Consider the following 102,500-nt stretch of genomic DNA (forward strand, 5'->3'; position numbering starts at 1 on the left):
AGAGTTACATAAGTTTGACTCCAGAGGATTTCTCCAAATCATTCTCCTCAGAGAGGAGAGATCAGAGGGGTTGTGGTCAGGAATGATGTCACCACTAATGCACCATGGGTACAGCAGGGCTGTCTCACTGTCCTGAATATTCACACACAAGAGTATGACTGTGCGCTGAGAGACAGACAGACAGACAGACAGACAGACAGACAGACAGACAAAAAGAGCATAATACACAACACGTGTGTATAATCATGCCATTTTGATAGTAATTTTGTTTTTTTGACTGATGCTAGGTTCGTGGCTTACTCGTGATCCTAGTTTACTGAGGCACCTTCTGATGTATGTGTTTACCTTGCTTATTGTAAGTCGCTCTGGTTAAGACAAGCGTCTGCTAAATGCCTATTGTGCACCCCCCATCACACACACACACACACACACACACACAGACACACACACACACACACACACACACACACACACACACACACACACACACACACACACACACACACACACACACAGAGCTCAGGTGTGTGACTATAGACACTTGTGTCAAGTACATACAATACAATTTACACATTGGAGGAAAACTCAGTGGCATCATATGATAGGCTAAATTTACAGAGAAAGGAGGGGTGGTGGCGGGGGCAGAAGATGCTGCTGCTGCTACCAAGGCTGCTAGTGTAGCTGATTACATGAATGTTAGAGAGGTAGCTGTCGTACAAATTATGATACCATTATTTGGTCTGACCTGATTTTATTGTCACCACCAACTCACAGACACAAGTGTTAATGTGGTAACCCTCTACGAGTAAGGTAAGAAAAATAATCAAGGTAAATATACACAGCACTCCCAAGGACATGCTCATTAAAGGGGGTGAAGTGGTTCTCAAAGATTTTCATTTCAAGGACCCCCATAACTACATTACGGGTCCATTTGGTTCCATTTGTACATTCTCAGAGTTACAGACTTGTAAGGGTGCATTTGTACACTCTCAGAGTTACAGACCTGTAGGGTCACTGGACCCCACTTTGAGAATCACAAGGCTGTGTAGTTCAGTTCAGGTTTAAAAACATGACCTTAAAGTACACCATGATGTAAAATAACATAACACACAGCTAATGAAATTAGTAATGGGTGTGTTAGATTTGTGTGCCAATGTAGACTGACACACCTTGTTGACTACTGGCTCTTCTTCCACCACTCTGCAGCAAACCTAAATCTAACACACCCATTAGTAGCTGCTTGATTAGCTGCAGCAGTGTTTCTTAGGCCTACTAGTCTGCTATTTTTAATCTGCTGTAGTTTTTTAACCTCAACTGGAAAAAATATTTTAATGAAAGATCAACCTGGCAACATACAATCTACAAATTGCTAGCCCTCAACTTGACTTCATAAGTAGCCCTCAACTTGACTTCATAAGTAGCCCTCAACTTGACTTCATAAGTAGCCTACAACAACATGCAACCTACCTACCAAAATCTAACAACGCAATGCTACGCGTTGTGAGCTTATAGATCGGCTATTTGCAAATAGCCGATGCATATAGGTTTAAAGTGCTCATGTGGCCTATAGTTAGGCTTGTTTTCCTAGACCTGTTTCTTGTTTCTCGCACGAAATCTGGCAACACTGCTAATCAGCCAATCAACACCAGGGCTGTGATTGGTCAGGCAACATGTCGGGAGAGAGAGAGAGAGAGAGCATGGAGTTAGTGTGTACACTTCAGTAGGTGTATTTAGTTATTTTATATAGTCTAGTTATGTTTACTGTTTCAGTGCACTGTTGTTTTGTACAATGAAGCGTATTATTAAACTGTGCAATCGTCCTGTCCTGCCTGAGTTTGATTGACTTTTAAAAGGATTTCTTTAAGGTAATGAAAGTTGTCTGTTAATTTATGCCAGGTGCGTCCAGTGCAACGCGCCACAAAAACAATAATGGTAAGTGTTAATTTTTATTTCTCACTTAAAATGTTTAAAAAAACATTCTTGAGAGCAATGTTAAGCTGTCAATGGCATTGTGTGCTAACTGCTAACCACACGATCTCCTTAAATATTACTGTCTGATGAGGTTGGCAGGTATGGTGTTTGTGTACATGGCCGCCATGTTGGATATATGGTAGCCCCTACGTACGGAACATCTCCCTCCGCTGTATCGGAGGGAGAGGTTTCGTCGGAGCTAGATATATGACAAACATCAGACAGTCCAGATTGATATGAGCAGGTGCTCTGAGCCTTTGATTAGACAGTGATCTGTTATAGAGCTCATTGGTCATTATCAGTGGTGTAAACGAATTAAGTACATTTACTCAAGTACAGTAAAATGTTTAGGTATTTTTTACTTTACTGGAGTATTTACAATTCTCAGTACTTTTACCTCTACTCCACTACATCTCGGAGGCAAATACTATACTTTTACTCCTGTACAATTATTTGACAACTTTAGTTACTTTGTAGTTTTTGATTATTATTACAAAACATGCATTAACCACTTCAGCCCTTTATTTATATGGCATATATATATATATATATATATATATATATATATATATATATATATGCCATTTGAAAATAGCAGATCTGCTATTTTCAAAGGAGCTTTGTACATTTTATACATTTGAAAACTGCATAATGAGTAGTTTCTACTGTTGGTACTTTAAGTACATTTTGATACCAATACTTTTTTACTTTTACTCAAGTGAATTTTGAATTCCGGACTTTTACTTGTAACAGAGTATTTCTACATTGCAGTATTGATACTTTTACTTACTTTTTCCACCACTGGTCATTATTCAGAAATAACAGACCGATTAATTCAGTGATTGACCAATCAGAATCAGGCATTCAACCAAGATGTGTAATTATGTAGGATACAGTAGGATAACATCACTACAATCATCATACCAGTGTTAAACTAGAGAAAGATATTATACCATGTTTAACCACTTTCCACCTGGTATCCCCATTTTGGGATTAAATGTAGGGTAAGTGATAGCCTTGGATCAAGACTATCATAGTTGTATTTGATTGAGTCTGACTTTTACTTTCATATCTTCAAAATCGATAAAACACATCTATGATAGTCTTGATCCATGGCTAGGTAGGCTAAGTGATATTTTTTGGTGACAACTAAGTTTTTTGTTAAAGTACTATCAAAATGTTGAGCTATTTAACACTTATTTGAACAAAAAAAAATCACTTACCCTTTCTTAAATATTTCAAATCTTTCTGATGCTTTGTGAGCTTGTAGATCTGCTGTTTCAAAATATCCAATCAGGCTTAAGTGGTTGAAACATAAATTGACTTCCAGATCATTCAAATCGGCCAGCTACACACATTTTGGGGAACTACTAACTTCGGGAGACCAATTTGGCGGCCACCTTGGATTTTCAAATGGCCAATCCAGCAGATTTGATCAATGCGCCTTGGCCCTTGGACAACATCCAAGCCAAAGTATCATCATCATTGAGAGTGGTAAAGGTCTGCCGACCACCGCTGAGATGGGTTCGAATCCACCATGGTGCATCCGGCTTTGTCGAGCATCAATATGAACACAATTGGCTCGTGTTTGGGGGAGGGAAGCTGAGGCGGAAGGGTGATAATTGTCACTACGCGTGCTCCTATACGGGCTGGGGCGGCACCTGTCAGCAGAGTGTTTGTCGGCAGGAGTGGCATAGAGGTGCTGCGTCCTCCCGGTGGGGGCTCCTCACTGGCAGGTGAAGCTGGGGGAAAAAGTATCATAATTTTCTAAATGTTTCGGTTATCCCCTCAACTATGAGCAGAGATTCACATCATCATACGTACTGTAATGAGATAAGATGATCCATTCCTTAATCACACCACCCCAACAATAATGTACAACAATGTTCATCAACATCAAAGCATGCAAGAGGTGAAACCTCCACGATTGTTCACATGAGTGTGCTTACTGGCCTTTTAACACTAAACCCCTGTTTTTATGGGTAATGTGAAAGTACAGGGGGGCCTCTTTGAAACTAGACCCTTTGACTTTCCTTTCCATTTGAGTCTCTCAGACAATTTGGTGTCAGAGAGGGACTTCACAAGACTCCTGTGGAGGCAATGGACTATAAGTGAAACTAGCTGGAGCAGCACCGACATGGTTCCAATTAGGATCACGATGTGAATCAGCACTTTCCGGCTCTGGTGCAATAAACGGCCTGTTGTAATTGAAAAAACACTGCTGAAGAATTTACGGTAAATGTGGACCATTTGACAAACTGCACGCCGCAGGGACAACAGCTGGGCTCAATAATCCGGCTGCGGGTATAATAGGAAGTGTTGTTTAGGCCATTGGTTCTTAAAGTGGGGTCTGGGGATCCCCAGGGATCCTTGGGTGTGTTCCAGGGGGTCCCCAGCAAAATGTGTTACCTTGGCTGTTAAAAATGTTAAGCATGTCACTTATGCTATTTTTGGACATTTTAGAAAAATCTTTAAAGAAATTGAATAGTTTTGAATTTTCAACACAAATCTTAACTTCTGGGGGTTCCTGGCAGACCCTTTTCAGATGTATATCAAATTGGGGACCTTGACACGAAAAGGTTTGAGAACTAGTGGTTTAGGCCACATGTTTTCAAAGTGGGGGGCGCAAGGAAAGAAGAGGAAAATGAAAAAAAAATCTAATAATTAATAATATAGAACGTGCACACCTTTCAGCGTAGTAATAGGGCGACAGAACAGGGCGGCCCGCGACCATTGAGTTCAATGGCTAAGTCTTCAACGTTTCTCAGGCCACGGACCCCTTAGCTGAGAGAGACATGAAGCAGGGACCCCCACTCTTGTTGCTGATTCAACTTTTTATAGATTTCATAGATACTAGCTTCATAGACTTGTATAACCGCACTGTCATCAGTGTTGTGTAAATGTATGTTCTTTGTTTGTTTGTTTACACATTATCTTTTCTATTAATATGTTGGATACATTTTAATGTGTATTTTCAGACATTTAACCACTTAAACCCTCAATGTGCAAATTTTACCTTTGGCTCTGTACTACATTTTTGGCAAATGTATGTACTGTCCCAGAATAGGGATGCTAGGGTTCAAGTGGTTAATGTGAAGAAAAAAAGTTCCCATCACACAAAGATTTGGCGACCCCCCCCCTCTGTAGTAACTCCCCGACCCCCTGTTGGGCCCAACACACAAAGCATGTACTGTAGGCTGTTAAAGTAGCCTACATGCTGTCCATATTCTGTTCTGCTACAAGAATGACTGTGAGGAAGATGACGTGCATTTTGTATTCTCTCAGGACGCTTTGAGAGAGACCGAGGAGAAACTGAAGAGTCGTGTGGAGGAGCTGAGATCTTCCCAGGAGGCGCTGGGTGACATGAAGGTACAGATGAAACACACCAGTGAGGTTTAAGGTTTAACCCATACTATGAGAAGACACAAAAATTAAGCGGAGCCCAATTGTTGTGCTCCGTGCAAGAAAAGCATGAACTGTACTGTAGGCCAGTGGTTCTCAAGTCAAGGACCCACAAATTGATTTGGCCGTGGACCCGAAACTGAAAACGGTTTGTGCCAGGGTCCAGGGACCCCCAAAAGATTTATGTTTCCAAATTATTAAAAAATGCCCAAATATTTTCAAAAATAGCAGATGTACAAACTCGCAGCTGTGAGCTTGTAGATCTGCTATTTTTGAATAGCCAACGTACAGTATAAATGGATGAAGTGGTTAAAATGATTGTGATACTATGTTAACTACTTTTGCTGGGGACCCCCTGGAAACCCCCCACCCCCAGGTCCCCGGACCCCACTTTGAGAACCAATTCTGTAGGCTGTTAAAGTAGTTCTGTTAACTATGAGGAATATAACATACATTTTGTATTCTCTCAGGACGCATTGAGGGAGACCGAGGAGGAGCTGAGATCTTCCCAGGAGGCGTTGGCCGACATGAAGGTGCAGATGAGGGAGACCAGCGAGGCCCTGGAGGAGGCCCTGACCACGGTGAGCCACCAGGAGACGGAGCTGACCAGATTGAGAGCCGTGCTGAGGACAACCTGGCAGGAAGGGGACGAGATAACGGCCCGACTCGCAGAGAGACGCCTGCGCTCTGAAGACGCCACGAGCAGGACGCAGCAGGAGGCCCTAGGGCGAGCGAAGGAGCTGAAGACCGAGCTCAGCTCTTTGAAGGTGATGTAGAATTCTGGATCAATCGGTCATTGATGAGGCAATTAGGAGTCTGAGACAATATTCTAGGTGGTGATGGTTAGGCTTTAATGTACATGATATCATGGGGAGAAGTACAATAACACTCAGGTCGGTGGTACGGTAGTCCTGCCAACAAACACGGGGATCAGGCCATAGTTATATTAGCTGCTACAAGGATGAGCTGAACTAGCCTGGCATGGCTAAAGCTGAACCATAACAGACAGGCTGTTACATAAACAATAGCTATCAGGCCTAGCTGAGACATCTTGGCTGCTACAGGCTACCAAATATCATGTCATATCATTATGCATTAGATAAGTACTATAAGTGATGGTAAAATATAAAGGTTAGATATAAACGACCATAATAGCAATATAGTATAATTGTATAATTCTTCTACAATTTCCTCCCCAAAGGAGTTCACCAGAGAACTTCAGCAGGATCACACCGCCCTAGCGGGGGAGCTGAAGGAGGAACGGGCCCTTGTGTCTGAGTCCGCCGAGCGTATGAGGGACCTGGAGGACGAGATGGAGGAGGTGCTAGGACAGCTGGCGGCCATGGAGGAGCAGGAGCAGAGGTGGCGAGACGCGCTGGCTGAGCGCCAAGGGGCGCTGCTGAGCCTCCGGCGCGACCACGCCGAGACGGAGTTGAATGAAGCCAGGGCCCTGCTTGAGCGTAAGAGAAGAAGTGAGATGTTGAATCGCTCGATGGTCATGGAGAGCCTTCAGGAGCAGAACACCTATTCACAGCACGTGATGGGAGAGGATGGGAGAGGACAAGCAGAGGACAGAACCACAGCTCTGTAGTAGGAGGACGACATGCCAAAGATCCTTACACACCATCAGGGAGCGTTTATTTCATATCAGTACAATTATGTTGTTAATGTACATGGAATGGATTGCCCTCTCCACCTTTGTCACACATCTTGGTGTAAACTAAAGTTTGACCATCAATTAACCTTCTAGATTCTAGAAGGTTAATCTAAAATAATTTAGAACCAAAGGAAAAACATATAGGTCCTCTTTGACCTCAAGATGACAAGACCACCAGATTCTGCCCCACCATGACCCACTCAAGTCGGGCCCATGACCTTTATCCCCTTAAAGATTTATTTATTTGATGGGGTCCATTGGTTCCGTCTGTATACTCCTCTGAGTTAAATAAACACTGAAGATTTACTGTGTAGAAATGATCACAGTTGGCTTGACTTTTCTTAATGCCCTACTTTGTCATTCTACAGTGTCACACAAAAGTAGCAAAACTAGCAGATCTAGATCTGCTATTTCTGTAATTTGGACATATGAGGTGTCCACCTGACGGCAACGATAAGTGCTATGTATGTGTAGATGTTCCTTATTACAAGTGTCTTAGAGTACTTCCTTTAGAGTACTTCCTCTGAACGCACATTTTGTCCAAATATGGTGAACTTACAATATATGAGACCTCACTGATGCTGTAGGGTGTGATGGGTATGAAGTGATGGCATTTCGTGTCCGGCGGTGCTCCATTTAGCATGTGTGCAGTTTCTATACTGATCTAACATTTTGTAGCTCACACAAGCTTCTCTTTCTTGACAAACGATAGGCTCAACGATATATCTGCAATACACATCCCCAGATTTGTGAAGAGGTGGGCACTGCTCAAAATAGTTAAATGTTAATGTTGTCCCAGTTTAGGCCTGACATAAACATTTAAAGGAGCGTACAATACAGTCAAGTGGTATTATGTTATATGAGGGGCCCCATTCAGACAGATCAGAGGTGTGTAAGAACACAATGGGGTCTTTTAAGGCTGTTGTTTTGATCTTGTTTTTTGTAATTCTCCCCGCAGAGCTGAAGGGCCCATTGCAGTACTCATCCCCTCTACTAGTCCTATAGATCAGCGGTTCCCAACCGGGGTGCTGAGGCATAGGCCTACTGGTGTGCCCTGAGACAAGGCCAGGTGTGCCTACACATTATTACTGCAGTATATACAGCTATACATAAAGTTATGAATCGCTATATCAGTGTTGTGTGTACACTCATTTCCCAATACAGAGATTTAACCACTTTATACCTGGTGTTCTTATTTTGGGCACGTCATTATAGGCCAGAATTGTAACACATCCCTTTATACAACGCTTCCTGAACTTGTAGATCTACTATTTTCAGGTGTTCCTTGAGATTTTGACTTGCTTATTGGTGTGCCTTGACCACACAGTTTGAAAACCACTAATATAGATACATTGAGGGGATAAACATTTAGGCTACTTCAGAGGGATCATTGTATGCGTTGCAATGCATTTTGAGCTTGTAGATTGGCTATTTTTGCTATTTCAAATAAAGTATAGGGTTTAATTAAGTTGATAACAGTGACTGCACACATAGGCTGTATCATTTGGGCCCCCTGAGCTCTTGGTTCAGTGTAAACCCGTTCAGAATCAGCCCCAGGCCTTAATTTAATAGGCAAGTTTAATATGTTTTTTTTCTTATTTTGTCCAGCAGATGTCACTCGTGTTACTTTACTGATAGGGACATAAAATGCAACAGCCAAAATGTAGGAAAAGACAGAGTATGTATGTAAACCACTTAAGGCCTATACTGTATGTGTGACGTGTGTAGATCTGCTATTTTCCCTATTTTGTTTATTTAAATGTTCACCTGCCCAACATAGGGATGCCATGTCAGGTTGAAGGTGGTTCAATTTAAAGGGTGAATTTAGAGTTTTATGTCAAATGTAATCTGCATTTCTAATGATTGTATTTTACGGTACTTTTGTGTCCAAAGCCCAGAGGCATGTGCATCACAAGTCTATTATGTAGGTTGTGTGCATCACAAGTCGATATAGGCAGTTTTATTTGTATAGCTCATTTCAACAACAAGGCAATTCAATGTGCTTTACACAGAACATCAAGCAAAGGAAACACAATTATACAATGACATTTGGATGCATAAAACAAAAGAAGGAAAAAAACAGATACAATTACAGTGCAGAAGAGAAATAAAAATAAAAGTAACTCAATCAAAGGCAGTGGCAAACAGAAAGGTCTTTAGTTGTGTTTTAAAAGAAGTAAGAGTGGCAGCAGACCTGTAGTTTTCTGGGAGTTTGTTCCAGATTTGTGTAAGGATTTAAGAACTGGAGAGTAGATTGATGCTGTTGTTTATGACATGTGTAACCTAATACCTCATCACTCTTTTGACTATAGAACGTGAACGGGGACAGTGGAGACAATGGACAAACTGATTTTAACTTTCTGAAAATGTTGAAGCAATAAAGAGACCGGTACCATTCTTTCAGGTGAATGATCTCACACATCAGTGTGTCTTAGTCTAGCTTACATTTCCAAGTAGCTTGTGGCTAGATACTTTCAGAATTATGTAGCTTTAAAGTAGTTCAGCTACTTTTTTCACCATGTAGCTGCGTAGCTTGACAAAAACAAGATTTTTGAGTGCAGTATGTCCATTAAGTGGCGGCTGGTGGGAATTTTGGGTGGGAGGGCTAAGCGTATAATTAATAATCTGTATAATCTGTATAGTTTACATATCCAGATTTAGGAAAATATACTTTTATTTGACAAAAGTATAGACAAAAGTATACAAATCAGTCAGTCACACATCAACAACTAGTGATGGCACATATGGCATCCTGCCTGAGAGCATTTGAGCATCATCAATGCATTTGCATTGATATCAAAAAAAATAAGTCTGTCTGTCTGTCTGTCTGTCTAAGAGTTCTCCACGGGCCTGAAAATTAAGGCCTGGCCCTAACTGGGCCCTACTGGGCCGGTCCAAACAATTACCATACTTTTAGGCCCAAAAACCCCAAAACCCCGTAAATAAATTTCTGATCATGAACAATCCAGCTTTCTCCGCTCATAAGCTTGCCATGGCTTCAAGCTCTGCAATTTGTCTCTGCATATAGTTTCCACCACAAAAGGCTTTTGAACCTATGTCATTTTCTTTTAGTACTTTGAATAGTTTACCTGGCAGGTGTCTCGCCTCCACTGCTCGCAAAGTGCTTCCACAAATTGTATGGCCTTAATTGAGCAATTTGACCTGCTGTGGTACACGTCACAGGCAAAAGACTGACAAAAGACACTGACAGAGTAGAATAAGCCATTCAATAATGACATATATAATGGGCAGGAAATCATAAGGTCTTGACGAAAAACACAATAATTATGATTCAAGGAAAGTTATAAACTTGCTTCTCTCTCTCTCTCTCTCTCTCTCTCTCTCTCTCTCTCTCTCTCTCTCTCTCTCTCTCTCTCTCTCTCAGAGAATCAAGCATGCGTGTCATGTCAGCTGTCAATCACTCAACTCAATGGAAGCTGATTTGGGCTAAAAGAAATCAGCCCATTTTGACATATTTAGTGTTTTTCTTGGAACTATTTGATGCTGTTGCTGCTCTAGTTTCCACCAGCATGTACAATAATCTATTCGAAAACATTTAATAACATTTTAATAATTAAAAATAAATAAAAATATATATATTTAAAAATATATATACAGTATATATATTTAATAATAATTTCTCATTTTTATTCAATAATATAGGGGGGGCTTAGCCCCACTAGCCCATTGATACCAGCCGCCTCCCTCAATTTGTCGCTACCTATTTTTGAGTTTTGAGTGCTCTCCAATCACCCAATAGCGAATGAGCCCTCTCTCTCGCTCTCTCGCTCTCTCTCTCTCTCGCTCTCTCGCTCTCTCTCTCTCTGTCCACAGCCCTCCTTCTTTGACGAAAGTAGACAGAAAATGAATGGTCCAATCTTATAATAAGCATAGTGAGGACCAATTATATGAAGAAACATAAAGAAAATAAAAGAAATAAAAATGCCTACTTCCTGTTTTCTCAAATCCAAAATCAAAGCCTGTGCAGATAAGTCTGGCACAGATATTATCCTCTCAAACACCAAAATGCGTAAATGCAGTATGTCACCAAAATGGACATATGTCCATTATCGTCCTATAAGACCTATTGCACATAACAATGGACACCATGCTGTACTATAGCACACCGTTTCCCCCTAGAAATACTCTGTTACAAGTAAAAGTCCGGAATTCGAAATGTACTTGAGTAAAGGTCCTTGCACACTGGTGCGTCTTTTCGTTGCGTTTTTTTTTTTTTCATTGTTTTTTCAATTTTTTTCATTGTTGTAAAAAAAACGCAACGAAAAGACGCACCAGTGTGCAAGGACCTTCAAAGTACAAAAGTATTGGCATCAACATATACTTAAAGTACCAAAAGTAAAAGTAAAGCCGATCTACAAGCTCACACTGTGTCGCATGGCGACGCATTGTGAGATTGTAAATCTGGCAGATCTACAAGCAGATCTGATCTGCTATTTTCAAATTGCTGAAATGTATATAGGGCTGAAGTGGTTAATGTGTGTTTTGTAATAATAATACAAATCTTCAATGTAACTAGTAACTTAAGTTTTCAAATAATTGTAGTGGAGTAAAAGTACAATATTTGCCTCTGAGATGTAGTGGAGTAGAAGTAAAAGTATTGGAAATACTCAAGTAAAGTACAAATTCCTCAAAATTGTACTGTAATTGTACTTGTACTTAGTTACTTTCCACCACTGACCCTCACCCATCTTTAACTCTGAGATTAATTTGGTTTGCTAAAGGCACAGTGGTACAGTTTGTTTCCATTGTGGTCCTGTGCATTCAATTCATCAATACAGAGAGTAAAGATGGACCCTCACAGGTCCATTTGGGTCCATGTTTACTGTGTCAGAGTTAAATGAACAGCTGATGGTTTCATAGTGTGCAGCATATGTAGGCAGACGCCCTGGAAACAATGGCCCCGCCCCCCGCCATGCGTCAGGATGCTGCGTCTTTTATTCACTGCACTGGCCCCCTGCTCCCTGAGGGCTGACCTATGACCTCTGTGCAGCGCCTACAGCCCTACACACACACACACACACACGCACACATGCACACATGCACATACACTGCTCTCTGAATATGCAGGGTACACTAGACACAACATAAGAGGGGGAGAGTGGGTGGGAGTCAGACAGAGATAGACAGACAGACAGAGAGAGAGAGAGGGAGGGACGGACGGACGGACGGACGGACGGACGGACGGACGGACAGATAGAGAGAGATTGAGAGAGAGAGGGAGAGAGAGGGGGGGGCAGAGAGAGAAAGAGAGATTTAGAGAGAGAGAGAGAAAGGGGGACAGACAGGGACAGAGAGAGGGAGGGACAGAGAGAGATTGAGAGAGAGAGAGAAAGAGAGAAAGAGAGAGAGGACTACAGGTGCAGGCAGGCATGCAACTGAGAAAGATGAATTGTCAGTGAGATTAGTTTACTTTTAACAACAATGCTTAAGGTAATTCTAGCCTGCAATTATGGTATCCTGTATAATGGAGCCTTGTCGTGCACAGCTAGGTGTCAGTCAGTTAGTTACCAGGCAGTGGAACAAACAGCCCAACGGCCCAACCCTCTGGGGAGTTTTTTTTATTGAAGCCAGCCTCCCTCACTGCATGGGGACAGAGAGTGAGTGAGTCAGTCACCTGCAGGTGACAATAAAGGACCAACCTACTTTCACTCACATGCTGTAGAGACCTGACAGCTTCATTCTAACTCCACTCAGCTGTGTGTACACTACGCACCTACAGGAGCAGGTGAACAGGTGACATAGTTTATTATTACAGCTCCACTTTTATTATTATCACTCAATTCTAAGTTTTAAGATCTTTTGGTTTGACTATTTTTTAAGCAAGTATTCAGTATTCAAAAAGGGTTGTTTTTGTTTGAAGCTATTACTATGGATCGACTGGACGAGTGGGGTTTTAAATCGAAGAAGATGGAGCTGGAGGAGGACTTCTATTTGGATTACGGAGCGGAGGAAATAGCGGATTATCACCGCCGGGACGGGCGGGACCCCGATGATGAACTTCTGGCTGCCTTCAAACAAAAGGAGGAAGAGGTGCTTCTGGCGGCGCAGCTGGGGAACGCGTTGCTCCTGGAGAACCGTCAGCTGAAAGAACAATGTGACAAACTCCATGAACAGTACCAAGACAAGCTGGAGGTAGGGGAGAAAAGTTGATTATTTGCGCGTAGAATTAGGCACGAAAAACTCTCAGTATCGTATCTATAACTCTGAGAATGTAGAAATGTAACCAAACGGATCCCGTGAGGGTCCGTTTGGTTACATTTTTGCCCCCCTGGTCCAGAGCGTTAGTGAGTTATCGCTAAACGCTATGCCAGGCGCGCTGCTCTGCTCATAGACCTAAAATTACACTACCGTGCGAGGTCTCCGTCTTTGGTCAAACTAAAGACAACTATTTAGCTAATCATTAAAATAAAGCCAGTTTTGTTTTGTTGAAAGTCTATTCTGCAGGATGGAAAGCCTGTCAGGACCCCACCTTCTCTGTATAATATACTTTTTGGGCAGAAAATAAAATATGTCCGCCAGATGGAAATTATTGTATTTACTCCACTGCGCCCTCTACAGATCTGGTCAATGGTAATTTATATTGACTAGATCTGTAGAGGGTGCAGTGGAATAAATAAAATAATGTATTTTCTGCCCAAAAAGTGTATTATACAGAGAAGGTGGGGTCCTGAGAGGCTTCCCACCCTGGAGAATACACATTCAACAACACAAAACTGCCTTTGTTTTGGTGAATAGCTAAATAGTTTTGTTTATTTTTACTTAATTCTGAGACCTCGCACGGTAGTGTATAATGTTCGGTGTATGAGCAGAGCAGCGCGCCTGGCAGAGCGTTAGAGAGAACTCACTAAAGCTCTGCACCAGAGCTAGTTACATTTGTACTTTCTCAGAGTTACAAATGTATAAATTGACAAGATTTGTTACTCTGCCTTACAGTATAATCGCTCAAAAACAGACGCGTAATTGTTCCCAACTTACCTGGCCTGTTTTTGCTCACCATGTAAACTTGTTTTCTTTTATGATAAAACGTAGGTTTCTTTTATGATAAAAGCGTAGTAGGTTATTGTAGTGCATAATGTTACCACTGTTGCTTAGCCCAGGCTATTATAAAGTGAAGTGATATTCTCTTTTTGTCTTTATAAGAATGTAGGTATTATACACTAAAGGTGCAGACAGATAGCCTAGACCTTTGTAATGTACTCTCTGCTATCTGATGTGCTCATGTTATCAGTAAGTTCTGCAGCTGGTTAATTTCCACAGAGTTTAACCTGTATACACAAGTTATCAACTCAATATTGATATCGTTTGGGTATTTTATGATACCAACTTGAATACAAGTACCTTTGGAGTGATACTGATACCAAACGACCTAATTATACATTTAAAATCTGTGTTTTGGTAGCTTATACAAACACCATACTGACCCAACCCAAATATCCTCTGCACTACTTGAGTAGCCTAACACAGAGTGGCGTAGTGGAGGTGAATAGAAGATAATATATATATATGCCTTAAGTTCTATTATACAATAGGCTACCTTCTTTTTCAGTGTGCATTGCATTGGCCACACTCCCTTCTAGTGTGCACAGAAATATGTTTAGTGTTGTCACAATAATGACCAGTGGGTTGAGTTGGATTGTGTTGGCACTGGGTTTTGAACGAAAGAGTGTTCCAATAAAAGCCATTGTCATGGCTCTTTATTGCAAAGTGTATCTAAGGGAGGGTGGTGTCCCCTCTCTGTTATTACCCATAGCCATATCTGTCATGGTTCCCCAAAATGGACACACAGCAAATGGCTAATGAACAATCACACATAAATCCCCAATGAAACATATTACATACAATAATGAAATAACAAAGCACAATAAATCAGTAGCTGTAACAGAATATACTGGGGAATCTCCCCCTAAAAGCCTGGGACACAACACAGCTCTCATATCACCTAAGTGATTCAGCTGTCCCCAGGAATACAAGAAGACTCACTCCAAAACCAACTCACCCCAACTCAAAAAGGAAAACTCACCCCGGAGCTAGGAACACTCACCCCGGGGGGTGGGTAAACTCACCCCAGGACCTGAGAAAACTCACTCCGGAACACTCACCCCGGGGGTAGGAAAACTCACCCCAGGGGAGACGCACTGTGATTGGCCAGTAGTCACTTTGAGTGGCAGTTGGGGCAAACGCAGTCAGTGGGGCAAACGCAGTGAGTGGGGCAAACGCAGTCAGTGGGGCAAACGCAGTCCCCACCAAAAATATTTACTATTCTGTCCCTATCGGTACATAACTCGGACGGCGCTGATTCGACTAGCAGACCATCGGCTGGTCGTTGCGGGCACGCAACTCCTCAGCCTCAAGGTCTGCTGAGTCGGCGCGCCTCCGTCATGGTCCAAAACTATACTTTATCGGCGAAAAAAAGAAGTCCGCGGATGACTGAAAAAGTTTTACCCCAAGCATTCTGTGAAAATGGAAAGCTCACAAGTTAAAAACCATTGGGGTGAGTTTTCCGGAGTGAGTTTTCTCAGGTCCTGGGGTGAGTTTTCCTACCCCCGAAAATCTTGGGGGTGAGTTTTCCTACCCTGTGGGGTGAGTTTTCCTACCCTGTGGGGTGAGTTTTCCGGAGTGAGTTTTCCTAGCAATGGGGTGAGTTGGTTTTGGAGTGAGTCTTCTTGATACCGTCCCCAGTCAACACATTCTCACAAATACAACACAGTCCCGGGATGTTGCGGTGGATGCCTCCCTCGTATCCTCTCTTCTCCACCTACGATACAGCAGGCAGTCGATAACAGCAAGGCTGGCCACTACTGTAGACCATTTAGGGCATTGGACCGGCTTCAATACAACCCCCGACACGGTTAAGAACCATGTCGAGTTCTGTTGCTGTAGGGACATGGCAGTCCCTGTCTTCTGTTACCGTCTCCTCATCTTGGAGAACTGCTGTCATTGGTGCTGGTTCTGACCGCTAGCAAGTCTGACCGCTGTGGAGTTGAACCCAGCTGGCTGGACCCCCGGTTGACCCAGTAGCATTCCGGACAGCTGGCTGTATCGGTATCACCTCCTTTACTGGTTGTGGAGTGCTGACATTGTTAGCTCCTTTACGATAGTCAATGTCACCAAACCCATATGGAGGCCCATTTAATGTCCATCACGGCTCCCCATCGTTCTACTAGATCCATTCTGATCATGCATTCTTCCTGGATGTCCGCCAGCCTGAAGTCGTGGTGCAGCTTTTTATTGGCGTTTAGTGGTATTTGGTGCAGTCATTGCCTTGTACCTGCTGCATGCGCTCACTCTCCTGCCGTGGTCCGAATTTGCGACCTTGTGGGTGACCACGATGTGTTGTGGCTGTCGTCGGGCAGGATTCCTTTGTTGACCAGGGAGAGGACAGCTCCTGTGTTGACACCTTGTTGAAGCCTGGCGATGGGGGAGGCTGACCACTTGAAGCTCCTGCAGGAGTCGTGGCTGTCTGTAGTCCCTGGGGCTATTAGCACAGACCAGCAGCTTGCTAGAAAACCCCAAGTCTAGCAACATGTTTTTAGATGCTATGTCATTGCCCTCTTCCGGCAAACTCAACCCACTGCCGCCCTCTGGCCAGTAGTTGAGATCAGCGTTTCCCTTTTCAGTGATATAACCTGCTGTTATATCACTAGTAACAAGTGTCCTCCTGGAGACTTTCTTCCAGTGCTGTGTCCGCCTCTTCTTCATAAGAGCTTCCAGTTAGGCAGGCCTGTACAGCCTGTTCCAGTGGCGTACCCACTGTAGAGGTAGGGCAGGCGGTCGCCTCCCCCTAAAAAGTGCTTAATGTCCTCAAAGTCGCGCATCCAACAAGCTTTGAACTGAGCAGATTGGACCGTCCATTCCAGAGATAATGGCCAAAATATCTTAAACGGCCACTTTCGCCTGTTTTCGATCGACGATTTTCGATTGAGTTGAAATAAATGTTTTGGGGGTTATAGAGGGGGGGGGGGGGGTGAAATCTCACCTGCCCTGAATGTAAATCCTGGGGACGCCACTGGCCTGTACTGTACATTTACTCTGCCTATAGTGGAAAAAGTCAAGAAAACAACCTACATCTTTCTCTTTCCTCAGTGACACGCACGCACGCACGCACGCACGCATGCACACACTTGCCACTGTAATAGTTTGCGGGTGTTAACTTGATGTGCTGTGCTGTGCAGAGCCTCTGTGAGTGGTTTTTAGTGGTAAACAGACGTCAGTGGAATTGCGTTGCTAGGGAAAAGCTTGGGTTCAAGTTTATGTCCTGTCAGCCACTGATGTTCACAAGCACTGTAACAGGAAATCAACTTGGACACATTTAGAATGTTTACGACGTCAAGTCAAGTGTGAAAAGGTCTGAGGCGCTCTGGACAAACGTCAAATAACTGCGCTTCCTCTTTTAATCTGCATCTCCTTAGCATAATTTGGCTTGACTTCTGTTCAGAGTAGCAAGAAATTCAAGTGCTGTTTGGAAGTGCGTCACATTTGAGGCGAAGACCTATTATATTGAGTATACTTGTCTCTGTCTCACTAATTCTTTCCTGTTGTTCTTTTAACATATTTTTGTCAACAGTGATAATACATTGTAAAAATGTATTAATTAGAAAATCCCATAATCATAAACTAGCTGAATTGACCCTGATTATTACAAGCCACACTTGGGTTTTGTGTGGGAAAAAATGGACCATTGTGATCTCCATTGTCACGGTCTCTCCAATTCTTTCCTGTTGTTCTTTTAACATATTGTTGTCAACACAACAGTGACCATTGTGATCCTCATTGTAACGTTTTAACCCATTAAAACCGGGAAAGCATCTGTTTCAATTTTCGACCTACATTATTTCTCAAAGTGGTGTCCAGGGACCCCCAGGGGAGGTCCAGGAGGTTCCCCAGCAAAAGTAATTAATATAGCATTACAATCATTTTAACCAGTTTAACCATTATTTCATATTTTGGTTGTTCAAAAACAGCAGATATACAAGCTCATAGCTGAGCAGATCTACAATCTCTACTTTTGAAAAATCCTGAAAAGTTGTGCAAATCTTTGAATATATATATATTTTTAACAATTTTAACTAAAATATTTGCTTCTGGAGGTCTCTGGAACAAAATATTTTGAGATGGAGGATACATATAATGTCAGGGGGGTCTTTGACATGAAAAGGTTTTGAGCACCACTGAGCAATAGTTTTTCAGAAAACTGATTTAGAAGACATTTTTAGAATCTGCCTCAGGTCTTAATGGGTTAAGTAAGATCCCTCTTCCCTATAATCAACAAATCAAAACCTTCTTGCCCCCCCCCCCCATCCCACACAGGAGCTGGAGCAGGGCCGGCATGAACTGCGTCTGAAGCTGGAGGGCCGGCAGTCGCAGTGGGAGAGCCAGGTGGGAGACCTGGAGCGGGACGCGAGGGAGCTGAGCTCCCAGGTGGAGCACCTGACCCAGGCCCTGAGTGACGCCCAGAGGGACAAGAAACTCGCCCAGCAGGAGCACAGCGAACACAGCCAGCAGCTCCGAGAGCAGATCAGCACCGTGAGTCCCCTCCTCATATCGTCTCTGTCGGGTGGAAACCTCATATGTCCAAAACTGTTACTTTTACAGGATTCAAAATTCCAAAACATCAAAAGGTAGCGGATCTACAAGCTCAAAACGCGTCGCGAGCTTGCAGATCTACTACTTTTGATGCTTTTGTGTGATGCTGTAGTATGATTGAGTTGGGCGTTAATTTACAAAAAAACACATAAAGATAAACTATGGAGATGAGCGGTTTCTGCCCGACAACAAACGATATCTGGAAAACAATAAATATGAATGCAAAGAATGCCAGGCAGGGGGAATGGGAAGCAGTTGGTATTTTTGACCTAATAAGGCTGTTGAATGTTAAAGGATTACTTCATCCCCCAAAATGTCTATTAATGTCTTGGCAATTACTCACCTTGTGAAGCCTTGCATTCATGGAGAATTTCGGATCGTGTTGCATATTCCTTCACGGTGAATGAAGAACACGAGATGAATTGAAAAAAATAGTGGTCCAAAATTAACAATATTAACAACAGGTCGTGAGCTTGCAGATCTGCTATTTTGTGCCATTTATTAAATGTTTTGCTATTTTGACATTTTGGAAGTGGCAAACATATTATTATATATATTATTGAAATATTTGATATTTAACTACCAGAAGTAATACCTACAAAATAAGTTGATTATGTTGAGAATTTGGGCAAGGGGAAAGTTTATAGACTCCTTTATTTTTTATTTTGGGGGGACTTTCAGCTTCGTTTGGTATTTGGCTTTCCACTCCTCTTCCACTGAAGAATGCAGTGTAATAATGTTTTGTTACTGTGGTCAAATGGACAACATCAGGATGCAAAGCCAGGTAACTCAGTCTTGGTGCAAACAAACACCAGTTCAGGCTCCAGCAGTTCCCGTCTTCCCGAGCCAAGCCTGATAAGACGGGAGCTGTTATCCAATCCACATGCTGAGACTCTGTGTACTTTCCCAGGTATCAGTCTGTCACAGTCTCTAATCTACTCCAGAGCGAGGCCAACACATACGCTGTAGCCAGGCTGTGTGGGCAAAACCCAGAGCAAGGCCATGGTGTGATGCATCGTTTACAAATGGAAGCAATAGAATGTATTGTAGATAAGAATAGCATTCGACGCCACCACCTGTGCAAGAGAGAATGGGGTGGAGCCGGTCACTGCAGTGTTAGGTAAATAAATCGTTGGAGTTGACGACGGCCTCGGGGGGAAATGACTCTGACCCAGTCCTAAACTGGGAGAAGATGAAACCACACATAAATAAGTACGAGGGATTCGGGGACTGAAAATCTGAGCTCTGACGTCATTCCGGTTTAGATCAACTATACATTACACATTTAGTCAATTTTGTTCTTTTAGTACACTTTGTCCGATCCAGCAGGCTTTTGAATTCGTTTTTCATTTCATTTTCAAACCTTTTTTTATTCTCTAAAAGACAGCTGAGATTTTCATTTCCAATGTTCCAAGGCATTTTAATACAAGCAAAAGAACATACTCAGTTCAGTTAAAAAGGTTACAACTTGACACAGTGGCTTGAAATCAGGCCTAAACTCTGCCAGAGAGGGAGATACCATAACCATATATATTGACCGGAGTCCCTCATGGGCTCGCAAACGTAGTGTGAGCTTGTAGATCTGCTATTTTCGCGGAATGTTCACCCCCAGAATAGGGACACTAGGGTTCAGGTGGTTACTCTCCAGAGAGTGCTGGAGAAAATTCCATGAGCTAGAGGCATCATAGAAGAAATGAAGAATGCAGTTTTACCAAGTTCAGTGCAAGCTCTGGGAATGTAAGAACTTAGCCTGGGACCAGACTAATCTGCCAGTGCAAAAACAAAAATTGCCCTCTGCGATTTGGGTCTGGCACCGCTCCGTTGTGAATCCATTTCCTGCTCTCGAAGTCTGGGGTGACCAATCAGGGCCCAGTATTAAAATATGTGAGTAATTGGTAGTTGTAGGTCTAACCAATTGCGTCCATAGCCATTATTTTGATCCCGCCCTTTGGGGAAAAAAACTTCCTCATAGAAGCATCAGACTCATATCCACGCAGTGATGTAGTCTGGCTACGCGAGGCTAGTAAGAACTATGGTAGTCATTAGATTAGATTGAGTCCTGTAGGTTCCAGAATTCCATCCCAACAAGGTTGTGTTGTAAGGAGGCAGCTTTCCATGACAAAATAAGTGCATTCATTGCAAAGTGATTGTGAATTGAGATGTTTGAGACGTGAAGAGAAGCAGAGACTCATATTGTTATCAAGTTGAAGGTGACTCATAATCTGTTGCATTCAAGTTGTTCCGCCATTCAGCTGATGTTCCTGACCTATTGATCTCTGATGATCGTCATCTCTTATCAGTTAAAGCTACAGTCCGTAACTTTCATGTATGTTGATTCCCTCTTCCGGTGGAGAGAGGTAATTGCAACAATGTCTGAACTTTGATTGGTTGGTTGACTGACACTTTTATTGACAACAATGCCTGCATACACATGAACTGTCATGTCTGTCGAAAGAATAAAACACAAAAAAGCGTGAGAGTTTACAGTATTTCCATTGTGGTCCTTTATAGCTACAATAAAGATGGCGGTGCATCTAATGTCCTATCCACGCCATCCGATTCAAACAACTTTATTGACATAGGTGCCCTACTTACCCGACACCAGGGTCTAAATTTCTCAATTGAAGAGTAGAAGAGCCACCTTCAACTACTACACTAGTACACTAGTTTTATTGTATCAACATACTCTACCATACAGATATACTAGTTATATTGTATTAACATATTCTACCATACAGATGTACTAGTTATATTGTATTAACATATTCTACCATACAGATGTACTAGTTATATTGTATTAACATATTCTACCATACAGATATACTAGTTATATTGTAATAACATATTCTACCATACAGATGTACTAGTTATATTGTATTAACATATTTTACCATACAGATATACTAGTTATATTGTATTAACATACTCTATTAAAACAAGTCCCGGAATGTAGCTTTTAGCTTTAACCTGGTGGAGCTGATTGTAAAGTATGTTTCTAGCTGGCTAGAGGAGTGCATTGTTCTGCCAATGATTATACTTTAGTCACGATGTTACATAACAACATGACTGAGCAGAACGACCTCCAGTAGCTTCAGTGCTCTGTGTTATAAGTGGAATGAAATGAATAGATAACCCACGCCTTACAGACATGAAAATGAAGCCAAAAATATACTCCTCCTTTTGACGCTCAGTCTCAAGGTCCTCCTCAGAATTGAGGAAATGTGAATGTTATTCCAGCCCTGAGGCCAGGCTAAAATAGTGCTGAGCAGTGTACAGCTACTGTAGTGCACATACAGTCTTGTCAGAGGTGCAGGAAAATGTCAATTTAGATAAAAGGGGGGCTAATTGGCGGCGGGGCCTCTTTGACGAAGGAAGCAGCGGAAACATTGGTTTGTTTGTTAGTCTTCGGCTTCTCTCTGGACGCCCGTGGCCTCTGGCCTGTACATGGAATGGCTGAACAGCAGCAGAGGAACAACGGTGTGAACTGAACAGGGAGCCTCTCTGGCTTCCTCGTGAATGGTAGCGCTACTCCTGGTAGCGTGGTGTGGTGTGCTCCGCTGCCTGGCACGGTGAGTGAGTGAGTGTGTGTGTGTGTGTGTGTGTGTGTGTGTGTGTGTGTGTGTGTGTGTGTGTGTGTGTGTGTGTGTGTGTGTGTGTGTGTGTGTGTGTGTGTGTGTGTGTGTGTGTGTGTGTGTGTGTGTGTGTGTGTGTGTGTGTGTGTGGTGTGGGGATTTGTATACATTAGATTGTCTTCACAAGCTCGAGCTGTGAGTGAGATACAGGGCCCCATGTCACAAGTATATATTGTCGTTGCTGTTGGGCAGAAACCTCTTATCTCCGTATTCTAACCTTTTGTGTTTTTTTCGTAAACTAATGCCCTACTTGATCATACTACAGCGTCACACAAATGCATCAAAAGTAGCAGATAGGTTCGAGCTTGTAGATCTGCTACTTTTGCTGTTTTTGAATTTAAATTTTGGACATACTGTAGGAGGTTTCCACCCAACAGAGACGATATAAAAGTTTATTTTATTTGTGGAGACGTATAAAAATGAAAGTAGACAGGCCTCACGCAATAAGGTAAATTACAAACTAAAGATGACTGTGAGGTGGTTTTAACCCATTCAATCCGAGAACGCATCTGTGTCATTTTTTATTTTTTAGCTACAACCATTATTTTATACTTTGGCTATTAAAAAATTGCAGATATACAAGCTCATGTGCTTGTATATCGTGAAAATGTGTGCACATCTTTGAATATATATATATTTTAAAGCGAACATTTGTAACTCAAATCTTTGCTTCTGGGGGTCCCTGGAACTAAATATTTTGAGATGGGGTCGGCGGCCAAATACATATAATGTTGGGGGTCCTTGACATGAAAAAGTTTGAGCACCACTGATATATAGCAACATACGTTTTTCAGAAAACTGTTAGGATTTAGAAGACATTTGTAGAATCCCCAGAAGCAAAGATTTGAGTGAAAAATGTTTGCTTTAAAAAACATATAGGCCTATATTCAAAGATTTGCACATATTGCAAATATTTATTAAAAAAAATATTGCAGATCTACAAGCTCATAGCACAGATAAGATGACTACTGGAGGAGAAATGCTTGCCTGGAAAGGGAGTACGGTACAGTTTTAATGTGATAAACTAAGAAATTCACTTCTGGGGCAATCACATTTACAGGAACACTAAACTCCTTACAACGCCTTTAGTCTGAAAATAAGGAACTCAAGAAGTTCATTTATGGGAGAATAGTGTGAACCTTTACAGGCTGATTGGCTGAACTAAAAAGGCACTGAAAAGTGAGGTGAGTCATTTACAATATTGGTCATGATCACTCAGTAGCAATAACACACTTCAAACCTCACACACTAAATGGTATGGTTGGGATCCTTTAGGATTTCTTTTTTTTAAGATTTGTTTTTGCCTTTATTGATTGATTTTTAAGTGAAGATTGACAGGAAAGAGGGAGAGAGACACGCAGCAAAGGTCGTCGGGAATGGGAGTCGAACCCTCAAAACGCAGTCAGGCTACTTTAGAGCCTAGGTGCCCGGACCTCTACGCCAGCGGTCTGGGCCCTTTAGGATTTTGATGATGAACTATTACCTCTAACGGTCCCCCATTAACGATTCCTGTATTTTGAAAAAGCAATATCATTTTGGTCTTCATTATAAGTTTTTGATAAACACAAGTTGAGACATACATACTAGTATTGCATACATATTAATGTAGTGGTTCTCAAAGTGAGGTCCAGGGACCCTCTGGATCACTTCAGGGGGTTCCAAATATAACTCTGTAACTCTGAGAGTGTACAAATGGAGCCATGCAGGTCTGTAACTCTGAGAGTGTACGAATGGAACCAAATGGACCCTTACAGGTCTATAACTCTGAGAGTGTACGAATGGAACCAAATGGACCCTTACAGGTCTATAACTCTGAGAGTGTACGAATGGAACCAAACTGACCCTTACCGGTTCATTTGGTTCCATTTGTACACTCAGAGTTATGGTTGATCCTTGAAATTAAAAAGTTTGAGAACCACCATACAGCAGACATGAAATCCACATACTGTACCAGCTCTGACGGTGTGATAAAAACCCGTTCCGGAAACGGTTTCAAATGTGATGGAACCGAATCCTCTGGTTCATATGGTTCCGGATCTAAATAAGCAGTTTAATTTGTGGTTCATCTGTCCCAAGATGTTCATTGACAGTGACACCTGTCTCACGCTGCAGCTTCCTGTGTAAACGGAGACGCTCGGTGAGTCGAGCCCTCTGTGACCTTTGCCCCTTTAGAAGAGCGTCATGTAGCTCACAGGCACAAGAGAAAAGACAGATATATGAACCATGCACATTATAAATCTTTCATTTGAATCCTTTGAAGTTTCCTTCACGCCCCCAAACACCCCAAACATCCCCGGGGGAAACAACCTCGCTTTGTCCCATTCTCTGATCGCTCCCCAGAGGACTGTCCTGTTAGCTTGGGGAGTCAGCTGTCGGATGCCACAGCGTTCCCGCTTGAGGAAAGCTCATGCAGGGGTGTGGGTGTGGGGGTGTGGGTGTGTGGGCGGGGGGGGGGGGGGGGGCTGCCTACACAGTAAAATCCTGAGTGTTAATTAATCCATTAGGACCGGGAAAGCATAGACTGTGTCATTTTTATAGATTTCTTTGACTATTCAAAAATAGCTGATCTACAAGCTCATTGCACGGCACTGAGTGCTGCGCTATGAACTTGTAGATATGCTAGTTTTTTTAAAAGCTTGAAATGTTTTGCAAATTTATATATATATATGTATATATATATATATATATATATATATTTGTATTTGTATTTTTGTATTTGTATTTTGCAAACATTTGTAAGTCAAATCTTTGCTTCTGGGGGTCCCTGGAACAAAATATTTTCAGATGGGGGTCCGCGGCCAAATATCTATGAGAGAGAGAGAGCACAAGCTCTCATCCACTGAACCACTGATATTATAGCAACATAAGTTAAGAAAATATATATATATATTTTTAAATAGCAGATCTACAAGCTCTTAGCGCGGCACTCGTATCCAGTCTCTTTATAGCTTTAACATTTTCAAAAAGTTAAAATCAGTTAATTATAAAGCGAGGAGAAACAAAAAACACATTTGGCTGTTTTGTTTCTTTGTACTATGAAAAACCTGATATTTGTACTTTAGATTATTGTACTCTTCTTTTGATACCCGGGGCCCAATGGAGGGAGAAGGCTGCCCACTGTTCTTAGTTGTTATAGGATGGGTAAAAAGCAGAGGACGAATTTCACCTATGTGCATATACTGTATATACATATATACATATAATGGGACAAAAATAACACCCCAAAGGAGTGGGGACTATTCTACTCTATTCTATTCTATCCTATTCTATTCTAACTACATTTTAACACCAGATGCTTTTCTTAAGTACATTTTGTGTGAGCTAATTTAACACTTTGACCCAAGTGATTTTCTTAGGGGTGAATTTAACTTTTACTGAAGTAAAAATATATTTAAAGTAAGATATCTGTTCTCTTACTCAAGTATGGCTTCAAGTACTTTATAAACCACAGTTTATTTATCTATGTATAACTTGAAAGGCAGAATTGGGCAGCAGTCATGGAGCAGTTGCAGCTTTGTTACATGGCGGCTGGACAGCTACCTCTAGGCGTCAATTTAGAGGGGAAGTACCTTTGCTTTAAGGGGTCAATGTCTACACTTTCAGAGCCAAAGGAACAGAACATCCTCCCTCTGTTCGTCTGTTGTGGATGAGAGGGTTTATTTATGTTGACGAGCCGGAGGCGAGGGGAGATGTGGGGCTGGATGGGACTCCAGCGTCTCTAAACAAACACCTACACACACACACACACACGCACGCACGCACGCACGCACGCACGCACGCACGCACGCACGCGCGTGCGTGCACGTACACACACGTTGTCGTACCCCCTGCTGTTACTGTGTTGTTGTCAAACGTAGCGGGATGATGTTGTCACTGCCAAGTCCAAGAGGTCCTCTCTGCTCCGTCTGTTGCAAAGGGGGGTGGAGGGGGTGGGGGGGGGGGGTTTGGGGGTCTTTCATCTTGTATTGTGTGGTTCTGATGTGAGCTGACAGGGGCCCGCCAAACTGCTGAGTAAGTGGAACCAAGGGTCCTCCTGCCTGGGGGGGGGGGGACCGGGATGGGATGGTCCACTTTGGGTACAGAACTCGCACAGAGGCACCCTGACCCAGTGGTTCTCAAACTTTTTCATGTGATGGACCCCTACATTAATGTGTATTTGGCCGTGGACCCCCATCAGAAAAGGTTTTGTGCCAGGAACCCCCAGAAGTAAAGATTTGAGTTAAAATGTTAGCTTAAATAAAAAATATATATATTCAAAGATTAGCAAAAACGTTCACGATTTTTCAAAAAGCCTTGTGAAAAAGGGTGAAATACAAGTAAACAGTGCTTTCATTAACAGCACTAATGAGTGCTGTTGATTAAATCATGGTACACTGAGTGGGCATGAGTAGAGTAGAGAGGCTACTCTGGTAACCAATAGGTCACCAGTTGGCCGCCCCACCAGCGTGCCCAGTACATGTGTCAAAGTGTCCCCAAAGATGGTTGATTTAGAAAGATAAACCATCCCAGTTGGAGCCACTAGAGGCGAAATGGTAAAGGTCTCCTAAGTGGGCGCCGTCTGACTGCAGATCTCGCAAACTTTTTATTTATTTTTGTCTTGGGTGTCCCTGAGCAAGACATTTAACCTCTAACTACTCTCCTCATCATGACCATCTGACCAGCCATCAGCTGGGTGAATCTGAATAGTGAATTATTCCCCCACGGGATTGATAAGCCTCCACCTTCCATTGTTATTGTTTGTTTTATTATTGTGTCATGTACAGGATACATTCAATCTCCTTTAGGAGGCTGACTCACCTAAGCCCTATACACCTTGTCATACAAATAGTGAAAATAGCTATTATTATTAGCAATTTTCACTATTTATAAAAGATGATTACATTATTTTTTTAATCGTCCCAAAATTAGACCTGGTTCATGTGGATAAGACCGGATGTGACGGGTTTGTTAGCTTGAAAATCACTTGCAAGCGGAACCTCCGTCGTGCGATGGAGTCTAAATTAAGCTTCCGTTTTCCCATGTCGCTGCACGGCTGCACAGCAAACCTCCAGGCTCCCACACATTCAATTCTAGACACCTGATCCCCCAGCTATATCAGTTGGGTAACATATTTACTTGTCTTCTCATCTCCGTCTGGTATCATTCATGTCCATCTCCAGTTGGTATAACTCTCTGCTATTTTTAGGTTTCGGGGTTTTACTATTAAACCTCATGCCTTCGGCTGTAAGCAGTGGGACAGTGAACTCACTGAATTGAAACCAGCTGCGTATGAATCCTATGGTCCGGATCACAGTTTAATTCCTGGCTGATGTGTCTTTTTTCTGTGCCCACAGATCCCTATGAAACCCTCGCCTCTAAATTAAGAAATAACATCTCCCGCAAAGAACAAAACCCCTTAGCCTTCATCCAATGCCCCGATTTAGACTGTTGCACGCCAGTTTTGCGGCACCCCCAAAATAGCAGATCTAAAAGCTCAGAATGCATTGCTCTGCGGCGCATTCTGAGCTTGTAGATCGGCTGTTTTAGGGGCCTGCGACACCCGCGCCTAACGAAGTATAAGTCAGACTTCAGATGTTTCCTCAGGTGGTTGTTGTGTGTTGTGTGTGTGTGTGCATGGCTCAACCCGTGGTGCTACCCATGAACTCACGTTTTGTGGTGTGTGTGTGTGTGTGTGTGTGTGTGTGTGTGTGTGTGTGTGTGTGTGTGTGTGTGTGTTGTGTGTGTTGTGTGTGCACTGCTACCTCGGCAGGCCATGGAGGTTCAGAGGGCCATGTCCGCTGAGCTGCAGACCCTTAAAGAGGAGCTGCGACAGAGAGGCAACCACAGCAGACCCCAGGACGAGGAGCTCATCAGTGCCATGAGGGAGCAGGTACAAAAAACACTTTAACCCATTCAATCTGGGAAAGCATCAGTGTCATTTTAGATTTTAGCTCTATATATATGATATATATATATATATATGTATGTTGATATATTATACTTTTGCTATATTATAGCAACATATGTTGCTATATTATAGCAACATAAGTTTTTCAGAAAACTCTTATGATTTAGAACAGTGGTTCTCAAAAATAGCAGATATACAAGCTGTACATCTGCTTCTTTTTTTAAAATCTTTATGTTAGAAAATAAATTGAATGTCCAGAAATTGAACTCAGATGGGGGTGGGGGGTCCACAGCATTTGTAGAATCGGCCTCAGGTCTTAATGGGTTAATGACCACTGGGCAGTGTTGGAGAGAGAACATTTACTTGAGTACTGTACTTAAATAAATGTTTTGAGTATCTGTACTTTACTTTTCTTTTCTTTTTTTTCTCTGTGCTTTTTACCCCCTTTTCTCTCCAATTTATTTCCTGCTGACGGGTGGTACAGTACATGCAGTGACTAATATCACCCTCCTGTGATATAAGTAACGCTCGACAAAGGCTTAGCCGGATGCACCTACGCAGTGTCCACCACTGCTACTGGGGGGTTCCGGATCCCAAGGAGTAGCCATGGCAACGGCATTTCATAGGAACACCGATCTTTTTATTTATAAACACCCCTGTGGGTCAGGAAGTTAAACAAATGATAAACACACTTTGACCTTTGGCTCTGTAATTGGGCTGCTCTTTTTTCCCTCTTCTGCAGCAAACGCGACGTGTTGTGAGCTTGTAGATCTGCTATTTTTGGCTAATGTTTCCCCCAGGATAGGGTTCAAGTGGTTAATGAAAAAAAAAAAGAAGCTCCTATCACACAAAGATTTGGCGGGCCCCCCCTGTTGTAAACCTGAGGACACCAAACACATGCACTCGCCCACACCCACGCCCACACACACACGCACGCACGCACGCACGCACGCACGCACGCACGCACGCACGCACGCACGCACGCACGCACGCACGCACGCACGCACGCACGCACGCACGCACGCACGCACGCACGCACGCACGCACGCACGCACGCACGCACGCACGCACGCACGCACGCACGCACGCGCGCGAGCACACACGCACATACAAATTTGAATTATAATACTTGTGTAGAAATTAGCTTGCATTTTTTCCATAATCTTTGTTTTCACAACATTTTGTCTTAACTCAAAACAATTTAAGATAACCAATAAGGGTCAACTTTTTTACTGTTAAATTAAAGCAGCACTATGTAACTTTCCTCTTCTACTCCGGATTTGAACCCGGTTTCCCGCACAAGGGCACGCACGCGCGCACGCGCGCGAGCACACACGCACATACAAATTTGAATTATAATACTTGTGTAGAAATTAGCTTGCATTTTTTCCATAATCTTTGTTTTCACAACATTTTGTCTTAACTCAAAACAATTTAAGATAACCAATAAGGGTCAACTTTTTTACTGTTAAATTAAAGCAGCACTATGTAACTTTCCTCTTCTACTCCGGATTTGAACCCGGTTTCCCGCACAAGGGCTGAAATGCTTACCATTGAGCTAATAGAGCCCGCCTGCTTGCTCAGGGGATACATTGAATCTTGACCATCAGGTCACTATTCGTGTCAGATCCTGTGTCTATGAGACATGACCCTCGTAATGTATTTTATAGATGTGGACTCAAATAAAGTAATGAAAATGTGTGTGTGCAGGTGGTGCGTCTCACCCAGAAGGAGCAGGTGTTAGAGGAGAGGCTGCAGACTGTGAGTCAGGAGAACATGGAGCTGAGGGAGAGCCTGGCCACTGTGCACAGCACCCTGGATCTGACCAACCACAGCACCCAGCAGCACAGCCAACAGGTACTACACACTAACACACACAACCACAGCACCCAGCAGCACAGCCAACAGGTACTACACACTAACACACACAACCACAGCACCCAGCACCAGTGGGCTTGTATAGGATATGGGCGTGTCTGATAAAATGAATACCAAATATCTAAATGCTGAAACAAGCAACTAAAAAACTGTCTGGGGTGCTCGCAAAAGCCAGAGAAGACGTTAAAAAAGACCACAAACATGAAACGTGAAATATCCGCTAAGTGGATTCTAAAAGCTCTTTTCCATTATGAACCCAGAACTTTCCAGAAACCATGAAGTTCTGTGATGATTTTCTTTGTTTACCTTTCCATTATAACTAGAACTGACGAGGTACCACGTTCAAAAAACCAAAAAAAAAACAAAAAACTGTTTGAGCTTGTAGATCTGCTATTTTCTGCAATTCTTGAAATTGTTTGAGAGTATAAGGTATGGGTTCCCAGAAGGGTTGGTACCACCTCCTGGAACTACTGGAACATATTATCTCAATCAGAACACCTGGTATTTGTTTACTCCTTCTTCATACAGGGATCTCCTTATGGAGCAACCTGCCCCTGCTTATCAAACAGAGCCATAATAACATTAACCAAAAGGTTTATTTTGTGATTGATTTGTTGCCATCGGATACTGCTTTGAGTTGTTGTGCTGTTAAATTTTTCATAAAATCAAAACACGCGCACGCAGGCGCACACACACACACATGCACGCACATGCACACGCACACACACACACACGCACGCACACGCACTCCCTCTCTCTCTCTATGCTTACCCCCTCTCTCCCTATCCCTCCATCCATCTAATGGCTTCAGTCGCATTTTGTTTGAAAAGCACTGCTCTCAGATGCTTGTACACTGCAGTAGTAACCAAACTGCATGGTGTGTAGTTGTAGGAATGAACTGCAGTAGTAACCAAACTGCATGGTGTGTAGTTGTAAGAATTAACTGCAGTAGTAACCAAACTGCATGGTGTAGTTGTAGGAATGAACTGCAGTAGTAACCAAACTGCATGGTGTAGCTGTAGGAATGAACTGCAGTAGTAACCAAACTGCATGGTGTAGCTGTAGGAATGAACTGCAGTAGTAACCAAACTGCATGGTGTAGTTGTAGGAATGAACTGCAGTAGTAACCAAACTGCATGGTGTAGTTGTAGGAATGAACTGCAGTAGTAACCAAACTGCATGGCGTCGTAGCTGTGCAGGAATGAATGAGTTTTGACAACAACAGAGGGCTTTTCCACTCCCCAGTCTGGCTGACTGGGTTTCGCTGGGATTGTGCACAACATTGCTAAACAATCACCTCATCCACTGTCTTTGTAAATTGTGAATTCCACACGTTCTGCCGGTGGACTTCTTTCATGTTTTGCTGCTAGCTGGAATCCAGCATGTCAGGATTTCGCTCTCACTGAATACCGGCTAATGTTTTAACAGAGGTTTTGAGGCCTATCTAAAAGACATTTGTTCCATGAGTTGATGCACAGTGGTGGAACAAGTACTTAGATGTAGAAATGCCACTGTGTAGAAATACTCTCTCCTGATTGATTGATGATCCACCTGAAAATGTATTTTCTGTTTACGAAAGACCTGGAGAGATGGGGAGACCCTACTGTTACTGAACATAACTCTATCTATAGCAACAATAATTACTATCAGAATATAGAGCTTTAACACATTGAATGCCAATCGCGTAGATCTACGCGAACCTATTTAAAGCCGCAGCGTGCCAGTCGCGTAGATCTACGCGAACCGCCGATTCCCATTGATTTTGCCCCAGGTGCACTTTCCGAATTTTTTTGATCCATTTCCGTTTCCGGTTTCCGGTCGGAAACAGAATTATTCGGGTTCCGTTTTTTTCGATCGTATCCGCTTCCTGTCTGGGATCCTGTTTAAAACTCGATTTTCTCGGTTGTTGTTTTTCTCCTCGCTGATCACTGTTTATGGTTGATCGGCTGTATCTTCAAGATGGCGGCACGGATTTGGAAACTATTTTCGCTGGCCGTTTCTCACGGATCCGCCGTGTGTTTAGAACCAAATGAACGCGCACTTTTAACTTATTTAGCGAGGTCTGTGGCGACATGAAAAAAACAAAAAAACAACAATAAAACGCTGGCACTGGTGAGTACATTATGAGATTAAACTCTGGCATGGAATGTGTTAACCTTCTAACAAAAAACATTTTGATTTCAGCAAAAAATATATTACTTTATTCTATTATAATTATTAATGCATTAATGTGTAGTTCATGTTGCAGTTGGTAAAGGAAGGGCTTATTTTAACTACTTTATAAGTATATAAAGTAGTTAAAATAAGCCCCTCCTTTACCAGGTAGATACAAGATTGTGACTCCCCAGCCCTCATCCTCAAACTATATGGTTTTATTTTATGCTAATCTATGATACATCTTAATGTATTTGTGGATTATATTTTATACTGCTAACCTCAATCTATGTGTCCAGCTAGCGGAGGCGTGGCAGGAGGTGGAGGCGGCACGCGGACGCTCCCAGCAGCTACAGGAGCAGGTGGAGGAGCTGCTGGAGGAGACGTCCCTCCACCAGGCCAGGAGCCACGCAGACACCTCCCTGCTGTCTGAGCTGGAGAGCAGCCTGGACGGAATCCCTCTGACACACAGCTCACAGCAGGTACATTAAGACACTCTTAAAAACAATATAGACACTTAAGACAAATACTTTTATTTTTACCCCTTTTTCTCTCCAATGTAGTCGTTATGCCAACTGATTCCTCCCCCCACACATTTCTGTGTGCTGTCACTGCTGTTGTATCCTACTGACTCACCTGCCAGTGAGGAGCCCCCACCGAGAGGACGTATGCCTTCGTCCTACTCCTCCCGCCCAACACTCCCCGCTGACAGGTGCCACCCGCAGCCTGTAGTAATACGTGCAATTGACCAATATCACCCTCCACGCCCGGCTTCCCTCCCCCCGAACACGGGCCAATTGTGTTCGTATAGACGCTTGGCGAAGCCGGATGCACTGCGGTGGATTCGAACCCACAAACTCCGAAGTATTTTAACACTGCGCCACCCGAGTGCATGAGACAAATATCAAAGGAAAACAGACTCTGCACACTGGATCCAGCCCCAATAGTATTTTTTTTCTTGTTGGTAATATACAAATACATTTGGAGCTGGATCTAGTGTGCAGACTCTGGTTTCCTTATAGATGTGCGTATATTCAAGGCATACAAAATGTAATTCGGCAAAGTGACATTTATAAAGCATCCGTTTGTTGTTCACAAACATCATAAGTGTTATAAAGTGCTGTGACACGTAGAGCCTGAACCTGTGATGTTTGAATCACATTGATAATCAGTGGGACTCCAGCCATGTCTGAAGTCCCATTATGTATTTGAGACAATAGCTTGTTGAGTAACGGGGACTATAAGCATCAACAATGCTTTTTCATCACATTAATTGGTGACAGTATACATAAGATGGTTAAAAGATTCAATTGATGGTCTACAAAATACTTGCCAAAACAAAGTTATGGTCATTATATCAGATGTGAAAATTGGTGTAATCCAAAACATCCAAAACAAACTTTCCTAAGTTGTACCCAAACAATACTCAAACAATACAGCACGCCTCATATCAAGTACACTTGTCTTAGATTACGAGGCCATGTGACGATATGAAGATGTTTGAACCAGATAACCAGGACAAACAAAAACACTTGAAGACCTGCTTCAAACAGCTGATCTTGGTGCTGTGTTTCACACATTGTTATTCTTATCCAGGCTCGGTTTTTCTCGATAACAATGTTAAAACATAATTTCGATATTATTTATTTCATTGTTTACCTGGTATCCTATAGTTTGTACAGATGTACAGATTATTATTTATTATTATTATTATGATGATAGTATATTGTTTAGACTGATGCTAGGTTCCTAGTTTACCTGCAATCCTAGCTTACTGAGGCACTACACTATCTCCCTGCCTTTGATGTATGTGATTAACTTTCTTATTGTCAGTCGCTCTGGATAAGAGTGTCTGTTAAATGCCTATAATTGTAAATTGTATTGTTTATTTTCTGATGTCTTGCCCACGATGATTCACATGCATACATCTAAGACCCTTTGACAAAAGCAAGTGGTAATGAGAGATTAAAACAGAATGCAAAACAACACCCACTGTCCCTTTCCACCCTCAACTGGGCAATAAGAAAAGCCTCCCTATAAAAATAAAAAACCCTAGCGGTCCAGGCGCATACCATATATGCTGGTAATCCAGCTTGACAGCGTGTCGCGGGTTCGACTCCCGATCCCGACAACCTTTGCTGTATGTCACCCCCCCCCATCTCTCTCCCCATTTCCTGTCAGCCTACTATCCTATCAATAAAGGCAGAAAAAGCCCCAAAAATATCTTTTAAAAAAAAAAAACTGACTTCCATGACAGTGTGAGTAGTGGAACACATTGCTACTCATAAGTAGTAAAATGTGTGAATGTTCAGCTTTTGTACTGAAGAACCCACACATTATGAGTCAAAGCCTTCTGTGGGCTGCTGTGGAAGAGAGAAGAGAATCAAAGAACCAACACTTTTTCGGCTGCCTGTTAAAGCGCCAGTTACACTTCGGGAGCGCGCAGGGTGTCGATCGTACCCCGGAAATAGTTAATCTACAAGCCCACAACGTGTCGGGCCCGCGACTCGTTGTGGGCTTGTAGATTTGACATTTCTGGTTGCGCGACACCAGCCTTTATTGTTGTGTTCCAGGCAGGAAGGTGTGATGTATAACTGCACCCATGAGTCATTCAATACATTTCCTGTTTGTCTTTTCCCACATTGTTAGAATATTTCCTTGTCGCGCCTGTTGTTGCTACTGTCGGTATACTTTTTTTTTTTTTTTCACGTGAATTGCTGTCGCTCGTGGATGGATAACGGCACACAGCTGGTGAAATCGTTTGGCACATGAAAATTCACTCAGTCAAAAATCCTTTGTTCTCTTATCATAAGATCAGTAATATATTTGACTACAGGAAGTTAAATAAAGTGCAACATTGTGTGTGTGTTGGCTGTGCACACAGCACAACCTATCTAATGTCATTCTGGAACCGGGTGGAAGAAGTACTGCACTGTGTAACTTTCCTCCTCTACCCTGAATTTGAACCCGGTTTCCTGTGTTGAAATTTTTACCATTGAGCTAATAGAGCCTGCTTGCTCAGGGGATAAATTGAATCTTGACCATCGGGTCAAAATTCGTGTCAGATCCTGTGTCTAGGTGAGACATGACATTTGACACAATCTAAATGTCTCAATAGAAGAGCAGGGAGACAAAATACAACCACCCCAATTGTATAAGTTATATTGTATTAACATACTCTACCATACAGATTGGACAAAATGACATTTTATTCATAAAAAAAAAGTGTACTAATTTAAATCTGTGTAACCACTTAAACCATTATTTTATACTATTCAAAAATAGCAGATATTCAAGCTTGTAGATCTGCTTTTTTTTTTTTTTTTTTTTCTTTTTTTGTACAACATTTGTAACTGAAATCTTTGCTTCATGGGGGTCCCTGGAACAAAACATTTTGAGATGAGGGTCCGCGGCCAAATTCATATCTAAAAATGTTTTCTAAATCCTAACAGTATGTTGCTACTGTATATCAGTGGTGCTCCAATTTTTCCATGTCAAGGACCCCCAAAATGATATGTATTTTGCTGCGGACCCCCAACTCAAAATATGTTGTTCTAGGGACCCCCAGAAGCACAGATCGGAGTAAAGATTTTTCGCTTTAAAACATATTATATATCTCTGCTGTCCGGCAGGAACCAGCTAACTCCAAAATGTTAATTTTTCAGGAATTGAAAAAAGTGGAGTTAGGAGGTTTTGTTCATCATTGATAAGAACAGCTGAATGGACCTCCAAGCTCACAATGAGGTTGGAGGTCAAAAGGGGGTGGAGCCTGGAGTCAGCTAAACCAGCTCTTCGCTGGTTTAGCAGAAGATTTGAGGATCCAATGGAGTTAGCTGGCTTTGTCAGAAGCCCTTTTTAATGATTTTCATTGGTTCAATATTTTCTTTACCAACACACAGACGTAAAGGGTGTTCAATGGCCCTGATTTATGGAAAAAAATGCAAAAGCGTCAAAATGGAGTTAGATGGTTTCTACCGGACAGCAACGAATTCAAAGATTTGCACAAATTGTCCATGATTAAAAAAAGAATAGCAGATCTACAAGCTCAGCCGCGCTACTGTATGAGCTTGTATATCTGCTATTTTTGAAAGGCCAAAGAAATCTTAAAATGACACAGATGCGCGTTCCCAGTCTTAATGGATTAGATTACTTTAACGTTAGTGAAGTGTTGAGTTTCCAGAGAACAATGTTGTAAGTTGAGAGGGGAAGAAGGAGACTGACTGTCCTCCTGACCCATTTCCTCAGGAATGGTTTGAAAACCTTGGCGAGAAGAGGAGTGAAACTCTAGCTGTCCTAGTAGGACAAACGTCATGTGTATTCACTTGATGTGTTTTCAGTACAACATGGTGCAATGATTCATTTATTTATTCCTACAAGTGCAATACCAGAATGTATGTCATCGCTGTTGGGCTGAAACCTTGTACAGTGAAAGTATTATCGTTGCTGTCGGGCAGAAACCTCTTATCTCCATATTTTAACTTTTTGTGTTTTTTCAGATCCAACAAGCTCAAAACGCATCCTCAATTCATCAGTAATACATACAATACAATACAATACAATATATTGGTAGAAAACTCAGTAGCATCAACAGGTATATTTACAGAGAAAGGAGGGGCGGGTGGCAGAGGATGCTACAGTACTACCAGGGTGTTCAAGGAGTTAACCCATTCAATTTGGGAACGCATCTATGTTATTTTAGATTTCTTTGGCTATTCAAAAATAGCAGATCTACAAGCTCATAGCCGCGCTATGAGCTTGTAGATCTGCTATTTTTGAAAAATCTTGGTTTTTTTTTGCAAATCTTTGAATATGTATTTTTTTAAGCGAACATTTGTTACTCAAATCTTTGCTTCTGGGGGTCCCTGGAACAAAACATTTTGAGATGGGGGGCCGCGGTCAAATACACATCGAAAATAAATGTCTAAATCCTAACAGTATGTTGCTATATCAGTGGTGCTCCAACTTTTCCATATCAAGGACCCCCAAAATGATATGTATTTGGCCACGGACCCCCATCTCAAAATATTTTCTTCCAGGGACCCCCCAGAAGCAAAGATTGGAGTTTTAAAAAATCGCTTTAAAAATATATATTGTTTCACACATTTTCAAGATTTTTCACAAGCAGATCTACAAGCTCTTAGAGCCGCACACGGTGCCTGCATATCTGCAATTTTTTGAATAGCCAAAGAAATCAAAACATTTCACAGATGCTTTCCCAGTCTTAATGGATTCAACTTTGTATTTTGAGGTCAGCCAATAATAATAATAAGCAATGGATATGTTCTTCCTCTATTACTTTAGATGACAGAAGACGCGCGCTGCGTCCTCCAGTTGCTCCTTCCGCTGGCCCAGGTGGAAGCCAGCGGCCCGGGCGAGGGTTCCGAGGTGGCGGCTGAACAGGAAGACCTGGCGGCCATGTTGCAGCGTCTAAAGGGAGTGGCTCAACACCTGGCCCAGACACGCTGCTGTGCTCCTCAGGTGAGAGTTTGGCACAGAAACCCAATAGAAGTAGGTGAATAGAAGGTGCTCTCACAACACACTCTGACCTGGTTTATATAGAAAGGAGAAACGTGATGGTCTGTATTGTGTGGCAGCCTTTGCCGCAGGGTTGCAGTTTTGACTCATTGCGTGTGTGTGTGGGCGTGCGGCCGTGCGCACGTATCTGTGTGTGTGTCAAACTCTGACGTGTCCCTGGATTAAGGAGTTGGTAAATGGTTCATTTATATAGCGTGCTGCGTGTGTTATCCAAGGCGTGTTACAATGTGCATTACATTCACCCATTCCCACACACATTCACACACCAATGCCACCGATGTGAGCTTATAGATCAGCTATTGTTTTTTTTTATATTTGGGTTTACTGTATGTTGATTATTTTTTATCTATCAAAATGTTATTTGTTTCTTTCGCTTATAAGTTCAAAAGCTCGGGTGGCGCAGTGGAAGTCCCTGCCCACCACCACGGAAGTTGTGGGTTCGAATCCACCATGGTGCATCCGGCTTTGTCGGGCGTCTATACGAACACACACTGTTCGGGGGAGGAAATCCAGGCGGGGAGGGTGATATTGTTCATTGCACATAATCCTACGGGCTGGGGTGGCACCTATCAGCAGGGAGTGTTGGGCGGGAGGAGTAGGACGAAGGCTCTACGTCCTCCCGGTGGGGGCTCCTCACTGGCAGGTGAGTCAGTAGGATGCAACAGCAGTGACAACACACAATACCTATGTGGGGAGGAATCAATTGGCATAACAACTAAATTGGGGAGAACATTTTTTATTGGCTACCCAAAATTTTGAAAAAAATGAAAAAAACATTCAAAACATTCTCAAATGGCAACTTTGCACTTTTTTGACAATATCAGTCAAAACATTGGTAACTAATCGGTGGTCTATGTATGCCTCTCCAAAATTGGGATGGGACCCAAAACCCTGGCATCGGATTCAGGCTCTATAGAACAAACAACTCTATCTGTCTCTCATACACAGACGATGCTGTTGTGCCAAGCTTTCCCGTGTTGAAACACATGCCACCTTTCCTTTAGACCATACCAGGCCATGAGCGAGCACACACAAATGGGAATTGTCCCAACGGGTGGCTTGTGGCATTTACAGTCCATTTAGATTTAGCAACCTGAGTTTATCAATGTAACTAAACCCGCTCGTGTACACCCCCCCCCCCCCTGTGAAGCCCCATTCAAATAGGCCATAACAACACAGAAGCTCTTCATTTGGTGTAAATCTCTGTGGTACGCAGGCCTGACACCCGATCATCCTGCTAACGTCTGTATCCTAGGAGCTGAATCGGGACCTTTGTTTACAGGGCGGTGTGAGCCGTGTGGGAATCTGTGCCGTGGTACAGGAGAGTAGAGATCAGGTAGCCCAGTAATGACGGGCTCTGCAGTATCGAGGCCCAAACATCTCGCTTCCACACTTACCCCGAAGCATTGTGCATCCTAAATGCTTCACCGGGTTGTTTAACCCATTCAATCCGGGAACGCATCTCTGTCATTTTAGATTTCTTTGGCTATTAAAAAATGGAGTGCGTCCAATATAGACGTACCATACATCAAATGAAAGGTCTTTGAAAACTGTACACACCTGTCAAGGTTGCGTTTAAGCCCGCCCCTTCCCCCGGAAGCCACGCCCCGGAGAAGGCTCCTAAAAACTCCCCATTGAAACCCCATGTTAAATGAAAAGTGCCCGATTCGCTCCGAAACTTTTTCTACCCCCCCTAAGTGGGGGTCTACGAACAAATACTTCGGGCTCGGATTTTGGCTCCGCCCCCCGGAAGTGGGTGAAACAGGCACTTCAAACACTTTGTTGAATTGTTCAAAAACATTCAAAGTTTTTTTTTGGTGAATTTCTATTTTTCTAAGATGCTCCTTTTAACGCAGAATTTTTTTCTATTTTTTATATATTTTTTTATTGGTTACTTTTTTTTAGATTTCTTTTCATTATTATTTTTTTTTTTTGGCGTTCGCTTCCCGCGTTCGCGCGTCTTACTTGTAGTTATACTGTAGCTGCTTCAAGGACAAACTGAACCATAACAAGATAGGCTGTACCAAAACAATAGCTATTAGGCCTAGTGGAGACATTTAGGCTCTTACAAGCTGTCAAATAGCATAACGTATTGTAGAAGTATTATAAGTGATGGTAAAATATGAAGGTTATAGAAGCAGCCATATAACTTCTTCCTCAACCGCTTCACCCCTACTGTACGTATGTCAGAGACACAAGATCAGCGTACACGTAGGTGTAGATGAGTAGAACACGAGATAGGTGAAGCAAGTCGTTGTCTAAGTGTTTTCAAGCAACGCTGATTAAATGAAAAGGTTAGTAGGTTTAACGCATTAATACCTGAGGCCGATTCTACAAATGTCTTCAAAATCATAGTTCTCAAACTTTTTTGTGTCAAGGACGCCCAAAATGATGTGTATTTGGCCACGGACAACCCCCCCCCCCCCCCCCCACCTGAAACTGTTCCAAGGTTTTTCAAAAATGTTCAAAAATAGCAAATGTGCAAGCTTGTATATCTGCTTTTTTTGGGGGGCTTTTATGCCTTTATTGATAGGATAGTAGGCTGACAGGAAATGGGGAGAGAGATGGGGGGGGTGACATTCAGCAAAGGCCGTCTGGATCGGGACTCGAAACTGTGACGCGCTGTCAGGCTACTTTGGAGCCTATAGGTGCCCAGACCGCTACGCCAGCAGTCCGGGCCAGCTTGTATATCTGCTATTTTTTCATTGCCAACGCAAAAATCTAAAATGACACAGATGCTTTCCCACTAACAGCAACAATACGTTTTTCTTCCATTTGTGGAACAGAGCGTGAGGAGAGAGCATCTGAGTGGAAATGGTAAAACAAAAACATATCAGTGATTGACGCTTCACTGCGTCATTGGAGCGCTGAAAAAAAGTCAAAGTTGCTCATTTGAAGTTGCTCAACTTCTTTTTGTAGCGTGTCGCGCCCCCTACCGTGACAAGTGTCAGACAGTTTGTAGCTATATGTCGCTGGCTTCCATTGAAGAATAATAATAATAATGATGATGAACACATTTTATTTGTAAAGCACTTTACAATTGTCACGAATCTGCAGTGATTTAAAAACATTGGCATAAAACAGCAATGGCATAAAAACAGCATAAGACCCAACTAGGGCTATGTGAAAATAAATGGGTAAAATCACACAAAGGCATAAAAACACCTAAAGATAAAACTAATAAAACGCTGATGACGTGCTCCCGACCGGATCAGAAACACGAAAACGGTATTGATTCCAGGCTATTATACAGTAGACTGACAGGAAATGGGGAGAGAGAGATGGGGAGTGACACGCAGCAAAGGTCGTCGGCATTGCAGCCTAGGATCCCGGGCCATATATATATTTTTTAAAGCTAACATTTTTAACTCAAATATGTGCTTCTAGAGGAGGTCCCTGGCACAACATATTTTGAGATGGGGGGCGGCGGCCAAAATACACATAATTTTGGGGGTCCTTGACATGAAAAAGTTTGAGAACCACTGATTATAGCAACACAAGTTTTTCAGAAAACTGTCAAGAAGAAATGTTTTGATACAGCCTCAGGTCTTAATGGGTTTTAGAAGCGACAGTAGACTCGGGGAAGGCATTCACAGTCTGCAAAGCAGAAGGCCCGGCGGTCGCCCATGACGCCCATAGAAAGCCTCTTGTAGTCTGTTGCTTTGTCACGCTATAGTGTGATAAAGCAAGAGATGATGGGCATCAGTTTTGTTCGCACCTTCTGTACTCATTCATTGTGTCGGTTTTGCTGCTTCGTTTGGTTACACAAAGAGTGTTCCTGTGAAAATTTGTCATGACAAAATAAAAGAGTTGTGCCTGTGAAAAGTCGTTGTCATGGCCACTCATTTGGATCTGCAAGCCAACTGGTCATATCGGTTTCACAACTCAGTGTCATCAATTGTAGAACTAACAATGAATTAAGCCAGAGTCATACTTCATCAGACAATGGTGTCACGCACAGATAATAAATAAGGGGCTCACATGTGGATGTCAGCCTTCATGTGGGCAGCATGTGACTGACGTTAGTCATCTGTGACACATCTATCCGAGTCCCATTGACTTCCATTATAAAATTTAAGTTAAAATATTAAAAAATATATTTCAATGGTGTGTCTTCAATGTGTATCTCGGACATCATGTGGCCATGTGGTCTATGAAATCAGTCATCTAAATGATGATGTCAGTACTATGACATCAGCCATCTCCATAATATTAGCCATATTTTGGACAACAATTCCAAATGCCATTTGAGACTACGCTTGCTGCGTAGTGCAGGTAATCGTTGACTAAATAAATGCCAGACTTCCAAGCAACAGCACTGTCGTAGACAGAACAAACAGTTTAACATCTAGATCTGATCTTATTCTCATCGTTAACAGTTAACAGTTATTCAACGGTTACCTATGGCCCGTGTACGTGTGCTGGCAGCACGAACACTACTGCTCACATCCGTACTGCTGCTGCTGCTGCAAACAACACAGCTTACAGTCTCTGCACACACGGTCCACCACGGTCACCACGACCTCAGCCATGGAAAGAGTGGTGGAGATGGACGCTCTGACGGGTCTCAGGTGGAGATGCACCATGGGCCCAGCAAATGGAGCGCTGAGGCCCACCTGCCCCCACTGGAAGAGGAGCACAATGGGCACGCTTATGATCACGGGCACGCTCATCAGGAGGACGTTGTCCACATGCAAATGAAGGAGACTGATCATGGGCACTCCCATGGAGGGGAGAGGGCGAAGAGGGAAGCAGAGGGAAAGAAGAGAAGCCTGCTGGAGCTCTGGGTGCAGGCTATAGGGGCCACCCTGCTGATCAGCGCCGTCCCCTTCCTCGTCCTCTTCCTCATCCCAGTCCAGTCCAACACGGACCGGCACCAGAAGAGCCTCCTCAAGGTGCTGCTGAGCTTCGCGTCCGGGGGCCTCCTGGGAGACGCCTTCCTCCACCTGATCCCCCACGCCCTGGAGCCCCACTCGCACCACGGGAACGAAGCACACGGCGGCGGTTCATCTGACCATGAACACTCCCACGGGGCCCACGGCCACGTGATGTCAGTGGGCTTGTGGGTTCTGGGTGGGATCGTGGCTTTCCTGGCCGTGGAGAAGGTTGTACGCCTGCTGAAGGGTCACAGCCATGGACACTCCCACTCCCATTCGCACGCCGTTCCCAAGGCCAAAGACAGCGACACAGAGGAGGACGAAAAGAAGAAAGAAGAGAAGAGCAGCACAGACATCAAGGTGTCGGGTTACCTGAACCTGGCGGCTGACTTCACACACAACTTCACGGACGGCCTGGCCATCGGGGCGTCGTTCCTGGCGGGGCCAGCGGTGGGCGCCGTCACCACCCTCACCATCCTGCTGCACGAGGTGCCCCACGAGGTGGGCGACTTTGCCATCCTGGTGCAGTCGGGATGCACCAAGAGGAAGGCCATGTGTCTGCAGCTGCTGACCGCTCTGGGGGCTCTGGCCGGCACTGCTTGCTCCCTATTGGCCGGGGAGGGCGTGGGAGCCGCGGCGACCGCCTGGATTCTGCCATTCACGGCCGGCGGGTTTGTTTACATCGCCATGGTAACAGTGCTTCCGGAGCTGCTGGCAGGCCGCTCCAGTTTTGGCCAATCGCTGATGGAGATGCTGGCCCTGCTGTTGGGTGTGGGCATGATGGTGCTGATCACCAGGTTGGAGCACCAGTGAGACGTCAGGAAGAGAGAGGAGTTGATGCGAGGGAGGAAGGTTAGAAGGAGAGAGGGAATAAGGGACTGATGGATAGACACATTCTTACCCTGGTCTTCATGACGATATCAATAAGGTGTTTTACGAGTCATTTGGCGGCAAGTTTTTCAATCATGAGGTGAGCATCCCAAGGGGGGCTGGCATCATCCGGAGACCCTCGGGCCCAGTCACGAACGGCCCTCACAAGGTCAACCGAGAGTCCTCGGTTTACAAGATTCGCCGTCCGCGTGTGCGCACACACACACACACACACACGCACACGCACACGCACACGCACACGCACACGCACGCACACACACACACACACACACACACACACACACACACACACACACACAAATAGACCCTGTCATGAATGGCTTGTCTGTTGCAGAGCCATGGCGGAAAAATGCAGAAAAATCTAAAATAGCGATACTTGTGAGCTTGTACATTTTTGATATGCGTCATGCATATTTTTGTTTATTACACGGCTTGGAATAGCCCAATACTTATGGAATACTTTCATTGCCGTAAGCAAGGAAATGCTTCGTTTTGTTGTTACTTTTGGGTCAATGTATTTATTTATGTTAAGTAGCCGTGTAATAAGCGGGGTAATATATGAGGAGGTGGTCATTATTGAAATTTAAAGCCCTTCAGGGTGATTATGCACCTCCACTATCGCGTCGGTGCATAATCACACTGGAGGTACTTGAAAGGGAAAAGGTTGAGAATCACTGTACTAAACCATGGTGTGTAACCTTCATCTTTTATGTCCCTTCACCCATCCAGAAGGCCCATGTCCTCGAGCAGAACGCCCAGCTCAGGCAGCAGTTGAAGCAGGTGACACAGGACCAGGCTGAAGTGACCCAACAGGCCATCAGAGACAGAGATGAGGCCATCGCAAAGTGAGTGAGACGCAAGATTTGTGATGTGAGATTTGTCTGCCATCCATGCACAGAACATCAGCATGATAGCTGATGATATTATGATGATATAAGAGAAAGGGAAGAAGAAGAGGGGGGCAAATGTGTATAGTTTCCAAATTTAACGAATGTTATAAAACGTGGGATAAATTGTTCATAACCAATATCTTTTAATTTTATTTTTTAGTTCCCCTAGGAGTAGGCTACCCCAAAGTATCATTTAAGTCACAACCAGTCACAACATTCCTACGATAAAATCACCCACTTTAACCTGTAAACCTGTGATGTGATGCTTCTGATACATAGTCAAATCCTCAGTGTAACACACACTCTGTCAAATTAACTGTGTACGTCCCTAAAACTGGCAAATTATAGGTTCTCAACTTTCACACTGGCTTTTCAAAGATATAAAGTATCTCTTCTTTGTGTGCGTGCGTGCATGGTGGTTGTATGGTGTTGTATTGTGCTTGAACAACTTGTCATTGTCGTCCCGTGACAGGAAGAACCTGATGGAAGCCGAGCTGGTGCGCAGTAAAAACGACATGATGTGTCTGAACAACCAGCTGCTGGAGGCCATCCAACGCAAACTGGAGCTGTCCCAGGAGCTGGAAGCCTGGCAGGTGAGCTGTTATTATTCTCTCTTCAGTCCATCCTGCCCTCCTCCGTACGGCAGATAGGAATGAAGATTTCTTGCCATATATTCCACTCTTTGTTTGTCCCCTCATACACTCTCTTTTGCGGCTGTATTCTAGGCAGTTCAAAAAGGCAGCGAGGAGCTAAACATGGAAGTTAGACACTAGTATGACACGCACAAAAACAATTCAAGTCCACTCCAATGTCCTTGCGTTTGACCATTTATTCTTCACAACACGTTAAAAGTACAATGAAAAATACTAAAAGCTCGACTGGTTATCTAAGACTAAGCCAAGACCCAAGCGGTTCACAAGGTGATGTAGTAGCAGAGGGTGGAAGAGAATCAGTGGGAAGGGCTCTGTAGGAACATGTGAGTATCTGGGTGGTAAGGCCAGATACCCGGGTTGGTGCAGATTATAACCAAAAGTAGATGTTACGCCGTTGTTTGTGGTATTTGTGGTCAACAGTAAAACCCTCTCTCTGTCCAAATACCCCACTCTAGTAAACAGGTGAACACCATGACTAATTATTAGCGTTGCAGTGCCCCAGCTTCGGTGATCACGCCCGTCGCCCACCACCTAATGCCAGTGCCAGTGGAGAATGTTAAAACTACACTATTGACACAACTCTCTCTCTCTCTCTCTCTCTCTCTCTCTCTCTCTCTCTCTCTCTCTCTCTCTCTCTCTCTCAAAAAAAAAAAAAGTATAAACACTGATAGCTCATGCCTGATTATTGTATTATCAATCAAACTTTAATTATATAGCACATATTTCAGACAAGACATGAATATGTCCTCAGTGAGAGTTCAGAGACAGACACACCAACCTTTCATAGGCGTCAGTCTGTAGGCCTCAGTCTCAAGGCCATCTGCTTGGACACTACTGACCTCTAGTGGTTGGATATAGACGATATGGTCTATGGTCTAGAAGTTTCATGTCAGATTCTCTGAAGTGCTATTTCACAGATTTTTAAAATGGGTAAACATAATGATAATAACTGTCCCCTTTTGTGGCAGTTGGGGTATTTGTTAAGGCTAATTTGGCTGAATGTTTGTCTATTTTTGCCGAATGTTTGCCTATTATGGCTGAATGTTTGCCTATTTTGGCTAAATGTTTTAGCCTGGTAAACACCCCCTCCCTCCGGAAATCTCATGCATTGCATTGCATTTGGTTTCAGGAAGGAGGGTCTGGGATTGCTCACAGAGTAAAGCTGCCCGAACCGCTGCGCATACGAACCAATCAGCGGCTGCTAGGGGCGGGATCATCCAATCACCTGCCTAGTAGTTTGAAAAAATGAAACTCCGTCTGTCATCGATTCTGCGCCCGAAGTCTCAGATGCAAGTACGCTGTGAAACAAAATGTGTGTCGCAAGCTTCTTCCATTTGACGGAGTGAGGTTATAAATGTTTGCCTATTATGGCTAAATGGGAAAACGAAGGATAAATACAAAAACAGAGGTACAAAACAGGGAACAAAAGGTGCAAAGTATATCTATTTAAGTGGTTTACGATTCACGTTAAAAATAAAATGTCTCCCTTTTCACCCAGGACGACATCCAGATCATCCTCAACCAGCAGCTGAAGTCCCAGCAGCAGTCAGAGCAGCTCCAGAGGAAGCCCACCCCCTCCTCCAGTGCCATCTCCTTCTTCCGCAGGCCCAGCGTCGCCCCGTCTGCCTGGACCCGCCAGCACGCCACCCTGACCCCCTGCGCCTCGGACGCAGACAAGGACAAAGCCCAGTCCCCCTGGAGGGAATGGCTCCGGCGGGGCAAGGGCGCACAGCAGGGCAAATAATAATATAGACATGTGGGCAGTGGAGCCGGAGCACTTGGTCGTAGTGGTGCTGCTGCTCTCTCACCAGCTGGCTGTGGATGGATGAGGCAGGCAGGCAGACAGACAGACAGACAGACAGACAGACAGGAAGTGGCACATGGCGCTTTAAACCCAGCATTCCTAGATGCCAGGAGAAGAAGAGCCTCAAGAGGAAGTGTCCTGTAGTCATTAAGTAGACGGCAACACACCACACACTAGCTTTGGGTGCGTTCAGAAATACACTCTGAGAATCTGCTCCAATTTCAGAGCACTCTTTAGTTTAGTTTTTCTCCACTATTTAGTCATTATGTCAATTGATTCCTCCCCACACACATTTCTGTGTGTTATCACTGTGTTATCACTGTTTGTATCCTACTGGCTCATCTGCCAGTGAGAAGCCCCCACCGGGAGGACGTAGAGCCTTCGTCCTAGTCCTCCTGCCGCCGAACACTCCCCGCTGACAGGTGCCGCCCCAGCCTGCAGGAGTATGTGCGGTGACAAATATCACTGCACATACTATCTATCATTCTCCCCGAACACGGGCCAATAATGTCCGTGTAGGCACTCTAGAAATAAACATGATTATTACCTATTTTGTTACACGTAGATGTGTGTTAAATACTGTCTAGAGCATGGGTCTTCAACAGGGAGGCCGGGACCCCTTGGGGGTCCTGAGAGTTACCACCGGGGGGCCGCCAAATCTTTGTGTGTTGGGACTTAAAAACAACCCAAAAAAAGATTAACCACTTGAACCCTAGCATCCCTATTCAGGGGGGACAATTTGCTGAAAATATAGATATAAATAAATAATAATAAAATATAAATATAAAAATAGAGCAGACCAAGTACAGAGCCAAAGGTCAAGTTATGTCTGAAAATACACATTAACATGAATCCAACACTGATGCTGTCAAACAAGTCTATGAAGCTATCTATGAAATCTTTGAAAAAGTTTATTCTGCAACACAATGTTATACAATATGTAGTGGGGGTCCCTGCTTCATCTCTCTCTTAGCTAAGGTGTCCTTACCCTGAAAAACATTGAAGACCCCTGGTCTAGAGTGCCAAACAATAACTTCCTCCTCCTTTGTTCAGACGTTGGGGACAACCCGGCTCTTCTCTCTTGAGCTGTCGGTGTGCCCACTGAGTGCCTCCAGAGTGCAGCAGCACTCTGAATTTGGTGACACTCCAACCGCTCTGAATTTCTGAAGGACCACAGTCACACACACAGCAACCGGGGCGCGCTCCAGCGTGATCGGAGCGTATTTCCGAACGCATTCCAATCTGTAGTACAGGGGGAATCAAATCCCACAAAGATCCGATTTCCAAAGAAAAAAGTAACATTTTCTTTGGAATGGATTACAGCAGCCATAACGGTCAAACATTATCAGTCAACTCATTCGCTCACATTTCACCAAGAGGTTGAACCCTCTAAAATCACTAATGTAACAAGCACCATAGCACTTCCTCTGAATTAGAAGGACAGGTAGGCCTACGCCTCAGACTGTAGTGTAAATACAGTGCCCACTTTTTGTATTAATTGTATTCTTGTGAAGCTCTTTTAAATCTGAGGCTCTGAATGTACAGTATAATAGTAGAATCACTGTGCTGAAGGTCAGTGTTTGTAAACAAAGTATGTGTTCAAATTGTTTAACCACTTAATCCTTATTCACACTTTGGCTATTCAAAAATAGCAGATCTACAAGCTCACAATGTGTTTTGAAACATTGTGAAAAATTGTCACACGTCACTGTGAAAGTGGTTATCCAAGGACCCGTTTTTTATGGATGGAGAGGAACTAATCGAATGTCTCATCATTGGTAATGGTGCTGCGTTTTTTAGGAAACATCTGCATAGTCTAATCTACATTATGTACAAATGTGAAAATGAGTTTTGTGAACACCAAAATATAAAACTGTGCCATTGTGTAAATAAAATAAAATAAAAGATGGTTATGGTATCTAGTGGGCATATAACATGTATTATATTACATTTTAATGTTTACAGTATATGTTTGTGCTAAGCAACTTCAGCAAACAAACAAACAAACAAAACAGTTTGTTTGTTTGTTTGTTTGTTTGTTTGTGGGACAAAGTACTGTGGAAAATGTTTTACTTTTCAAAAAGTGGTTGCACCACTAAAACACGAAGAAATGTCTTTTATTTTCAACTCACTACGTGTACAGAACTTTGTTTTGAAAGTATGCATTGTTGTCATGTACATAATGTGAAGTAAATCATTTGTTCACTTGTTTTTTCCCCCCACTTGTTCATTTCAATGGACACTTTATCAGATGATTATAAGCTGGAATGTTGACAGAAAATGTTACACTTACACCGGTCTGACAGTGGCAAAATGTTCACTCTTTTGATGTTTTGTTTTTTCCACATAATGCATGGATAATATGCAACATTAGCCATGCATTTGTTGTTCTTCTCATATTGTCAAATAAATAAAATGTCATCAGAACCTTAACATAAACTTTATTCTTCTCTTGGAGGCGACTGCAATGGCCTATGAATGAGGTTCGAACTATAGTAATATTTATATATATATATGTGTTTGTGTTTAATGTATTGGTTTTACTACATGAATACAGTATGGTTACTTTCATTAATAGTCTCGGTAGAATAATTGTCAAACCATTCATAGATTACCCTAGTATAATACATCATCACATATATTTTAATAATTTGGCCTGAATCAACCACAATACAACAGAGTAACTCCATATTTTAACCCCTTAAATCGTCTAGACAAGTTAAAAAAAAAGAAGAAAACACACGCACACACACACACACACACAGCACAGCACGCACCTGATGCACGCACACACACACACACACACACACACACACACACACACACACACACACACACACACACACACACTCACACGGCATGTAAGTATATCTATATATATACAAGTATATCTATATATATACAAGTATATCTATATATATACAAATGTGAATTCATGTACATATACATTATCACATCTACTGTACATATACATAGATCTACAGACTACAGATCTACTACAGCTGGTAGATCTGTTCTCTTGAATGCAAGAACACTCGCCCCAAAACACGTTCGCCCCGGTGGAGTGGAGTACCTAATTTTTTTCCCCATCGTGTCCAGGGAGAGGGGGGGAGAACTCAATCTAACGCTATGGACCAGAGCTAGCCTAACCCTAACCTAAAACGAATACAAGAATAAAAGAACCGCTGGGTGCGTGCGAGGCAGGCGAGCGTTCCGCGAAACAAAATGCGGGCGATGGTGTTTCGGGGCGAGGGTTAGGTTACCGTTATTTTTGGTAAAGCGACAGGAGGACAATCCCCGTCGCACGACGATGACGTCCGCAGTGTAATATTTACTCAGTGGAGCTGCCATAAGCTTCCGCAGGAGAGAGAGAGGAGCAGCAGTGAGTGAATCTGTCAAAACATCAGATTTCCACTGTCCACACAGGTATGACAGCACCACACCACTGTACTGTACATGTTGGACCTTCATAGCACGCAGTCATAAGACGGTTATGTCCTCTAGGCAGCCTGGAGAGCAGGGTTTATAGAACATTTACATGCAGCTTTGACCCCATGATGACAGCTTTAGCTCGGTTAGCTTTAGCCGGTTGGCTAGCTTAAAGTAAACACTCCATGTTCCACCAGCTGGACACTGTGTTGACGTGTTGCTACAGCTGAACCGCTGCTCTGCTCAAACACCTGGAACACAGCTGTATGTATGGGTGCTTGTACTGACAGCTGACAATGTTATCTAGACAACCAGTGAGGCTAGCAACTGCTTTAGTGCTCATACACCGTTAGCTTAAAGCACACAACTTACTGATTGATGGGTGTCAGGAAAACTGGCTACAGTAGACTGTAAATACATACATAACATGTTACATGAGATATGATGACTGTGCCTTTTTAGATAACAGCATGACTGTGTGCTAACTGGAAGAAGGAGGTGGGAGGATCATGAGGGCAATGTTGTTGTTTATGTTTGCAAAATGTTTATTTATGCACACAACCTACCTCAGTGTTAACTTTAAGCTGCAATCTGGAACTTAGCCGCAAGCAAACTTAAATGGTGTTAATGCTAGCTGCATCCAAGTTGCAATACCCTTCCTTGACAGCCCATTCATGAAACAGAAAAGTCCTATCTGAAGACAACCAATATTGCACCTGTACGGACAGCTTGGTTATCCTCTATGTCTCTGTCAAGTGTTTGCTTCATTAAAAATCCACCAGTGTCATGTTATGAGCAAGTTTCTGTCAATGAACTCTGTGCAGCGATTAGTTTTGTTTACATTGTGATCCATTGTACTCAATTCATCATAATAATGACATACAATACTTACATATCAGCACTCAGCAGCAACACTAAAAGCAATAAGAGATATATTTGCAGAAAGAAAGTGGGGTGGGGGCAGGGGGTTGGGGCATAAGATGCCTCTCGCACAGGGCTTCTTCTGTGGAGCTCGTTGAGGGAGTGCGTTGTTTGCATCTCTGGGGGCAACCCTGGTGTCGGGTAGGACTGGTTGACAAGCATTTACTGTCTGAAGGAATACATGAACGCTCGGCCCAAAACACGCTCGCCCTGGGTCAAATCCAGCGACCTCGGAACGGTCGCCACCAGGTATTCCTACACGTAATCTCAGTAAAACTATGCCTAAACCTAACCTTATTCCTAAACGTAACCTCAGTAAAACTATGCCTAAACCTAACCTTATTCCTACACGTAACCTCAGTAAAACTATGCCTAAACCTAACCTTATCCCTAAATGTAACCTCAGTAAAACTATGCCTAAACCTAACCTTATTCCTTAATGCAACCTCAGTAAAACTATGCCTAAACCTAACCTTATTCCTAAACGTAACCTCAGTAAAACTATGCCTAAACCTAACCTTATTCCTTAATGTAACCTCAGTAAAACTATGCCTAAACCTAACCTTATCCCTAAACGTAACCTCAGTAAAACTATGCCTAAACCTAACCTTATTCCTAAACGTAACCTCAGTAAAACTATGCCTAAACCTAACCTTATTCCTACACGTAACCTCAGTAAAACTATGCCTAAACCTAACCTTATCCCTAAATGTAACCTCAGTAAAACTATGCCTAAACCTAACCTTATTCCTTAATGCAACCTCAGTAAAACTATGCCTAAACCTAACCTTATTCCTAAACGTAACCTCAGTAAAACTATGCCTAAACCTAACCTTATTCCTTAATGTAACCTCAGTAAAACTATGCCTAAACCTAACCTTATCCCTAAACGTAACCTCAGTAAAACTATGCCTAAACCTAACCTTATTCCTAAACGTAACCTCAGTAAAACTATGCCTAAACCTAACCTTATTCCTTAACGTAACCTCAGTAAAACTATGCCTAAACCCTAAACCTAACCTTATTCCTAAACTTAAAGGTAGGGTAAGTGATATTTTTTGGTTAAAACAAAAAGTATTTTGTTAAAAGGTTAAAATACTATATTCTGATAGTAATCATTGCTATAGAGTGTTTGTTCAGTAACAGATGTCTCCCTGTCTCTCCAGCTCTTTAATAAACAGAAAATACATTTTTCGGTAGGTGTCAAAATCTCAGCCAATCAGGAGAAAGTACCCATGTTTAAGCTTAATTTGTATAGTGTTCCAGTTAAAATTTGGTCTGCTCATTTCTTAGTGTCATCACTTCCAATTTCACTTGTTTAATCTATATCCTGATTGAGTTCTCTGTCCTGGTTGGATAAAATTGGAAATGAAACTAAAAAGAAAAAAGAAAAAAACTACAAAATACATTTTCTGTTTTATAAAGAGCTGGAGAGACATGGAGACTCTTTATATGGACAGGACACTCTATAGTAACGAGCACTATCAGAACATATTTGAATAATTGCAAATCACTTACCCTACCTTTTAACATCAGTAAAACTATGCCTAAACCTAACCTCAGTAAAACTATGCCTAAACCTAATCTTATTCCTAAACGTAACCTCAGTAAAATGAATACAAGTGAAATTGTTTATTGTGTGCACTCTCAACATTGCAGTTACAGGAAGTGTTAGGGAAGTAGGGAAGAGAGAATAGGGATGAAAGGAACACAGAATAAGTCAAATAACAGGAAGGCACAGATACATACTGTAAGTTGCATGATAAATAAAATAAAAAGGCAACGATGGTTATATGGAAGTCAGAAATGCTTCTCGTGCAGGTGGAAAACATATCCGGCATATATGCGCAATATCTCCCCGGGCCAAGTGGGGATTATGTCTTGAAAGAATGGTAGAAAGACATTTTGGTATCATGTACCAAAATCATGTACCTGATGTGTGTGTGTGTGTGTGTGTGCGGGAGACCTGGGTTTGAATCCCGGGAAGTAAAGGAAACTTACGAATTGTAGCTTTAAGGCTTTTATTGTGTATTCACTTTAGAGTTGGGTCCTAAAGTCCTAAAAGGCCAAATGTAATTTTGATTCACATGTTACAGTGTTAAATTCCAAAAACTCAATTAAATCGTTAATTGCAATTATTTGTATATATTATTTGATTTATCGTCAACAAAAATGTCATGATCGTGACAGTCCTTCCTATGTCTTCTTCTCGATAGCACCTTAACTGTACGTGTCCCTCTCCCCACCAGGGCCACGCTCTTGGCCTGCTTGCAGAAGGTCACCGCCCCAGTGAGATGACTGACCAGGGCAACAACAACCAGAACATCTCATGCAACCCCTTCGCTGCCCTCTTCAGCTCGGTGGCGGACGCCAAGCAGTTCGCGTCAGGCCAGAAACCCCAGCAGCTGTCTGCTGAAGCGCCGTGTGAGTGTGTGAGAGTATTGTCACGTCATCATTCATAAAGCCTGTACTTATGCTGTCACAGTCACAGCCCAGTGCTTATTACAGTGTCTGGGTTCAGAGGTTGCTTTGGACGCATGTGTCATCTCTAAGGATATACAAGTGTCTGTTGTTGCAAACGTAAAAACAAAACGTTTTTCCATGTTTGATATCGTTGCTGTAGGGTGGAAACCTTGTAAGTCCAAAGCCGTTCCGGTTTTAATATTTTTTTTTTAAATTATTTAAAATAGTGAAAATAGCCGATCTACAAGCTTGTAGATCGGCTATTTTCACGACTTTTGTGCGACACTCTTGTATGATGAAGTAGGGCATTCATTTACCACAACACGTAAAAAGTTGAAAGTTGAAGTTCTGCCACAAAACATTAACTTTGTTTAGAACTTTAACTAACAATATTTTTGACCAAATACATATATATATTGTGGGGATGACTATTGGTGCTTTTGCTAAATATTCACACAATGACATTTTTGATAAACAATCCTCAGTAATGCCTATATAACTAAATGTGTAAAGGCAAATAATAGAACAGCTAAAACACTTTGGTTAGAGTGTCTGCCCTGAGATTGAAAGATTGGGAGGTCGGGTTCGTTTCCCCAGCTGGTTCATACCAAAGACTATAAAAATGGTATTCAGCTTTAGCGTCATGTCCAGGAGGTGTGTACTTGTACATCCTGTAGAGAGTGTGTACTTACTGTACATCAAGCCGCCTCACGCTGCTCCTGCCCCTATGGGCCACATGGCTCGGCAAGGCTTACTTAAAACAGTCAGTTAGTTAGTACAGATAATGACATCACTTTACTGTAATCCAGCCTTTAAAGCCAGAAAAAGACAACACTTATGCCATATCACGATATTACGATATAAATAAGTCTCATATTACAATATCAATATAGTATCCATTATATTTATCGTCTCTGTCCGGTGGAAACCTCATATGTCCAAAACTGTTACTTTTCAGGATTCAAATTAAAAAAATTGCAGATGGACAAGCTTTGCGTAGTGTTTCGAGCTTGCAGATCTACTATTTTTTATACTTTTATGTAACGCTGTAGTATGATCAAGTAGGGCATTAATTTACGAAAAAATACACAAAGTTAGAATATGGAGATAAGAGGTTTCTGCCCGACAGCAACGATATATTGCCAGGCAGCCCACCTTGTAATCAAACCATAAAGGCTCAATAAGAATACTCAGTGTGTCCTGTGTTATGTTGCAGTGGAGGACTCGGGGGAGAGCCAGTCGGAGTCGGAGAACTCTGTGTCTGACAGCATCGAGGACAATGACGACTCGGTGGCAGAGATCAGCCGCTCGTTCCGCTCTCGCCAGGAGCTGTGTGAACAGCTCAACGTCAACCACATGATCCAGAGGATATACCTCATCACACTGGACAACAGTGAGTTCAACACTTAAGCCCCAGTCGTCGTCCACACTAAAGTGCTTCTCAAACGTTTCCATGTCAAGGACCTCACCCCCCTGGCCACGGACCCCCATCTGAAATGTTTTTGTGCCAGGGACCCCCAGAAGAGAAGATTTATGTAAAAAATTAATCCAAATTATTCAAGATTTTTCAAACATTTTTGATATATTTTTAAAAAATAGCAGATATACATGCTTGGCTAACTTTTGCCCAAAACTATTGTGACTCACTATACTGTAAGTAACACAACAGCCACTGAACTCTGCCTTAAGCATCGTGTTAAGTTCCCCTCTCACCAGTAGAGATCACCATTGGCCACCCTCTGTTTGAATAGCTCAGTTTCCAGAAGAAAATGTCACATTCATTTACTTCATAGACGTTTCAGCCAATGGAATCCTTATATAAAGAGTTTTAAGCCTGGAATCAAGCCAACCAACTATGAATCAGAATCAAACTTTATTGTCACATCACATTACAAGTAATATGGGTGAAATTCTTAATTGTGCAGGCCCATCAGTGCAGTTAAAAGATATATAGAGAATAAAAGTACAATAAAGAGCATTAAGTGGCTAATGTGCATAATCATTTAAGAGACATGAATGTATGTAAACAAGAGTCCATTTAAAACACAGATCAGATCAGTCTGTGCATTAAAAACACAGTTCAGTTCAGTGTGCAGGGGCCAGTGGCCACAGTCTTGGCTCTTATTCAGCAGTCTAATTGCTGCTAGATAGAAACTGTTCATAAGTCTGGTGGTATTGCTTATGAAAAAGGTGATTGAAAAAACACGTCCCCCTCACGCATTAGAGGGACAATATCAGTCACCAGAACCAAGGACATGTGTTTTCAATGAATGTAACATGGTTAAAATGGAGTTTGAAGTAAGTTACAATGGGTTTATATAGGAAGGGAGTGTGTCTGATAAAAGTGTATATCAAATATCTAAATACTTGATCATTAAAACAAACTTGCTCTCAAAATGCACGAGAACCGGCTGCCGTGTTAAGTGTTCAGATGGGTGGGACGTGAACAACACTTTTGAGATTTCCAAGTTGGCCCCGATACAGAGAAGGTTGAGAACCTTTGGTGTGGCTGTAGTATCTCTGTGGGTCTTTAGTTCAGTAGAGATGGAATCTCTCTCCTGCTACTCAGTGGTGTGTGCATCTGCTACCCCTCATAAAGTATTTATGAGTCCCTCGTAAAGTCATTCCAATAAGTCACAAATGACTCACCTCCCTTTCAGACCATGTTGACGGCTCGCAGACACTGAGCTGGCTGTGTCTGTCCACCCTTGGGACGACTTAAAGATGAGTCATAATGATCTGGAAATGGAGAGTGGAAACCCCTTTCTGTGTTCAGAGTCCTCTGTTCAATATCCTGATGCTGTCAGGCTATCTGAAATAAACCCCCAGCAAAGTACATAAATGGTGATGGTAATTTGCCTTTTACCTACTGTATAACCCCTGAATTATACTTGGTAATGTGCATATGGGGTTCAATTCCCCCGGCCGGGTCATACCAAAGACCATGAAAATGGGACCCAATGCCTCCCTGCGTGGCACTCCGCATCAAGGGTTGGATTGGGGGTAAGTCCCTGCGACGTACTAGCGTCATGTCCAGGGGGAGTACTTGTACATCATAGAAATCTGTTATTTTCTTCAAGCAACACTGCTGTGTGCCAATTTGGTATAAATGATGAAACGACTGTAAATGAGGCTTTTGTCATTGTTCTGTCCAGGTGACCCCAGTCTGAGAGGTGGAAATGGGATCCCTCCTCGCTGTGTCTACCTGGAGGAGATGGCAGCAGACCTGGACGGACAGGACTGGCTGGATGTGGACAACATAGAACAGGTACAATGTTAATCCCTTTCCCTCAACATAGAGCAGGTAGACACCCTCCCTCTGTCTCTTCTTTGCTTTTGTCTGAAAGATAACAACTGATGTTAAGGTTTTGTCTGGATTTTAGGGAAACTTTGGTGGTGACCTTGTCATTATTAGTGAGGTTTGCTGAGTGGTGCATACTAAGCAGTTTTAAGGGAAGGCACATATGCATTTTCTAAAGGTGTGAGGAAGAGATATCACTTGCACTTTTTCCAGAACAAATAATATAATAGATGAACGGTTGGGCTATCGTTTTTTTTTTCATATTGTCCAATCGGGGCGACTCGAGATCGCTGGTAAACAATCCAATCGGCAGGGGGTGGAGGAAGTGGGGGGGTATTGACATTGCACTTGTCACTTGTGCTGATTAAAGCATCATTTATTCTCCATCACAAAAGGGTGTCATTTTCCAAAAAGAACAGATTGACTTACTTCCAAATGAATCGGGATGCGATCTGTCTGCCCTCACCTCCACTGCTAGGAAAACACTGAAGAGTGTTTCTGCAGTACACACACACACACAGAGCTCACACCGTATCACATCCGCTTGTAGATCTGTTCTATTTGGCAGGCGACACTGTCATACTGCAGAGTATAAATAAGGTTTAATGAGGCTCTGTGAGGCGGACACACATTGCTGAAGAGGTCTGCATTCTCTTTAAATCTTTTGGGGGGGAAATGTTCTTAATTTCCAAAAGTACTTTTGAATTTACTTGAGTATATACTTTGTCCACCACTGCCCATTTTATGGAAGTCTTGTACTTTAATTGGAGTCGTGTTTGTTTGTGCTTTCAGGCTCTGTTCAACCGCCTGCTGGTTCCGGAGCCAGGAAACCACCTCATTTACATGACGTCCTGCAGCGCCATCAACCTGTCGGCTGACCGCGATGCAGGAGAGAAGCGCTGCATCCCCTACCTGTATGCATGCTACCAGAGGTCCAAGGAGGAGGTAGGACCTTTACACTACCTGCTTTACACTGGGCTTAGGAGCTGTGTCCACAGAGGCCGCCTTTTGAGCGGAGGGCACTCACATGCAGCGTTTATTAACACCCGCAACGTTCACACCCATCAACCATTGCTGTGCTCAAATGTCCTGATCTATATTATTACTATTAGCACAAATAGCTTAGCTGAAACAATGTAAACATGGACTTCTCATGGATGGTTGTGATAACGATTCAACGTCGAGTCGTGAATTACCGGGTTGTCAGACACAGCCAGGAGGATCAAAAGAACATTGCTCCTCCAAAGCACTGCTCCTCCAGCTTGAAGCGCCCAGGGCGCTGCACTAAAAATGCCGGGTGTCGGAAGCGCTGACGCGCTGAGGTTAAGGTTAGGAATAAGTTTAGGGTTAGGCATAGTTTTACTGAGGTTACGTTTAGGAATACCTGGCGGTGACCGTTCCGAAGTTGCCGGATTTGACCTGGGGCGAGCGTGTTTTGGGGCGAGCGTTCTTGTATTATTTTCCATAGAAATACATGGAAGACTGCTGCTGCCAACTCAAAAGGTCCTTCTCTCTGGGACACGGCCCCTTACTGAGTTCTAACAATAATATGCAAGAGCGAGTGAGTGCTGTGGTCAGCACCCCTGGGTTGATAAACCACTCCTCCTCTGCTTTTGAGGAGTTGCCATTAGAGATCCCTGCATGAGTAAATAATGTACTTGTTAATCTGTATGCCAGGTGACGAAAGTCCCAGAGAAGCTGTTGTCCTTTGCTGTGCGCTGTAAGAACCTGACGGTGGCCAACACCTGCACAGTGCTGCTCACCCCGGAGATCTACATCAGCCAGAACGTCTACGAACAGCTTCTGGATCTGCTGTTGGACAGTGGAGCACGTATGTTCTGGATGGATGGATGGGGCAACACTTTGCTTTGGCTCTTCAGCTGTTGTGTTCTTATTTTATTTTATTTATTAATTGTATAGTTTTTTTGTACCCCTTTTTTCTCCCCAATTTAGTCGTCATGCCAATTAGATTTGTGTTGTTGTCACTGCTGTTGTATCCTGCTGCTGGCTCACCTGCCAGTGAGGAGTCCCCCCCCGGGAGGACGTAGAGCCATCGTCCTAGTCCTCCCGCCTAACACTCCCCGCTGACAGGTGCCGCCCCCAGCCCGTAGGAGTACGCGCGGTGACAAATATCACCCTCCCTGCCCGGCTTCCCTCCCCCCGAACACGGCCCAATTATGTTCGTATAGATCATACATGGGCAACTGGCGGCCCGGGGGCCACATGCGGCCCCCACCTTCACTTAATGTGGCCCGCAGGTTAATATCGGAATACTGATATATTATTGATTTCAGCTGTTACAATTCCAAACATGCAAACATGACCCGCTTTAATTACTTCAGTCTATATTAGTAGCTTAATGACTAGTATTACAATTCTATTGTCTGTTTTATGTCCAATGTATTTGTATTTAAGTTCAAATGCATTTGAAAGATGATACTTTTCAGGATTCTAATTCAAAAATAGCAAAAAGAAATTCAGGATTCCAATTCAAAAAGTAGCAAAAATAGCAGACCTACAAGCTCAAAACGCGTCGCGCTGCGACACGTTTTGAGCTTGTAGATCGGCTATTTTTGCTACTTTTGTGTGAATTAGAATGGTAAATGGTACGGCATTAATTTACGAAAAAAGTTAAAATACGGAGATGAGATGAATGCAATGTCTGGAGTGAGTGTGAGTGTGGAAATATAGTGGCCCTCTCCATCATCAAAGTTGCCCACCCCTGGTATACAGTAGATGCTTGGCAAAGCCGGATGCACCGTGGTGGATTCGAACCCCTAGACTCTGCGGTGGTGGGCAGCTACTGTACCACTGCTTCACCCGGATGCTGTTATGTTCTTATGCTTGATTTATTATATACCTGTACTTGGCACTGAAAGTAGCTAATCTACAAGCTCACAACGATCGCTGTGATGATGAGCGTGTAGATTGGGTATTTTAAAATGATTTATGTCCACTCTTTTCTGTGTGAGACACAATGTGCAACCAAGTACCGGGCATTAATCTCTTGTGCCCCCTCCTGTCTACTTTATTGTGTTCTTACTCTCCTGTCTAGTTTTCTTCTACAGTATATATTTTACCTACTAGCCTTGTTTGATTTATAAAGTTGTAATTCACTTCCCTCTCGTTTCAGAACCAGAGGAGCTGGTGGAGTTCGTGGAGGAGGTCATCGCCGGCCTGCTTGCCGACCAGGAAGTGCGTACGTTCTCAGAGGTCATTGTACCCGTGCTGGACATCTTCCATGGGCGCATCAAAGACTTGGACCTGTGCCAGCCTCTCCTCTACTCATATCTAGATGTCCTCCTCTTCTTCAGCCACCAGAAAGACATCGCTAAGGTCAGAACACTTACTTGCTGACCGATATTTTGTCTGATATCTTCTTCTGCTTTTTTAGTGTGTGTATTTCCGTCTTTAACAGCTGAAATATTATATGATGTGAGAAGTTGAGGCATGTGAGATTATTCTTTCCTATGGATAATCTTATATATTATGTATTTTATGAGGTGTATGTTTAACTTAATATCAAGATGACTAGCACCCAGTACATACCTTGAGTGCCCGGTATGAAGATTTTTCGATGATATCATTTGAGGTTTGATGATTTATTTCCTCCACTCCTCATATAAGGTGTTGGTGGAGCACACCCAGCCCAAAGACCCAGCTAATGGCCTGCAGTACCAGAAGACCCTCCTGGGGGCGGTGCTGAGTATCTCCTGTCTGCTGAAGACTCCAGGGGTGGTGGAGGGTCACGGTTACTTCCTGAACCCTTCTCGCTCCAGTACCCAGGAGACCAAGGTGCAGGAGGCCAACATTCACCAGGTCAGGATGGAACGTATCTTCAGTCTGTTGTCTGATGGTCCAGCAGTGAAAGTGTGCCCAGCTTTGCATTCTGTGGCTCTTGACCGAATTTATAATAGGTGTATTCTTTTAAATACAAAAACAGAGTCTGCACACTGAATCATGCTCCCATAGTCATTTAATTGAATCGATAATCAAGAGGGGTTATTTGTCACTCTGCAGTCCAGCACACACATCCAATATTACAATGGGTGCTGCTGGATCACAAAGGCGAATTCTAAAGAGAAGAAAAGATCTGCACACCGTCTTCGATGCTCCCAAACAACTTAATTAGAGCGGAGTATACAAGAGGTGCGAAACGTTGTATACTACGCTTGAATAAAGTTGCTTGGGAGCATCGAAGACAGTGTGCAGATCTTTTATTCTCTTATTTTATTTGTCACTCACTCATACAGGTACAAGCAGTGAATGTTGGTGTGACTTGGTTTCAAAGACTGTGCAACAATAGCAAAGCAAAATATACACAATAATAATAATATACTGTAATGAAATAAAATAAAGCAATAAGAACATTTTAAGATAGAAAATAAGGTTAAAAAGGCTAAGAATAGGTTAAGACACACACTGTAATAGATTAGCAGAGAGAGAGAGAGAGGCAGGCACTGGTCCATAGTGTTAGGAGGAGAACTCTAACTTCAGCAAGTTTATAAGTTTCCTGAATCAGAATTATTGTGTTTTTCGTCAAGAGTCCTTTGACATTTCCTCCCCACTATATATGTGATTATTGAATGGCTTATTCTACTTTGTCAGTGTCTTTTGTCAGTCTTTTGCCTGTGACGTGTACCACAGCAGGTCAAATTGCTCAATTAAGGCCATACAATGTTTGGAAGCGCTTTGCGAGCAGTGGAGGTGAGACACGTGTCAGGTATTCAAAGTACTAAAAGAAAATTACATAGTTTCAAAAACCTTTTGTGGTGGAAACCATGCAGAGACAAATTGCAGAGCTTGAAGCCATGGCAAGCTTATGAGCGGAGAAAGCTGGATTGTTCATGATCAGAAATGTAAGAAATAGGTCATTAATTTATGGAGGAAAAAAAGAAGAAATATGGAGAAAACAAGTTTCTGACCGACAGGAACGATGTTACTGTGTAGAGCTAATGCTGTATACTGTAGATGCAGTAAAACGCTACAGTGTTATACAGTGGCTAGAACCATACATTAGCTACATTAGCTGAAGTTAGCTTGGCAACGAACTGGAGTTAAAAGACCTCTGAAAGTCTTATGTCAAAAAAAATTGACTTATGTGCTGTGCTGACGGTATTGTGCATGTCGTTGGCTCGTTGCCATTCACTTGGGTGGCTGTTGCATGTGCACGTATGCCCATGTACAGTATGTTATACTGTACTGTACCATTGCAATTAATGAACGGGATGAACGCAGCACTCTTTACATCATCTGGAATGCATCCTTCTAGCAATAAAGGTCTTAATATCTTTAGTTTGACACTTGAGGTAACGTGATCACCATCACATACTGCAGCTCATGGCTCTAGCTGACTCTCATCAAACAGTTTTTAAATCTCAGATGTGCATGTTTCTTTAAAAGTGGTTTTGTACCCTGAATGCGCACACACCCACTAATGTTTCTGAACAAGACACCTGTCTATACTGTACATCCTCCGTGTTGCCACAGAGAGTGAAAAACCGAGAAGGTAGAACACAGTAAAAATCCTCTGATTCTGCCACACTGTTGAATCTGAAAGCAGAGCCGTCTGGCTACACATGGTTGGGCGAAACCAAAAACGAATGAAAGAGAGGGGTGCATTGATGGGACACACCTAACTTTTAGTTTATCGAATACTTACAATGTACACATTCGAGAGTTCTTTTTAACTCATTCACTGCCTCTGACGTAATTAACCAATACTGCCACTGACGTAAAAAACGTAACTTTTATTTTTATTTTTATTATTTATTTATTTTTAAATTTGACCCAAAGACCAAGGAGATATGATTTTTCGAAGATCTAGACTCCCATCCACTTCCTTGTTAACTTAAAACTTAAAAATTCTGTATCTCGGCTCCTGAGTACTTTTTTTTTTTTCAATGAAAAATCTCTGGCAGTGGGCAAACGCAAAAAAAAAAAATCTGGCAGTGAATGAGTTAATGCCTTTGACATCAGCAAGGCCATGCGATCGCAACGGGTTCCTAACGCCAAATCAAATGGGTTCAGATCTGAGCCAAGTCTACTGAGGAGGCGCGTCTGAAGCCTGTCCTGGACAGGGGTCTCCAGATGTAAAACAGATGATGATGATGTTTTCTATAAAACAATACACAAATATATATTTTTCAAATGGGTGGGTGCTCCCCCAGCCTCATGGCGCCCTAGGCAATTAATTGTCTACTGTGCCTAATGGAAGGGCCGGCTCTGGGTGTAACGTAGATGTGAGGGCCGCCTGAACTTAAGATGTGAGGACCGCGTAGCCCGAACCTCTAGTACTTTATCTCTAGCAGTAGCATCTTGTTCAAATCTAATTGTGTTCCCTACCCGTGCACACACGGACCTTTCCCTGTGCCCTGTGTTCAGTTCATGGGCCAGTTCCATGACAAGCTGCACCAGGTCCTGAAGAACCTGCTTCAGCGCTCCAACGAGACGCGCCACCTGCTCCTCTCCTGGCTCGGCGGCTGTCTGCAGGCCAACTCTGGACGCACCAAGATCTGGGCCAATCAGATGCCGGAGATGTACGTGCTGATGTACGCCTCGGACGCCTTCTTCCTGAACCTGGGCGCCGCCCTGCTGAAGCTGTGCCAGCCCTTCTGCCGGCCACGCTCGCCCAAGCTCCTGACCTTCAACCCCTCCTACTGCGCCCTCAAGGAGCTCAGCGAGGAAGAGAGACGCAACCGCAACGTGCACGCTAGAGGTCAGTGTGGAGTATGTGACGGAAACGTTTGCATGCAAGGTGACCTTTCTGCAAAATTCGGCTTTTAGAATCAGAAAAGATCACCTACTTGATTCCTGCAGATCTGATTCTTTTTGGGGGATTGAGGGGGGGGGGGGGGGGGGGGGCTACTCAAAGCGAAAGATTGATGCGTTTAGTTTCAGAATGAGTGATTAAGGAGGAAATAAATGTGAAGGAGGTCCAGCTGGAGCCGGTCATGATGGCAGAGACTGGACGGGGGAAGTTGGGGTTAAAGGGACAAGAGCGTACGTTTGCATTCTCTGCCACAAAGAAATAAACTATGCAAAGAAGAGCAGCCATGTTTTGCTGGCTCACTGCAAACCCTGACATCTACTGTATGATGTCATAATGAGTCAGTGTGTAGTCAGCAGTCTTCTGGCCAGAGAGGACATGCTAAACGTCTTTTCCCTGCTCACGCATCCTTCCTGCCTTTTAACCAATTAACCCATTCAGTCCGGGAACGCATACTGTGTCATTTTAGATTTTTAGCTATAACCATTATTTTATACCTTGGGCTATTCAAATATAGCAGATCTACACGAGTGCCGCGCTACGAGTTTGTAGATCTGCTATTTTCGATAAATCGTGAGCTTTGAATATATATATTTTTAAAGTCAACATTTTTGGGCGGTGAAACCGCCCCTATAAGTGAGGTTTGGAAAATGTACAAATATCCTGCGCTGTGAAACCGCCCCTATAAGTGAGGTTTGGAAATTTGTACAATTATCCTGCACCGTGATTGGCCAATCACAATCTATTCAGGACTGTGATTGGCCAGTGTCACATGACACATGTGCATAGCCCTATATAAGAAACCATAACTTGAAAAAAACAATACATTTGTTTTTTTCAAGTTATGGTTTCGTCCATCATAAAGAGTGTTTCAATAAATGTATTTATCTTTTGTACATGATTGGTTGACTCCATTCAGTATTGTGATTAGCTAGCAAGACACCGCCCACTTCACACAGGGTGTGATTTTTTACTCAAATCTTTGCTTCTGTGGATTCTACAAATGTCTTATAAATCCTAACAGTTTTTTGTTTGTTTTTTTACTTAAGTTTACTGTAACAGTGGTTCTCAAACTTGTTCATGTCAAGAACCACCCAAAATGAAATGTGTTTGTCTGCGGACCCCCCCCCCCCCCATCTCCCTTCTTTGAATAGACTACAGGTAAATCATTTAGTATGATGAGCAAGCTCACAATGCGACATAAACTTGTTTTACAGCACTACTATCATCAGTGTTGTGTGAATTAATGTTCTTTTGTTTATTGTTTTACTCATTAGCTAGCTTAATGATAATTAATTCACTTTAATATATTGTATATTGTATATATATGTATTTTCAGACCTTTTAAACCCTCAATACTAAGTCAACCTGACCGTTGGCTCTGTACTTGGTCTGCTCTTTTTTCCCTTGTAGATCTGCTAATTTCGGCTAATGTTCCCCTCAGAATAGGGATTCTTCTAGGGTTCAAGTGGTTAATTTAAAAAAAGAAAAGTTCCAATAATCACACAAAGATTTGGAGACCCCCCCCCCCCTTTGTAGTAACTCTTAGGACCCCCTGCTGAAGACCCCTGCCCTAAATGATGAGCTGTGTCCTTGTTGCTCCAGGTCTGGATAAGGAGACATGTCTGATCCCTCCATCCCCTCATCAACCTGTGGAGTACGCCCAGTCTTACAGCCTGCTGACCGAAAACCTCATCCTCACTCAACTCACCCTGCACCTGGGCTTCCACAGGTACAGACAGACAGACAGACAGACAGACAGACAGACAGACAGACAGACAGACAGACAGACAGACAGACAGACAGACAGAGGCCCATTGCAATTATTTTAGATAATCGCAATTATTTTTGCATAATAGCCTTATAGATAAGCTATTTTCGGTTATTAGTTATTTTAAGATTAGAGTATTTGAAGTGGTCAAACTAGCTATAGAATACACGTTCAGAACCATCTTAAACCCTAATGGTCTTGGATATTTCGTTAAAAGCAAAGGTGTCGATGTAGATCGGCTAGTTCAACTATTTGAAAATGTTTTTAAAAAATGGCAAAGAAGTTTAGGGATAATGGGTAAGGCACTGGCGAAAATAGGGCCCTCAATCTTCAATTTCTTCACCTGGTTGGCTGTATGTAGAACAGCAGGAACAATATTACCAAACCATCAAAACTTACATATTGTGCTAATAGTTTAGAAATCACAGTGCCAGTGTGGGGGATCCTTTCACGCTGTTTCACAAATGGCAGATTAGGACTTTGCCTGACAAAATGTTCAGTCATGAGTTATTCTTTGCTTTAATCCACGATAGACTCCACGAGCAGATGGTGAAGATGAACCAGTCTCTCCACCGGCTCCAGGGCACGTGGCAGGAGGCCCAGCGGTCGGGCAGCCCCATGTCGGAGCAGCTCCTGGAGCAGTTCGAGCGCCTGATGATCGTCTACCTGTCCACCAAGGCTGCGGCCACGCAGCCCGCCATGCTGCAGTGCTACCTCAACCTGCAGGCCTCCTGCGCCGCCCTGCTGGTGCAGATGGGCCTGGGCAACCAGGGCCCCGAACACTTGACTCTCTGTCTGCCACTGCTGCCCCTGCAGAACAGCATGCTCTGCTATGTGCCAGGTAGGTACATGTAGGCCACACCCACCCCAGGTTATAGGCCTTTAATCCATTAAGACCAGGAACGCATCTGTGTAATTTTCTTATTTATTTCTTTGGGCTATTCAAAAATAGCAGATATACAAGCTCATAGCGCGGCACCATAGCTATTAGCTATGGTGCTTTCCACAAACGATGGTTGAGTTAATTGCCATGAACTCTTTCATTCTGTCAATCGCTTATGTATAATGTTGAATATACACTCATGATATAATGAAGTGGTTTTCAAAGTGGCGTCCGGGGACCCCCAGGCGTCTTTGAGGGGGTTCCAGGGGGTCTCCAGCAAAATGAGAAACAGTTGAAGGGGGGTCTGCCATTTTCAATTGTTTTCTTTTTTTATTTTTACTTGAACATTTTTCAAATACTTTTGAAAAATGCTTAACACAAATCTTGTCTTAGGGGACCCCTGCCACCAAAGGTTTTCAAATGGGGGTCCGTGGCCAAATACATCAATTTGGGGGTCCTTGACCTGAAAATGTAATTTGTAGTTTTTCTGTATTTTCAGAGTTCTTTGCTGAGAATATTGGAGATTTCATCATCTTCCTGCGTCGGTTTGCTGACGAGGTTCTGGAGTCTTCTGCTGAAAGCATAGAACAGATCCTCAACTTCATCACCGTCTTCATGGGCAACGTGGACAGGTACCAGACACACATGTCACAGTCAGCTTATGCTAGGATGTAAGGACGTTATCACATAGGAGTTCCAAAGAAACCCACCACTTTGTGTGTCACAGCGCAGGAATTAAAGCACAAAAAGGAAAAGGAAAGGAGCCCGCCATACTAGCACTCTGTTTCCTAAATAATTAACACAATAAGTAAAATTATTATGTTTTCTCAAAGTTTTGCCAAGAGAAAGACCTGCTGGACTGGTCATGGTGAAACTTTGATCCATGAGATCCATCTAATCCACACTGCAGGATGAAGAACCCTCATTTGCGGGCAAAACTGGCAGAAGTTCTGGAGGCGGTGATGCCTCACATGGAACCTGTGGCTCCCGGCGCTACTCAGCCAATCATGTTCCAGCGAGAGAGAGTGTTCTGCTCCTACCGCCACGCTGCCTCCCTGGCCGAGGCCCTCATCACTGTGTTTGTAGACATCGAGTTCACTGGTGAGGCTCACTGTGTGTGTGTGTGTGTGTGTGTGTGTGTGTGTGTGTGTCGTGTCGTGTAGGGAGGCCGATCATAAGATTTTACACATCGGATCTCTTAGTTCCCATTCCCAATGGAGCGCACTCTCCCTCGTCATATTTATGCTCATCAATGAGATTAGCTCTGGTCCATAGTGTTAGTAGGAGCTACAGTGAGATATGCGTCTGGGTACATGGAGACAGACGCTGGCTGCAGACAACAGGTATACAGGAAAAGTTTAATCTATGTGAGGAAATATTGTTTACTCTGTCGCTACCAGTGAATAATATTTTCCAAATTAAATGCGACTGAACTGCAGGTATTTAACAACATGGGTTGCCACTGCAGGTTTCTGGGAATATTTTCCTCCCGGAACACACATCCCGAATTATAGGTCTATATTATACAAGTAAGACGCGCGAACGCGGGAAGCGAACGCAATTTTTTTTTTTTTTTTTTTACATTTAAAAAAAGTAACCAATAAAAAAAATTGGGATTGAAATGTTGTGTAAGCAAAGCTAATCGATATTTAGACAATGGTAACCCCGCTGCGTGGGGGAGAAGGTGTTCGCACGTGTGGAGCCCCCGGGGGAGATAATGGCCAATGAAATTGCTGGAAAAAAGGTCAATTTGATCTCAAGTCCGCTTGTGTGGTAGGTCGACTTAAGGCAGGTACACATTGCAGGACCTTAAAGTGCTCGGGGGGTTATCTGATCGTTAAGCATTACACACTGCAGGAGTTTATTTCTTGAAATCGGCTGTCATAATATCGTTGTGGTCTTCACAACAGGATTGATCCCCGACAAGGGCTGACACACTGTAGGATAGTTCACTAGGATGCTATCTCCAGAGTCAGACCCAATACATACATTTGAGTTTATTCCAATTCATTTTAATCGACGTATCCCGTGATATGCCTCTCTCCCTCTCCCCCCTCTCTCGCTCTTTCTCTCTCTCTTTCTCTCTCTCTCGCACGTCAAGTGCAGAAGCGGTCAGTGACAGCGTTGCCATGTCCGCTTATTATAAGCGACTTTGGGCTTGTTTTTCTGTAGAGTTGCTTGTAAATATTGGTTGTTGCGGGGTGCATTTTTTGGGCTTATTTGTATAGTTGCTTATTTGGCCTTGTTTCCTAATGTTGTTTAAACCAGTGGTTTAAACAACACATAATATGTATTTGTCCGCAGACCCCCCTTCTGTAAATATGTTGTGCCATCATAGACCCCCATACAAGATTTGTGTGGATTTGGAAAATATTCCACAATTTTCTCAAGATTTTTCTTTGAAAATAGCTGCGACGCGTTGTGAGCTTGTAGATCGGCTATTTTCAAATATCCAATGTATTTGTAAATAGGTTTAAAGTGCTCAAGTGGCCTTTTCTTGGGCTTGTTTTCATAGACCTGGTTGCTTATTTCTCTCGCAACATCTGGCAACGCTGTTCTGACACAACGTGCACATGCTGCACACTCTCACACACACACACACACACACACACACACACACACACAGAGCTCGCTCTCGCTCTCACTCTCTGTCTGTCTCTCTCTCTCTGTACAATTCCTCTAAAATAAACAGCCCACCAGGCTCGCTCACTCTCTCATTTTGTTTTATAATGTTAACTTAATACAGGACTGGACGGTAATATTGCGGTAGGGACTGTTTGTTGTGGTCAGATCCAGCGACGCCCCCCTAGCCACGGTGGCTGTAATGTGCTCTCATTGGCTGTAGCGTGCATCTCTTCGCAAGGTGGTCGCAGCCCCGTTCATATTGTATGATATTGTCTGCTGTCCTGTCCCAGACAGAGCTGAATATCTAACATGGTAGTTATCTGAAAACGGTCGGAAAGCCGTCGCAGAGCGGATAATCGCGGCCATATCGTCTCGCGGTGCCTTTCACACACAGCGAGCATTATCTCGCAGATCAAAGGCCGATCTGCGTCAGATCGGGAGGTTTTGTCGGCGAGCGCCAAAAAATGTCGGCGACAGCAATATCGGACCCAATCTCCTGCAGTCTGTACGGGCCCTTACTGCCGTCACGCAAGTGTTAAGACATCCAAAGGATAATATGTTAAAGTGAACACACTAAAGGCACTGACACACTGAAAACTTCACTGACGCGATCCTAACTTTTTTTCCATCTGTAATTTTACTTTTACGTGACACTGTCATATGATGAAGTAATAAATAAAATGGGGCATTAATTTATTAATTTAAAAACCATAAAAACATGTAATACGGAGATTCAAGGTTTCTGCCCGACATCGATGACACAGTTCATGTTTTCTTTTTTTTTTACACTATGCCTACTATCAATTCAGTGATGTGTTGTTATTGCATCATTGTCATGTGGTGCCTCAAAATCCTGTCTTTGACTCATCATTGTCCCAATATTCAATTAACCTAATCAGTGCCCCAAATTCAATTCACTGTACAGTGAATCACTACCTAATGAAATACTGACCGGTTTGAGACACAACCAATGTTTCATTACATCTGGCATGACAGCTATTCATGCAAAACGTAAGGCTTTTTAACAAGATGTCGCAATGTGAGGCGTTGTGAGCTTGTAGATCGACAATTTTTGCCTAATGTTAGTCTATGTTCGTCAAATGTTTGTCTGTTTTTGCCAGATGTTAAAGGGGAATTTTGGACTAAGGTTTTCTTACCTTTTCTATGACGTTATGATATCTTAGGATGAATGGTACAGTAGAGAAATGTCATAACTCCATCCCGGGTCCGCCACAGCTTAAAACGTGTGCCAATAGGCCTTGCGCTAGATCGCGTATTTTAATAGCCTTTTTTTCTGGTTTTTTTGTGAGATCTGACGTTCATAGTGACAGTACACTGTCATCTCACTAGATGAGATCGAAATCTTGAGATTTCAATCTCGTCAATCTCGTCCCCCAAAAAAGAATCTTAAAAAAAAACTATTAAAATACACGATCTAGCGCAAGTCCTTTTGGCGCATGTTTTTAGCTGTGGCGGACCCGGGATGGAGTTATGAAATGTTTCTACTGTACCATTCATCCTAAGATATCATAAGGTCATAGAAAAGGTAAGAAAACCTTTGTCCAAAATTCTGCTGCTAGTCATGTGGTTAACATGTTCGATGTTATTTATGTACATGCACCTGTAAATACTATTCCCTTGACAGACCCCACACACTCCAAACCCCTGTGCTTGTGCACGTGTGTCTAATTAACATAAAGAAATGCCCCAAATGTATCACATGCAATGACAAATTTCCCACCTTTTTTCCTACCTTTTTTTCCCCTGATGATCTGTTTAGCTGATACAGAAATTTAACTTTTGTTTATTAAGGTTTAGGCACACCAACATACATGTTGACAACGCTACCTTTGCAGATTAATTAACAAGCTGGAAATGTCTGGTAGCAAGTAGGACATTTCAAAAGAAACATTTTGACCTGACAACATTGGTAAAGATAATGTTTATTCCTAGCATGGGAGGGGATGGTTCTGTCTGTTCTAAAATAAAGCAATAAGCCACAAGAGTCCATGGTTTACCGTGGATTTTAGAACGGCTACAAGGCGAAGGCAGCACGACGCGGAGCAGAGAGTGCTTCCCACCCTTTAGCCGTTGCCCAATAGCAACTACAGTATGTGTAGGGCTGTCACGATTATGGTGTTTTACTTGACGATTAATTGTCACACAAATAATTGTGATTAACAATTTCATTGTGTTCCTGTTGAACACTGGAACATTATGAATAAAAATCACATTTCTGTTTGGCTTTTTAGGCTTTGAAGCAGATATGACAAATAACCTAAATATACAAAGAAATGACTGACATATTTAATAACTTCATACTTGTAGCAGATCTACAAGCTCGCAACACATTGCGATGCGTTGATTATCTCAAATAATTGGGATTAGACGATTGTGTAATAATTGTGACCGGCCTATACTGAAATTATTTATTGGGAATAACCCCTTGAGATGAACCATCTGGTTTTCAAGGGGGTCCACAAATTGCAAAATACAGAATTCATACATTTAGTCAAAATATTTAACAGACAGTTCAAACAACATCAACCAAACAAAGAAAAGAAAAGAAAAGAAAACATACATACTTACATACATACATCAGTGGGCATGATGATGACCCGGGTTTGATTTTCCTTCTTCACTCAGGTGACCCCCACCAGTTTGAGCAGAAGTTTAACTACAGAAGGCCCATGTATCCTATACTCAAATACATGTGGGGGAAAGACAGCTACAGAGAGAGCATCAAGGTAAACAAAACCTCTTATGTTTATCCTCACAAGATGGCGTTGCATGCTGACAAGAACAAAGCTCTAGTTGGCAAGCAACACCAGAATGCAATGCCATATACATTTTGCTTTGTCTTCCCGCTTGTTGATAAGCAAGGGATAATTAACAGATGGCGCGCCGGTCGTTGTTTAGAAATAATTATATAATATTTCTAAACTGCCGGCACGCCGGCAATTATCCTGCTTGACCCACAAGGAATTGTTCATAAAATACATTTTCGGTTACTGCATGGTCTATTTCTCGCTTCAAATGTTTTCAAAAACATTCTTGAGAGCAATGTTTAGTTGTAAATGACATTGTGTGTTTGTTTACATGGCTGCCATGTTGGATACAGCATAAAATCAAGCAGCGCAGCAGGTGCTCCGAGTCTTTGATTAGACAGCGGTCTGTTATTGAGCTGAGAAATAACACACAGCTGAATTCAGTGATTGACCAATCAGTATCAAGCATTCAACCAAGCCGTGTAATAAGATTATATAAAGGAGAAGGTAAAACATCCGCACACAGACCTATCCACAAGTTTCCTAGGCTGTGCGGGCATCACTTCCTGTCGATATCATTGGATTTCATTGGATATCATTGGATTTCATGGGATATCATTGGATTTCATTGGATCAAATCGACAGGAAGTGATGCCCGCACAGCCTAGGAAACTTGTGGATAAGGTCGAAACGTTGTGCCATTAATAAAATATGTGTTGGGAGCTTTAAACCAGTGTGAGGATGTTTTACCTTCTCCTTGATTGTTGCCTTGATGTCCAGCACATGGCCTAAATACAGGTACAAGATGTGCACACAATCTCCTCTGTAAGATTATGTAAAGAAAAATGTCAAAACAAAACCTCCCATTTGAAAAAAGATTGATGTGAGGGTGTTAAATGGTCTCGTTTTCAGCGTCTGGCTGACTATGCCTCTGTGAACCTGGAGGCCATGAATCCACCTCTCTTCCTGAGGTACCTCAACCTGCTGATGAATGACGCCGTCTTCCTCCTGGATGAGGCCATTCAGGTAAGACTGACCCTCCCTCTGATCCGCTGTTTGTTTTGTTTTGGTTCATGGGTTCAGTTTATTATTCAATAGTCTCACATAGCCAGACAATGGGAGACATCCGCCTACCGATACGTTAAGTGACATTTAGGGGATACAACTGTGTGTAAACAATTCAGAGATGATAAAAAAACGTTTATTGCTTCTGGGGGGGTCCCTTGAACAAAATATTTTGAGATGAGGTGGGGGGGGGGGGGTGTCCACGGACAAATACATTTCATTTTGGGGGTCTTTGACATGAAAAAAGTTTGAGAACCACTGATATTATAGCAACATAAGTTTAAAAAAATGAAAAATGTTAGGATTTAGAAGACATTTGTAGAATCCCCAGAAGCAAAGATTTGAGTAAAAAATGTTCGCTTTAAAAATATCTATATATTCAAAGATTTGCACACATTTTCACGATTTCTTTCAAAAACAAATAGCAGATCTACAAGCTCGTAGCACGGCACTTGGTGCCGCGCTATGAGCTGGTAGATCTGCTATTTTTGAATAGCCGAAAGTATAGAATAATGGTTATAGATAAAAAAAAATCTAAAATGACACATACAGTATGTGCGTTCCCGGATTGAATGGGTTAACTCTCCCCCGTCCTCCTGTAGTACTTGAGTAAGATCAAGCTGCTCCAACTGGAGCGTGATCGAGGGGAGTGGGAGGGCCTGGCCCCCGACGGCCGCAGAGAGAAGGAGTCCAGCCTGCAGATGTTCGGACAGCTGGGACGCTTCCACAACATCATGTCTAACGAGACCATCGGCACGCTCGCCTTCCTTACCTCAGGTCAGGCAGGAAGCATGATGTTAACCTCTTATCCATATTCTATATATTTTTTTCGTAAATTAACGCCCTACTTGATCATACTACAGCGTCACACGTTTCGAGCTTGTCTATCTGCTATTTTAGCTATTTTGGAATTTGAATCCTGAAAAGTAACAGTTTTGGACATAAGGAGGTGTCCACCCGACAGAGACTGGGGCAGTTCACAAAATGTATGTTAAAGTCATATTGGGTGACTTTCTATTTTTTTGGTCTTTTTTTTGCGACACCTATTATAGCTACTGCATGGTCGTTACAGCACCATGCACAGAACTGCCATTCCCAGAAGTCTGTTAACTTTAAATAAATAAATAAATGCAATTCTAATTCCAGAGCACTTCCTCCGAGTGCCTGCATCGTCCTGGCATGAGAGGTCCAGGGCAGACTCAATAGCGTTTTTAGAGAATAGGCCGAACCACACATTTGTGTGGGATTGTTATTGTTAAAGAATATATAATATATAAATATATAATATGCCAGTGATAAAGCAACTTTCTTTTGGATCGACAGTCACACTGTATGACTTTACGTAACTATTCTGACTTCTTAAATTGACTTTAATTGAGGTCTAGTAGCTAGCAACAGTAACTCACAGTTAAAGGACAACTTCACCCACTTTCAACCTATCTTCATATAATTGGTCCTCACTAATGACTCATTATAATATGGTACCATTTTTGTCTGCTCTGTCTGTGACTCAGAGGAGGGCTGTGGTCAGTTCAGAAACCTGCCTACCAGTGACATCATCGATGGGGAATCCAAGCTAATAGAAACTGCAGGCTTTCTATTCTTGGAAAGTTAGCATGCTAGTTAGCATTAGTGAGGCCCAATTATATGAAGATTACCAATGTCTCTCCTTGACCTTGTCTCTGCCTGCCTGTGTCATTGTAGACATTAAAGGCATCTTTGTGCACCCGTTCCTGGCTGAGAGGATCATTTCCATGCTAAACTACTTCCTGCAGCACCTGGTGGGGCCTAAGATGGGCGCCCTGAAAGTCAAGGACTTCAGTGAGTTTGACTTTAAGCCCCAGCAGCTGGTGTCTGACATCTGCACCATCTACCTGAACCTGGGGTATGTACCAGAAGACTTCCACCGTCTAGCAAAATGAACAGCTTAGCAAGATATTTGCACTACTGTCCGTGGTTTTGATCTATACATTCCTTAAAAAAAATTGTTCTTGACAGTTTTCATTACTGCACACTCAGTGCAGGCACATACAAAACGTTTCTCCAAAATGGCATGCAATTTGTTTCATAGATCTTTATATTGAAGTTTCTTCTAAATGTCGCCTGTAATTGTTAGTCTGTCACGCGTGCTTGACACGCTATGTTTGTTTTTCCTATTTAACTCATTGACTGCCAGAGTTAAAACATCGTCTATAGCTGCCCTTGCCAGCGATTCAGAGCGTTTTCACTAACCTTTGAAAAATCATAGAATATTTTTCTTCACAACGATCCCCCCGCCGATCGCTTTAAAAGACGTAGGGGGGTCTCATAGAATTCTGAGAAAATAAAGACACTGCCGGACAGGTATTCAAACCTTGTTAAACCAGCTACAAAACAGTGGTGGATACGTGCCTAATGACTTGGCCTGGAACAATCTGCCTGAGCCCGAGTTTTTTAAGCTTATGAGTAATGACCCTGATTGTCTTTAATGCTTTGAAAAGTTCAAAGCCGTCACTTTGATTTAGAAAGTGAAGAAAGTAGAGTGCAGAGATGGCCATGGAAATAATAACAATAATACACTTGACTTTTAAAGCAATTTTTGAAAATGGGTTACAAATTGCTCCATCTACGCCTTCCCTCTCAGCTTTCCTACTTACTATCGTAGTAAAAGTGCAAAGGGATGATGACTAACCACTCTTCCTCTTTAAAAACGCAGCATGTGTTCTCCATCGTGTCTACTGGACTAGTATGCATTAGTATTTTATTTATGGTAACATTATTGACCACTCATTTTGTATGTCCTTGGCAAAAATATAGTTTGAGGAAAATGTCCATCACAAGCCCATGGTCGCGCTAAGACTTAGCGCAACACTTGGTGCCACGCTATGAGCTCGTATATCTGCTATTTTTGAATAGCCGAAGTCCACGGATGCTTTCCCTGTCTTAAAGGGTTAAATAAAGGCTAAATACATAGTTATTTTTTAAAAGATCACCTTGCTGGTTGCCAAACACAGCATATAAATTGTGCATCGTCTTTGTCTTTGGCAGCGATGAGGAGAATTTCTGTGCCACGGTCCCCAAAGACGGCCGCTCCTACTCCCCCACCCTGTTCTCCCAGACGGCCCGTGTCCTGAAGAAGATCAACAAGCCTGGAGACATGATCGTGTCCTTTGGGCTGATTGCTGACAAAATCAAGGTAGGATTGGAACTTTTATTATCTTGTAATGTTCTTTTTTTTTACCTCATGGCTCTGTAGGAGACCGAGGTGTGTGTGTGTGTGTGTGTGTGTGTGTGTGTGTGTGTGTGTGTGTGTGTGTGTGTGTGTGTGTGTGTGTGTGTGTGTGTGTGTGTGTGTGTGTGTGTGTGTGTGTGTGTGTGTGTGTGTGTGTGTGTGTGTGTGTGTGTGTGTGTGTGTGTAATCTCGTAAACCACTGGACTGATCACTGCTATATTTCTTGTGCAGGCAGCATGCCTAACGTGTTCCCTGCTCATCTGAACCATCTATAACAGTGGTTTTCAACCCTTTTCATATCAAGGTCCATTATTTATTGGGCATTTGAGCCACGGACCACCATTTGATGAGATTTAGCCTCTCAGACCCAAACTTAGAATAGTTTGTTGTCGTTGGATAAGATTTTGTCGACAATTCCATGCTGTATTGATGTGGTACCATCATAGGAGAGATAACAGGCAAGCGTTGATCAAAATAACAATTCTTTAATTAAGTAATTCAGATGTTTAACAATAACTCGTAATATAATTTAAGGCGTAAAATTAAACCAAATGGGGTTCATTTTACGCTCTCAAGAGTTAAAGATATATATAAGGGTCCATTTGGTTACCAACTCCATCATTTAGCTGGGGACCACCTGGAACCCCCTCAATGACCACTGGTGGTCCCCGGACCACTGGTTGAGAACCACTGATCTATAATAATAACAAGTCCATACCAGACATTTCCACCCACCAACATGCAGATCAGACAGAATGACACAGGTTTCTTAAATTTAAGGATAGTAGGATTACGGACAGAGGTTTCTTAAATGTATTGTAGGATAGGATAGGACAATAATTTGTTAAGTGATATTTGTCAAGCACATTTGCACATACGTGGAATGTGTCCTCTGCATTTAACCCATCCTAACTATTAGGAGCAGTGGATGTCATTAATCCATTAAGACCTGGGGCCGATTCTACCTTCTAAATCAGTAGTTCTCAAACTGAAAACGTTTTGTGTCAGGAACCCCCAGAAGAGAAGATTTGTGTTTTCCAGTATCTCAGATTATCAGCTATTTTTTAATAGCCAACAAATGAGAACCACTGTTCTAAATCCTACGTTTTCTAAAAATGTAGCTATATACATTATTGCTAAAATCTAAAAACACACAGATGCTTCCCCGGTTTTAATGGGTTAATACAGCACTCGGGGAGCCTATGCTGACCTACGTGTGTGTCTGTGACTCTATGTTTGTCCCATATAGTCCCATGCTGACAGGCAGCTGCAGGACGAGGAGACCTACTCGGACGCCCCAGATGAGTTCCTGGACCCCATCATGTCCACCCTGATGCTGGACCCAGTCCTGCTCCCCTCCTCCAATGTCACAGTAGACCGCTCAACCATAGCAAGGCATCTACTCAGGTCAGTACCAAGGGGCAAACCCCCTTCGCTGGAATTGAAGCTCACTTCTGTGTTCTCGTTCAGCCTGCTGTTCCTATTAATAGCACAGCAGATGTCGCTATTTCACCTTCCACCGTTTGCAATACGTTATAATCTCAATACAACTGAATGAGGTTTTGGGGCGGACTTTATACTTGATTTTATTACCGCAGTAAACCTTTTCATAAACACTTTATGTTTTCAATGGCTAGTTTAAAGTCTTTTTTAAATCATTATGAAATGCGTTTAGTAAATTATGGTCCCATTAATGTTAAAATTAATGATAAAGTAGTTTATGTTTCTAGGGTTTCTCCTGGTTCTACCGAGTGAAGACCCGCCCTCGCTGCGGTTGCAGCCAATAGCATTGATTTCCGTTAGCATTTCGGACCGGATATAGAAAGAATGGCGGATTTGAAATCGCTGAAAAACAGGCTTCAAAACGGGCCTGTAGAAACCAATGGCGTCACTTTGCCCATTCATTTTTACAGTCTATGGTTCAGAAGCACCTCGGATATTTCATCGAAGCAAAGGTTAAAGCCTCTGTGATTTCTTCTTCAACTGGTTGGTCGTATGTAGAACAGCAAGAACATAGGTTTACAATCATTCCTAAACATAATTCTAATAAACAAAATTTTATTTTTGCTTTATTCCATGCGATTTGCTTTTTTCTCTTTTCTAGTGACCAGACAGATCCGTTCAACCGCAGTCCTCTCACCATGGACCAGATCAGGCCAAACGAGGAACTCAAGCAGCAGATCTTACAGTGGCTGGACAAGCACAAGCAGGAGAGGTTGCAGATGGGACCCAGCGGCTAACCTTTTAGTTACCTCCTTCTGTGACGAACAATTAAAAATGCTTCCTTTCCTTTTTCATTGCCACTTTCCCCCCGCTAATCCATGATGCGTTTTAACCCATTAAGACCGGAAAAGCATCTGTCATTTTAGATTTTAACCACTTTAACCATTCTTTTATACTTTGGCTATTCAAAAAACAGCAGATCTACAATGAGATTGTAGATCTGCTATTTTTGAAAAATCTTGAAATTTTGTGCAAATCTTTTGAATATATATTTTTTTAATTTGTTTTAACATTTGTTAAATATTTTGTTCCACAGACTCCCAGAAGCAAAGATTTGAGTTAAAAAATGTAAAAAAATATATATTAAAAGATTTGCACAAATTGTTTTCACAAGTTTTAAAAAATAGCAGATCTACAAGCTCATAGCGCGGCACTCTGTGCCGCGCTATGAGCTTGTACATCTGCTATTTTTGAATAGCCAAAGAAATCTTAAAATGACACAGATGCTTTTCCCGGTCTTAACGGGGTAACCTCGGTGGATTTCCTCAGACTGGTCCACATTGGTCACCAGCCGGTCGTTCATGCAGCCTTCATGTCCAATGGGAAACGTCCCTGGTCGTGACGGCGGTCCAGGGAAAAGCTGCCGTAAACCCACACAAGTAGCTTGACAGTTTTTCAAAGCCTATAAGCAGCATCCTATAGCTCCTCTGCTCCCCATGGTGTTCCAACAGCAAGTCTCCGGCTTGTTTCTCTCTCTGAAAACTGTTTGTCGTCGATTTATCAATCGATGATTTATTGTCATTCATCGCAGTCAGAACTCTAGCCTGAACACGGCCCCCCATCCGTCAGGACTTTGACCATTGTTGTACTTCTGTTCGCTGTCTCACCTCCTACGCTCTGCCAAAACAACATTTTCTACTGAAGAGTAAGTATTTTTGAGAACTCAAAGAGATGGCAGAACATGGAATCTTGTCTGATTTTTGATTTGATTTGTCCAGATTCATACTCGGGGCATAGCAGTGGCGGCCATTTTGCGGTGCCCATGGATATAAAAACCCTTTCATTTTCCTCCCATAGAGATTGTCGAAAATATTTCTAATTATTTAAGCCTGGAACCCAAGCCATCCAGGTTCCTGCTGAATCATGACCATAAAACATTTGATTCTGTGTCAAAAAATATTTGAATATTTAATTATATTATATACTGTATTTAACTCTTTGACTGCCAGAGTATTTTCATAAAGTACTCCCCCAGTGCCAGCAATTTTCGTGTTTTTTTATTTTTATATTTTGCATTTTTCTCATGAAAATAATTGAAGGACACATAATGTAAAGACCCAGCACAAATCCGCCACTAGGGCGCAGTACATGACAGCCTGATCATGTCGTTGGGTCTCTCTCACCCTTCTTCATAGATTAGACAAGGAAAAACATGAAAACGGATGTGACGTCCCCCCCATTGTTTTGATCGGTGAAAATTACGTTGTGATATACGACGGCGATGACTGATCGTCACCCAGACCATAGATTATAGAAGAGAACCGTTCCGTTTGTCCGTTATACCGTGTGAAAACCCGTTTATTTACCTATTTTGGACGAAAATGACTGGGGAAAAGAATCAAAAACCGGAAACGGAATCCAGGTCATGGAACCGGATGCAGATGTCCGTGAAGTAAGTGGAACTCGAGAATAACATTGAATATTAAGCAGCATAGCGCAATCAGAGATTAAACAATGAACGCGCGTCGAGCGCGTCGACGGCCAACTGGACAAAGTAGCACTTGACGCGTTATCGCGTCGTCCGCAGTCAAAGAGTTAATAAATACATACATTTAATACATTTCTACTTTTTTTTTGACACAGAATCAAGTGTTTTATGGTCATGATTCACCAGGAGCCTGGATGGCTTGGTTTCAGGCTTAAAATAATTTAGATAAATATTTTCGGAAATCTCTATGGGATAAATGAATGGGGTTTCTATCTGTGGCACCACAAAATGGCCGCCACTGCTATGCCCTATACAACATGAACCTATATGCAGTAGGCAGTACTCCTCTAGGAACTCACACACTTACCAGATCAATTAATTTAGCCTAGTATAGCATTTTGAACATAATTGATTTATGTGATGCAAGCATAACAGTAATGCCTATTGTACAGTTATACACTTGTGGGCAAACAGTTCTTAGTTTGGTGGAATCTGTGCCTAAAACCAAGAGCCTTGCAGTAATGTCAATGAATGAAGATCTTTAGGCTTATTTCATACTGTAAGAAAAGTTATTATTAACTAATGCTTTGCGGCATAATGGAAAACTATGGGGTGAATATAGTTGGTTAGTCAAGTAAATTCAGAAGGGTAAAGTGCTGTTATGATTGCTCTGTGTTATTTAATTAACATTTTGGATTCAGGATTTTAAAAATGCAAGAAAGTCACGTGATTATTGTATAAACGAGCAAATGATGAGGGAGAGTATCTGTTGGCATGCATTCATACAGTATGTTGAATATCTACCAATTGAATGATTACTTGGGTTAAATTATAATAATGCAATATTTTTATGTTTTATTTGTCATGATTTTTTGGATGTACAGTATGAACAAGAAATTAAAAAAGCTATTGCGTGTTGTATAACAAATGTTATGGTGTTATTCGGTAATCACAAACCTGGTAGTGCCCAAAGGGGCACTGCATGGCATACTGGAATCTGTGCCTAAAACCAAGACTCCTCTGTCACTTTTGTCCGCTCAGATATGTAATCCTATATTCAATTTGGCGTAAGGGAGGGCGGGCAGGTGTGCCTCTGATGTCTCATGTCTCTATGACTCAGCCATAACCATATAAGGAGTTCCAAATGCAACTACGCCCAAATATGGAGTGTGTTGTCTAACCGCGATGTGTCGTTGTGGTATCAGGCGCAAATAAATCAGTCGGCTCCATATATGGGCACAAAAGGGGGCATTCCCATGCCCATATATGGACATGTCAGCATGCCCATATATGGCATATACTGATGACATCAGGGATCTCCATATATGGGCATAAAAGCGACAAGCACTGACCGATACAGAGATCTCCATATATGGGCATATCAGTCGGATCGGCGGTGTGAGGGCCGCATAGCGGCCTGAACCTCTAGTTACTTCAAGACGCAAAGTAGAAGCTGACAGTGTAAGAGAGACCTCCCCTGAGAGGAAGACAGTGTAGGCTTGGTCTGGGAGACATTGATTGGCATAATATTCATGGCTAATATTCATTCATTGATATCCCTTTGGGGAAATTTAGCAGTACAAAACAGTACAAAAACAATATAAATGCCTATACAACTATAAATAAGTAGCCTGTGATCAATACCTTTTTGGGGTTTGTGATCCGGTCGTGAGCGGAAGTAACTCTACGTCACCAGGCGCGTCATCCGTGGCCGGAACCCACAAATCCGGAAAGACTTCACCCAAAATAACTCCGGCCACGATCAAGAGCATTGTAATAGGGCCTACCTAATAAAATCCTTGATGCGGCGTAGTTTAGCTTATTTTTCAAATACAAAATAAATATAAATGTGAGTGTACTTTCCGGAGACTATGTCTACCTTTGTTATCCCAAGGGGAAATTCAATCCATTTAAATATGGATTGGGGAAACAAAAAGGGAGAACCAAAACAAAGCGGCTCCGCCAAACCGGAACCCGCAACTTCCAGAAATATAATTGCTTTTTTTTTTTCAGTAGGTGTGGCCTAGACCGGATCACACGGGCCATTAATAACGAATACCTTTCTTCCGAGGTGGAAGGACTGGTGATGCGAGGTTAATCAATAAGAAACCAGGCTTGACAAACCATGCATTTCTCTGCTCCGCCTTAATTATCCCTTTAGGGAAGATTCAAAAGAAACATAGGAACTGTTGTGTTACTCTGGTTTGTCGGTAACCCATTCCATGCTACAGTTGCTGTATGCTTGAATGTACAATACATTGTCCAATGTTTCTCTTAAATCTGTCAGGAAGCAGGTCAGTGGTCAGTAAACACAGGACAGGTAAGATAAGATAAAACCTTTATTGATCCCGTGAGGGAAATTCAGCCACCAAATTCAGCACAGCAGCGTAAGACACATTTACAGGCCAGAGCAAGAAAAGTACTGTAGATACAGCAGGTTAAAAAGACATCGCACTCAAAAGAACAGGTAAAGCTACAGAGATACAACTAAAATTAAGATAATAATACAAGTAAAAGTCTTGGAACAAGTACAAAATGATGATGGGACCAGAAAATGTGTTTATGTTTAATAATCCACAGTAGAAAGGATGAGTCTCTCTTCTCTGTCCTTGAAAAGCCTTTGTAGAAATGTGAGATTGCCAGCAGGCCAAGTCCAGATCCATTCCTATTCTGTTGAAGTCAGAGCAGGGAAGGACAGGGAGGTAACGGTCTCCTTCCTATTGTGACAGAGACACTGTAACTGTAATCAACAGCGACTCCAGGACTTTTCCAGTTAGTTTATTGGTGGTATCCAAACCACCACTCTCCTGATGATTCCACTGTATGTGTATGTCAACTGCTTTAAACACCACATCACAGGACTGGCCTCTACCCACACTCGTCCAACCAGAACCGGTTCCCAGTCGTCAGATTGGTCTGGATCATCAGGATACAAGTGTTTCTCGTTCACACGTGTCACCTTTCCGTTGTTCTCAGACAGAGAGAGGTTTCTGTGTGCTGTCTTTGGGTCCAGTGTGAGTTCACACACATCTGACGAGGACGACTGGTCTGTCCACCTTTTCTCTTCTTTAACATCTGCCATCTTCTCTTCCACCTTGTTTTCTTTTTCATCTTGTTCTTTATTGTCTTATTCTTCTCTGCTCTGCAGAACGAAACACGTTCTCGTCTTGAACATCCCCCCACTTTCTTCTCTTTCATGTTCAAGACATTGTTCTTTGTTGGCTTATCATCTCGTTCTCTATGTATTTAGTCTCTTCTGGTGAGAAGAGCCTTTCAGTCAGTTGGTTTTTCATCTCATCCAATTCATTCTTCTTGATGAACCTACGGAAGGTGGTCTTCAGGAGGGTGGCCTTCAGGAGGGTGTTCTTCAGGAGGGTGTTCTCATTCTCTTTGTCGTCCAGTGTGAGCTCACACACATCTGATGAGAGCAGCGTTGTCCTCAAAACCTCCTTTTCTCTAATCAGTTGGAGTTTCTCATCCATCCTCCCATTTCTTGGTCCTCTCTTCTCACTCCTCGTCCTACTCCACTCCTCCTTCCTTTCTTCTTTCTCATTGGGGCGGCCATAGCTGAGTGGTTAGTGAGCCCGTGAGCCCGCCTAGGGAACCAGAGGCCCTGGTTGCCCCAGGTTCGATTCCAGGCTATCCCAGCATATGTGTCGATGATATGAAATTTGTCCCTGAGCAAGACTCTTAACCCCAATTGCTCACAGGTTCTCATTGGAAACAAGACCGCAAGGACTTTCATGAACGACCTGTTAAAAGGAATTATCCTTATCCTTGTCTTTAATCTTCTCTTTTCTCTCTTCTTCAGTTTGAGGGATTGATGGTACAGATGAACCTGAGCCGCCATCTGACAGGTTTTTACCAGGTTGCCAAACCTGGTCTAACAAGAGGCAGACCTACTACTCATCATTCGACAGATTACAGATTTGCATTCGACACTTTCATTTGCATTCGACAGATTTGCGTCATTGGCTGTCCTTTAAGCCAATGGGGATATTTCCCCATTTTCCCATACTCTGAACGGGGCGGCCTCGTCCTCCCAAGCTATGGGACTAGACACGCCTCTCGCCTCTATGCCTAGTACTACACACGCCTGCTGTCAAATGTACTTAGTTACTTTACATGCGTGCTTATCCAGTACTTGAGTAAATGTACTTAGTTACTTTACACCTCTGTGTGTGTTGTACTCAGACAGACAGAACATTTTCGCCGACGACTTCAGTTCACATCGCTCATCGCTCGTCCCTGGCACAAAATAGATATGGGGGGGGGGGGGGCTGTGGACAAATAGATATTAATCTGGGGGTACTTTACTTTACGCGAACGGCGTTCTTCTATTTCGCCGACTGTGTTGCTGACGGACAATGGATGCACGCTTATACAGTACTTGAGTAAATGTACTTAGTTACTTTACACCTCCTCTGTGTTGTATGCAGACAGACAGAACATTTATTTTTCGCCGACTTCACATCGCCCGTCCCCGCAGGGAAGGGGGTTCCCTGCCACAAAATAGATGGGGGGGGGGGGCTGTTGACAAATACATATTAATCTGGGGGTCCATGAACATGTTTGAGCACGCGAACGGCGTTTTCCTTTCGCCTCCGAGGCACCTAACCCAGTAGAGACGCGAAAGGAGGTGGGGAGGGAGCCTGGCTGTGTTGTTGACGGACAACAGATGCACGCTTTTATGCGAAACAACAAAAACACAACCTGGCGCAACAGTTGCGTGCATTAGCGCAAGATGAGGACAAAGGAAACGTATGAAAAGGCTACTACAGCAGGCTACAGTCAAGTTGGACTGAATGACTGAAACGGCTATGCCGTCGGTTTCAATCACCGTCACACAGAGTACTCACACGCGCATACTGAAATACTCTGAAAACAGCCGATCTACAAGCTCACAATCATTGTACAGTACTGGAGTAAATGTACTTAGTTACTTTACACCTCTTAACAGACAAGCATACGTGTTGAGGCTCCGAAAATCTGTCCGAGCCACAACTCTGCGACCGTTTCACTATCTCTCGCCCCTAAACACGGTCGCCCCTGATCGCAACGGTCTGGGGTGAGCGATCAGCGCCGTTCTACCTCGCCCCTAAACACGGTCGCCCCGGATCGCAAAGAACGGTCTGGAGTGAGTGCTGCTCTGCCCTTCAGTGCATATTTGCATGCACATAATGATATTGTTGTTGTGGTTAAGTTGAAATAATAGTTGCACAACTTGTAACAATAGTGCTGTATCATTAATTTGTTGCAGTAATCAATTCATTATAATATATGTATAATGTATGTGTATGTGTATGTATATGTATATGTATATGTATATGTATATGTATATGTATATGTATATGTATATGTATATATATATATATATATATATATATATATATATATATATATATATAAAAATTGACTTTACCTGTAGTTCTTAATCTACTACATGTATAAGGGTACATTATTAATTAACCAGTTGAGGTACTTCTACTTTACTGGAGTATTTCCAATTATCAGTACTTTTACTTCTACTCAACTACATCTCACAGGCAAATATTGTACTTTTACTCCACTACAATTATTTGAAAACTTTAGTTACGTGTTACTTTGTAGATATACATTATTATAAAACATACATTTACCACTTTAGACCTATTTCATACCTACAAGCTCACAACATGTTGTGAGCTTGTAGATCTGCTATTTTCAAACATTTTAGAACTTTTAGACACCAGAGACACAACCAGACAGACACCAGAGACACAACCAGACAGACACCAGCGTGTGTACACACACACACACACACACACACACACACACACACACACACACACACACACACACACACACACACACACACACACACACACACACACACACACAATATTGATAGCCAACCAATGAACCTCTCTGTGGAGTTATTTTGGTTGCATTGGAATGGCTGAGATTTCATTTTAAAGACCACTTCTACATTTTGTGCTGCAGATTGGGGCAAAAAAAGCCTGCCGCAACCTGGTATATTATGACTTTGTCATTTCTTGTTTATTTCCTTGACGTCTATCTGGGAGGCGAGCTCCTTGCAGGTACTACCAGTCACAGAACCTCCGTAGATGATGTTCATGGTCTGGATGAGCTCGCTGAGGCTCTGCTTGTCATCTTCCAGTTTCCACCGACAAAGGAATTCCTGCTCATTGTTTGTGGTTGGATTACTATTGATTTGTGCTTTTTTTTGCTTTTGTGGCCTTTAGAACGGTTAACCTGGGTGTATGTACACCCACCACCCCTTTGTCTGGGACAAAAGAGCCACGGGTTACTGTTGAAAGCCCTGTGGATGATGAAGGAGGCTCACTTCTTTCTTTTGGAGGTAGTAGGTTAATGAAAGAAGTCTTGGAGGTTGGTGATTGAGGGATACTGTCAGGTGAGTTCCATGTCAGCTGTGCAAAAATATCTGTGATGTCAGAATTAGCTAGTCTCTAAGTATTATATCACAAGTAAGACGCGCGAACGCGGGAAGCGAACGCAAAAAAATAAAAATAAATATGAAAAAAAAAAATCAAGAAAAAGTAACCAATAAAAAAATAAAAATAAAATACAAAAAAAATCTGCGTTAAAAGGAGCATCTTAGAAAAATACAAATTCACCAAAAAAAAACTTTGAATGTTTTTGAACAATTCAACAAAGTGTTTGAAGTGCCTGTTTCACCCACTTCCGGGGGGCGGAGCCAAAATCCGAGCGCGAAGTATTTGTTCGTAGCCCCCCACTTAGGGGGGGTAGAAAAAGTTTCGGAGCGATTCGGGCACTTTTCATTTAACATGGGGTTTCAATGGGGAGTTTTTAGGAGCCTTCTCCGGGGCGTGGCTTCCGCGGGAAGGGGCGGGCTTAAACGCAACCTTGACAGGTGTGTTCAGTTTTCAAAGACCTTTCATTTGATGTATGGTACGTCTAAATTGGACATTTACTTATCTCAGAGGAGCCGCACACAGGCAGTGCACACAGAGACACAGAGACACAACCCGAGCACGGTTTCATAGTAAGCTCCACTTGCGCGTTCGCAAACAGTGGTAACCATGACAACCAACCTGGACTCACTCAGACATATTAAGTAACCATGGCAACCTAACATAAACAAACCTGGATGATTTCACATCATCCAGGTTTGTTTATGTTTTACCCTAGCAACTAACTGCTTTACCCTAGAAACCACCTGTTTTACCCTAGCAACCGTATTAGACCCTAGCAACATCTGTTTTATCATAGCAACCGCCTATTAGACCCTAGCAACTATGGTTTACCATATAGCAACCACCTGTTTCACCCTAGCAACCGTGTATTATACCCTAGCAACCACCTGTTTCACCCTAGCAACCGTGTATTATACCCTAGCAACCACCTGTTTTACCTCAGTAACGGCCTAGTACACCTTAGCAACCATCAATTTTAGGGTCTCTTTCATGCCCATATGGAGATCCCTGATGTCATCAATATGACACTGGTGTCATATTCTCTATGATAGGGATATGGATTAGGGCAGAGATAATGTTATGCACAAAACTCTATACGTCCGTCCATCTGTCCGTCTGTAGTTCACGTATCTCAAGAATCGTCCATCCGACGACTTCAAACTCTGCAGACTTGAGGGAGTGCGGTATACCTGCCTGGCGTCCAGTCGTTCGGATGGGCGGTTTGGTGATGTTCTATATTGTCTGAATCAACTTTGTTTGCGTTTGTTTATGTGCTAAAAGAGTGACTTTGAGAGCTGTTTTACCGTACAATGTAAGTCAATGAGGAGCATATTTTGAATGATCAATTTCTAATCAATGGAGCAATTTTTTTTTTTTTTCTTGCCCACCTTTGGAGTTACATCATGGCAAGGTAACTACACAACCCAAACCTCTACTAAAGTGGTCTTGCCCTTTAAGGGAGGATGGGCCGGGAAGCGGACAGACCTCTGACGTCATGCTCATGTCACCATGACTCAGCCATAACCATATAAGGAGTTCCAAATGTAGCTACGCCCGAATAAGGAGTGTGTTGTCTAACCTCAATGTGTCGTCATGGCAGCAGGCACAAACAAATCAGTCAGCTCCATATATGGGCCAAAAGGGGCCATACCTGGGGGCGGCCATAGCTGAGTGGTTAGTGAGCCCGTCTAGGGAGCCAGAAGCCCTGGTTGCCTCAGGTACGATTCCAGGCCACGCCAGCATATGTGTCGATGAAATGAAATTTGTCCCTGAGCAAGACTCTTAACCCCTAATTGCTCACAGGCCCTCATTGGAAACAAGCCCGCAAGGACTTTCATGAACGTCCTGTTAAAAGGAATTATCCTTATACCTACTGAGCACAAAAGGGACACAGACAGAGACGGGTACAATGGGTAAAGCATAACCAGGTGGGGCATGCATTCCCATTTGCATCGTTCTCGAGAAGACCGGTGCACCGATCTAGTAATAGTAATTGTGTCACAAAATAATATGTTTACCTGGCAACCCCTTGTGGGCTGGTTTGGTAGCACAAGGGTGCCCACATGGCACCAATAAGTTACAATGCAAAAAAAACTAAAAGAAATGTAACTAATGGGATTCCATAATAAATGTGTTAAAGGTTTTGATAGTTGATAACAACTACAAATTCACCTTGGATCTTCCATTTTAGCAATTCACAAAGAAAATCTATAAATGGTCCTTTCAGTCATCATTCCTTTATATTTATACAGTCCCTTACAAAAGTATTCAACCCCATTGAAAGTTGCCAGATTCATTGAGATGTTGTGTAATATTCTGTTCTAAAAGATTGACCCTCAAAATGCTCTATTTTAAAGTGACATTGGTTTAAGAAAAATAAATACCTGAAAGATGCTATTTGCTAGTTTTAAAAATTGGTGATTTTTATTTCTCAATAAATACAGATACAATAAAAATATGCCTATAATTACATACATCAAATGGGAATATAATATATTTTGATTGTGATGCTGTATTAACAAATTTAGCTGGGGACCCCTGGAACTCCCTCAAGGTCCCCTGGGGGTCCCCGGGCCGGACCCCACTTTGAGAACCACTGGTCTAGACTAAGAGGAAAGGTGTGAAAATGAAGGCCAAAGAGCATTCCAAGGAAGTTGGAAGTAAATGTATTGACGTGCACAAATTAGAAAAGGATACAAAATAATATCCATGTGCTTAGATATCCCAGTGAGCTTTTGTTCGATCAATAGTGATCCACGGTGGGTTTGATGGGTTCCCTCACGGTGGGTTCAAATCCACCGTGGTGCATCCGGCTTTGTCGGGCGTCTATGCGAACACAATTGGCCCATGTTCAGGGGGAGAGAAACCGGATGGGGAGGGTGATATTAGTCATTGCGCGTACTCCTACGGACTGGGGCAGCACCTGTCAGCAGTGTTAATTTTGTCGACTAAGACTAAAAGACTTAAGGTTTTTGATATTTAGTCGACTAGACTAAGGCTAAACAATTTCAGAAGACTAAAATAGGACTAAAACTAATGGTGCGTTATTCAAAAGACTAAGACTAAGACTAAATCAAAATTTGCTGTCAAAATTAACACTGCCTGTCAGCAGGGAGTGTTGGATGGGAGGAGTAGAACGAAGGCGCTACGTCAGCGGTATTCAACTAGATTAGGCAGGGGGCCACAATTGTAAAATGACTTGAAGTCGAGGGCCACCAGACAAACAAAAACAAGAGTTCATGGTTTAACCGGAAACCGTTAAGAAATGTGTAACTGGTTGGTTAAACGGTTATTGATTATGTTATTATTTTATTTATTTTGTGGAGCAAACTTCCTCCCTAAAGTGATGCCTGAAGATAGCGTCCAGCTGCCATGTAACAAAGCTGCAACTCCTCCATGACTGCTGCCCAATTCTGCCTTACAAGTTATACATAGATAAACTGTGGTTTATAAAGTATTTGAAGTCATTGGGTCAAAGTGTTAAATTAGCTCACTCTAAATGTACTTCAGAAAAGCATCTGGTGTTAAAATGTAGTTAAGTATCAAAAGAAAAAGTACAGTAATCTAAAGCACAAATATCAGATTTTTCATAATATAATAAATAATAAAATGATTTTAACTTTTTGAAAATGTTAAAGCAATAAAGAGACTGGATAATTTGTCCCAGTACCATTCTTTCAGGTGAATGATCTCACAAAATAATATCAATGCACATCAACAGGGAAGAGCACAACATGAGTTTTGAGTGTAGTTCATCCATTACATGCCATCTCCCTCAATTTGTAGCTACCTATTATTGAGTTTAGAGAGTGGACTCCAATCACCCAATAGCGTCACAGGCTGAATGATGCCCTAACTCTCAACTAATGGTTCATGAAACACATCATGAGAGCTTGTGCTCTCTCTCTCTCTCTCGCTCTCTCGCTCTCTCTCTGAACTGTCCACAGCACTCCTTCTAAGACAAAAGTAGACAGAAATGTTCCAATCTTATAATGAGCATAGTGAGGACCGATTATATGAAGATAGGCTGAAAATCGGTGAAGTGGTCCTTTAACACGCCATCTCGATCGAGGGTTAGGGCATAGCTAGGGCATAGCTATTTCTGAGTTTTGGGTGGATTTTGACCATCACATCAAAGAAAGAATTCTCCATGTACATCCATTAGCTTACACAGTCGTATGTTTCATTCAATCAGTCAAGAGCGTCCCGGACTGAATGTCATGATGCTGTGACTCAACAGATTGCTCATGAAACACTTCATAAGAGCCTGTGCCCTTATCAGCCATGTTCTCAAATCTAAGCAACAACAGCAAAAACCTTTCCATACCTAACAAACACGGAAACACTTTCACCATGCCAGATTGGCTCCACTACTCCACACCTTCGATGCCAGGGTCCAGTGCACTGGACACATTTAAATACCTACTTCCTATTTTCTCAAAATCAAAGCCTGTGCAGTATAAAGGTCTGGTACAGATATTATCCTCTCAAACATCAAAATTCGTAAATGCAGTATGAAGCAGTATCACCCAAATGGACATAATATGTCCATTATTGTCCTATAGGACCTATAGCACATAACAATGTACATCATGTTGTACAATAGCACACAATGGCCCCTTAATTATTAACCATTAACAAGTTTAGGTTAACGGTTTTCGGTTATGAAAAATGTTCAAAATGGTCATCCTATACAACCAACCATCCAAGATTATAAAAACAAAATTGGAATATGGAATGTGTTCCAGGGCCACAAGAAAACTCCCCACGGGCCGAATTTGGCCTGTGGGCCACCAGTTGAATATCACTGCTCTACGTCCTCCCGGTGGGGGCTCCTCACAGGCAGGTGAGTCAGTGGGATACAACAGCAGTGACAACACAGAAATGTGTGCGGTGAGGAATCAATTGGCATAATGACTAAATTGGGGAGAAAAAGGGGGTAAAACAAATTGGCTGCTCTAAATTTTAGGGGGGGGGGGGGGTAGTTAGAAGTTGCATCATCCCACCCTGGCACTGCCTCGACAAGACCGCCCCACAAAACTCCAGCCTCCGAGCAGGAAGGATACAGGGAAGCTGCAGCAGACAGACCGTCAATCACTTTGGCTGTGTTCAGATTGCAGGCAAATCCAATTTGTTTCTCAGATACAATCTTTGGGACTGACTGTTATTTGTAAGTAATCAGATCAGATTTGTTAATTCAGACATCGCCAACCTGTCTGCGTTGGTTGAGGTTGCTGAGGTAATGACAAAACAACATAGGCGTGAGCAGTAATGCTTAATTTATAGTCTGTCATTCGACATCGTCCAATAGATAAGAGCGTATCAAGCATAGAGCCATGAATGACCTCAGTGAACTAAGTAGGCCTATTGGTTAAGTGGTTAAATCAAATTTCAACTTAATCAGAAGCCACTGATGCACCATCAAAAACATGTTGTACGCAGGCAAAAGAAAGTTCATGGGTACTGGCAGGTTTAATCCTTCAAATGAAACAAACTGTTCTGTCCATGCACAGTACATGGACATCCATGTACAGTAAACACCGCAAACTGGTATGGTCAGTGATGGAAAAAGTACTCAATTTCTTTACTTAAGTATCAATACTTCAAATAAGCTCTTGGCCATTAACCTTACAGTGACACAGATGGAGTGTATAACTGCCATTTCCAAATCCAGTGTTACAATCCCATCCATAATGCTGTTTTACAGACTTATACCCAAGATGATTATAAAGTACAGAGGGTCAAGTCAGTTATTTCAAAACACAGAGCGTGACTCCCTACCCTCCTTCAAAACTGCCATAAAAGAGCACCTGTCTAGACAAGTCTTCTAGCTTGCCAAAAGAAATTGCCCCCCAGTGTTTTTCTGTAAATATACTTTGACTGCTACTAGCATTGATCATTTCTTGTATAGTATTGATTGTATGTCTTTATATGTCTTGATGAATTGAATACACCGGACCACAATGGAAACAAGCCCTCTGGGCTTTTTGTGTTACCCTCTTAGCATTATTGTATAACTGTACCTCTGTACATTTTGCAAATTGCAAAAAGTATTCGATCAATCCATCAAACATGACAACTTAAAATGTGTTTTAATCATAACAAATACATATATTGTGTTATTATTACATGAACCCTTCATGGGGGCGAACATTTGGTAAAAATAAAAAAGGCAATCTATAAGTTCACAACACAATGCGTTGTGAACTTGACTTCCCATGCACCACACTGTGACCTGTGTTGTTTGATTCTCCAGATTTCAACTATTAAGAAAATATAGGTGATGCCCGTGCAGAGTACCCGAGCCCGCTTCTGGCAGCACAGCAACGTTCAACTTGCATACTCATTGGTAGAGAATAGGTTATGATAGCTCCCTTTGTGTCAGAACCTTCACCAAGCGGTGAAATATGGCGCCTTGCGTTGGGCCACAGCATGACCTGCTATCGAGTGTTAGTGTGCCACTGGCGCCGTTAATCTTTGTGGATGTCAGTGGTACATCTTCATCAGGACATGACCATCTGGGCAAGCAGTGGCTCAGGACCATCTGGACAAGCAGTGGCTCAGGAGGTAGAGCGGCCCAAGCTTGGGCCGCTTGGGAATCGGAAGGTTCCCATGTTTGATCTCGGACTCCCCCAGAGTTAGTGTCGAAGTGTCCTTGAGCAAGACACTGAACCCTGAATTTTTCCCGATGTGCGCCATTCCAAGGCGCTATATAAATGCACCATTTACCACTGACAACAAAACGTGATTTCAACTCCTTGCACCTTTAATAAAAGGCTTAAATTCTAACCCTGTTGCTCCAGTGCCTTTTTTTTCTTTTTGGAGAAGTCAAAGAGTATTTCTACACCACTTGTCTTCGTCCAGTTTAGTCATTAAGTTTAGTCATTAAGTCATCATGTCAAAATGACCTTGTCTAGCTGCTATGTTTTCAATGGGACTGATGCCTGGGAAATATATATATTTTTTGCTTAATAAGCTCTCCACCAATACATCCAAAGACAATAGTAAGGTAACAAGTTTAGACTCCTCACACTCCCCCTAAGGCCATACCTGTACTCTGTACAAAAAGTCAGTAGAAACTGAGAAATATCAGACACTCACATGACCCCTAGCGTAGCGTACGTAGTGTACCTATTTTGCGAGCGAACATTTAGTGAAAATACCTCACAGTGAGCTTGTAGATCGGCTATTTTTGATGAAGAGACTTGGAGTAGAGGGGGGTAAAAAGGAGTGGACCAAGTATAGAGCCACGGGGGACCGCAGTCAATTATCAGTTATCTATTTTTAAGAGAAACAAGATAATTATTTTTCCCCTCTATCAACTGTTACGATGTAACAGTTTTATGTAACCTTTATTGTATCCTTTTCCTCCATTGCCCTGAGCCCTTTCATACCCAGACAGGCAGACAGACAGAAAGATGGAGAGAGGTAGACAATGAAAGTGCATGAGAGGAAGACAGTAGAGATGATGTACAATGGGTAGTCACATGCCGTGTTAGGGTTAGGGTTAATCTTTCATGACTGTACATCCAGTATATCGTTGCTGTCGAGCAGAAACCTCTTATCTCCATATTTTAACTTTTTGTGTTTTTTCATAAATTAACGCCCTACTTGATCACACTACATTGTCACACAAAAGTAGCAGATCCACAAGCTCAAAACGCGGTGCAAAGCGACGCATTTTGAGCTTGTAGATCTGCTACTTTTGATACTTTTGAATTTGAATCCTGAAAAATAACAGTTTGGGACATATGAGGTTTCCGTCCGACGATATATACATAATGCATACAGAGGGCATCCCCCCTGGCAGAGATTTGCACTCTGCTGAGCACATCTTTCTTGTTTCAGTTACTATATCAAAGTGTACATTTTTCTATTTTCATAAACAGCAAGATTTTTATTAGCTAAACATGTTAGGTCAAAGCGGTTGAGAAAACAGAAGGGTCTAATTAAATTATGCATTATATTATTTTAATGTTATGTTATTATGCACTACTTAGTGTACCTTATTTTGTTGAGGAAAATAAAGAGTATATTAACTGAGCTATGTCATTCCTATGTCCTAGAACATTTTGATCAGTGTTTGTGAATATGAACATCTCTCATCTAAAATTAGAAATCTTCCTGAAGCTCATTCGTAGCGATATTAAATTATGAATAGACAATGGATGGGCTTTGTGGATCCATAAAATATAGTTTGATGTTTTATGGCCAGAAGAGATTTGTAATGATGGCAATTACTGAAAATGTACTGGCGTATCGTGTTCCAAAGTCACCTTTTCCATCCTTATGAAGGACATGTCTCCAGGGGGCGTCATGGGGGCCAATTGGAATATTTTCAATCAATTAAAAAAAAGTTCAAAAATAGAAGATCTACAAGCTCAGAACACATGGCATCGTGACACATTGTGAGCTTGAAGATCGACTATTTTCACTATTTTGTGGTATCTTTTTAAGCCATTTCGCAATGGGGGCCGCAGCCGGAGGCTATATGGCTATTTGAGGGTCCTTGGCATGGAAACGTTTAGGTATACCACAACTCATTTGGAATCGGAATGATAAAGGTTATAGTGTGATTACAATATGAGGCTGTCTATTTTGATATAATACATTTTGGAATCCATTTTAGCACATGAGGGTGTGGCAGTTTTCAAGGATGAATGCATTTTGGAGAAATAATTCAAGTATCTCTCTTAACTAAATGAAATCAGAAATATATTGGGTTACACGCTTATGGAATACAGATGGCTGGTAGAATGGGTAGAATGACTTATTAGTAGAGACAGAACTGACTGCCCCCCCCCATACTAAATCTCTTTGCCGAAAATAGCTCATACATGCTCACAATGGGACGCGTGCGTTGAACTTGTAGATCAGCTATTTTTTTTAAATGACGATTGCACTTTGGAATTGCTTTTATCATGAGGGTTGATATAGGCCAGTGGTTCCTTTTCATGTCAAGGACCTCCAAAATGATATGTATTTGGCTGCAGACCCCCATCTCTTTTTCTTATGATTTATATTTTATTTAGCTTTAAAACATTTTTTAAGACATACAATCTCAAAAATGTTTTGTACCACCTCCAGAAGTAAAGATTTCAGTTAAAAATGTTCGCTTGCAATGTTCGCTTGCAATAATGTTTTTTCTAAAATAGCAGATCTACAAGCTCACGGCATGGCACAAAGTGACGATCGTACTGCTGTACTTTTTGCAAACTGTTAATAAAGTATTCAATCAATCAATCAATGCTCACATCTTGTTGCAGCATGGCACATTGTGAGCTGAGCTTGGAGACTGTTATTTTTGGTGTGCAACACAACGTGCAACCAAGTACAAATCTGGCATTAGGTTACTTAAATCAAATGCATCCCAGATGTTGCTGGCTATTAGCTTTCAGTATTTTCATATACTGTGTGAGTTAAAATACATTTCAAAACATTTGGATAAGTTACTTAATTTTTAGGCATTTACATACTGCTAGGCCTCTGAAAATTGCTTCTTATTTAGCTCTGTTTTGCTTGTAGTACCACAAGGCAAGACCAATTAACAGCAACAGCAATCATGCTAAAAATGTGTATGTGTGTGTGTATTAGATTATGATCATTGTATTGTATCATTTTGGATAATTGCATAAAGTATGATGTATAACAATATCATATCAAAAACACCATTCATATGTATGACAAATGCATAAATCCGTCAAATCTTCCTCCAACCATCCTACTGCTAACGGTTAATGGCAATGCTGCTTTTGAACTGGCCTCTAACCTGAAACCTCCCCGGCTTGGTTGTACCTGCCGGGGGTATAACCCCCACCGGTATAGTCCTCAGGGTCACAGAGGCACACAAGCCTCCCCACCACGACAAGGTAGCAACAACAGGGGAGTTTCTTTTTGTGGGTTTTTTTTTTTGTGGTTTTTTTTTTATTGTTCAAACGTGATCCTCAACTCCTTTTGTATGATTCTAGTCATCAGAAAAATCAGGAAACTGGGAATTTGTACAGCTAGTACCACGACATTCTCCGCATATGGCAGTGCAAGTTCTGGTGGTCCTGCAGGCTGATCAGTCATTATTGGCATGAATCTACCACCTATAACATGCATTCCCCAGTCTTCTGGACCCATGCTTTCTTTTTTTTTCTTGATGATGTTGGTGGAAGAGTTTGAGGTTCCACTGGAGATGTGCTCTTCGATACTTTCTCACATAATCGCCTGTGTCTCAGCATATCCAGCGATTCATCTTTGTCAACCCCATACAGTGAGACTAAATCCTTTTCACCTGCTGCAACGATGATTCCTTTTCCGACCTTTTCCTCTGACAGGCTGAACACCTTAGCTTGTTTAAGAAAGCTAGAGTCAGTTTTTACTTTTTTCAGTGCCAATCCCTTTCCCAAGCCAAATAGACGAGAAGTTGAGTTGAATCACAGCCTAAAATAGCATGGATGAAGAGGAGATTATCACACACCTTTGGACCAAGTAGTTCTTTTGTCTGCTTTATGCACCATATCCTTCTAGCTTTTGTTCCTTTCAGCCTGATGTAACAAGAGTACTAATAAATCTGTATCATCTCCTACTAGGACCATGTCTTTGGTTCTGGCTGAGGCAATGGCGGTTTGGACAATGAGCACATCAGCATCATTCTTTGCATGGTCTGTGATGCACCCAGCCCTCTCTAGTTTATTACTTAGATAAACCAAGAAGCGTTGTTTATTTTCCTTATTGTTAAGGAACTGGTCCTTTTTGGATTGGATGATCATGTCACCAGAGAAGTGTACAGTCACGCCGGGACTAACACCAGTTTGTCGCAGTTGGGTGGCATCTTTTATTGTTGGTTCGTCTTTGTAGCCATCAAAGACTATGACAGTAGTCATACCATATTTCTGTATGACATATCTGACATACATTTCACACACACTGTCATAAGTCGACCCTTTTGGCCATGGTAGACGATGTAGTAAAGCACCCCCATCAAGGACATGCTGGACATCACCACTGGGTTGTCTTTGCTGCTGATCAATGGACTTCCAGAGGACATCGGCAAGGACTGCCTTGTTTGCCTGGAGGGGTAGGTGTGACGATTCAAACAAAGCCGTTGGATGACTGCAAAGTTCATACTTGAACAGTGATGGCAAATCTTCACAACGGTCTCTCACTGCTACGAGACGCTGGAATAACAGCTGTGGATCCACAACTACTGTCTCTCCTCTGATCTTGACAGTTGATCTAGATGCAAGAGTCACTGCTTGGTCAGCTTTCCTGAAGGTGAATTCTTCCACTGATTTCCCTATCATAGATTCCAAAATCTTGCACCCTATCTCCCTTGACTTCTCAACATTCACTCCCTGCTCGGCTGTCATGCCATTAGCAATGTTGTGCAGGGAATGGTTCTCAGTGAAAGGATCTCTCTCTTTCAGATAGGTGAGAAGGGCAAGCGTGTCACCGACTTCTCTTGTCTGCCTGGCCTTGGACAGGTCTTTATGTTGGTCGCTGGTCTCATATGAGACACCTGTGAATGACTGCATAGCATTGTTGATGTTTGCACACGCTGGCATTGAAAGGACCCACACTAAGCGTTGTGTCTCTGTGAATCCTTTTCCTCTCGTTAGGCCACCATGTGTTTTTACATTTCTCATGAGCACTTGCTCAATAATGAGATCAGTGGACAGTCCAGCCCAATACCTGTTGCTTCGCCTCACTACGTGGAATCCCTCCTCAAATTTCTTGTGGACATCTGGGTGTGTTTCAGGTAGGGCTGTCATCATTTGCAGGTACACATAGGCTGACTTTGCATATAGTCGGTGTCCAGTAGCTGCAAAGTATGGTAACATATCGTGAACACATTGAAGATGTAATCTCCAGTTGCCTGTCCTCTCAGCTCTGATTAAGTTTTCGCTTCCTGGCAAGAGTACTCTGGATTCTCTCCAAAACCTCTTCAGAACACAGTTCTCCTATCGGCAAAGAAGAGGACATGACTTTGTCATATAGTTCACTGGCTATGGTCAAGTCTGTCACATCTGTTTCTGGTAAAGTATTGAGTACTTCCTCATCAACTGGCTGAGTATCGGTGGAAGGTGCCATCTCGATCCGAGGTTCCTCGACTGTGTCTTCTGTTGGCTCAGTATCGGTGGCAGGCGCCATCTCGATCCGAGTTTCCTCGACTGTGTCTTTTGTTGGGACTGGCACATTGTACGCATCAGCCAGCAACATAGTGTTCAGTGCTGCATCAACAAGCATATGACCACGAACTGCCCCGGAGACCGCCTTGCCCTGTCATCATGTGGCAAACTGTATCGCGAGCATACACCACCTCTAGTAGCTCCTTCAGTCCAGACCCTGCCATTAAGTGTCCAATGCTACCCAAGAAGCTCAATTGCATGTGGAACCCTCCAAGCCTGAGGACTATTCGCTTGAGTTCATTGTTGCTTGGCTGAGACTGGATAATGGTCAAGGCTTTCCAGTAAAGGGGTTGGTCGAACGTCAGGATAGGGGTCACAATATTTCGATGAAATGGTTCATGAAAGTCTGATCAGTGTGTTTGATATCATTAACAAACAACAATGTAAATATAATACATTTTGGGGAAAAGTAATTTTCGTGATATGCAAATGTGGGCATATTCAATATATATTAAGCTAATTTGCATATTCAAATTAAGTTTCAGAGAAACTTATAATACAAAAAAGTTTAGTTTTCATGTTAAGATTCATTGTGGAAAGTTTCATTGTGATAGGACAAAAGAAAAAAAAAAGCCCATTAGGGTGTTTAGTTTTCTCAAGGTATTAGCACACATCTTGAATTGATGAGAATTAAACATATTTCCGCATCTAGGATTTCTTAGGACTTTTAGTATGTTGTTCTAGACACCTCATAGAAATAATATCTGTTCAAAAAAAATCTCTTACAATTAATCTGACTTTTGGGTCTAAAATGGGCTAGATTGCCTGGACTATTAGACTGACTCTGTGTTACTTCTTTTACGGTATTCCTTATTGAAAGCATACTATCCTGTTTTTTCTAAGTTATCAATACACATACTGTATGTTCTTCCTCAATAATAACCTTTATTTGTATAGCACCTTTCATGACATGAAATGCAGCTCAAAGTGCTTTGCACAGCATAAAACAACATTAAAATAATAGCAAAAAAGGCAGTGAATCAGGGCAAACAACATACGACATACAACACAGGGATTAAAAAATCATATATAAGCAAGGGTGAAAAGCAGGAGTCTTGTGCTGTGTTTTAAAGCTGTCTACAGGGGCTGCCTGTCTTGTAATGGGAGTTTATTCCAAGTCGCCGGCCCGTGCAGAATGCACTTAGAGCAGGTCAGCAGCAGAACTAGTGTTAATTTTGTTGACTGAGACTAAGACTAAAAGACTAAAAGACTACGGTTTTGATATTTAGCCGACTAAGACTAGACTAAAACTAAACAATTTCAGATGACTAAAATAGGACTAAAACTAAATAGTGTGTTATTCAAAAGACTAAGACTAAATCATAATTTGCTGTCAAAATTAACACTGAGGGGGCGCATTTAAACGTATCTAGGCAGACAATCAAAGAGGCACTGTAGGAAGGTGCCAGACCATTGAGTGCTTTATAAACAAGTAAAATACTTTTTTAATCAATCAACAACTGGGTTAGATGCCTCACAGATAGAGGTCAGAGGTGATGCTGACGAACTGCAGCTTGCCTGCACTGATCCCAGACTTGTCCCGGATATTTGGATACAGACACACACACACACACACACACACACACACACACACACACACACACACACACACACACACACACACACACACACACACACACACACACACACGTGTGCACACACACACACACACACACACACACACACACACACACACACACACACACACACACACACACACACACACACACACACACACACACACACACACACACACACACACACACACACACACACACACACACACACACACTATGAACATGAGCTTTCAGGCTGGTAGCTGGGATGACAAGCACTGTCAAAGGTACAGTACCCCAGCTCTCCTTCATCCAACGGCGTGACATCAGAAAAATGGATACATCCCATTGTTTTCTTTTAAGCTCCCCATGAACTTGAATCTAATGCCATGATGACCATTGGGGTATAAGTGATCGGGTGAAATGGTGAACAAAGTTATTGGGTTTTGTCCGGGTTTTCACTTGGATTCTTTGTCGTTTTTTTATCGGTCAGTGTGCAGAGAAAGGAGACATCCTGTCCTTGTACTGCCGTTTGATTTCCGGTCACCTCTGTGCCCTCGTCGTTCATCAGCATCAACAGCTACAACAACGTAAAGTTGTTCCAAGACGATATGGCTATGCTCTGTCCCTGTTAAGATGTTTTGAATTTCACAGTTTAATCAGGATTATGTGTGAAACTGCATGTGGATGAAAGAAAAGGGATACACCACCACATATACATAGAGGACTAAATAAGCTATATTGAAGTCTGCAAATCTAAAGTAATACTATGAGGGGCTGTGTAGGACTCAACCACTTAAACCCCAGCATCCATATTCTGGGAAAACCTTCACAGAAAATAGCCGCTCGACAAGCTCACAACACGTCGTGAGCTTGTCAATCAGCTATTTTAAGCGAAGAAACCGAAAGGTCACTAGTATAGAGCCCTGAAGGACTCCGCTCAACAATGTATGGGGTTTAAGTGGTTAAATGATGAGACACTCTCATACACTCAAACGAGACTCTCTCTCACAGGTGCTCGTATGGAATGCTCTTACATTCACCAATGAAACACTCATTCACACTCACTTCTGAAACACTCTCACATAGACTATGGTGTGGTGTAAAACTCATCATGTTACTTATAGGTTCAGTGAAATTATTATTGCTGTAATTAAAAATATATATATAGAAAAGTATTCATGTATTATCCAGTGACATTTTTGATTGAACACTTGCAAGGTAGGCTACTATATCTCTGCTGTCCGGCCGGAACCAGCTAAATCCAAAATGGTAATTGTTCAGGAAATGAAAAACAAAATATCAATTTTTCAGAAAATGAAGAAAACCTTATATTTTTAAAACAAAGCAATACTGCCTCATCAAACTTGGTATTGTGACTTTATATATTATCAGATACTTGCATGTGTCATTATATTATCACCACTTTACCCAAATCCAGTGCAAGTGGAGTTAGGAGGTTTTGTCCATCATTGATAAGAACAGCTGGCAATGGATCTCAAAGCTCACAACACATCACAACGCATTGTGAGCTTGGAGATCAGCTATTTATGGTGAGCGCCATCCTCATATACTATAGATCAAGCTGAATTCTGTACTTAAACAACTTTTATTTTAACATGCATTGTAAACAACCATGGATCTAACTGTTACCACTGTTGTTCTTCTACAGTTGAGTGCAACAAACAATTCTGCCTCAATACTCAATCATGTATTTAACAAAAGCGATCATGGCACACCAACAATAAATAAATGGCATATAAATACAAAATACATTCATGAAAAATAGAATCTGTCAAATCTGTAGCCTACTGCACTAACAATAACAACCACAGTTGAATTTACCTATCATATACCTATCAACATTTTATTATCACACTGTTGTGTGTTGTGTGTTGCGTGTGTGTGGTGGGTGTTTCTTAGTGCTTTAGATTGCCATAAAAGCTGTGAAAGTCTTTTGGCATGATCTCCTTGAGCTCTTGGAGATGTTTGAAACAAACTCCTGCACACACTCATTCTCTGTCCATTAACATTTAAAAAGAAAACACGAGCAGATGACCTTTGTGAAGACACCCTTCTCCTCTTTACTGGGGTGACATCTATCAAACCTTGCACATACATTCTCTTCTCTTCCCAGTTTATGTTCTCCCAAAAGCATTGAAAAATCTTCTCCCTGTCTGCCTCATACAGAGCAGAGCTTCTCGAGAGCCTGAGAGGAGGGGGGAGTTGTTTGTTTTTGACGGACAGTTTGAGGGTCCAATGGAGTTAGGAGTTTTCGTCAGAGGCGCTTTTTAATACTTTTCATATGTTATTATTAAAAAAAAATTTACACAGATGT

The 102,500-nt window shown here is 42.4% G+C and overlaps 3 protein-coding genes across 3 annotated transcripts; all 3 read left to right on the plus strand.

Moving 5' to 3' along the window:
• The first annotated feature begins 12,690 nt into the window (after positions 1-12,690).
• On the plus strand, positions 12,691-49,257 carry LOC308085029 (BICD family-like cargo adapter 1). The gene is made up of 10 exons (XM_080428046.1): positions 12,691-12,784; positions 12,912-13,183; positions 18,359-18,574; positions 28,016-28,135; positions 29,864-30,010; positions 32,485-32,667; positions 37,487-37,663; positions 44,218-44,333; positions 44,851-44,971; positions 46,530-49,257. The coding sequence occupies exons 2-10, from the start codon at positions 12,920-12,922 to the stop codon at positions 46,773-46,775; spliced, it is 1,590 nt and encodes a 529-aa protein (XP_080284172.1). The 5' UTR covers positions 12,691-12,784; positions 12,912-12,919; the 3' UTR covers positions 46,776-49,257.
• LOC308085136 (zinc transporter Slc39a7-like) lies at positions 42,124-43,410 on the plus strand (the record flags this gene model as incomplete). Its single annotated transcript, XM_080428219.1, has 1 exon — positions 42,124-43,410. The coding sequence occupies one exon, from the start codon at positions 42,124-42,126 to the stop codon at positions 43,408-43,410; it is 1,287 nt and encodes a 428-aa protein (XP_080284345.1).
• Positions 49,258-50,165: 908 nt separating the features above from the next.
• On the plus strand, positions 50,166-78,656 carry ube4a (ubiquitination factor E4A). Its single transcript, XM_080428911.1, has 20 exons — positions 50,166-50,261; positions 53,435-53,609; positions 54,865-55,041; positions 56,804-56,916; positions 57,742-57,894; positions 58,627-58,780; positions 60,083-60,285; positions 60,577-60,768; positions 63,334-63,667; positions 65,324-65,450; positions 66,023-66,330; positions 66,872-67,004; positions 67,283-67,473; positions 71,644-71,744; positions 72,678-72,791; positions 73,433-73,607; positions 74,535-74,715; positions 75,858-76,005; positions 77,291-77,448; positions 78,146-78,656. Exons 2-20 carry the CDS (start codon positions 53,480-53,482, stop codon positions 78,279-78,281), a joined length of 3,228 nt encoding a protein of 1,075 aa, XP_080285037.1. The 5' UTR covers positions 50,166-50,261; positions 53,435-53,479; the 3' UTR covers positions 78,282-78,656.
• The last annotated feature ends 23,844 nt before the right edge of the window (positions 78,657-102,500 follow it).

Source organism: Gymnoscopelus braueri (assembly GCF_963280865.1).
Source record: "Gymnoscopelus braueri genome assembly, chromosome: 5".
Lineage (NCBI taxonomy): Eukaryota > Metazoa > Chordata > Actinopteri > Myctophiformes > Myctophidae > Gymnoscopelus > Gymnoscopelus braueri.

Coding starts and splice junctions, on each gene's coding strand:
- LOC308085029 (XM_080428046.1), top strand. CDS start 12,920: ATGGATCGACTGGACGAGTGGGGTTTTAAATCGAAGAAGATGGAGCTG. Junction 28,136..29,863: donor TCAGTGCCATGAGGGAGCAG/GTACAAAAAACA, acceptor GTGTGTGTGCAG/GTGGTGCGTCTCACCCAGAA. Junction 44,334..44,850: donor AGAGATGAGGCCATCGCAAA/GTGAGTGAGACG, acceptor GTCCCGTGACAG/GAAGAACCTGATGGAAGCCG.
- ube4a (XM_080428911.1), top strand. CDS start 53,480: ATGACTGACCAGGGCAACAACAACCAGAACATCTCATGCAACCCCTTC. Junction 66,331..66,871: donor CATGCTCTGCTATGTGCCAG/GTAGGTACATGT, acceptor CTGTATTTTCAG/AGTTCTTTGCTGAGAATATT. Junction 73,608..74,534: donor GCTCGCCTTCCTTACCTCAG/GTCAGGCAGGAA, acceptor GTGTCATTGTAG/ACATTAAAGGCATCTTTGTG.